We start from the raw sequence: 144,179 nt of genomic DNA, 5'->3' as shown, positions 1-144,179 counted from the left end.
CCAGGCGACCTTTGCTTTACAGGTGTCTAAGGATGTGAAAAAAAACATGGCTGCTTTCTTCAGGAAACAGCGCCACCCTTGTCCACAGGTCGTGTCTGGCATTGCAGTACATTTCCATAGAAGTGAATAGGACTGAGCTGTAGTAGCACATACAATCTGTAGTCAGGGGTGGAGTAAAGGCTGCACCCAGGCCCAGGAGCCTTAGGGGGGCCTATAAGGGGTCTCTTCCCAAGTACTATAGACAGTACATTAGAGTTGGGGGCCCGGTACAGATGTTGTGTTGGGGTCCAAGAGGTTCATGTTACGCCTCAGCCTAGACCCCACCCCACCCATTATATTGTCAGCCATTATTGCCAGATATCGTGCGCCCCCAGCCCAGTATATGTCACCCCATGTACTTGTCTGGATGCTGAGATCAGATTTGCCTTTTAGTTCCTGCGTTTTTGGCGTTTTCCAGGGAGACGCCCCCCCCACCCCCTCCACTTTCCCTTTAAACATCTGCACTTTAAATTGATCAAAGCCCCGAGAGCGCGGTGACTCGGGTGTCACCGGGACCGGCAGAGACGGAGGATTTCAAAGAGAACAAGCTTGTCAGCAGTCTGTATCCCTTCAAAGGACCTGACAACCACAGGCCGGGGGTAGCCTCACAGACTTGTTCTCCGCTCACATCTCCCACAAACGCCCCCACCTCCTCGGCTTTAACCCCTGACTGGCCGGAGCGCTGCCTTTATCTATGGATATAAAATGACGGGCACATTTTTTATAGATGAGATTGCGCAAAACCAGCCGGAGAGGCAAAAGCTGCGGCAAATAAATGGCCACGACACAGGCTATCTGATAAATTCGGCACCTCTTGCTACAGCTACGGCAGACATTTTTCCTACTCCACCGCTTGGCTGCCTTACTTAACATCAGTATTTGTGCCATACCATGGTGCGCGCAGATTTGGCGCATTTTATGACTCTCTTTGCTGCACCCCCTTATCCAGACGCGTTTCGAAACAAAATCTGATGCTCGGCCAATTTATGGTGCAATGCCCTTTGTTTCCTCTCTCCTTCGAGATCTTTGCATGCGGGCAACGTTCTTATTGACATCCCTTGGGTGAGAAATCAATCCCGACCTAACACTTCTCACAGCTGAGGGTTTGTTACAATTGTATCCAGGCTTCTGTGAGCTATACACCTCAGCAGCCATATCTCTGTTCTGCCTGCGTTACAATGTATCAGTGCAGGTAATGTGAGAATAGCTATAGGGAGTGCAGAGGTAGCTGCTGGGCCCTGGAGCCTCAGGGGGGTAACATAAGAAGACACCAGTATTATGTATAGGACCGGATAAGTTGGGGCCCCATTATATATTTTGTATTTAGATTACGCCTGTGTCTAGACTAGATGCAACTGTAACAAACCCTCAGCTGTGATAAGTAGTAGATCAGACTATATTCCCATTCACTGACAATAAGAGGAGATCTTGGAAATGGTGAGGATTTGCACCACAAAGTCTATTATAAAGTTGCAGCGATCCACGCAGGCCCTGCTTCTAGTGATTGATGTCGGCCCTCATCTGCTGTAATCATAGTAAAGCCTCCGACCTTTGGCGAAACCATTAATCTGTCAGATTAAAAATGTAGCGAGAGCGGGAATCCATCAGCGATCACAGACGAGGAGGAGCGGACGGTGGCATCTGTCCATCTGCTGTGCGCCTGGTCGCGCTGTAGTAAGGATTGGCTCAGATTGGGGGGCTGTGTCTGCGTCTTCCCCCTTATACGAGGACTATTCTACAAGGCTCCCTGGTGTGGGGTAAAACAAAAAACCCCTGGTCCTCTGTCTGGCATTGGATCCCCCATTCCATTCTGGAGGTGACTGCTGTGATCTCTGACTTCATCAGTCACATGTTAGATGCCGGTGATGTCACTGCTAATACGTCACCCGTACGCACCATGTGATCACTTCTGGCCCAGGGGTCCCGACACCAGAACAGAGGACCATGGGTAGGTGGATATCAGGCTAAGTTCACGTTGTACTGTATAATCCTCACTGCAAGTCCTAGTGGGAGGAGCATGACTCAGTGACTCCGCCCCTGCAGAGCCTGCACCAGGTATTATACCATATTCTGCAGCTTTCTAATACCTTTCCTGACTGTTGTAAGACCTCTGCTTGCTTTCAGTGACGCCTGCAGGTGATTGTACAATTAACCAAATCTCTATTCCAGTTCTGTCGCTGGCGGCTGTGGGGAAGGTTGGCGCTGTCGGCGCAGTCTCTCGCGGCCTCTACGTCTCGCAGCCTCTGACTAATGACTTATTTTTCCCTTCTAGGTGCAGCGTCGGGTTCCTTGGGCAGTGAGTAGACCCCTCGTATTCCTAGGTTTCACCCCTTCCATCTGCATCCTCCATCTTTCCTCCCTGCATCCTCCTAGTACCTTGTGGTGTGTGTGCGGCCTCCTGTACCGATCTATATCTTACATTGACGTTTACAAGTTATTGTTGGCTATCACTTGTAGCTGCTATTATTCGCTGTTATCAGCCAGTCACGGTAATGCTGTAATGTGGGGTGACGCTGCAGACCGGGGCGCAGCCGCTGTACCTTGCTATATAATGGATGGGATTTTGTGCATTTTCAATGTACTTGAAGCAAAATGTGTAATTTACTAAATCACTGAAATATGATGTGTCAGGAGCGCCACCTTATGGCGGGATATAGTAACTACATGAACCCGCAGCCTGAAGTCCATCTTATCTTTGTATGGCTAGACAGCTGAATGCAAGTTATTGCTCCCTGTTATCAGCCAGTTGGGGTGTTAGGTGATGGGGGCGGTATGTGAATGTGGCTCTACCGCCAAATATTATTGGAGCAAGATGAACAAACCAATGACACAATGTTCAATTACACCCTGTATACTCCATTCACATCCAGAGTTGCATGCATAACCCTGTTGGAGGACGAATGTAGAGCTGTAGCCCTGCTGCATTATGGGAAAGGTTTCACTGAGGTTGTAGTGTAGAGGATAACACAATATCCCCCCAATCTAGCAGGATTCAGTGCAGCTCTGGATGTGATTGGAGTATGAGACCTGATTTGGTGATACCTTGTAGTACAAGCTGCAAACCCCCCAAGGTCAGGATCTGCGCGGCGTCCACCTAACATTGGTAACACGTGGTCATCAGACATATTTTGTCTTTGTGTCTCACTAGTCTCAGACACTGCACGGCCTGAGGTCACCACGGCCAGATACGTCCTCACAACCGACCTAAAAACCTCTCCTACCACCCTTCTTTCCATCACTACCACAGGTTTGTGACTTACAGTAAAGCAATCGCCACCTCTGCATAGCTCCTCTCTACTTTGGCTTAGCAATGGCCCCAACCCCCTTCTACTATCTTCTTGAGGTGACCATGACATGCAATGGGGCAGTGCCCTGGGCCTCGCTCTTGACCCTATGACAGGTGCTGGAGCTCTACGATGGGTCCTCCTGCCTAAATCTTAACGTATGCAACCTATGTGTGCACCTCCTGCCTTCACACAAAAATTGAGACCAATAACATGGAAACCATCAGCAAGTAGGCCAGTGGATAGATCTTCTAACTTCATTTTTTTGTAGGTGAAGCTACAGGAGAGTTTGGCTCTTTAGTACTTAGTAACACCCAAATAGAGAAACTCTAACATTTCTTCTTGTTCTTGCTATCTGGAAACTGTCAACAAGCTGGAGATAGATCTTATTACAAATATGGTGCAAATACCCCTGAGAACTGTGCTCAGCCATATAGAATTATAATATATATATATTATAGGAGCTGATGTTGATCCAAACAATCCGACTCTGAACTCTCCTACCACTGTCTGGAAACTGTCAACAAGCTGCTGCTGACTGATCCTGCAAGTCCTTCTCTTCGGTACCTCATTGAGTATCATCTCCTGCCCTTTGTCACATGGATTAGTCGATGACAATTTGCACTGCCTGCATCGTGACCAATCAAATGTGGTCGCAAAACGACGGCAACGCAACTGAGAATTCCTTAACGTGTTACCAGGCCGTCATTAAAGCCTACTTGCTGACGGTTTCCATCTAATAAGTTACACCAAAACTGGAAGGTGAGACGGGGCTTCAACTTAAATCTAATTGAAGTAACAATCCCCCATTATGTCATCACAATGAGCCCGCCCCTGGCGTAATTGTCTCTTCTAGATTTGCACATAGACCCCCCTCCACTTGGTGTGCCCCCCGTCAGGAGCAGCAGGAGCCATTAATATGCAGGTTGCAGCAATTTCCCACCATAATGGGTTACGTGGCTTCACATTAAGCAGTTATATTAGAGGCTTCTCCGGGTATTACGGCGCTATAAATTTGCAGCCGGTCGCACCGCCGCCGCCGCTCTATTACACGTCCCATCTGTGCACAAGTAAATTATAGAGCAATTCATCAGTGGGTGGCGGGAGCTGGCACCGGGCGAGGCACAAATCCTCCGCTCAGTGTCCATGGCAGGAAACAGTCAATGCTTAAAGACTGCGTAGATCAATGGGATTCGCTTTCTCTGTAGGATACACCAGCAACCAGCACGGGAGTCACAAATTTAAAGGGGAAATCCACCAAACATCCGCATGTCTATACCCAAATAGGGCGTGGCTAGGAAGAGTATCCGCTCATCATCGCCAATACCTGCATGGAAATGTGGAACAAACATTGTGGCTCCTCCCCTTCTCCACTCCCTGCCCAAGCTGCATCGAATCTACAAAGCAATACACAAATACCGTTTTTACCAATGACAAACATTGATACAAGACCCCCAGCCAAATAAATGTGGACTTGTAGTAGCTTTGCTGTCTGTAGTGCCTAGACGCCTCCGTAGATGTTCCCCCTTGAAGTTCTTGGACTGACGTCTGATTTCTTTGATCTATGATGATATCAGAGGATCCAGTGGATCTCACCTTGGATGTCGCCCGCATTGAGGAGGCCGAAGAGAAAGCAGGTACCATCCTGTAGGCGAGATGTCAGAATTAGGGATTTCCTGAAGTTCTGGAACTTTCTAATAATCTTTGTGGTTTCTGGATGTAAGCAGGATTTTCCGTTCAGTTGTAGCAAGCAGAGATCTTCTTTATGTGACGGCTGAAGTTATGTCCTGTCATGGCTCAGACACGACAGCAGGGGGCAGCGACCTTCTGCCCTCCATCTGCTGTAACACTACAACTCCCAGCATGCACCATTCACCTCTATAGGAGATCCAAGAACAGAGCAAAGCAAAGCGCCATGTCAATACAAAAACATGGAGACCCCGAGAGACCCCCATTATAGTCAGCGGGGCCCCCGGGATCCATAGGAGCCCATCATTTCCCGGAGCTGTTCCATTTTTCAGTTCCTGCGCTGGACCAGAAGACCGGACGGCGCAGATGGGAACGTACGGGAGTAAGAATGCTGGGAGTTGTAGTGCCCAAGGTTACAGCCCTGATATAGCGCCCCCTGCCTGAAACAGCCTGCTGAAAGCTGTGCGCCACACTGTATACACAGGCTATAGGTGTCTGCTGGCAGTATATAACCACAATGGATGCCTAGTGCACATTGCTGATGGTTTCCTTCAGTCAGCCTAGCCTTATGCTATGGAGCAGATGCCGGGTATTTTGGGACAGTCTGTTTCTGGTGGGGGGTCTCCTGTCCATCAGTCACTCAGTGGGGACTATTTAGGACCCCCAGTGTTACAGTAGCTCCCCCCTTATTCAGAGAGCGATGCTAAACTACCATTCTCCTGTGACAGCTTTGTCGCCAGTGCTCGCAGGCTCTTCTGTGGCCGCCTCCCTGCAGGGGGCCTCGCCTACCGCAAGGAAGTCTCATCACAGTCATGGCAACCACCATCACAACCACAACAACCACAATAGTCATGACGACCATAGCCGTGACAACCACAACAGCCATGACAACCATATCCATGAAAACCACAATAGTCATGACAACCATAGCCCTAACAACCACAATAGTCATAACAACCATAGCCATGACAACCACAACAGTCATAACAACCATAGCCATGACAACCACAATAGTCATAACAACCATAGCCATGACAACCACAACAGTCATAACAACCATAGCCCTAACAACCACAACAGTCATAACAACCATAGCCATGACAACCACAACAGTCATAACAACCATAGCCATGACAACCACAACAGTCATGACAACCATAGCCCTAACAACCACAATAGTCATAACAACCATAGCCATGACAACCACAACAGTCATAACAACCATAGCCCTAACAACCACAATAGTCATAACAACCATAGCCATGACAACCACAACAGTCATGACAACCATAGCCCTAACAACCACAATAGTCATAACAACCATAGCCATGACAACCACAACAGTCATAACAACCATAGCCCTAACAACCACAATAGTCATAACAACCATAGCCATGACAACCACAACAGTCATAACAACCATAGCCATGACAACCACAACAGCCATGACAACCATAGCCATGACAACCACAACAGCCATGACAACCATAGCCATGACAACCACAACAGCCATGACAACCATAGCCATGACAACCACAACAGCCATGACAACCATAGCCATGACAACCACAACAGCCATGACAACCATAGCCATGACAACCACAACAGTCATAACAACCATAGCCATGACAACCACAACAGCCATGACAACCATAGCCATGACAACCACAACAGTCATAACAACCATAGCCATGACAACCACAACAGTCATAACAACCATAGCCATGACAACCACAACAGTCATAACAACCATAGCCATGACAACCACAACAGTCATAACAACCATAACCATGACAACCACAACAGTCATAACAACCATAGCCATGACAACCACAACAGTCATAACAACCATAACCATGACAACCACAACAGTCATAACAACCATAGCCATGACAACCACAACAGTCATAACAACCATAGCCATGACAACCACAACAGTCATAACAACCATAGCCATGACAACCACAACAGTCATAACAACCATAGCCATGACAACCACAACAGTCATGACAACCATAGCCATGAAAACCACAACAGTCATGACGACCATAGCTCTGACCACTACAACAGTCATGACAACCATAGCCATGACAACCACAATAGTCATGACGACCATATCCATGAAAACCACAACAGTCATGACAACCATAGCTCTGACCACTACAACAGTCATGAGAACCACAACGGCCATGATGACCACAACAGTCATAACAACCATAGCCATGACAACCACAACAGTCATGACCGCCACAACAATCATGATGACCATAACCATGACAATCACAACAGTCATAACAACCATAGCCTTGACCACCACAACCAAAACCACCATAGCACTGATGGCCACAGCAATGACAACCAAAACCACCATAGTCATGACGACCATAACCATCACATCCACCATAGCCATGATGGCCACAACCACCCCAGCGGTGAGCCCCAGCAGCAGACAGAAGGTAGGTCCCCGGCTGACTGTAGTGCTCCACTAGTGGCTCATCTCTCTGCTTCGCTGCCTTAGATAGGACGCAGCTTGTAGAGCTCAGAGACCCCGGGGCAGTGACATCGGAACCAATAGCAATATCCCCAAAATATTAGAATATCACAGAACTATTAGGACTGCAGGGGTTGGTGCAGATCACAGAGCCCCATAGTCAGCCATTTTGGTACTGAGGATTCCAGCTCTGCAGACCATACAACTGCCATAGGACTTCGATCTCCTTCCCATCAAACAGTCAGTATTTGCCTGTCGTCACCACTAGGGGGAGCTCATAGTCATACAGATTTTGACTGCCTGTATTTATTGATCCCTATACAGAGAGCTCCCCCTAGTGGTGACTATCGGTAGACAGAATTATATCCGTTCTCTCTATGGCTGTGTGAAGGAAAGCTGAGGATTCGGAGCTTTGGATTTTTGACCTCTATAAAGAAATATCATGAAATTAATCATTTGTACTATTTGTTATGGGGCTGTTTAATATCTGTCTATGTTCCTGACCCCCCCATAACAGTAGAGGATACACATAAGATATACCGCCCTGTGTAATTCTATCTGCAGCTGCTCTTACGCCATGCTGACGCTCTCCACTAGTTCTAGGAGGCAAAGCCGCTCCCTGTTCTTTTCCAAAACCTACAGATCTCATTCTCTAATCTGTTTGTTTGAAGCGCCCTGGATTTCTCCGACTCCTCCATTGCTGGAACCTAAGCTCCAGCGTCAGGAACATCCAGAAAGAATGCGAGGTACGTCCATGGCTAATATATAACAGTCCCGTATGGTGGTCACAGTCCTAAGTGGTGTGTGATACAATCCTAATGTAAGGAGGGGAGAATCCCTTAGAAGCTAATCTGATCAATTCCTTAAATATACCACTCCCACAATTGACCCCTGTTGTAGAGTCCATACAGACTGACCCCTCTAGATCTGTCCTTACAGACTGACCCCTCTAGATCTGTCTATATAGCCTGACCCTTGTAGACCTGTCCATACAGACTGACCCCTATAGACATGTCCTTACAGACTGACCCCTATAGACCTGTCCGTACAGACTGACCCCTATAGACATGTCCGTACAGACTGACCCCTCTAGACCTGTCCATACAGACTGACCCCTCTAGATCTGTCTATATAGCCTGACCCTTGTAGACCTGTCCATACAGACTGACCCCTATAGACATGTCCTTACAGACTGAACCCTATAGACCTGTCCTTACAGACTGACCCCTATAGACCTGTCCTTACAGACTGACCCCTGTAGACCTGTCCGTACAGACTGACCCCTATAGACCTGTCCGTACAGACTGACCCCTATAGACATGTCCTTACAGACTGACCCCTATAGACCTGTCCATACAGACTGACCCCTATAGACCTGTCCGTACAGACTGACCCCTGTAGACCTGTCCTTACAGACTGACCCCTGTGGATGTGTCCGTACATACTGACCCTTGTAGACCTGTCTGTATAGACTGACCCCTGTAGACCTGTCTATATAGACTGACCCCTGTAGACCTGTCTATATAGACTGACCCCTGTAGACCTGTCTATATAGACTGACCCCTGTAGACCTGTCTATATAGACTGACCCCTGTAGACCTGTCTGTACAGACTGACCCCTGTAGACCTGTCTATATAGACTGACCCCTGTAGACCTGTCTGTACAGACTGACCCCTGTAGACCTGTCTATATAGACTGACCCCTGTAGACCTGTCCGTACAGTCTGACCCCTTGTAGACCTGTCTATATAGCCTGACCCTTGGAGACCTGTCTATACAGTCTGACCCCTTGTAGACCTGTCTATATAGACTGACCCCTGTAGACCTGTCTATATAGACTGACCCCTGTAGACCTGTCCGTACAGTCTGACCCCTGTAGACCTGTCTATATAGACTGACCCCTGTAGACCTGTCCGTACAGTCTGACCCCTGTAGACCTGTCTATATAGACTGACCCCTGTAGACCTGTCTATATACACTGACCCCTGTAGACCTGTCCGTACAGTCTGACCCCTGTAGACCTGTCTATATAGACTGACCCCTGTAGACCTGTCTATATACACTGACCCCTGTAGACCTGTCCGTACAGTCTGACCCCTGTAGACCTGTCTATATAGCCTGACCCCTGTAGACCTGTCCGTACAGACTGACCCCTGTAGACCTGTCTATATAGCCTGACCCCTGTAGACCTGTCTATATAGCCTGACCCCTGTAGACCTGTCTATATAGACTGACCCCTGTAGACCTGTCTATATAGACTGACCCCTGTAGACCTGTCTATATAGACTGACCCCTGTAGACCTGTCTATATAGACTGACCCCTGTAGACCTGTCCGTACAGTCTGACCCCTGTAGACCTGTCTATATAGACTGACCCCTGTAGACCTGTCCGTACAGTCTGACCCCTGTAGACCTGTCTATATACACTGACCCCTGTAGACCTGTCTATATAGCCTGACCCCTGTAGACCTGTCTATATAGCCTGACCCCTGTAGACCTGTCCGTACAGTCTGACCCCTGTAGACGTGTCCGTACAGTCTGACCCCTGTAGACGTGTCCGTACAGACCTGTGCATACATTGCACCTCTTTTCTATACTGTAGCGAATGCCAATTAGATGTTACTAGGGAGACTTGTGCCGCTGAGACATTGCCTGGCAAAGAGGGAGTTAAATAAAGTTCTCAAGCCTTGAAGTTTATATATAGACTTAAGTTTGGAGCAAATCCTCAAGTGAAGTAAAAGACGTAAAGTCACTGCAGATACAAAGCTCTACTAAACCAGCAGCACCTGGAAGATGTGAACTCAGCCTTAATGTTCGTGTATCAGACACCAGCCAGCTTAGCAATTCCCTGCCGCACTGCTGTGAATAGTGCACACCCTGCCGGAGCGAATGCAGCAGGAAAACGTAGCCTGATAGGTAGCAGCAGACCTGGCTCTACACTTACAGGGAATCTCCATTTTTAATACTGTGCTGCACTGATTTGTTCCTTGTAATGTGTTTATACTAGTCATTGCTCTGTTTTTGGTTACAAAGCTCCAAATCCCCTGCATAGACCTAGAATGACTTGATAAAATTGTGTCTTCCTGAAGTCACCACTAGGCGGCGCTCACTGTAAACTGTGTCCATTGTGCCAACAGTATGCAGCTAGCTCCTGAGCTCCCTCTAGTGGCGGCTGCAGACAGAATGTTACCATGCAGCTCTAGCCTTGTGCTGGGGATTTGGAGCTCTGTATCATACAATGAGCTGTTTATTGCTGGACTGAAGCCAAGGGGAGGGGAAACAATAACGTAGGAGTTCCCGCCATCTCCTTCTGTGGATTGTCAGCCGTGTGACATGCTTATGAGACGCTGCCCGTCATGGGAGACCTGGCAACCCCCCCACAGCCCCCAACCAATTATAGAAGATTCTAGGATTTTGCATTTGCTTAGGATATCAGTAAAGTAATGATATGTGGGCGGCCATTGTCACAAAATCCTCCTAATCCTCGCTGCCCATCTCCCATTCTCTCTCATCACGGCTGATCAAACGCTACAACAGACAGTACTAGGGATGGGGGGCTATTACCTTGGTAACACAGTCCTAAAACTATTGCCCCCGAGCTACTGCCACCTGTCCGATGGTATTCAGTAGCCCTAGGTTGTGTGGATGTTCAGAGGACAACACAAAGCCAGGCCGCTGCTGCCATGTTATACAAGCTGTGGACAACTCTCTTAACCCCTCGGCTGTCAGACCAATAGATCACACGTAGCCCGTGGCTAATGCTAATTAATAAGCCCTGCAGCTTGGACGTCCAGTTCATTTGCATACATTGTGAAACTACTACTCCCAGCATGCACAGGGTGTATTACGTAGCATTGGTTAATTTCAGGTTTCCTTAAAGAAGACCTTTCACCACCAGCTCATTTCATCTTTCAATACCTGCCCCTCCACTGAGTCTGGCACAGTTGGAATTTTTTTCTCTAGCCCCCTCCTCCTTCCTGAGCAATCACAGTTGGTTTTGGCCTAGACTCCCTAATGACAAGTGGGTGGTGTCAGACAGGAGCAGGCAAGGGGGCGTGACTCAAAGGTCAATCGTGTCAAGTTTCTGAATCACGCCCCATTACCTCATTCTACCTGACACCACCTACTTGTCATTATTAACCCTTATTTACATAGAACTGCAAACCCTCTATAAATGACCCGCCTTGTTTATATAATTTGCGCCCATGAGGGTCTTCTACCATTTTACTTTGTGTCTCCCGACCTTCACTTGCTGCCTTTATAACACACAGCTAACCCGCCGATCCCCAAGGAGCCGCCAATACCCGCCAAGAAACACCTTAAGACAGGTATTGTGACCCCACTGGGGCCTGATAGACGACTAGAGATGGTGTGTTAGGCGCAAGACCGTAGCGTAGCTGCTTGTGTTGCGTTACGTGGTGTGGACATGCTCGTATTGATGGGTAAAGCTGCAATAATCCTATCTGATTTCTCCAAATTCAAGCGTCTTCCAAGGTTCTTGCTCACCGTGAACCCACTCCGGCCTATGTCACCGATCCCTTCAAGAGTCCAAAAGGTACCGAGTAAATTAGAGGTCTGTCCTCAAGGGACGTGGTATTTATCTGTGCCACACGGAGATCTGGGATAGGTCCCACAGTTGGAACCTCTGGAGGCTCAATTAGTGGCCCCTTCATAGCTAGTTATTGAGGGGTCTCAGCAATGGTTCTTATCATTGGGGGACCTGGATGGACCATCCCTCTACTCCAAGGTGTGGTGAGTTATCTGGGATTGGGGGAACAATAATGCCGCCAATATGTTCCCTCTTGAACTCTGTCACAGAAAGCTAACCTTGAAGGTATGATGGGTCCTGCCACTATCCTTACTGTCCTAAGGGTAGGTATAGCCACCAAAATGTTGGCTATCCATAAGAGTGTGGAGAGAAGACGCAACCATCGCCAAACTGATTTATCTATTGGTGATGTATATTGAAATTGTTTGTAATCCACACCTTATTGGCACTAGTCTTGGGGAAACCATCTGCAGGTTGGAGGGTCTTGTTGGCTGTGGTCACTTACCGCCGTCTGCACCAAGGGGGCCTATTAGTAAATGACGAAGTCTAGCACCTCCGCTGAGAGATTTTTTGGTTCCGACGCTTGCTTACTGTGAGTGTATGTCCGAATGTGATCCCCCTCCCCATACATGTGTCACCTCATCTGACATCTGCATGTCTTCTCATCACCATGCATGGAGATTACGCAGCGTTCCAATATTCGTTCTCGACTCCTCGCGACTATGGGATGTCCCCCCGAGACAGTGATCAGAATTAACCTTGTGAAGTAGTTGCTGCCCTTGGCTCTTGCCCCGAGGCTGAGCTGCAGGGAGATTGACATTACATGTGAGGTTCTTCACCGCCGTTTGATTAAATCTGGTAACAACGTCCGTAGCCCCCAGCAAGGTCATGGATCTGACTCCATCCCCCTCTCCATGAGACCAGGCTTAATTGAAACATCTAGAATCTCAGGGAATTGTGTCTCACGGGGGGGACTGTAATGACTTTAGGTGTCAACGACCTGGTAGAAAGGCCAAGAGTCTGAGGTTACGGTAAATAGAGCAAAACTAAGGGGCAGCCCATAAAGGGGTCCATAGAGGAGCAGGTGCCGGTATTTGGCCAGACTTATATCAATTCCTACACCATAGAATTATTGGTCTTGTGTGGCCAAGAATGAGGTTCATGACCACTGGGGCCCAGGCCATGGCCTAGATAATGGACATCCCTGGTTGCTGAGGAGTTGGGTTCTTCTTCTTCGCTGGTTCTCATGGGGTTTTCTTCTTTTCCAGACTGTGAGTGTTATGGACATTCCAGCCGATGCAGTTTTATCGACTTTCTGAATGTGGTCACTTGTGTCAGCTGCAAGCACAATACTCGGGGACAGCACTGCCAGCATTGCCGCCTCGGCTTCTACCGCAATGTGTCTGCTGAGCTGGAGGATGAGAATGTCTGTATACGTGAGTGTTTCATTTCTCCAAACAATTCTAAACATCCTGGGCATGATGGTGGGCACCGATGGATGGGTCCTGTATGGCCAACACCACCCAACATCTGTGAGGTCAAACATGTCCAGTAAGGGGCAAAAATGGTTTGTAGTGGAGAGGTTCCATAGCAATGGTGTCACTGCAACACTACAAATGGTTTGTAGTGGAGAGGTTCCATAGCAATGGTGTCACTGCAACAGCTTGATTATATAGGTCACACCCACAACCTGCTGCATTTGTATCACCCCCTCCGATACACCCCAAGATGCATAAAGGCCACTTATTAGACCCCCCTACAAAATTGCAGACCAAGATGTGGACGCCAGACCATTTCATCAGCTCCTGGTCAGATGAGCTCTTATTATCAATACCAAATCTGCCCCACCCCATATAAAGACCCCAGACCATCTGCAGCTTTTATAAACACCACAAATCTATACAACCACAAACAGATCTCAAGCCAGACCCCACTTTTGTATACAAATTCTCAACCCAGACTGCAGGTCAAACCCCCTTATTCAGACCCCAGAACCAATGTTCAGATGCTAAACTTCCCTTGCCACACACAATGTCCTGGCACCGGGGCCAACGTTAGGATGCCATAATGACGGCAATGCCAGGAAGAGAACTGAGGCACAGGAATGAGGCGAGAACAATAAAAGTTTACATCTGAGAGATTTCAGGAGTCTTCTGGAGATTCTGGGAGAGCAGGCACATGTGCATATTGGTGAGCCCTAGCAGGGGTCCCAGCATTGAGGCCCCCAGTCAATGCCACCTGCTGACATGTCACCATGACCTTATTCCTGTTGTTTTCCTGCCTCCATATTGAGATGTACTTGAGTGATATCCGCCACGTAATTCGTACAATTCTACTTGTATCGTGGGTCAGCCCTCTCGTCGCACATTATGAACAGCAGTGGGATTGGGGGGGGCTCAGCCTTTCAGTCCCATCTATACAGTAGATAAGTACAGACGATATGAGATGAGATGTCAGACATTCCTTGCCCCCCCCCCCCCGCCCCCTTTCCTGGATCTGTCCCTGTTCTGCGTTCCGTCACTTACAATTAATGTCCCCTCTGCAGCAGGAGAGAATAATTCACTCACATCTGTATAAAGACAAGCCATAAACACATTAGAGTCCTGCACCAAGCTGCTGACTGCAGAGACGCTGCTGAGTAATGGCCTGGGAGGCTCCGATAATATCATTACAATGAACAGTAGAGCGTCTGAGCCGAGGAGAGCACTCGAGTGGATCACAATATTCCCGCTATCTATTATCCAGACTCTTAACAAACTCCTAACAGCAGAAGAGGCCGCACAGCCATCCGAGATTAATACAATTACCTGTAAATAAAGTGCTGCCTCCTACTGTCATCTACTGCACTGCAGTGACTAGTACTTCACCACCAGGTGGCACTCTGCTAATACTCACAACTAAAACTGAAAACTACAAGATTTACATTCTGGGGATATTATCATTCCTAAAGGAAAGATCACCTTCACAGGCGTATAAGTGATAACATCCCCAGAACCTGGTCTAGAAGTCTCTCATTTCTGCCAAGTCAGTTTTCTCTACGCTGTGCTGAGAAGATCCAGCCAGACTGAAACCGTGCTGTCCACCAGCTGGGATACCGACTTGGCTATATCCCGCATCATATCAGTAAAGGCTTGTTACGAAAGTTAGGCATGATGTTCAAGGGAGCTACCCCTAGAGGGCAGCAAACAGAGGCACTGTTTTCCTATTTACATTATTTACAAGATTTACATTATCATTTCGTCTCTTCGAATCCCCAAGAAAACACATTCCAAGAGAATCCAGTAATCTATTTATTTTCTTTATTCTGAGTGTCCTTTCTATCATGTCTCACAATGGAGTACACTGCCATCTATGTACAAGAATATAAGTACTATAATACTACTCCTATGTACAAGAATATAACTACTATAATACTGCTCCTATGTACAAGAATATAACTACTATAATACTACTCCTATGTACAAGAATATAACTACTATAATACTGCTCCTTGTACAAGAATATAACTACTATAATACTACTCCTATGTACAAGAATATAACTACTATAATACTACCTCTATGTACAAGAATATAACTATTATAATACTGCTCCTTGTACAAGAATATAACTACTATAATACTGCTCCTATGTACAAGAATATAACTACTATAATACTACCTCTATGTACAAGAATATAACTATTATAATACTGCTCCTTGTACAAGAATATAACTACTATAATACTGCTCCTATGTACAAGAATATAACTACTATAATACTACCTCCTATGTACAAGAATATAACTACTATAATACTACTCCTATGTACAAGAATATAACTACTATAATACTGCACCTATGTACAAGAATATAACTACTATAATACTGCTCCTATGTACAAGAATATAACTACTATAATACTGCTCCTATGTTCAAGAATATAACTACTATAATACTACCTCCTATGTACAAGAATATAACTACTATAATACTGCTCCTATGTACAAGAATATAACTACTATAATACTGCTCCTATGTACAAGAATATAACTACTATAATACTACCTCCTATGTACAAGAATATAACTACTATAATACTGCTCCTATGTTCAAGAATATAACTACTATAATACTACTCCTATGTACAAGAATATAACTACTATAATACTGGCCCCTATGTACAAGAATATAACTACTATAATACTGCTCCCATGTACAAGAATATATCTACTATACTACTACCTCCTATGTACAAGAATATAACTACTATAATACAGCTCCTATGTACAAGAATATAACTACTATAATACTGCTCCTATGTACAAGAATATAACTACTATAATACTACCTCCTATGTACAAGAATATAACTACTATAATACTACTCCTATGTATAAGAATATAACTACTATAATACTGCTCCTATGTACAAGAATATAACTACTATAATACTACTCCTATGTACAAGAATATAACTACTATAATACTGCTCCTTGTACAAGAATATAACTACTATAATACTGCTCCTATGTACAAGAATATAACTACTATAATACTACCTCTATGTACAAGAATATAACTATTATAATACTGCTCCTTGTACAAGAATATAACTACTATAATACTGCTCCTATGTACAAGAATATAACTACTATAATACTACCTCCTATGTACAAGAATATAACTACTATAATACTACTCCTATGTACAAGAATATAACTACTATAATACTGCACCTATGTACAAGAATATAACTACTATAATACTGCTCCTATGTACAAGAATATAACTACTATAATACTGCTCCTATGTTCAAGAATATAACTACTATAATACTACCTCCTATGTACAAGAATATAACTACTATAATACTGCTCCTATGTACAAGAATATAACTACTATAATACTGCTCCTATGTACAAGAATATAACTACTATAATACTACCTCCTATGTACAAGAATATAACTACTATAATACTGCTCCTATGTTCAAGAATATAACTACTATAATACTACTCCTATGTACAAGAATATAACTACTATAATACTGCTCCCATGTACAAGAATATATCTACTATACTACTACCTCCTATGTACAAGAATATAACTACTATAATACAGCTCCTATGTACAAGAATATAACTACTATAATACTGCTCCTATGTACAAGAATATATCTACTATAATACTACCTCCTATGTACAAGAATATAACTACTATAATACTACTCCTATGTATAAGAATATAACTACTATAATACTGGCCCCTATGTACCAGAATATAACTACTATAATACTGCTCCTATGTACAAGAATATAACTACTATAATACTGCTCCTATGTACAAGAATATAACTACTATAATACTACCTCCTATGTACAAGAATATAACTACTATAATACTGCCCCCTATGTACAAGAATATACCTACTATAATACTACCTCCTATGTACCAGAATATAACTACTATAATACTGCTCCTATGTACAAGAATATAACTACTATAATACTGCTCCTATGTATAAGAATATAACTACTATAATACTGCCCCCTATGTACAAGAATATACCTACTATAATACTACCTCCTATGTACCAGAATATAACTACTATAATACTGCTCCTATGTACAAGAATATAACTACTATAATACTGCTCCTATGTACAAGAATATAACTACTATAATACTGCCCCCTATGTACAAGAATATACCTACTATAATACTACCTCCTATGTACCAGAATATAACTACTATAATACTGCTCCTATGTACAAGAATATAACTACTATAATACTGCTCCTATGTACAAGAATATAACTACTATAATACTGCCCCCTATGTACAAGAATATAACTACTATAATACTGCTCCTATGTACAAGAATATAACTACTATAATACTACTCCTATGTACAAGAATATAACTACTATAATACTGGCCCCTATGTACAAGAATATAACTACTATAATACTGCTCCTATGTACAAGAATATAACTACTATAATACTACTCCTATGTACAAGAATATAACTACTATAATACTGCCTCCTATGTACAAGAATATAACTACTATAATACTGCTCCTATGTACAAGAATATAACTACTATAATACTACTCCTATGTACAAGAATATAACTACTATAATACTGCCTCCTATGTACAAGAATATAACTACTATAATACTGCTCCTATGTACAAGAATATATCTACTATAATACTACCTCCTATGTACAAGAATATAACTACTATAATACTACTCCTATGTACAAGAATATAACTACTATAATACTGGCCCCTATGTACAAGAATATAACTACTATAATACTACTCCTATGTACAAGAATATAACTACTATAATACTACCTCCTATGTACAAGAATATAACTACTATAATACTGGCCCCTATGTACAAGAATATAACTACTATAATACTGCTCCTATGTACAAGAATATAACTACTATAATACTACTCCTATGTACAAGAATATAACTACTATAATACTGCCTCCTATGTACAAGAATATAACTACTATAATACTGCTCCTATGTACAAGAATATATCTACTATAATACTACCTCCTATGTACAAGAATATAACTACTATAATACTACTCCTATGTACAAGAATATAACTACTATAATACTACTCCTATGTACAAGAATATAACTACTATAATACTGGCCCCTATGTACAAGAATATAACTACTATAATACTACTCCTATGTACAAGAATATAACTACTATAATACTACCTCCTATGTACAAGAATATAACTGCTATAATACAGCTCCTATGTACAAGAATATAACTACTATAATACTGCTCCTATGTACAAGAATATATCTACTATAATACTACCTCCTATGTACAAGAATATAACTACTATAATACAGCTCCTATGTACAAGAATATAACTACTATAATACTACCTCCTATGTACAAGAATATAACTACTATAATACAGCTCCTATGTACAAGAATATAACTACTATAATACAGCTCCTATGTACATGTATTTGGTTGGGTTGGGATGTGTCGGCTTCTGTCCTGTGTCCGGACTGTGTTTGATCATGTTCCGTCTCTTCCTGCGGTAGAATGTAATTGTAACCAGCACGGCTCTGAACATGAACGCTGCAATGAAACTGGTGATTGTGTTTGTCGAAAAGGAGCTACTGGAACAAAATGTGACGAGTGCCTACTGGGTTTCCACTGGAGACAGGGTTGCCACCGTAAGTTGCTTTTTTTGGATATATTACCGTCTTGTAGGACTGGAGTTATCTTGGGCTTTATTTACTTCCAGACAAGTCCTTACAGAATAACCTAAATAAATCTTACATCCTGTGTAGTCTGGTCCTGCAGCCACATGTTACGCCATTACCTCTATTGTTTGTAGATGGAAGAAGAGGCGGAGTTACTGGAGTATCACATGATAGCAGGACCTGACTACACAGGGTTTGCTTGTAGTCTTTAACCATGGAGACTCATAGGTTTGCATAGGAGCAGACATGGTAGCGCTCACCTTAAACCGACTACTTGCATTAGTGACTCCAGAGGAAAATCTGATTTTCTATCCCACAAACTGAACCCGGAGAAGGCGCGGCCCGGCCCTGCAGGCACTCGCTCTCTGAAGACTCAGCCCAAGACCTTTACTGGCGAGTGATTAAGTGATGGCGACACATTAAATCTGCCCGGCCCGCACGCTGCCCTTTGTGCTGCCGCATGATAAGATTTGTGTCTCCTCCACCTAAATTAAAAACGCTTAAATTATGTTTATCCCGGCCCCGCAGCTCAATAAATCCCAGAATGCTGCAAAGTAGCACAGCAGTGCAGTAAAGGATACGAGAATCTAGATCATCAGGGGTTTGGGGGCTGTTTTTTTGTGGCGCAGAGCTCTCCATCCCTAAACGCCCCAATACAGGATAAAACTACCTTGAGTTGCCTCTAGAGGGAGCCCTTACATACAGCTGTATCAGTCTGTATATCGTGAGCTCCACCTAGAGGTGGCTGCAGAGAGTGAAAGTCTTATTATGTAACTCCACCCTTGTGTCCCTGATCACCTAGATAAAGGTCATGGGGTGCGATGGAGATATTAAGTTGGTCCATTTTTTAACCCTTGTGCATTTTTATTTTTCCATCCAGCAAATGTGTGCGATGACGAACTGCTGATCTGCCAGAACGGTGGCACGTGTCACCAGGGACAGCGCTGCATCTGCCCCAGTGGCTTTAAAGGAGCCCTTTGCCAAGATGCCAAATGTGACTCCACCCACAGGAACTGTGACTCCGCCTCCAGCAGCCTAATGTTCTCCTCTCTGCTCCTGGTCTGTACAATCCTACTGAGCATGGAAGACATTTAGGTCGCCCCGCCGGCCCACGGTTCTCGATGTCTGAGCACACACTGCAGGAGGTGTCTACAAGTCATTCAATCCCCCTGGGAGGGTCGTACCATCCAACCAACGGGGGAGGATCTGTGATGGTAACTCAACTTCTGCAGTGCCTTATTGTCGCATACCACATGGGACTTGAGGTTGAAGAAGCCCATGTCTAGCATACCGGGTGGAGATAGCGACCACCGCGGCCCTCAGGTGGAAGAATTCATTTCAGTTTAATGGCTTCTATAGACTTGGTGGCAATATCTACCCACACTTTAGATTCTTGGGAGCCGGCGTTTAGACTGGGCACCAACCGAGTCCATGTCCAGACATACAAGATGGACGTCACATTAAGTACCTCCCCCTTTAACGTAAATAATGGGAGGAGACATAGACCAATGATATATAACTCTTATCACTAAGCAGATATGGACCTTGTGCCAAAAACAGGATAGACACAAATCTAGACGGCTGACGCAGGTCACCACCACCAGGGGAATATTTTTTTGGGGAAGGGGAGCATCTCAATCAAACCCATTTGGCTCCGACTGTTTGACGTTTCTTTGTCTGTTGACCATTTGCTGCCTGTGTACACCCCCCTTGGCTTCATTTGGGGAGGGGGCGGGAGCAAATTTTGGATTATTCGGTCAGATGTTTTATTTTTGAAATTCCCTTTTCCTCTTCCGATCCATCATTCTAGTGTATACGAAGCGATCACCTTCACTGTGACACACCGGTATCAGAAATTTTCTAGAGCGTTGCGGGTGGGAGGAGCCTTGGGAGACTCCATAGTCAGGCGGGAGGGGGGGGGAGAGATGGGACTGGTTCTGTTGGGAGCAAATAATATATATAGATATATATATAAAGCTATCACAGGGCAGAGCGACAGATATAAATTCTATTGATATATTGTATATGGATTTTTTTTTGTAGAAAATTATTTTTGTTTCAATTTAAATGTTATATTAAAAAACACTGAGAGACGAGATGAGATGGATTGATCCTGACAACCTGGACGTGGCAATATCCAAAGTAAAGAAATTGTGTATTAACACCGCCCCCGCCTCTCGTCTCTTATATCACATTGCTACAATGTCACAACATTAAAGGGACGGTCCGGACGTAACAGACCCTGTGTTATGTTCAGTGCCGGTCCTCAGGGGCGGAGCTTGACTAATTTCTGTGGTGTTTTTGAGTCCCTGTGTCATGCTCTTCCCCTTTCTGGGCTGTCATAGGCACACACTGTTTCCGTCTTCTGCCCCGCGGAACTGGACAGGGGACGGAAACCCGGCGGTCAGTTTTAAAACCCATTCACTTCAATGGGTTTGCAAAGGTGACCGCCTGTGTGCGTCTTCTGCCTGTCCGCGGGGAAACCGTTTTTTTTTAGCTGGATACAAAGTCGGACATGCAGAAGACGGAAGCCCGGTGGAATACACAAAATGGACAAGTGCAGGTGTGAAAGGGGCATCGTTGTCATGTCAGAACACGCCATTCTGATGTTATAAAGCCACATTGTGATGTCAATGGTCCACTATGAGGTCACAGTGCTCCTTCATGAGGTCATATTGCCCCTCTGTGATGTAACAATCAGATATGGAGCAGAGTCCCCGAGGATCTAGGGACTGCTTCTAATGGGATGACAAATAATAAGAGTTATTACATCTTGTCAATGATGTGTCTTGCATAGACGTGAACATGGGCTGGATAGAGGGTGGGCTGAAAGTACCCCAATGTCTAGACACCCCACAACACAGGCCACTCCTGCTTACACAATTGCATGGATAATTAACCCTCAAAGAGTATTAACTGGGGAAAATGGACCAACACAACCATAAAACATGGAAGACATCATCATGGAATATAGCATGTTACCACAAGGAGTGTCCATGAGATGGACTAGATAGACTAGGCCAACAGAGGGGAGAAGGTCACCTCCGCCTCACACCATGTCATCGGAGAGTCTCACCTATTCCGTGTCATTCATAGAAGAACGGTCTGGAACCTGACATATATGTGAGGTCATGTCATATAGATCACTGTCAGGACCCTCACAGGTCATAGGTCACTAGGACGGGTCATATGTCACTAGGATGGGGCACTCAGTCTATATACAGTACAAACCAAAAGTTTGGACACACCTTCTCATTCAAAGAGTTTTCTGTATTTTCATGACTATGACAATTGTAGATTCACACTGAAGGTATCAAAACTCAGAAGTAACACATGTGGGATTATATACTGAACAAAAAAGTGTGACACAACTGAAAATCTGTCTTATATTCTCTGTTCTTCAAAGTAGCCTCCTTTTGCTTTGATTACTGCTTTGCACACTCTTGGCGAGCTTCAAGAGGTAGTCACCTGAAATGGTCTTCCAACAGTCTTGAAGGAGTTCCCAGAGATGCTTAGTCCCTTTTGCCTTCACTCTGTGGTCCAGCTCACCCCAAACCATCTGGATTGGGTTCAGGTCTGGTGACTGTGGAGGCCAGGTCATCTGCCGTAGCACCCCATCACTCTCCTTCTTGGTCAAATAGCTCTTACACAGCCTGGAGGTGTTTGGAGTAATTGTCCTGTTGAAAACTAAATGATGGTCCAACTAAACGCAACCGGATGGAATAGCATGCCGCTGCAAGATGCTGTGGTAGCCATGCTGGTTCAGTATGCCTTCAATTTTGAATAAATCCCCATCAGTGTCACCAGCTTGGCCCCCCCCACACCATCACACCTCCTCCTCCATGCTTCACGCTGGGAACCAGGCATGTAGAGTCCATCTGGTCACCTTCTCTGCGTCGCACAAAGACACGGTGGTTGGAACCAAAGATCTCAAATTTGGACTCATCAGACCCATGCACAGATTACCACTGGTCTAATGTCCATTCCTTGTGGTCTCTTCTGCTTGTTGCCTGTCCTCAGCAGTGGTTTTCTAGCAGCTATTTTACCATGAAGGCCGGCTGCTGCACAAAGTCTCCTCTTACCAGTTGTTGTAGAGATGTGTCTGCTGCTAGAACTCTGTGTGGCATTGACCTGGTCTCTAATCTGAGCTGCTGTAACCTGCGATTTCTGAGGCTGGTGACGCGGATGAACTTATCCTCCGCAGCAGAGGGGACTCTTGGTCTTCCTTTCCTGGTGCGGTCCTCATGTGAGCCAGTTTCTTTGTAGCACTTGATGGTTTTTGCAGCTGCACTTGGGGACACTTTCAAAGTTTTCCCAATTTTTCGGACTGACTGACCTTCATTTCTTACAGTAATGATGGCCCCTCGTTTTTCTTTACTTAGCTGCTTTTTTCTGGCCATAATACAAATTCTAACAGTCTATTCAGTAGGACTATCAGCTGTGTATCCACCTGACTTCTGCACAACACAACTGATGGTCCCAACCCCATTTATAAGGCAAGAAATCCCACTTATTAACCCTGACAGGGCACACCTGTGAAGTGAAAACCATTCCTGGTGACTACCTTATGAAGCTCATCAAGAGAATGCCAAGAGTGTGCAAAGCAGGAATCAAAGCAAAAGGAACCGAGAATATAAGACAGATTGTCAGTTGTTTCACAACCTTTTTGTTAAGTATATAATTCCACATGTGATTCTTCTGAGTTTTGATGCCTTCAGTGAGAATCTACAATTGTCATAGTCATAAAAATACAGAAAACTCTTTGAATGAGAAGGTGTGTCCAAATTTTTGGTCTGTACTGTAGGTCATTAGGACGGAGCGCTTAGTCTATATAGGTCACTGTCAGGACCCTCACAGGTCATAGGTCACTAGGACGGGTCATATGTCACAAGGATGAAGCGCTCAGTCTATATTGGGGGATCTTCAGCTTTCTGCAGTACAGAGAAGTGGCCAAGATGGCGGCTGCATTCCCATGTACTAATAGTCCAGAAGGTAAGTGCTGTATACAGATAGTTCTTCCTATCACTGACTCCTCGCTGTCAATCATACCCCTATGGACTGATATACATCTAACATGGGCCTTGGTACATCTATAGAACAAGCTCCCTAGTACATACGGCCTTTGTATCTACTATGGGGTCTTGTACCTGCCGTATATACAGGGGTCTATGCCTTTCATGGTTGTATCTTAGGTCTGCAGGTAGCGCCATGTCTCCTTACATCACTTAGCACAGGCAGATGAAGACCTGGGGCCCTAACAAACAACGACCAGGAGCCACATAGTGCCACAGCGGTCTTATCGAGGACTGATAATAAAGACTCCTCACATAGATCTTACACCGCACTATGGACTCTATATGGTTGTCAGGCTGACCGAACACATTATTATGGATTCATATGGTGTCATCAGAGCGCACTGGACTAAAGGGACACCCCATATAAGTAAGTGATTCCAACTCCTCGGCTGTTATATGCTGGGAGTTGTAGTCTTGAAGCAGTTTAAGAGCATTGCCTCATGGGTCTATCTAAGCCCCGGCCATTGCCGGGTGGTCTCCTGGTCACCAAAAGATGTATTACAACTCCCATCATCATCATCTTCGTCCTCATCTCCCTCTTTATGCAGAGCCGCGCCAGGCACCATGATGTCACCGTAATGGTGCAGGGTTCTGGGCTCTGATGATGTCATCAGGGCGGGGTCTGAGTTACCTGCCGTGTATACAGACATCATATCACTATATCTAATCAGCTGTTATTAATAAAGCTTGTCTAATAAATACAAAAAAAAAATTCTGCTGACAACCTGCCGTATCAGACATTACAGACTGTACGATAAGCAGTACTCACAGCAGCACAGAGTATTACAGGAAAGGAATAGGAGAGGAAGCAGCTGATATGATTCTGTTCTTGAGGATAGGGCAGTATTATAGACTTCAGAGCTGAACTCTCCCAGCATTCCCAGCTTGTTCTGTCATCTTTACGATGCCCCTCTGCCATACAGGAGTTTGGCCACTAGGGGGCGTTATTTAATGAACCTGTTAACTGTTTCCCCTGATGTCCAGCAATCGATCACATCTCTACCATCGTCATCCTCGGCTTACTCTAACCAGTGAAGATCATGGTGGTCCGGAGGAGTTGTCAGTTTGCAACAGCCCAGAGGACACCACGACCCCCATTGAGAAGCTGCACAAGTTCAGGGTTACACAGGTCTCAGAGTAACGTTCACCTTGTTTCCCTGCACCGCTGCCTCCTGAGTCCTTCCTGCATTTACCATCAGTGCCCTTCAGAACACCCCGACATGGCTCAGGGTGAGAGAGGGCCCCTCACCCCGGGGGGACAACTACCACCACCATCAGGTACCATACAGGCTCCCCTAGTGGAGGTGGGCTGGAGGAGTTTGGTTGTACTCGGCCTACACTGTCACATCACCACTGTCACTACTACTCCCATCCTCCGGTTCCCTCCATTGGGTTGTGGAAAGTTGTCACCCAAGTCTCATTATATCCAGCCATAGCTTAGTACATTAGTGACTGTGTCTGTGGAGGTGTCTGCTGGGACTTGTGGTGCAGCCGGTCACACGTCATCTTATTCTGTAGAGGCTACTGCCACATCAAAATGAACGCAAGTGAAGCACAAAGAATCTGCAGCGAAATCTAAAAATCCATCCACAGCCAGATGGTGCAATAGTGGGTAGAATGGTGGACAGGATGCAAACCTTCTTATGGTTAGGCATGAGAGTGACTTCATGTCCACCTGCGGCACCTCCATCGTCACCACCTCCACCATCTACAGCACCCTCACCTGCACCACCTCCACCTTTACCATCTACAGCACCCTCACCTGCACCACCTCCACCTTTACCATCTACAGCACCCTCACCTGCACCACCTCCACCATCTACAGCACCCTCACCTGCACCACCTCCACCTTTACCATCTACAGCACCCTCACCTGCACCACCTCCACCTTTACCATCTACAGCACCCTCACCTGCACCACCTCCACCTTTACCATCTACAGCACCCTCACCTGCACCACCTCCACCTTTACCATCTACAGTACCTTCACCTGCACCACCTCCACCTTTACCATCTACAGCACCCTCACCTGCACCACCTCCACCTTTACCATCTACAGCACCCTCACCTGCACCACCTCCACCTTTACCATCTACAGCACCCTCACCTGCACCACCTCCACCTTTACCATCTACAGCACCCTCACCTGCACCACCTCCACCTTTACCATCTACAGCACCCTCACCTGCACCACCTCCACCTTTACCATCTACAGCACCCTCACCTGCACCACCTCCAACACCTGCAGCACCTTCACCATCTCCTCCACCTCAAACATCTACATCCCCCTACCTCCGTTGTGTACAGTCAAATAGATCTGCATATGGTCTAACCCCCCCCCCCCCCCATATATGTGACCCTCCAACAATGAGCTTCTCCTTCGGGCCACCTCTCCCTCTCCTCCCTATGCAGAGAGCAGACTCAGCCCTTACTTAGAGAGCCACCTCCTGTCCTGGGAAGCCAGAACAATGGCCGACGTCACACAGGACCCACCACTCCAGAGCGATACACAAGTTCATGTGATCCTGTTCCAGAAAGTTCTAGAACATTGTCCGAGCGATGACTTGCAGCACTTACAGCAACACGAGCGTGTGATACATCATACAACACAGTGCAAGTACGCGGTAACACAGGATCTAATTCTTCTATGCTGTCTGCGTGTAGTTTGTATGTTCTCTCCGTGTTCCCCAGTTTCCTGTCACACCCCAAAAACATCCTGATAGTGAATGTAGATTGTGCGCCCTGTATGGGAGAGTGACTGACAATGTATACGGTGCTGCGGAGTATGATGGCGCTATGCAAGCAAACAAAATAAATAAGTTGTGACCCGCCATCTTGTCTAACACTGCGCAGCCAGGACAAGAGTTTAACCCTTCCTTGTCTAACATCTCGCAGGGCGACTATCAGGATGTCAGCCATTACCGTACAAAACAGGAAATGAATGGCGGCGTCTGAGGTGCGGAGAGACTGTGGCGGGGCGTCCTGCTTCAGCTGTCCCCATCTTTACAGTATGTTACTATAAGGGTCTCCATATGATAAGACCCCAGTGGTCTGGACCGCGGCGATCTGTCACCATCTTTACAGTACGGTATTATAAGGGTCTCCATATGATAAGACCCCAGTGGTCTGGACCGCGGCGATCTGTCCCCATCTTTACAGTATGTTACTATAAGGGTCTCCATATGATAAGACCCCAGTGGTCTGGACCGCGGCGATCTGTCACCATCTTTACAGTACGGTATTATAAGGGTCTCCATATGATAAGACCCCAGTGGTCAGGACCTCGGTGATCTATCACCATCTTTACAGTACGGTATTATAAGGGTCTCCATATGGTAAGACCCCAGCAGTCTGGACCAGGGCGATCTGTCACCATCTTTACAGTACGGTATTATTAGGTCTCCATATGATAAGACCCCAGTGGTCTGGACCGCGGCGATCTGTCCCCATCTTTACAATATGTTACTATAAGGGTCTCCATATGATTAGACCCCAGTGGTCTGGACCGCGGCGATCTGTCACCATCTTTACAGTACGGTATTATTAGGTCTCCATATGATAAGACCCCAGTAGTCAGGACCTCGGTGATCTGTCACCATCTTTACTGTACGGTATTATTAGGTCTCCATATGATAAGACCCCAACAGTCTGGACCGCGGCGATCTGTCCCCATCTTTACTGTACGGTATTATAAAGTCTCCATATAAGACTTCAGATTTCTATATATTGTAGATGATTCTTTCTTGTTGATATTTTCAGCACACAATTATACGAGACACTTTCCATAGATGAAGCAATGGCGCCCCCCAATGTCAGGACCAAGAATATTACTTTACTGTTATTTATGTAACAGCACCCAGTATAAGCTAACGCCGACAGGAGTGCGCGGGGCGGCTACATGGATTTATATTTAGTGTTTCCTAGAGACAGCAAACCAAACTATACTATATATACCATACTGTACTCTTCTCTACTATACCGTACTGTACTGTACCATGCTGTACTCTACTATAGTATACTATAGCATACCGTACTATACTATATATACCATATTGTACTATATATACCAAAATATACTATATATACCATACTGTACTCTTCTCTACTATACCGTACTGTACCATACTGTACTCTACTATAGTATACTATAGCATACCGTACTATACTATATATACTATACATACTGTACTCCTATTATACTGTACTATATATATATATATATACCAAACTATACTATATATACCATACTGTACTCTTCTCTACTATACCGTACTGCACTCTACTATACTGTAGAATACCGTACAATACTATATATAATATACTAAACCATACTATATATATACCATACTGTACTCTACTATACTGTACTAAACTATAACCATACTGTACTCTATTATATTACACTACAGCATACCGTACTATATATAATATACTAAACTATACTATATATACCATACTGTCCTCTACTATATTATACTATAGTATACCATATACCATACTATACTATATACTATACTAAATTATACAATATATACCATAAGACAAGGAATGTGTGGACTCTCATGGCCTGTTGATATCCACAGTCCGTTGTCCTGCTCCGATGCTCGGATCGCCACGCTTCGCTCAAGGGCAACACACAAGGAGGAAAAAAGCCAAAATAGAAATCCAGCAGTCCAGGAGTGTCCCGATTAACAGATTAAAACATTGTTCCCATACAAAATAAAATATATGCAAGTCGCTACTAATCAGAGGAACTACCGTATACATCTCTAGCTACGAAGATGCACCAAATACCTCGGATTATATTGATCCCTTACATTCTTGTATGGGAACAATAAAAGTTACATTTTAATCATTTAATCGGTTACTCAGGACACTCCTGGATCTTAGCTTTTTTCCTCCTTATATATACCATACTGTACTATACTAGTCTATACTATATACTATACTATACTCATTCATGCTATATATATATATATATATATATATATATATATATATATATATATATATATTACACCGTACTGTACTGTACTACACCACACTGTATTATACTATACTGTATTATACTGTACTGCACTATAATATACTATACCGTATTATGAAATACTATACCATGCTGTACTGTAATATACTATACTGTACTATACCATACTGTATTATACTATACTATACTATACCATACTGTACTACACCATACTGTACTATACCATACTGTACTATACTATTACAGTCCATTATAGTCTATAGGGTTTATTATAGTCTACCAGCCTCTGCCCACGACTTCGTCTGCAGGATGTTGGCGTCGATGATCCACCGATATTCATAAATTGCTGACGTCCATGGTTTGCTTGATCCGGCGTTTCAGCAGCTCTCAAGCTGTTCTGCTGCTGAACTTGTTCCTCGCACCGTGCCTGTGATTGTTCCAGCATCTCAGCAGCCGTATAATGTGGGGGCCACATGAGGGGACACTGTGTTATGTGGGGGCCACATGAGGGGACACTGTATTATGTGGGGGCCACATGAGGGGACACTGTGTTATGTGGGGACCACATGAGGGGCCACTGTGTTATGTGGGGGCCACATGAGGGGACACTGTGTTATGTGGGGACCACATGAGGAGACACTGTGATATGTGGGGGCCACACTAGGTTATGTTAAATTATATGGTGGACAATTGAGATTACGTTAAATTATATTATATTATATGAGGGTGATGTTCTGTAGTAGCTGAGGTGCATGTTATGAGGTTCTGCAGCAGCTGAGGTATTTATGATGTTCTGATGTGTGTACTATGAGGTTCTGCAGTAGCTGAGGTGCATGCTATGAGGTTCTGTAGTAGCTGAGGTGCATGTTATGAGGTTCTGCAGCTGCTGCGGCACCTCTTTGTATACTACAGCTTATATGGAGACCTTACAGTCGGGGTCGCTGCCCTGTAATAACCTTATAATCCTCCCCTCATATTAACCCTATGTCTCCCCTTATCTGCAGCCGCCATGATGTTATTAGTCTGTGGGCGGAGCTGGTTATGTGATGTAACATAAAGAGGCGGAGACCGCATATCCGGGGAGGCGGCAGTTGAAGTTTACATCGCCGGCGGGCCGTGCGTGTTGACGGGAGCAGCTGTAACGTGAGGCCGGGGATTAGGCGAAGGCTTTAGGCCTCTCCGGGGGAGCGCGGGATAGCGTGGCCGGGCTGGAGCCATGGTGGAAGAGGGCTGAGACGGCGGGCACAAGGAAGGTGAGGAGGCGGCGGCGGCTGACAGGAAAGTCATGTGTTATGGAGGAGGCTGCAGGATATTCCCCTCACTGACTGCCCCGGGTCACTTATGGGGTGTAGACAGGATTCTCTACATGATTTGTCACCTCATGTTACTTTAACTTCTTAAGTTTTCAATAAAGTTTTTAAAACTACAAGTTCCAGTTATGGCCGCCATAGTAAACCTCGGAACGGCGACTTCTCTCCTGGACGCCGCCGTAAACGTAGCCTGGACTGCTATTGCCTCATTGTGCGGTGACAAGCACAGGCCCTGGCGTTTTTGGGAATGCTGTGGCGTCATAAACTGGAAAGTTACTTGTCAGTCACCGTAGGAGCAGCTTTATTTACAGTGGCGTTCGTGACGGCCGCCATAATGGATCCGATTGGTGACCAGTGGCCTCTCGACCGCCTACTGTGGTCCATAGTGGAGGTCTTGGGAGAAACCCCCCTCCATAGTGCCATCTATATTCCCCTATAGGGTGTATTGTCTGGGGTTGCCTATATGTGAGCACCCCTTTAAAGCGTACCTCCACTTTGGGTTATCATGGTTATTGTCACACGGCATGCTATGACGTCTCTCCACAGGTACGTGTTCCGTGACAGGGCGTAGATAAAGGCTGCAGGGCGTTGTATACATTCCCAGTGCTTACTGAGTTGGTGTAATGTCCGTGCTGCGCTGTCCTGGCTGCGACACTGCTTACCCATAACAGAAACTGAAAGTGCGCTAGTAATGTCCCTTCTGTTCTGCCATAGTCCCAGTGCAAGAACAGACACTTTATATATCGGTCTGTTTGGGTTATTTTGCCTTTGACATATATTTCGGATTTCCTTCCATTTTGTGTTTGCTTGTAGGATAATGAGCACGTGCCGCTGGTGCACTCCGGGTGGCGCTGTCGCCACAGAACTGCTGAAGAGCTATGCCGCCAAGGAGCTACGAAGCGACGACCTTATCGGAGTCGACGATGACCTCTCCTACTGTATGGAGTGCGTGGTGGAGTACCACAGAGTGCGGGATGAGCTGCCGCAGCTGCACAAGGTTACACAAATCTAAGATTCCTGTCCTGTGTCTTCCTATTTCTTCTATAGATTCACTTATATATTTTTTGCTCTTTTGCAGGGTCTGTGGAAGATGGAAACCTCACGGATCACCGCTCAGCTGGAGAAATGGATGCGAGAGGAGATAAATGAAGACGATGGGCTGTTTTTGGTAGAAGAGGATGGAGAGAAGCAACTTTTGGGGTTTAGCGGCCCCAACTTTGAAAGTAACGTGCGGGTCCCTCTCTTGGAGATTCTCAAGTATCCCTACTTGCTGCTCGACAAGTGTGTCAGTGAGTACACAGCAAGGAAGCGTGAACGTCCCTGACCTAGGCAACATGGTGGCTCAGTGGTTAGCACTGTAGCCTTGCAGCGCTGGAGTCCTTGGTTCGAATCCTGCCAAGAACAACATCTGCAAGGAGTTTGTATGTTCTCCCTGCGTTTTCGTGGATTTCCCATTTCTCCCATTCTACAAAAACATACTTAAATGGGGGGAAAAAAAAACTGGATTTAGGGCTTGTCGTTGGTTGCTGATCTTGGCCATCCTCGGAGTTGGTCTTTGTGATAAGATCTCCTTCCGTTTATCAAGCTTCTTCTAATATGGCCTCTGCCTAAAGAATTTTTACTGTGGACGGGATCTGTCGAGCAGACCCTGGTGTCCAAATTCAAAAATAACTTTTGCATTCAGATGGAATTTGCAACTTTTTGGAGGTATTTAGAAGATATGTGCACCTTCACAAGCTCGATCCGGGGCTGGAATACTTCAGCATGGAGAACCTAAAGCCGACTCATTGCAATCCACAACTTATGGTGGCCCATGGGGCTGTGGCTATACAGTAGTCATGAATTATTCCCAGGCAGGTCTTCAGGAATAATTGAGCGGGTTGAAACTTCTGAATTTCCCAAAAATAGATTTAAAAAAACGAAATTTGGGATCTTTCTGTTGCTTATATTCGCTATCGTGATTTGCAGATCTTGTCGCTGTCCAGTTCCTGCCCCCTCTGGAGTTCACACTCCTAATAGCTGCTCATGATGACACGCAAGGGCAGTTTTGCCTTTTTGGTATGGTTTCGGGTTGTGGTTGGAACACGAGAACTTGAAGGACATACAAACTCCATGCAGAATATTGTCCTTGGATTTGATCTTAGGAGCCAAGGGCTACAGATCAATACTGCTGACCTATAGGATATCTGTCGCCATCGTCAATGGGGAAACGTAACCTCAGAATCGTCCTTCAATCCAAAGACTTCCAAATTATACTGACATGGTGACTTTACCAACGAGCTGACAAGTTCTCTGCATTGATAAGTGAGAGAAGACCTCAACAGACATCATTTACAATGGTTAGAGGCCAGCAGGATCAGTCCTCGCCTCCCCCTGGCTAATGTTTGGCATTATTGGTCAAGGAACATCATTGTCTTATTTTTGGTTGCTTTTTTTTCTGCTGCTTTCTTGGAAGATTGTCAAATCTTTATCTTGGAGCCTTGAGAAAGTTGTGAGGTAGATGCGACCTTGTATACTGTGGGATGTGTCTGTTATGTATCAGGTTTTGCCCGATGTAGGAGTCTGTCAAGCCTGGTGCATCTTGTTTTCGGCCAGTTTCTGAGAATTATGTTCAGTTTTTTTTCATCTTTCCTGTGTCTGCTGCTGATTTAGTTCTTTGTCTCATGTTTCAGAGGACTGCACTTGTAGATGTTATAAAAGACCTGTCTGGTTTTTGTCTTCAAGTTTTGGGATTGCACAATGATGGTGCATACAGGAGTTTGAGCATTGGCCTAAAACAGAGAGATTACATCTTGCAAGGAACCCTAATGGTTTCAGTCCCTATGGAATAGACTTGGCTCGGTGGGGGGTCTGGCTGGCTGCTAATATTTACTCGCTGGTAGCAGGGGGCAATGGCTGAGGCCTGTCTTTCCTTTGTCTACTTTGCAGATCTCCACATCCTCCTGTGCAGGTTGCAAAGAATCAGCCTAAGAGAATGTATAGACTAGAATAGATGTATAAAGGGGTTGTCGCTGGTATGTCTCAAAGGATGGGTGCAAGTAGCTGATTTACTATGGAACAATGTGGCTGGTAACATTCACATGAATGGCTGGTGATGTAACTTATGGATGGCTCGAGTGTATTGGAGAAGGAGCTGATAGCTGTCTGCTGCTCCGGCTCATGGTGGGGGTTTAGGATGGGTGCTCCCCTTTTGAGAGTCTTGTCTAGTATTTACCTAAAGGGGCCCTCTGTATTTAGGGCTCCGGAATGTTTAGAGTTCCAGCTTGCTAAGAGATCAGTTGATGGATCTGAAGCCCAGTGATTAAGGGTGGACAATGTTTATGAAGCTTCTATAAGGAAGTGAACTTATACATGGTTTCCTGACTATAAATGTGTACATGAGCCTACAGTGTTGGCCAAAGGTATTGCCCCCCCCGCAATTCTGTCAGATAATACTCGTGTTCTTCCAGATAATGATTACAAGCACAAACTCTTTGGTAGTATCTTCATTTATTTTGCTTGCAATGAAAAAACACAAAAGAGAATGGAAAAAAAAAGTCACATCATTGATCATTTTACACATAACTCCAAAAATGGTGCGGACAAAAGTATTGGCCCCCTCAGCCTAATACTTGGTAGCACAAGCTTTAGACACAATAACTGCGCACAACCGCTTCCACTAACCAGCAATGAGTTTCTTACAATGTTCTGACTTTTTTTTTCATTCTCTTTTGTGTTTTTTCATCGCAAGCAAAATAAATGAAGATATTAATACCAAAGAGTTTGTGCTTGCAATCATTTTCTGGTGCGATCATTTGGTGTGGAATTCTATCCAATTTGGCTTTTTGACAATTCTCTTTGTGGTTTTCCATTGAAGACAAATTAAATGAAGATGATAATACCAAAGAGTTTGTGCTTGCAATGATTTTTTGGAAGAAAATGAGTATTATCTGACAGAATTTCAGGGGGGGCCAATACTTTTGGCCAACACTGTATAAGTATAGTCTGATGAGATCTATGAAGTGACTGGTGGATTTCGTAGAACCGGTGCGGATGTGTAGGACAGATAAAACAATTGAGCTGTGCTCTGTTCAGTCTTCCATATTGAGTAGAGAAAAGCATACAACGTGGAGGAACTTGTGGAGTGTTTTCTAAGGTGGTCATTAAAGGCCAAAAGAGAATGGACAGGATTTTTATATTGTGGTTTTGGATAGATGACAAGTCTGTGATCGACGGTGCTGGGACTCTACCAATGAGGGGCCTGGGTCCCTATATTTGATTGAAGCATCGGATGTGAATTCTCACGGTCCCACCATTAGTTCTGCAAGCCCTGTGCTTGCCTCGTGTGACTGTCCCATAGTCCTGTATGGAGAAGCAGTTGTGAGCATGTGCAACCTACGCTCCATTCAGATGGACTCGGGAGCCCCGTTCTTGTCATTGATCTGCTCTTGGCATTGATGAGGATCCCAGCCATTAGACCTGCATCGAGCAGATACTAATCTATCCTGTCAATAAAGGATAAGTTCATTTCTTTTTATTGCAACCATGAAATATCTATGGCAATATCAAGTCACACATGGGCCGAGGTCTGAGCTCTTGGTTCTTGTACCAGGGGAAGCTCAGGCATCTCTGGTCAGATGATCTGTCATTGCTATGGTTGGCCAAGAGGCCTTTTGATTTGCTCTGATGTAATATGGAGGCAAAACATGAAATATTAAGGATACAATATTGATGGTGAAAAGATCTGGAGGGACAATGTGACCGAAAAGAAAAGGAGAAACGAGCTGAAATAAGAATAAAGCCAGATAATAAGGCTGAAGCAGTGAGGACTATTGGAAGATGCTTTGGAGTTGTATTTGGGAATATTGTTGACCTTCTGGATGGAATGTGATGTGGCTAAGGATAAAGTAGGGGAGACCTCACCAAACAAGAATTCATGACTCCTGAGACGTGACATTCGTGTGGAATTGTGAATCCCAGATCAATGGTTAACGTCCCATCTGGATAACTCCTTTCCATACGTCCTAGGCTATATGGACGTCTCAGAAGATTGTCCTCGGTTTAGAAGCCCGTTCCATGGGGCGGAGGACTGAGCCATTGCAGAGTGACGCCATGTAGTATCCTGTTTACTCCACATTCCTCGTCCACAGCTGTAAAGATGTCGCTTAAAGTGAAGAGGAAATGAGGCGACCATTGTTCTAAATGCAGCTTTAGTTGTGACTGGAGAGGATATGGTAGAACATCTGATCAGATAAGCCTTGACATTAAGTGGTGTCCAGTGATGGAGTTACTGCAGACTCACAAGCCCATGAGATCTTTCTATGTCTCAATATGGTCTCCGTATCCTAAGAAGCTGGTGGCTGCTGGTATTGTAGGATGTAATGGTGCAATGGCCAATGACCTGACATGCCGCCTTATCTAACATGGCATTCCTCATATTTAGGGTCATGCATGATGATGATTGTTTATATTACACCCATGTTTCTTACATATTCTTGATACTTGTTTTTTGTTACTGATCAGGTGAACTTTGTGTTGAAGCCTTGTGCAAGATGGAGCACGTGAACAACCCCTTCCAGGTGTATGAGAAACTGCCAGGAATCTATCTCCTCCTTGTACACCCCAACGAGAGCGTGAGTGTATCGGCTTCTGCCCTCCTTTCTTTCCTCCTCCTATTTTCTTCTGTGGATCATCTCCTCCTGTCTGTCTACGCTAATTTACTCTTTTATCACCACCTTCTCTATCCTTCTTTTTTTTTTTTTTTTTTTTTTTTTTCGTATGTAGAGTGAGCCCCACATAGAGCTCACAATGTACTTTTTTTTTTTTTTTTTCCCTATCAGTATGTCTTTTTTTGGAATATGGGATGGAAATCCATGCAAACATGGGGAGAACATATAAACTCCTTGCAGATAGTGTTGTTTGCCCTTGGTGGGATTTGAACACCAGGACCCCAGCGCTGCAAGGCTGCAGTGCTAACCACTGAGCCACCGTGTGGCCCCTATCTTCTCTATGCTTCTGTGCAGTCTTATTCCCCAAATCTCTATTCCCTAGCACCTTCTCCTCCTCCACCTCCTCTTTCTCTTCATCTATGTCTATAGCTTTAACTTCTTCAGCCTTCCTGACCTTCTTCTCTATTCCTCTTATTTTTTCTTCTTCTACTTCTCATCTGCCTAAACCACCTGCCTTCTCCGTTTCTGTTGTCCCTACCCTGCTTTCTCCTCTTCTATTGTCCCTCCCCTTCTTTCTCCTCCTACTCTTCTTGTTGTCCCTTTTCTGTTGTCCCTCCCCTGCCTTCTCCTCCTCCTCCTCCTCCTCCTCCTCCTCCTTCTGTTGTCCCTCCCCTGCCTTCTCCTCCTCCTCCTCCTCCTCCTCCTCCTTCTGTTGTCCCTCCCCTGCCTTCTTCTCCTTCTCCACTTCTGTTGTCCTTCCCCTGCTTTCTCCTCTTCTGTTTTCTCTCCCATTATTCCACCTCCTTTCCCGCTGTCCCGCTCCTGGCGCCTTCTCCTCCATCTCTCCTCAGATTGCAATCTAAAGGCAGTTGGATCTATCACAGATCTATGTGCTGCATTAAATACGTCAGCCATGTTCACCTTGTGGTGCCCCAATAGTATGCCATCTAGGTGAGGGGACAAGTCCTGACTCTGCAGATATGAAGCATCGAGTCCTAAAGTTACTCTACATATTCTTGTACCTTCTCCACTCGTGTTCTGAGCTCCTCTTCTAAGGCTCTAAACTGTTGCTTTCCTTGTCTTAAACAGATTCGACGCTGGGCCATTTTGACGGCGCGGGCTCAGGGGAAGGTGGATCGGGATGACTATTACGACCTGCAGGAAGTCTTTACCTGTCTCTTTAAGGTCATTGAACTTGGCCTGTTTGAGAATCCTGACATTTACAGCTCGAATGGACTTGAAGATGGAAAGCTCATCCTCCTGCCTGATCACTTGTATGATACGTCTAATTACAAGAATTACTGGCTAGGTAAGCGCGCTCCTGTGTGTATGCGGCTGTAGCTGACATACTTTCGCTGTTGTATGCCAACGTGTGTCTTTATTGCAGGCGTCTGCATGTTGCTGACTGTACTGGAGGAGCAGGCCATGGACTCCTTGCTGCTAGGATCAGACAAACAGAATGACTTCATGCAGTCCATCCTTTATGTTATGGAGAAGCAGACGGATGGTATGTACATAGCAGGCGTGTGGTCAGGATGGTGAAGGGTTAATATGGCCCTTTTTTTTTTTTTTTTTTTTTTTTTTTTTTTAATACAAACTTTTAATTCCATGTCTTCCTGTCAAGACAAAACGTTACAGGTTTCTTATATGGTGTCATTGGTTGTATTCCAGATGAAAGCACAAATCCCTTTTGGCCTGCCCTCCATTGCTTCATGATAATCCTCGATCGTCTCGGATCCAAAGTTTGGGGACAATTGATCGATCCAATCCAAGCATTCCAGACCATCATTGCAAGCCCAAGCTACAATACCGAGATTGAAAACTTAAGGAAAAGCTGTCGAAGGTTGGGGTCAAGAATTCGTCTTGGATACATAACACAAATACAAGTATACACATATAATATATACGATCTCCTTTTTGTTCCCCCTAAAGGCTGGCCAAATATGAACCCGACCCCGATGATGATGATGACGCCGTCTCTTGTAGTCAGATGGTGTATAATTATAACACTGAAAAACCTAAAAAGGTAAAAAAAGCAACTTTTTTTTTCTTTTGTGCAGTTCTCCAATCACAGCTAGAGCTGTATTGGAGTTTTGGGGGGTTTTTTTTACTGTCCTGACAGTGTGCCCCTCTCTTTGCAGGACGCTGGATGGAAGAGTGCAATATGCCCAGACTATTGTCCCAACATGTATGAAGACATGCAGAGTTTGGCTAATATCCTGCAGTCTGACATTGGCCAAGACATGAGAGTCCACGATAGCACCTTCTTGTGGTTCATACCCTATGTGCAGTCAGTCATGGACCTGAAAGACCTGGGGGTTCCCTACATAATGGAAGTCATTCACCACCTATACTCCGAAATAAAAGATGTCCTGTATCGAAATAGTCCGTGCGACAAAGTCACAGAACTCTTTATCAGGGTCTTGATTTCTATCATTGAACTGCATAGAAGCAAAAAGTGCCTTCATTTCCTCTGGGTGAGCTCTCACAAGTGGGTTGAGGCTCTTGTCAAGGGCTCTATGATTCCAACCAAAGATCTGACAGCTCGGTCCAACTCCAGAATAACCTCCACGTCACCCTTGTCCTCTTCACCAAACTCTCAGGCCCCATCTTCTATACAATCTGCCTGTATCCAGCTTATCAGGAGCCTCTTGCGAGAGGGATACCAACTGGGTCAGAACTCTGTCTGTAAGCAATATCTGGACAAACTCAACCTTGTTATCAGGGGAACCGTTCTGTGGACCCTAGAACCGAGGTCGGAGATTCAAGGTTTACAAAGTTGCCTCACCCAAATTATTAAGAGCATTAAGGACCGAATGTCCACCATGCCGAATTCTGTGACTGAGCAAACCACTGTAAGCAAAACTCAGTCTGTACCTTTCATTAAGACCGAAAGAATCGATGAGGATGATGAATGGTACGGGCGCAGCAGTAGGTCTCCACTCCCATCTCCAGAGGCTCTTCCTGCTGTTACTAGCAGGGCTTCTGACTGTAGAAGGGCTTCTCCATCTCCAGATATCCAGCCTGACGTTCCCTGCAGGCCTTCAGATCGATTGGCAGAATGTTTTCTGTTCCCAGTTAAAAAAGAGCCACCAGATGTCCCAACCAAGGAAACTGAGCTTGGTTCTTCTTCGCTGCGTGGTTCTGCGCTACAGTCTTCCATAAAAAAGGAACCGTTAGATGAAACGGTTCAGGAAACTATGCAATGCAAAAAACAGCCGATGGGATGGAAGTCAAAGCTGGGTGAAGTCATGGCAAAGTCTTCAGCTTCCAAGGATAAAAATGAACCTTCAGTGTCTGAAAGTAACTCGAGTGGCAGCAGGAAGATGGGCATCACGTTAAAACCGTGCTATGTGCATATCAAAAAGGAGCAAGACTTGTGGGATAAAGCAAAAACTTGGAGTAAGGGAAGCGATACCGGGGAAGATAGCGACGATGATATTCCTCTGACACAGGTCAAAAAATCCTTACAAGAAAAAGCTAAATGCCCGGTTTCTGACAATCTTCCAGTTAGTGAACAGCTTCAGAGACTGTCGCTAGAAAACCGTCAGCATATCCTGCAGATTAAGAAGGAGCCCGGAAACATGGAAGACATAGTGATGGACAGTGAGGCAGACGATGATCTGCCATTATCTGAAATCCAAAAAAAGTTGCTAAGAACGGGTAAAAAGTTGGAGACCGCAAGTCCCACAGGTGACCGAGATCTGGATCGTCCGGCTGCCCAAGAAGAGGTGACCTTGTCTCAAGACTTCAGACCCATCAAGAGGAAAGTTAAGGGAAGTAAAAGATCTCTGGTCACTGACGATTCCTCCTCCGATACCGAGTTATCTTCTGATCAAATCATAACCATCTCTGATGACTCTTCGGACGAAGAGCAGAAAGACTTTCTTACGTTTGTTAAAAAGGAGAATCCGGAAACCGGGCAAAACTCAAGTTCTTCGTTGTTGTCTAAGTTTTTGCAAAAGAAAAGTGCACAGATAAAACGGGAACCCGATGCTGAAAATTGTGATGAATACAACTCCCAGTGTTTCGAGTTTGAAACCAAGGATGAAATTTATTCCGCTTGGGGAGATTCTCAATTGGAGGAAGAGGCAGAAAAATCTGTTCTACCAGCTCAATGTGAGAAATCTGAAAGTGAACAAATCCCTGGTCAGGACTCGAGTGTGGCTGATAACTTTGACCAGTGGGGATATGATACGGATTATATTGGCGATGATGTCATTGAAAAGGCGGCAGCAGATGCAGAAAAGCAGTTCCAAGACTCCTTAAAAGCTACAAATGCACAGACAGGAGGTGAATGCAGCAGGGACAGTTCTAAACATGAGAAGATAAGTGCAAATGAGTTTTATGGGAAGACTAAAAATATTAATCTTGAGTCTAAAAAGAAACCACCTAAAGTAGTGAAAGAACCCTCCTCCAACAAGCCGAAGATGAAAGCAGAGTCCTCTATAAAGCAGAATAAAGATCTCCGTTCTAAAGCCCCTAAAACTAAAAGCCCACTGAAGATGCATGGACAGGTTAGGAAGATGGGGAGCCCAGGCAAGGCGTCACTCGCTGTGGTCCCACCAAAGAAAGTACGCAAGTGTCCCGAACCAGCCTCAACAGTAGAAAAACTTGGTCTGAAGAAGGCTCCTCGCAAAGCCTTCGACTTGTCCCAGAGGTCCCTCGATAGCTTAACCGAACTACGAAACTATGGAAAGTCGGCAGGGATTGTGGAACCCAAGAGGCAGAAGACGAAGCTCATCTCTCCACAGGCGATATTGGTGAAGGGGAACAAGAAAATGTTGGCATGTCAAGATCTTCAGTTTTACCGTCAGTCTAGACCGAAGGATGTCGAGAAGAGAAGGCCAAGTAACAACTCTGAGAGCGGTTCCCGAACTTCAGAGACCTTTGTGAAACCAGTAAGAAAGACAGTGGATGGTCGACAATCCTTACCGAGCAGACTTGACAAAAATGAAAGACTAGATGACTCCTCAAGGAGAAAGGAATCCCCTAAGAGGTCTCCACCAAGTTCAACCAGTTCTGTACCAGAAACTAGCAGGAAAGATGATGCCGTTTTGAAGGATAAGTTGGCTCCGCCGCCATCCTCCGAGCCTGTCGATAAGGTTCAGCCCTCGGTAAATGCAAAATTGCAGGATTATGACGAAGAGGAGGAGGATGACCTCTTATTTTTAACCCAAGCTGATCCACTTGATATGGACCTGTGCTCGCAGGTGGAGTCTGAAATCATTCAAGACACCAGGCCACCTAATGTTGGGGAGCGTCCTGCACCTATACAGGAGGAGAAGGAAATTGCAAAGTGCAAATATACAGACTGCTCAGAGCTTGTCCCAGTTCTGGGTCAGTATTGCTCTAAGCACAGTCCATCCGAGAAACCCGATGATCACGTGTTTGTTAGACCTGGCTTACCCCTGTCTCTTCAAAAACCTACCAAACCTGCTACGACCAAGCTTTTCAGTACGGAGACCGCCTATCGAACAGCCAGCCTCACAAAGGACCTGGAAAATATCCCAAAACCTTCAAAACCTAAAGCTCAACTCCAGAAACCCCCTCTGCCCAAAATCATGTTACCGCACAAAAAGCCTCCAATGCCCCTAGCTACAAACAGTGTTTTGCAACCCCTCATCAATCAGAACAACGTGCCCCCTCTGCCGCCCCCCTCTTCCAGTTGTAATCCAGATATTGGGAGGTCATCTGTAGCCGGACACTTACCCCCGCTGGACCAGGCCTGGCTCATGCAGGAGGTTGTACGCTGGAAGTACGACATGTTCGACAACTTCCAGCAGTTCGGGGCCCCCGGTAATCTCTGTCCATTTCCACTGATAAAGGTGCCGCTGAAATTTTCCGGTTACACCGAGTATTTTAAAGTCTTCTTCCCGCTGATGCTGCAGAACGCTTTTGAATCGGTAAGACTTCTCGCATAGAAATTTATAAGAAATGTACAAAACTCTACGTTTGCAGATCTAATGTAGACCTGACTATTGTCACATCTGATTCACGGTTGTCCTCTGTTTACAGCTGGCGCAAGAATGGAGAGAAAGACGAAGGCCTCAAATATATAAACTGCACCTTCAGAACTTCAGCCTTGACAGCAAGGTCAACAGGGGAGAATTTCGAGGTAAGTTTTTACTCTTCCCACAAAAGGGCCTGTTTTCCCAGTAACAGCGCCCCCTTGTCCTTTGTCTGGAATTGCAGTTCATCTCCACGGAAGCAAGCGGGGATGCTGCAGAACACAGCTACAGTCCAAGGACAAGAGTGACTTTTCTAAAAATAGGTCATTACAATGTGACTTGGGGGTCCGATACCCTGGGCCCGCTACTAGTCACCTGGTGGAAGAATGCGCTTCTTTAAATGCCAAGCACAGAACCGCATAGTGACCAAAGAACGTGACGTGATCGGCACAAAGAGGCTGCAGCTCTCTTAAGCACCGCAGACGCTTCCAGCATCTTATCTATGCTGGTCCATGGTGTCAGACCCCTACATATTGATGATCTGTCCTAATCCCGAAAGAACCCCCTTTTAGTTTTAGGACACTTGGGATTAACATGTTGTTTTCTTTGCTTATTTATTAGCCTGGATACGGGATAAAGATTTAGGCTTCCAACATCACCCAAAGGAGGACGATTTGGTGTTTCTGCTCACCCCAGAGTCTCCAGACAGCCATTCTCGAGAGGAAGGAGAGGCTCCGACGTCTCTGGCCCATCATATAGGACATGTCTTCCGATTTACCCGCTCTCAGAACACACAAAACTGTAAGTAGAAACTCTGGAGCCTTGTAGTATATTCAGTACATTAACTGCACATGCTAGGACAAGGCCTCTTACATGTAGTACTGCTGTTATTTGTTATTATGAATAGTCCTTTCCATAGGCCCCAATGGAACAGCGCCCCCAACTTTGGTCTGATGGCTTGGGATAACCCTTGACCATAGAACCAGTTAGTATTTGTGAACATCAAGCATTGGGTTTCCTGGTCGTCCTTGGCAGCACATTATACATGGGATTTATTAAAAAAAAAAAAAAAATCCTACTTCTGCAGTGGGGGCCTGTAAAATGGCATTAGCCTGTGGCCAGGGCTCTCGGAGTAGAAGTAGATTCTCCTAGCAAAGACATATTACATTTTCTCCACTCCCAATCCTGTCCCATTAGTTAGTATTGAGCTGAGGGTCTCTGAATATGGCGGGCTCGGTGGGATGAATCGTCTATGCACTGTAATAATCCACATTAAGCCCTAGAGGTTTGTGGACGTTCACTTTGTGATCTCCCAAGATGGCAGCAAGAAGGAATTTCCAGTAACCTGGTTTGACTGTCTTTGCTCTTTCCTCTATCAGTTGAGAAGGAGCAGTACACCTTCTGTGACTTGTGCATCCACACGCATGGGAATCTGTCGCCGTTCCGCAATCAGCAGGTGCAATGCATCATCGTCGGAAGCTTAATAACAACCCTGCGGCAATTTAAGGCTTTACTGCAGCTACAGAGGAATCCTCTGTTCAGACCCATCATTCATCCCAACCCAGCAGACTTCTTACCAGAAGATAGCCATGAAAATAATCCAACTACCAACGTAAGTGCTTCTCCTGCAATAAGCATGCTCTGTCATGGCAGCCTGGATTCTGCTCATGGGTCTTGCCCAGGCTGCCGGTTCTCAGATTCTGCATTCAGAGGGTATTCCTGCCTTCACAGTTCTCTAATTCTCCCCAGATCCTCAATTTGAAGGAATATAACGGTGACCAGAGATTCGCTATTGAGAAGGCGTACACTATGGTGACGCAACATCCACGACTGCCCAAGATATGTCTGATCCACGGTCCTCCAGGAACGGGCAAATCGAAGACTATTGTTGGCCTGTTGTTCAGAATTCTCATGGAGGTAGGTAGCCATGGGCAGGGTGTCAGCAAGTTCATGTTTCCTTCTTTACTTGAAGAACTCGCCCCAGGCTCGGGGCCACTAAGTCAGCAGCATTTTCCCCTGAAGCTGGAGTTCAAGGCTCCAAACCTGTTGACGAAATGGTGGACAGGACTGTGTCACCAAGTTCCTGGCTCTGAATATCAGGGAAACTTGCTGCTGGTTTAGGAGCCCCAGACCTGGTTGTGATGGGTTCCCTTTGTTCCCTTGTCTTGTGAATGACCCCTTCTGATGGTATTAGCTGATTGGTTAGGGTTAGCAACAATGGGTTATCACCAAGGCTGACTGTACACTTCTGCTGCAGCGGCCACTGCAGGGGAACAGTGGTATTACACGATGGCCTTACAAGTTAATGGGCAACCATGTAATACAGTCCTGCTGAGACCTCCAGAGCGGGTGATGCTCTCTTCTTCTTGCATATAGTTCAGATCAAATCACCCAAGCCACGTCACAGGAACACACAACAAATGAGTTTACAGTGGAAAAAGGGGCTTCGGGGTAGGAGGACCCACTAATATTAACAAATCCATTCTTATTTCTCCACAGAATAGGAACAGAAATATTCCAGATCAGAATTTTAACGCCAAAAATAAACGTAACCGGGTTCTTGTTTGTGCCCCGTCCAACGCAGCACTGGACGACCTGATGAAAAAGATCATATTGGAGTTCAAGGATAAATGTCATGACAAAAAGAATACCCTAGGTAAGGAGAAGAGGAGGGTGAGGGGTTAGAGGGCCTGAGAAATGGGGTCCTGAGTCGCTCTGCTGTAATGTACTAGAAGAGTTGCCGAGACTTTATATTGGTGGTCTGTCCTTGGCATGGGTCATCATTATTAGATTGGCAGAGTCCGACACCCAGCGTTCCCACCAACCAGCTGCTGAATGTGCACCTTGTATAGAGCCAGAAATGGACGGCCCCATCCACCATGTAAAGGCAGGACCCCAGCATGGCCACTATACTGTGTGCAGCTCTCTGGCTCTATACAAGGTGCAGATCCAGTAGTGGATTGGTGGGGACGTTGGGTGTCAAACCCCATCAGTTTGATATTGATGACTTATGCTAAGAACAGACCACCTGTAAGGGAATTGCTAGGACAGCAATTCCCCAGTAACTGTTTAAACCCTGGGACAGACACGAGACAGTGAGCCCTAAGCTGAAGCACTCAACTTTCCCTTCCTATTGCCAGGCCCTATCCTATGTAATAGGCGGCAACCACGAAGGCAGTCCCTTCCTGTATAGGTGAGACACAAAGCACGGACAACAAGAAAGAGAGGTCAGCTAGCCAAGGGTCAGTAACAGTCGAGCGATGCAGTGCCAAAGAATAGTCAGTGAGGAAAGCCAAAGGTCAAGGATAAGAAAGCAAGCAAAAATAGTGACAGTACGGAGCGAGTATGCACAAGGCAATAGCAAGCACTGGTGTGAATGAGAGCGAAGGTTAAATAGGGGAGGAAGAACCCACCCATGGAGTTGACAGGAAGCAGCTGTCAATCACAGGGCAAGGCCAGATTACCCATTAGAGGAGCAGAGACAAACAAGAGCAGAAGACGGGTGTGGTGCAAATACAATCACAGCACTAGAGCCGTGTTCACACAGTGCGACCAAGAACTTTAAGCCATGAACCAAACTGCACACGCCTCGTGCGCCGCAGCACGCGAGCAGAGTGTGGCGCAGAGACCCGAACAGGCAGAGATGTTACACCACCAATATCAAGTCTCACAACTCCTCTAGTACAGCTGCTTGGTTAGGATACCAGGTGTTCGACTTCTCCCTCCCCACTGACCATATTAAGGGGAGGGAGACCTGTTCATGTCCTACATCCTATGAACATACATGTTATATGATCCTTAACTGCAGGAAACTGCGGCGACATAAACCTGGTGCGACTGGGAGCGGAGAAGACCATCGATTCTGAAGTTGTCAAGTTCAGCCTGGATTATCAAGTCAACTACAAAATGAGTGAGTGATCTGCATGCCCTGCCGTCCAGTCTCCATACGTTATACACATGGACTCGTGCTTGGCTGTAGGGTCCTTGCAGCTTGTGGACTACCTGTACGGACACTCTGTGAGGACTTGAGGGCCATGATGATGGATCAGAAGTTTTCCTTGTGTGACTGATGACTTTTCATGCATTTCAGACAAAGCCCACCAGGATCACGACCTTCTACGTCACAAGGAAGCATTAGACAGGCAGCTGGATCTTCTGTCCCGCCAGAGAGCCATGGAGCGCTGCAACAAGCAAACCGTGAGTAAAGCTTTGCCCTTCCTAGCTGACATTAGGCTACAATTATGGCACTAGCTCCAGCAATGACTATACTATGCATCTGAAACTAAAGGCGTTCATTCAGTTGTCCTGGCCCAAATGTGTATTATCGTAATGATGACGCACAATTTGTGATCTGCCAAAGTAACTTCTTAGGACTCCACCAATTCTCAGACTTGCACAGCAACAAATGTGTCTGCACCGACCAGCAGCATGACATCATGGAAATGAATAAGGCTGGCTGCAATATACTGTGCAAAGAAATCTAAGAAGTGGGTCCTGCGGTCTGAGGGTGAAGCACAGCAATAAAACCATTGTAACTTACGGAGGAACACCTTGCACAACTTGCTGCAAAACTTCCTTCCTTGTGTGGTCTGGACCTTAGAGAGACACATGAGGTCTGAGAAAGGTGCTGGAGACTTTTGCACTGTGATTGATTCTCTGAAGATATTACAATTTGCACAATAATATCAGTATGGGGGGGGGGTTTGGGAGATAGATTTTTAAAAAGGAGCTTTCATGCCCTCAGGCTCATGCGGTGTAGTACATCACTAGGACTGTGCCCCCGCTGAAGAGCGATCGGTGCTGTTACCGTAGCTGGAACACCCCCCCCCCCCCCCCCCCAGTACTCGTCTATTTTACTAGAACCCCTGCAGGTACAGAAATACTGTGGGTATTGTTGTGCTGATCCATTATTTTATAGGATTTTTTTTTTCTTTTACATCGATTAGTGTGAAGAACTGGATCAGAAAATTAACAAACTCTCCAAAGAACGACAACTTCTGGCAAATTCCCTGAGAGAGGTGAGACCTAAAAGCTGCAAAATGCGCCTCATCTGCATGGTCCTACCGCTCATCCTATACTTGTGATGTTTTGTATGGCTGATATCCCTTCATTATGTTTTCCTTACTAGATGCGCCGGAGACCACAGGAGGTGCAGCGGAGCATCATCCTAGAAGCCCATGTCATCTGCTGCACGCTGAGCACGAGTGGGGGGCTGCTGCTGGAATCTGCCTTCAGGCAGCTGGGACACGAACCCTTCAGCTGTGTCGTTGTGGATGAGGTCGGTCACCTGCGCATTAGACAATCCTATAAGACCCGTGTGTATGCCTAGACTCATGGGTTCTCCTCCCTCAGGCTGGACAGTCGTGTGAAGTCGAGACCATCATTCCGCTTCTCCATCGATGTACAAAGTTGGTTTTGGTGGGAGACCCCGAGCAGCTGCCGCCCACTGTCATCTCCACAGTAAGAACGGCATTTGCAAAGTTTTGTCTTCCTCTCCTTTTACACCTGGAGCTGCATTCAGCATTCTGATGGTTTCCTTTGGAAACCGACATCAGTTTTAGCTCCACCTATGTTATGTGAGCAGAGACTTGCAGGAATCCTGTGTAGTCCCACAATGCATTGCTCCCTGATAGTGGGGACCGGCATTTGAATGCAGCTTTGGAGGTAAATGGAGAAGAAAAGATTGTGTAACAGCTCAATACAAGATAAAACTGGTTTCGGCTAAAGCCCCATATTGCGGACATACATCTTTTTTTTGTTGTGGATTCTGTTACGTTGCACCACTAAAGCGTTGAGTAGGGGTCCTAATTCCCAAAATACTCCTTTAATTCTATGAAGTCTTAACTGGATTCCTTCAAGAAGCTTATGTCACGTTGATATTTCCTCCTCTTCCTCCAGAAAGCTGAAGATTTGGGCTACGGACAGTCCCTGATGGCACGGCTTTGTCGACAATTGGAGGCCATTGGGCACAGTTCCCCCATTTTGCAGCTGACTATTCAGTACCGCATGCACCCGGACATCTGCCTCTTCCCATCTGGTTACTTCTATAGGGGTGTGCTGAAAACAGACCGGTGAGCGCGTGTAACATTACACACGTGATTGTGTTGCAACAGGTGAGTGAACCTAATGATTGCAACGTCTGATGTTTTTGCAGAGCGACAGAGGAGATGCGGTGTTCTTCATCTTGGCCTTTCCAGCCATACATGGTGTTCGACGTGGCAGACGGCTACGAAACCAAAGAGAAGGAGTGAGTGCACTGTTCTGTGGCAGCCATAGCTCACCTATACCGATACACTATGGCGCTGTAGGATGATGGGGATATTGTGTGGGGTTGGGTAGTGCGTATCAAGTTAACACAGTTTCCTTTCCCATATAGGTCATTTGCCAACCCTCAAGAGATCAAGATGGTGGTGGAATTGGTAAAGCTGATTAGGAACAAGAAAATTTCTTTTCGCAGTATTGGGATCATCACGCCGTACCGGGCCCAAAAGATGCTGATTATTGAAGCGCTCCAGAAAGTATTTGGAAGAGATTCAAAGTGAGAATGGGGAAATGTTCTAACCTACAAAGGGTTAAAGTAAACCCCCTGATCGTCAATGCCGGCAGTGCTTGTGGTGCATATAGATGGGAAGCCGCACTTAGGGCCCCTTCACATGGCGTAAGCGCGCCGCTCATTTAGACACCTATACATGTGTCCGAGCGCTTCAAAACAGAGCCCATTGATTTCAATGGGAAGCGCATGTATATCGGCATATACTCGAGCTTCCCATTGAAATCAATGGGCTCTGTATTGAAGCGCCGCGCTTGGACATGTGTCTAAATGAGTGGCGTGCTTATGCCATGTGAAGGGGCTCTTAGGGCGCAAATGACATCCACGGATCTCCACAACATTGCACATTCTGAGGTGTTATCACCTGGGTGATGCTTAGTCTGACTTCCCTGAGTATAGGGCGGCCATTGATATCTGCAAGGGATCCTGGCCCCAAATTGATGAAATATCTCTTTAAATGCAGATTTGACACTGTTACAGGTTTTACATATTTTATCCTTTTCCGCCCATCGTATATTACAGGCCAAGTGAGGTTGACACCGTTGACGGATTCCAGGGTCGTGAAAAGGACTGTATCATCGTGACGTGTGTTCGTGCCAATTCTAGCCAAGGATCTATTGGGTTAGTGTTCTTAGATCTCATCATTTTGCAGACGCTGCTAGCTTTCCATTGTTAATACCCTTACGCTCTCTGCCTGAAATTTAGGTTCCTGGCCAGTCGGCAGCGTCTGAATGTGACCATCACAAGAGCCAAGTTCAGTCTCTTCATCTTGGGGAGCCTCCGAACCCTAATGGTGAGTGACAACCCGCAGTAACCTGTTCTCAGACAGTAGTTGTCTACGGTCTGGTGTTTGCTTGAGCTGGTTGTTTGTGGGTAGAGAGAGATCTGTTCATCTGGTTGGAGAGCGGGCGCAGATCCTCGCAGCCTCCGCTTTATTGGTCACTACTAATCTAGAGGTTTTTGGTTACAACACGAGGAATCTAAATTCAATGTAACAAACCCCAGGATCAGAATTCTGTAATGCTTATGTAGATTGTTTTCTTGCAGGAGAACAAGGACTGGAACCACTTGATTCAGGATGCCAAGAGGCGAGGGTCTCTCTTCCAGACTAAAGAGGACCGCTACCTAAAAGATGTCAATCGGATCCTGAAAGTTCAAAATGTTACTCCGAGACCTGCTCCAGGGGTGGAGCGACACGGGGCTGGCAGTCCCTCTCCTACCCCTCCTGCAGAGGCACCTTCAAGAGAACAAATACTACCTCCCAAACCGGTGGTGCAGGCACCGAGGAGACTCGTGGCACATCCAGCTGTGGACATTAGACCACTGCAGAACCGTACGCCTGCTCCTGTTGCACCGTCTGTCACAAGGGGGAGGCTTCAAGATCCCAGACTGGCCCGGCGACAAGAAGAAGAATCTAAAACCTCCAATCCCTTAAGATCTGAAGTGCAGAGGCCAAATGTAGGACATCGCCAGAGCCATTCCTCCGCACATTACTCTTCTGCTTCCTCCTCCTCCTCTGCCACAGCTGGAGTCAAGCGACCTTCACATCAGTCTTTTAGAGACCCGTCACCCCATGACGCACAACATGGAGCACCCAGATACTCCAGGGATCGGGACTATCGAGATACTAAAACAAGGTTTGATTATAACCAAGACTCCAAGAAGAGGAAAATCTCCTAGGACTATGCTGAGTCTTACCCAGCGAGGCGGCATCCACAGTCCTGTGGACTGGGCGCCCTTTTAGACATTGTGGGGGCTGTTGGCAAGTATTAGCCATTCAGTGGCACTTTACAGTCTGTAAATAAGGCTCAGTCACTGAACCATCAAAGTATCTGCGGCATCTTTTATTTCACGTCTCATTGCTGTCAGATCTCTGCTTGCTGTCAGTGGATAAGTATTCTTATTTAGGGTGTATTCACATGCAGCAGATTTGTTGAGGATATTATATAAATGCGAGTGGTGTAACACGCATGAATTTCTGCAATGTGTGAATATACCCTTACAACCAAAGATTAGTTGTTTTTCCACAGCTGATGTTTGTTACAACGTTGGAGTGTAAAGAAGAGCCGTCAATGTATTTGGCTCACATTGCCTATAGGTCCATCAGCATTGAGCGCAGGACGTGACCAGGGCAGGTAAGGGCTGCTCTCATGTACTGACTGCAAGCAGAGGTGTTGAAACTGGTGAGAAATGGTCGACGGCTGTGATGATAAATTTGCAGGGTTTTTTTATACAATGATTTTGTTTTAAAGGGGCGGTCCAGGATCACACAGTTCTGGAGGCCCAGAGAGTAAAACGGTACGGACACTTACCTGTATCCACCCCTGTGTTCCTGCGCTGACCGCCCGTCACCTCCACCGCTCTTGCACCAGTCTAGTCAATGTGCCGTTGCCACCAATGGCCTCTATGTGGAGGGAGCATCAGAGGTGACGTCCAGTCCAGTGGTGGATACGGGCAACTAGCCATGCATTGATCTCTTCTAGCTGACCAGAACTGTGTTTAATCCCGACATCCCCTTTAAGACTGAGCCATGAGACTTGTTCAGGTTTTTGTACAGTTCGGGCATGTGCTGGGCTGTTTGTACAATAAATGTGTAAATGTTGGGGTACGCTTATTTTTATAAACAAATGAGTTTGTTTTTTGGTTGATAATTTATCCCCTTCACTTTATACCACGTGACGTCGGATTCAGGTAAAGTCCTAATATTCTAAAACTGTGCTGTGGTCGTATACAGATATCCCGCTAAGCTGTGATTTGTTTCTTATAAGGACGGACGTGAAGGAGACGTCAGGAGGATTTCCAGGGCTGCAGCTCTTAGCGCCAATCCGGCTGTACCAGGTAGAATTTATGCAGGCTCTAATAATAGAGGAAGGTATTTACTGACTATACCCTGTATACTGCTGGGGGTCCCCAGTGATCAGGAGGATGGGGTGTCAGACGTCCCCTCTGCTTCCTTCTTGTGACCAAAGCTCCAGTCACTGGAGAATCCCATAGCAGTGAATAAAGCGCTGGTCACACTGCATTGGTGCTACATTCACTTTTGGTCCTCTTTAGAGATGAGCGAGTACTCTTCGTATCAGCCGATCCGAACAGCACGCTCCATAGAAATGAATGGATGCACCTGGTACTTTCGCTTTGACGGCGGCCGGCCGTTTAACCCTCCCCCCGCGTGCCGGCTACGTCCATTCATTTCTATGCGAGTGTGCTGTTTGGATCGGCTGATCGGAACCGTACTCGCTCATCTTTAGTTCCTGATCGCTGGGGATCTGACTACTGTAAGTAGGAGAGAAGTGCCCTGAATGGGGTGAACAGGACTTAGATAAACCTGGCTATGTTCTGCTAGAAACTGTGCCAAAGATGTATCTTGTTAAGATTGTAAAAGTAAATAAGTAAGCCATCTTATAAATTGTGAAGGGACAATAGGTGCCCTCACGTAACCCACCACCATAATAAAATCAGGAGGGAACATAATGGGGGCTTTGCCTAATGTCTGTACTTTAGCGAGATATGTGATGTGGCGATCACCTGGTCCGGTAATCTCTTGCTACTTGTGGTAAGGTACGGGTACTCGTGACTAGGTAAACATCTTGTGCCTACTCTGCCTCCTCTTTGATGCCATCTTAGCCTGAATCCCCATAAGGTTTCAAGCACATGTCAGAGATCATAGTCTGATGTACTGTTCTGATACGTATAGTGCAGATCCTATAACATGAGTGTGAGAAGTCTAAGACCTTCAGTTATTTCTCAGCTTCATCTTGTAATTTCCTTGGGAGGCTGCTGGTGCGGCCTCAGCCTTCTCCACAGAACTGACAGATGACCTCTCATTACATATGCACATGAACCTCACCGTCCTCTGGCCTCACTGTAGAAGGCTTTGGCCACTTAATATTGTAATATTAGAGAAAAGATTATAACGGCCTGACCGTCTCAGGCCTCGGGATATCCTTTGTACCTGTGAGCTAAGAAGATAAGCAAAGGCCGAAGTTCTCAGCCGAGTACAGCAGCAAGCGGCCATAGCAAATGGTTTCTGTTAACCCTGCCCCGTCCAGACTGCTTGTCCAAATAAACTGGTCAGATCACAGCGTCGTCTTATCTAATTCTATCAGCCCTAATGTATCGCTGGCACATCGCAGACTGGACTACAGCCACTGCTTACCCCAGGACCTACAGTAGGATCAAATAAAGCAAAAAGGAGCAAGATGTCTGACACTAGCAAGTAATCAGGAAGCTAAGGAGCGAGGAGGAAATAGCACAAGAGACCAGGACACCGTGCAGGAACGAAACAAAACTGCACTCGGTCTATAAAACCACAGGACTAAACACACGTAGACATTTCCTTGAAGAAACCTTGATTTCTTGAAGACACCACATCACCTATTCTTAGACCAAATCCAATGCTATAATTTTAAGAGCCGTAGAAAATGACCACCAGAGGCCAAAGGTCAATGTCTCCCAAATCTAGATCTAGGCCTGTCCTCTGCTCCTTCTTCCTCATGGCATTGAATATCAGAAACTGAACTGGTTTTACGGTGTACACGGTAAGAGAAGAACCTGGAACACCATCTTATATCTGCTCCACATACTACATGAAAGACTTCTCACAGGGTTACTGAACCCTTAAGTATCTCTGAGAACTTACCTGGCACATGCTGCATCATTGGGTGGCAAAAGATGGTGAAGGAGCCCACCACCCAAATCGCCGCCAACATAGTGAAGGTCAATAAACGGCACCCCCAATATAACCGCTCCTCTACACAGTCGCCTATCATCCGCAGGCACGTTTGCTATCTGTTCAGCAGCCCAAATCCGTCTCGGCTGTTATTGCCAATTTAAAGATCGACGATGGTTCTGGAGGTCTTAATGCGTTACGTGATTTCTTCTTACACGAAACAATTAGATCTGAAAAAATTCCCCTTCCCCGTAGGAGGGTACCCAAATCCCCTTTAATATTTGGTGCCCCCCCCTTCAGGGTATAGACAGTTTTTCAACGTGGCTGCGAGGTTGTTCCTGCCGCCATCTTGGAGAACTAAGCCCAGATCTTCTGTGGAGGTTGCTTGCTCCAGTCTGTCTGTGTTCACGTCATCCCAGACAGACTGGATGATGCTGAGATCAGACCTATATCTGTGAGCGCCCATATCAGCGCTCCAAAGGGCGCACTGCATGGTGATGAGTTTTAATTTCTATTTCCCTAAAAAAAACAAATGCAAACCTGTCTACACAAACGCTCAATAAAAACATAAAACCCATTTTGTAACGATTTTTTTTTTATAACCTAAAAAACTTGTATCTGTAACAAGATAAAGGGATTTACACAAACCATGTAAAATACTCAACTTTTTGTACAAATAAATTGAAAATCCGGACACGTCAAAGTCAGACAAAAACGTGGAGTCCTCTGAACTCTCAACATGAAGTGTGTGATGTCCTCGGCCACCCCAAGGCCTGACCTGTCCTGTGCGACCATCCGGAAGCTTCTACGATCCGTCGTGCTCGGTATATTCCTGAAACATTTCACTGATCAAGTATTGCTCTTGTCTCTTAGGCTGCGAAAATAAAACCCAGTGTGAGATTTACCAGCAAGGACACAAAGACAGTAGGGGAGAGCGGGCAGGTCTACGCACCTCGACGGGGATCTGCGTGGCTGTGGACAATTCTTCTTCAATCTTCGGCAGATAGTTATCGCACAAGTAATTCACCACTTCTAAACACGGGAGAAACATCGAAGATCAGGTGTGAATAAACTGCTAGCGTTTACGGTATGGGACAAATGTTTGTATATGGCATCGTATACTAGGCGGGGCCTGGGGACCTTGGGATGGCTCCGGGCCACCATGTACGTCCTGGTGTGCTAGAAGAGATTTTGGTTGGATGGTCGTAACCTGCGCTTGCCCAGTCCAGAAGTGACAGCTCAGCTTGACATCCCCACCTACCCCTATTGGGTCTACCGAAGAGACCACAACCATGTTACCCTGCTACAGTTTGACGCGGTTAACCAATATGGCTGCCGGTTAAACTGATTAATAACACAGACCCAACTAAAAAGACTTGTAGCCCATAAATACCCATAGAGGTAAAAGCCGTGCCTATAACCTACCGTATAAACGCAATTTCTTCCAGTCCGGGATGCTGTGTTTCAAGGCGATAAATTTGTTTTGGGTGATGAAGGGTGGAACATTCCTGAAAGATAAGAAGACTCATGAGAAGACCTTACTAACCAGCAAACCCTCTAGAAATATCTGATTAATATTACCCAGACTACACAGAACAGCCATGAGAGGGCCAAGACAATGTCCCCTACTGGCCATCTTGACTCATGTCTCCTAAAGACCAAAGTCTTCTGTCACTGTACACACAACTACCCAGGACAGACACCCAAAGCACAGCAACAGCCCCCGCACTGACCGAATACAGCCCTCTCTGTGGCCAACCACATTATTGCTATAGGATGAGGTATTAGTAACGGGGGGGGGGGGGGGGGGGGGGGGGGGGGGCACAAAATACTGAATGATCTTTACCCAATAACGTTACTCAGCTTGTCCCATTCCACATCACCGTAGTCCCTACATCCGGTGTCACGTAACCTGTGTATAAGAAAATAGTAAGATAAAACATGACAATCTCCACTATTATTGTAGTTATATTCTTGTACATAGGAGGTAGTATTATAGTAGTTATATTCTTGTATATAGGAGCAGTATTATAGTAGTTATATTCTTGTACATAGGAGTAGTATTATAGTAGTTATATTCTTGTACATAGGAGGTAGTATTATAGTAGTTATATTCTTGTACATAGGAGGTAGTATTATAGTAGTTATATTCTTGTACATAGGAGGTAGTATTATAGTAGTTATATTCTTGTACATAGGGGGTAGTATTATAGTAGTTATATTCTTGTACATAGGAGTAGTATTATAGTAGTTATATTCTTGTACATAGGAGGTAGTATTATAGTAGTTATATTCTTGTATATAGGGGCAGTATTATAGTAGTTATATTCTTGTACATAGGAGTAGTATTATAGTAGTTATATTCTTGTACATAGGAGTAGTATTATAGTAGTTATATTCTTGTACATAGGAGCAGTATTATAGTAGTTATATTCTTGTACATAGTAGTAGTATTATAGTAGTTATATTCTTGTACATAGGAGGTAGTATTATAGTAGTTATATTCTTGTATATAGGGGCAGTATTATAGTAGTTATATTCTTGTACATAGGAGTAGTATTATAGTAGTTATATTCTTGTACATAGGAGGTAGTATTATAGTAGTTATATTCTTGTACATAGCAGTAGTATTATAGCAGTTATATTCTTGTACATAGGAGCAGTATTATAGTAGTTATATTCTTGTATATAGGGGCAGTATTATAGTAGTTATATTCTTGTACATAGGAGCAGTATTATAGTAGTTATATTCTTGTACATAGGGGGTAGTATTATAGTAGTTATATTCTTGTACATAGGAGGTAGTATTATAGTAGTTATATTCTTGTACATAGGAGGTAGTATTATAGTAGTTATATTATTGTACATAGGAGTAGTATTATAGTAGTTACAGTCCTATGAAAAAGTTTGGGCACCCCTATTAATCTTAATCATTTTTAGTTCTAAATATTTTGGTATTTGCAGCAGCCATTTCAGTCTGATATATCTAATAACTGATGGACACAGTAATATTTCAGGATTGAAATGAGGTTTATTGTACTAACAGAAAATGTGCAATATGCATTAAACCAAAATTTGACCGGTGCAAAAGTATGGGCACCTCAACAGAAAAGTGACATTAATATTTAGTAGATCCTCCTTTTGCAAAGATAACAGCCTCTAGTCGCTTCCTGTAGCTTTTAATCAGTTCCTGGATCCTGGATAAAGGTATTTTGGACAAACAATTCAAGTTCAGTTAAGTTAGATGGTCGCCGAGCATGGACAGCCCGCTTCAAATCATCCCACAGATGTTCAATGATATTCAGGTCTGGGGACTGGGATGGCCATTCCAGAACATTGTAATTGTTCCTCTGCATGAATGCCTGAGTTGATTTGGAGCGGTGTTTTGGATCATTGTCTTGCTGAAATATCCATCCCCGGCGTAACTTCAACTTCGTCACTGATTCTTGAACATTATTCTCAAGAATCTGCTGATACTGAGTGGAATCCATGCGACTCTCAACTTTAACAAGATTCCCGATGCCGGCATTGGCCACACAGCCCCAAAGCATGATGGAACCTCCACCAAATTTTACAGTGGGTAGCATGTGTTTTTCTTGGAATGCTGTTTCTTTTTGGACGCCATGCATAACGCCTTTTTTCATAACCAAACAACTCAATTTTTGTTTCCAAAATGAAGCTGCCTTGTCCAAATGTGCTTTTGCATACCTCAGGCAACTCTATTTGTGGCGTACGTGCAGAAACGGCTTCTTTCTCATCACTCTCCCATACAGCTTCTATTTGTGCAAAGTGCGCTGTATAGTTGACCGATGCACAGTGACACCATCTGCAGCAAGATGATGCTGCAGCTCTTTGGAGGTGGTCTGTGGATTGTCCTTGACTGTTCTCTCCATTCTTCTTCTCTGCCTTTCTGATATTTTTCTTGGCCTGCCACTTCTGGGCTTAACAAGAACTGTCCCTGTGCTCTTCCATTTCCTTACTATGTTCCTCACAGTGGAAACTGACAGGTTAAATCTCTGAGACAACTTTTTGTATCCTTCCCCTGAACAACTATGTTGGACAATCTTTGTTTTCAGATCATTTGAGAGTTGTTTTGAGTAGCCCATGATGCCACTCTTCAGAGGAGATTCAAATAGGAGAACAACTTGCAATTGGCCACCTTAAATACCTTTTCTTATGATTGGATACATCTGGCTATGAAGTTCAAAGCTCACTGAGGTTACAAAACCAATTTTGTGCTTCAGTAAGTCAGTAAAAAGTAGTTAGGGGAATTCAAATCAATAAAATGATAAGGGTGCCCATACTTTTGCACCGGTCAAATTTTGGTTTAATGCATATTGCACATTTTCTGTTAGTACAATAAACCTCATTTCAATCCTGAAATATTACTGTGTCCATCAGTTATTAGATATATCAAACTGAAATGGCTATTGCAAACACCAAAATATTTAGAACAAAAAATGATTAAGATTAATAGGGGTGCCCAAACTTTTTCATAGGACTGTATATTCTTGTACATAGGAGTAGTATTATAGTAGTTATATTCTTGTACATAGGAGCAGTATTATAGTAGTTATATTCTTGTACATAGGAGCAGTATTATAGTAGTTATATTCTTGTACATAGGAGTAGTATTATAGTAGTTATATTCTTGTACATAGGAGGTAGTATTATAGTAGTTATATTCTTGTACATAGGGGGCAGTACTATCCTATTAATATTATAAATGTGAAAGTTTGTGGGTTTGGATGTTTGCATGTTCGGATGTTTGTTCCTCAATCACGGAAAAGCCGCTCCACCGATTTGGCTGAAAGTTTCCACAAACATAGTCACTACACCCGATTAAACAATAGGCTACTTTTCGTCACAATAGCGCACATACGTTTGTGCCAGGACCCCCACAAAACCCAAACTCACATCACCATCTCTGCAATCTCACACACTTTAGACCATAGCAAGCCACAAAATTCATATTGTCCTCTACAGCCTCGCTCCTAACCCCACACAATCACATATACATATACTTTACCACTTTGCCCCTCACCTTAACGATACTCCAGGAGGCTCTCTTTAACGCTCCGGAGTAGCCATGTTTGCCGAGCCCCACCGCTCTGACAATCCACGACACCGCCCACCCATGTTAATACCCCTAGGGGGTCTAATAAATGCAAAAAAAAAAGTTTAAAAAAAGTAAAAAAAAATATAAAAAATAAAATGGATTAAAAATTCAAATCACCCCCCTTTCCCTAGAACACATATAAAAGTAGTTAAAAACTGTGAAACACATACATGTTAGGTATCCTCGCGTCCGAAATCGCCCGCTCTACAAAGCTATACAAATATTTTTCCTATTCGGTAAACGCCGTAGCGGGAACAATGGTCAAAAGTGCCAAACCGCCATTTTTTCACTGTTTTGATTCTGATAAAAATTTGAATAAAAACTAATCAAAGCAATAACATTTCCCGAAAATGGTAGAACTACACAGTACACCAAGTCCCGCAAAAAAAGACGCCCTATACATCTCCGTACACGCACCTATAAAAAAGTTACGGCTGTCAGAATATGGCAACTTTTAAAAAAAAATTTTTTAACACAGTTTTGGATTTTTTTTAAGGGGTCAAAATGTAAATAAAACCATATAAATTTGGTATCCCCAGCATCGTAACGAAATACAGAATACAGGGGACATGTCATTTTGGTTGCACAGTGAACGCCGTAAAACCAAAGCTCGTAAGAAAGTCGCAGAAATGCATTTTTTCTTCAAATCCACCCCATTCTGAATTTTTTCCCTGCTTCCCAGTACATTATATAGAATAAATAATGGTGGCATCATGAAGAAAAATCTGTCCCGCAAAAATTAAGACCTCATATGGCTCTGGGAGCGGAGAAATAAAAAAGTTATGGGGTTTAGAAGGAGGGGAGTCAAAAACGAAAATCAAAAAATGCCATCGGCGGGAAAGGGTTAATTTCAAATACTTCTGTCCCAAAGTCACTATGTAAAGTTTCTCACAACACCGTATATATAGCAGCTCAAATACAAAGTAACTTCAACACAAAAGTCTCACGTATTCTCTGAATTACAGCAAAAACAAGATACAAACTTACATTTCATATCCCATACCATATACACAGTACGAAAACCTTACCCACACCTGTATATACCCACTGCTACAATCACCGCAGACGAAGTCGCGGGTACCAGCTAGTAGTAGTTATATTCTTGTACATAGGAGTAGTATTATAGTAGTTATATTCTTGTACATAGGAGCAGTATTATAGTAGTTATATTCCTGTACATAGGAGTAGTATTATAGTAGTTATATTCTTGTACATAGGAGTAGTATTATAGTAGTTATATTCTTGTACATAGGAGTAGTATTATAGTAGTTATATTCTTGTACATAGGAGTAGTATTATAGTAGTTATATTCTTGTACATAGGAGCAGTATTATAGTAGTTATATTCTTGTACATAGGAGTAGTATTATAGTAGTTATATTCTTGTACATAGGAGCAGTATTATAGTAGTTATATTCTTGTACATAGGAGTAGTATTATTGTAGTTATATTCTAGTACATAGGAGCAGTATTATAGTAGTTATATTCTTGTACACAGGAGTAGTATTATAGTAGTTATATTCTTGTACATAGGAGGTAGTATTATAGTAGTTATATTCTTGTACACAGGAGCAGTATTATAGTAGTTATATTCTTGTACATAGGAGGTAGTATTATAGTAGTTATATTCTTGTACATAGGAGCAGTATTATAGTAGTTATATTCTTGTACATAGGAGGTAGTATTATAGTAGTTATATTCTTGTACATAGGAGCAGTATTATAGTAGTTATATTCTTGTACATAGGAGCAGTATTATAGTAGTTATATTCTTGTACATAGGAGTAGTATTATAGTAGTTATATTCTTGTACATAGGAGGTAGTATTATAGTAGTTATATTCTTGTACATAGGAGCAGTATTATAGTAGTTATATTCTTGTACATAGGAGTAGTATTATAGTAGTTATATTCTTGTACATAGGAGTAGTATTATAGTAGTTATATTCTTGTACATAGTGGCAGTATTATAGTAGTTATATTCTTGTACACAGAGGGCAGTATTGTATCACTGGGCAATACAACGTACCATCTGATCATTTTTTTGTAGGATTGTTTCGCTAGCAGTCCTTGAAATGGATTGACATAATTGTTCATTCGCAGCAGAATAAGCTCAAACCTAAAAGAGATTAGAAATAGTTTCAAATTAAAAGAATATAAAAAGATCAGACAAGCAAAGATCCGTTTGAAGCAAAGCAGTGGAGGCTCCAAAAAAAAAAAGGGGGGGGGGGAATATATCTGCGCTTTCCAGGTGAAAAAACTTTATTGCAGGCCTTAGCACACTACGCGTTTTGGAGATTTAGAAACTTCTTTTTCAAGTGTAAATGAGACAGATCAGTACGTGCTGTGTAAAGCCTGTATTGGGTTTCGGCCATCCTTGGTGAGAGGGACCATCCAGCTGGCACTAAAACATATTGATCACATTATATTAATAGATACGCCCCTATACAAGGATTGTCGTACAGTTACAGCATCAGAGGATGGAGCCAGGCCCTGTTTTAGGTCATTAGATGGCTGCTGGGCTGAAACGCGTAGTGTGCATTGAGCTCCAATAAAGTCTTTTCACCTGGACGCTGGGCGATCCTGCAGTTTCCATACATTGGATTGATGTGCACGTTCAGTAGTTGTGGCTCATCACAACTAACACGGTAAAACTGCAACATTGGCAATAAAGTGTATATACGTCTGCTCTGTAAACTCTCTACCTGTTTATCCTGGACCCACCCCGATCACGGTATTCCTATAGACACGTGTAGGGTTTACCTAATTTTCTCCACTATACTTTTTATTCTCTGTTGTATATACAAACAATATTACACTATATGCCGCAGCAGTATTACAGTATCCTCATGTACACAGGGGCAGTATTACAGAATCCTCATGTACACAGGGGGCAGTATTACAGTATCCTCATGTACACAGGGGCAGTATTACAGAATCCTCATGTACACAGGGGGCAGTATTACAGTATCCTCATGTACACAGGGGGCAGTATTACAGAATCCTCATGTACACAGGGGGCAGTATTACAGTATCCTCATGTACACAGGGGCAGTATTACAGAATCCTCATGTACACAGGGGGCAGTATTACAGTATCCTCATGTACACAGGGGGCAGTATTACAGTATCCTCATGTACACAGGGGCAGTATTACAGTATCCTCATGTACACAGGGGCAGTATTACAGTATCCTCATGTACACAGGGGCAGTATTACAGTATCCTCATGTACACAGGGGCAGTATTACAGTATCCTCATGTACACAGGGGCAGTATTACAGTATCCTCATGTACACAGGGGCAGTATTACAGTATCCTCATGTACACAGGGGCAGTATTACAGTATCCTCATGTACACAGGGGCAGTATTACAGTATCCTCATGTACACAGGGGCAGTATTACAGTATCCTCATGTACACAGGGGCAGTATTACAGTATCCTCATGTACACAGGGGCAGTATTACAGTATCCTCATGTACACAGGGGGCAGTATTACAGTATCGTCATGTACACAGGGGCAGTATTACAGTATCCTCATGTACACAGGGGGCAGTATTACAGTATCGTCATGTACACAGGGGCAGTATTACAGTATCCTCATGTACACAGGGGCAGTATTACAGTATCCTCATGTACACAGGGGCAGTATTACAGTATCCTCATGTACACAGGGGGCAGTATTACAGTATCCTCATGTACACAGGGGGCAGTATTACAGTATCCTCATGTACACAGGGGGCAGTATTAGGTGAACTACATATAAAATCTGGTCTTCTCCATGATATTAGAATTCTGAACGATACAATGAATATAATGCTACACTGGCTGATAGTTAGTAACCTTCAGACATATAACACATATACTTACCATTTTCGCTTACAATGTGACCAGTTTCTTGTCTGAACCTTTTCCTGTATCCTGACCCATGATATACCCTTGTACAGCCTCTCCTTAGGTATGGTCACCAATGCTTCACCATTACTACTCGTCTTCTGAAGCGATGCCAGGACATATTCCTTCACTGAGCTGATCAGAAGGTTCATTTCGTCCAAGCTCCACTTCCCAGTATTCAATTCTAGACAACGGAATATACAGCAAGACGACTGTGAGGTGAGGAGTGCGAGGTGCCTAGTATATATAGTGAAATCTAGGGAGAGGGGTCTTCTCTATAAAATGGACTTTGGGGGAGGGGTCACTGTATTTCAGAGGTTATTTATACTACACTAACACAACATCACTAACAAGGCAATGCAGCGCCTGAGCTGTCTGGTGAGTTCCTTGGTCTTCATGACGCTGTTTGTTCACTAGTGTTCTCTAACAAACCACTGAGGCCTTCACAGAACACACACATTATATATATATATATATATATATATATATATATATATATATATATATATATTTACACACAGCTGGAATCTATTAACTCATTAAGTGACTTCTGACAATTGTGTGCACTGGATTATATTCAGGGGCATCAGTGTTCAGGGGGGCTGAAGACTTTGTAACGTCACATTTTTATTGGATTAAAATTATGATAACCTTGTATCCTTTTCCTTCCATTTCACAATTATCTGAAACTTTGTGTTATTGTCACTGAAAATCTCAAGAAAATACATTTATGGTTTTGGTTGTGACAAAATGTGAAAAAGTTCAAGGGGTGTGAAGAGTTTTGCAAACCATTGTATATACTGAGCCTGAGACCACTGTATACAGACACTGAGGTAGTAGTGGAGTGAAGCGTAAGAAATAATAGCAATGCAGGACACATATACAGATAGGTCATGTATATAGAGCGTATAGCAAGATATCAAGCCATACTGGAAGTGGAGCCCTGCACGTCTCACCTGATCGCATCTGCGAGGCCTTTAAAGAAGGGGAAAATTTAGTGCGATTCATTAACAACGAAATTTTCAGCCAATTATTCCCATGTAACTCTAGAAGCTTCTTCAGCCTTTCCACCTCCTCCAAGGAATATCTAAAAAAGAGGACGAGCGCGGTCATCAACATGGAGCGAACAGATAGAAGGAGAAGAACGGCACAAACTATGAACAGGAGCTTACCGTCCTCTAACAGTAGCGGGGTCATATAACATCGCAGCTCTGTTATTCACCTCATTGAGGCGGCGGAATAATCCTGCACCTGAGTAACAACCAAAATAAATTATACAGAAGTGTTATAATAGTTATATTCTTGTACATAGGAGCAGTATTATAGTAGTTATATATTTATTTATTTTTTTTAAATGTAGATTGTGAGCCCCACATAGAGCTCACAATGTACAATTTTTCCCTATCAGTATGTCTTTGGAATATGGGATGGAAATCCATGCAAACACGGGAAGAACATACAAACTCCTTGCAGATGTTTTTTTGCCCTTGGCGGGATTTGAACACCAGGACTCCAGCGCTGCAAGGCTGCAGTGCTAACCACTGAGCCACCGTGTGGCCCCATAGTAGTTATATTCTTGTACATAGGAGTAGTATTATAGTAGTTATATTCTTGTACATAGGAGTAGTATTATAGTAGTTATATTCTTGTACATAGGAGCAGTATTATAGTAGTTATATTCTTGTACATAGGAGTAGTATTATAGTGGTTATATTCTTGTACATAGGAGTAGTATTATAGTAGTTATATTCTTGTACATAGGAGCAGTATTATAGTGGTTATATTCTTGTACATAGGAGTAGTATTATAGTGGTTATATTCTTGTACATAGGAGCAGTATTATAGTAGTTATATTCTTGTACATAGGAGTAGTATTATAGTAGTTATATTCTTGTACATAGGAGGTAGTATTATAGTAGTTATATTCTTGTACATAGGAGTAGTATTATAGTAGTTATATTCTTGTACATAGGAGCAGTATTATAGTAGTTATATTCTTGTACATAGGAGCAGTATTATAGTAGTTATATATTTATTTTTTTTAAATGTAGATTGTGAGCCCCACATAGAGCTCACAATGTACAATTTTTCCCTATCAGTATGTCTTTGGAATATGGGATGGAAATCCATGCAAACACGGGAAGAACATACAAACTCCTTGCAGATGTTTTTTTGCCCTTGGCGGGATTTGAACACCAGGACTCCAGCGCTGCAAGGCTGCAGTGCTAACCACTGAGCCACCGTGTGGCCCCATAGTAGTTATATTCTTGTACATAGGAGTAGTATTATAGTAGTTATATTCTTGTACATAGGAGGTAGTATTATAGTAGTTATATTCTTGTACATAGGAGGTAGTATTATAGTAGTTATATTCTTGTACATAGGAGGTAGTATTATAGTAGTTATATTCTTGTACATAGGAGGTAGTATTATAGTAGTTATATTCTTGTACATAGGAGGTAGTATTATAGTAGTTATATTCTTGTACATAGGAGTAGTATTATAGTAGTTATATTCTTGTACATAGGAGTAGTATTATAGTAGCTATATTCTTGTACATAGGAGGTAGTATTATAGTAGTTATATTCTTGTACATAGGAGGTAGTATTATAGTAGTTATATTCTTGTACATAGGAGGTAGTATTATAGTAGTTATATTCTTGTACATAGGAGTAGTATTATAGTAGTTATATTCTTGTACATAGGAGGTAGTATTATAGTAGTTATATTCTTGTACATAGGAGCAGTATTATAGTAGTTATATTCTTGTACATAGGAGGTAGTATTATAGTAGTTATATTCTTGTACATAGGAGGTAGTATTATAGTAGTTATATTCTTGTACATAGGAGGTAGTATTATAGTAGTTATATTCTTGTACATAGGAGCAGTATTATAGTAGTTATATTCTTGTACATAGGAGTAGTATTATAGTAGTTATATTCTTGTACATAGGAGTAGTATTATAGTAGTTATATTCTTGTACATAGGGGCAGTATTATAGTAGTTATATTCTTGTACATAGGAGTAGTATTATAGTAGTTATATTCTTGTACATAGGAGGTAGTATTATAGTAGTTATATTCTTGTACATAGGAGCAGTATTATAGTGGTTATATTCTTGTACATAGGAGCAGTATTATAGTGGTTATATTCTTGTACATAGGAGCAGTATTATAGTAGTTACAGTCCTATGAAAAAGTTTGGGCACCCCTATTAATCTTAATCATTTTTTGTTCTAAATATTTTGGTGTTTGCAGCAGCCATTTCAGTTTGATATATCTAATAACTGATGGACACAGTAATATTTCAGGATTGAAATGAGGTTTATTGTACTAACAGAAAATGTGCAATATGCATTAAACCAAAATTTGACCGGTGCAAAAGTATGGGCACCCTTATCATTTTATTGATTTGAATTCCCCTAACTACTTTTTACTGACTTACTGAAGCACAAAATTGGTTTTGTAACCTCAGTGAGCTTTGAACTTCATAGCCAGATGTATCCAATCATAAGAAAAGGTATTTAAGGTGGCCAATTGCAAGTTGTTCTCCTATTTGAATCTCCTCTGAAGAGTGGCATCATGGGCTACTCAAAACAACTCTCAAATGATCTGAAAACAAAGATTGTTCAACATAGTTGTTCAGGGGAAGGATACAAAAAGTTGTCTCAGAGATTTAACCTGTCAGTTTCCACTGTGAGGAACATAGTAAGGAAATGGAAGACCACAGGGACAGTTCTTGTTAAGCCCAGAAGTGGCAGGCCAAGAAAAATATCAGAAAGGCAGAGAAGAAGAATGGTGAGAACAGTCAAGGACAATCCACAGACCACCTCCAAAGAGCTGCAGCATCATCTTGCTGCAGATGGTGTCACTGTGCATCGGTCAACTATACAGCGCACTTTGCACAAGGAGAAGCTGTATGGGAGAGTGATGAGAAAGAAGCCATTTCTGCACGTACGCCACAAATAGAGTTGCCTGAGGTATGAAAAAGCACATTTGGACAAGGCAGCTTCATTTTGGAAACAAAAATTGAGTTGTTTGGTTATGAAAAAAGGCGTTATGCATGGCGTCCAAAAAGAAACAGCATTCCAAGAAAAACACATGCTACCCAATGTAAAATTTGGTGGAGGTTCCACCATGCTTTGGGGCTGTGTGGCCAATGCCGGCATCGGGAATCTTGTTAAAGTTGAGAGTCGCATGGATTCCACTCAGTATCAGCAGATTCTTGAGAATAATGTTCAAGAATCAGTGACGAAGTTGAAGTTACGCCGGGGATGGATATTTCAGCAAGACAATGATCCAAAACACCGCTCCAAATCCTCAGGCATTCATGCAGAGGAACAATTACAATGTTCTGGAATGGCCATCCCAGTCCCCAGACCTGAATATCATTGAACATCTGTGGGATGATTTGAAGCGGGCTGTCCATGCTCGGCGACCATCTAACTTAACTGAACTTGAATTGTTTGTCCAAAATACCTTTATCCAGGATCCAGGAACTGATTAAAAGCTACAGGAAGCGACTAGAGGCTGTTATCTTTGCAAAAGGAGGATCTACTAAATATTAATGTCACTTTTCTGTTGAGTTGCCCATACTTTTGCACCGGTCAAATTTTGGTTTAATGCATATTGCACATTTTCTGTTAGTACAATAAACCTCATTTCAATCCTGAAATATTACTGTGTCCGTCAGTTATTAGATATATCAAACTGAAATGGCTGTTGCAAATACCAAAATATTTAGAACTAAAAATGATTAAGATTAATAGGGTGCCCAAACTTTTTCATAGGACTGTATATCATTGTACATAGGGGGCAGCATTATAGTCGTTATATTCTTGTACATAGGAGTAGTATTATAGTAGTTATATTCTTGTACATAGGGGGCAGTATTATAGTCGTTATATTCTTGTACATAGGAGTAGTATTATAGTAGTTATATTCTTGTACATAGGAGGTAGTATTATAGTAGTTATATTCTTGTACATAGGGGCAGTATTATAGTAGTTATATTCTTGTACATAGGAGTAGTATTATAGTAGTTATATTCTTGTACATAGGAGTAGTATTATAGTAGTTATATTCTTGTACATAGGAGGTAGTATTATAGTAGTTATATTCTTGTACATAGGGGCAGTATTATAGTAGTTATATTCTTGTACATAGGAGTAGTATTATAGTAGTTATATTCTTGTACATAGTAGGTAGTATTATAGTAGTTATATTCTTGTACATAGGAGCAGTATTATAGCAGTTATATTCTTGTACATAGGAGGTAGTATTATACTAGTTATATTCTTGTACATAGGAGGTAGTATTATAGTAGTTATATTCTTGTACATAGGAGCAGTATTATAGTAGTTATATTCTTGTACATAGGAGCAGTATTATAGTAGTTATATTCTTGTACATAGGAGGTAGTATTATACTTGTTATATTCTTGTACATAGGAGCAGTATTATAGTAGTTATATTTTAAGATCACTTTACCGATCCGTTGTCGAAAATGATATAGTCTTTTCAGTTCTGTGATTGTGCTTTTGTTTTCAGGATACCGATATGGATGGAGAAGCATCAGTGCTGAATCTATTCCCACTTGTAACATAAACTGTTGCACGTTCTTCTTGATCAGTTCATCTTCTTCTATAGTAAATTGGCCGGTTCGGAACTTAATTCCTGAAAATTGCACAAGGCAGCATTTAATGGGATTTTTTTGATATTTACAAAAATGGAGCCAATACAATGGCCGATAACAAGGGGCAATAGCTTGCAGTTTATTGCACAGAACATAGACGTAAGATGTGCATTAGCTCTGAAGCCCCTTTAATGCAATTAAATACTTAGCTCTCATTGGCTGCAGGTGTGCTTGGTTCAATATATGGAGACCCACGTACCTAGTCTATGGGCAGCTCGGATCCTCTCCAGCTCATGGTTGCCTATAAGATTATACATCTGCTTTTCAGTGATCTCTGGAAAATACTCCTTTATCAATGCGAGGTCTTGTTCCCGTATATAACGTCGTCTTCTTCCTTTTACAGTGTTTTCTGTGCCTTTGTCTGCAGCGCTTGGCCTGTTTATAGGTGGAGTTGGAAATAAGAAGGTTGTTTCCAGTAGACATAACAGAAGTAATCGCTGCCATCATCTCCACCTCCCCTATTCTTTACACTGCAGCGCTGCTTGTCAGGATTGGCTGCAATCATTATTATAGGACAGGTGTCTTCTATAATCAACTTACCTGTTGACATCTTCGTTGCGATTTTTGTGGATATTGTCTTGTGTAGCCAAATTCTGGTCAGAGTCTGCAGAAGTCTGGGGTCTGCTCCTTGCCCTGGTTGATGTTTCTTCTGCCTCTTCTTCCACATTCGCATTTCTTTCTACCTCTCGGCCCACCGATGACTGATTCCTCTCTGCAGAATCCATTGAGACATTGCCGTCTTCCAGTTGCACCTCTTCTGTGTGGATTTCAGATGTCTCCACCCTTGTGACCGTGGCTTTACTGTTTTTCACCTTCTTCTTCACATGTATTTGATCCTGGTCTACAACGTTGCTCACTGGTTCTGCGGTCTCTGAACCACCATGACTTGCCTTCTTCTGACTTGCATATTGGACCTTAGAATTCCACAATTCGGCCACTTTTGAAGGACTTGCTCCGTGATCTTTCTTTGGTCTCTTCTTTTTTTTCTGATTCGTTCCATCTTCTACATCAGTAGGTTTTCTATAGGGAGGTCCATGTCCTCCGAGGCCAGCTAAGCCAGCGACTTCATCCACTGTGGCATCATTGGCGTCTTGGTGAAGTTTATCCTTTCTTTTTTTCTTCTTCTTAATAAGTTGTTCTCCCCAATCCGTACATTCCTGCATTTTCGCTGCGGCTGTAGAATCATCTGGGGTCTTTTTTTGGGAGTAAAGTATATGAGAGGAATCGTCTTCCGGGAAACCTCCGTCAGCCTTCTTTTTCTTCTTGCTGTTATGTTGGTTCTCAAACACTTCCTCTACTGACCGATCTTTCTTATGTTTTTTCTTTTTTTTCTGACCTTCTGCATTTGTGTATGAGTCTTCATTGTTATAGAGGTCAGTCAAGGAGGACACATTATCCACCGAAATATCACCGGCCTCCTGCTGAGGTTCATCTGTTCTTTCTTTGTTTTTCTTCTTTTTCTTCTTCCTAACAGGTAATTCTGTCTCAGCCATACTTTCACCCACTTGCTGTAAAGTTTCATCTTCCTGGAGACAGTCATCATTCTTCTGCTTTTTCTTCTTCTTCTTCTTGCTTGTATGGTGGTCCTCAGGAACCAACAATTCCTCCATTGAGTCTCTAGTCTGGTCTGCACGTTCATCTCCTTGTTCTGTGTTCTTATGATGGTTTCTTTTGGTGTCCGGTCCCTCAGTTACACCATGGTGTCTATTGCTTTCTTCTCCACCACTCTTCCGCTTTGCTTTCTTACTTGTATGTTGGGCATCGGACGTCAATGATGCATCTTCTGAATGACTTTCCTGATGATCCTTTTTACCCTTTTTCATCCGTTGCCTACCTTCTATATCAGCAGGTTCTGCGCATATGGTTTTTTCAGGTAAATCTTCATCTCCACAAAGTCTCTTCATGTCTTTGGTTTTATGAGATTTTTTCATCTTTTCATTGCACTCCTGATGAAGGACAACTGAGGATGTGTCCATCTCGCCATCTTCCTTCCTTTTTTTCTTCTTTTTCTTAATATTTTTGCCTACTTGCTCTGGAGTCTCAGAACTAAGTTGCTCAGTGCCACCAAGTTGCCTATGACTTTCGTCATCATCTTCCTGGAGATCTCCACCACCCTTTTTCTTTTTCTTGGATTCAAGTGGAGTCTCAAAAACCAAAGACTCTTCCAGTAAATAGTCCTCGATAACTTGATCCTTCTTTGCTTTTTTCTTTTTCTTCTTTGACATACCTTCTAGATGAGTAAGTTCACTTGGTGGAGCTTCTTCAGTGACATCTTCAACTTTGTGAATTCTATCTGAGTCTTTGACTTTATCAGATTTTTTACATTTTTTTTTGTGCTTCCGATGAACAACAGAGGAATCGTCACCAGCTGTGATGTCATCATCTTCCTGGCCAGATTCTTCCTTTCTTTTTTTCTTCTTCTTCTTTGTGGAAGTTTCTTCATGTTCTTCTCCTTGCTCTTCATTGTAGTTGACAGCTGAAAAGAAGATGAGAAAATTTCCATAAATTCTGGGATAAACAAGAGGAAACTCCCCAATAAATGTTTAAGACTGTGGAAAAGGAAACACTGGTTCTCACCCTGGATTTCCCAAAACGGTTGGGTTCATATGATTGGTTATTGAGTCTACATCATGTGACACTGAGCAGTGCTATCCTATGGGGGTGTCCTACTCACCTGTTGAGGGGGCAGATTCTGGCTTCTGGGTCTTGCTATTTTTCCTCCCCTGTCCATCTTCTGTGTCACTACTGCCCAAGTACATGACATCAAGATTAGTGATTTTTCTTTTCTTCTTTTTTACTTTATCATGATTGGACAAGTGTGTGTCAGAGGTCACGTCCTGGTGTTTACGCTTTTTTCCTTGGCTTATGGCCATTGTATGACGCCCTGAAGAAAAGATAAATACTATGTAGTATACCTATATTAGAGAGCAAGAACAATAGAGCACAGCTTTTAGACTTGGAGTACCAGAGCTCCCGAGTCTAGTGATTCTTTTTATCACCTTTCACTTGACGAACCCAAAATACCCCATTACAGCAGAGAAATTCAGACTTTAACTAAAGCCCCATAGGCTTTGGTGCAAATGCTTAGCTTGGCTCCCATCACTGCCCTGACAACAATGTTTAATGAGAGGAGCAATTAAGGAACTCTCCTGGGCACATCTCCCTCTAAGAAGGGCAAACCAGAACCCTAATACCGTAAAACTACTAGATATAGAGGACCACACAGCATTCAGGTCTAGCATAGTGAAGATTACTGTCTGTATCCATGAAGGAATACAGGCAGTGAGAGGGTTAATAATTACATAGTAGATTAAGTGCAACATATAATCCAACCATGTTGATCCAGAAAACCTGAGGTGGATGTTAAAGGGGGAAGGAGTGAGTGGGCGGTGTAGGGATTCCGTCCTGTCTCCAAATATGCTGAATAAATCCCAATTCATCATCTCAGTGCTAAATGTTAGTAATCATAGCTCAATGTAAGGATCCTGGGAGGTCGTGGCAGTAACTGGGTAAAGATCCTTGGTGATCTAGGGCAGTGAATGGGTTAATTTAAGGATCCTTGGCAGTCTGCATTAGTGAAGGAGTTAAACGGATTCTACCATTAAAAACCTTTTTTTTCTCGTTTACACGACGGAATAGCCTTAAGAAAGTCTCTTCTTCTTCTACTTTTAGATGTCTTCTCCGCCCCACCTTTCGGTTAAAATCTCATTTTTCGCCGGTAGGCAAATGAGTTCTCTCGCAGGACTGGGGGCGTCCCCAATGCTGCGAGAGAACTCTCCAGCGCCGCCTCCATCTTCTTCAGGAATGGGGTATTCACGAGTCTTCTTCCGGGGACTGGCTTCAAACTTCTAGGCCTCGGGCAAAGCTGACTGCGTATACCCACCGGCCACAAGAAAATGGACGCTTACACAGTATTGTAAGCGGCTATTTTCTTGTGGCTGGCGGGCCTGTGCATTCAGCTTTGCCCGAGACCTAGAAGTTTGAAGCCAACCCCTGGAAGAAGACTCGTGAATACCCCGTTCCTGAACAAGATGAAGGCGGCGCTGGAGAGTTCTCTCACAGCATTGGGGATGCCCCCAGTGCTGTTTGAGCGCTGGGGCCTGCCCCCAGTGCTGTGAGATAACTTATTTGCATACCAGCGAAAAACGGGATTTTAACCGAACGGCGGGGTGGAGAAGACATCTAAAGGTAGGAGAAGAAGAGACTTTCTTGAGGCTATTCCGTCATGTCAACGAGAAAATAAGGTTTTTAATGGTAGAATCTAGAGATGAGCAAACACTATTCGAAACAGCCATTTCGAATAGCACGCTCCCTTAGAAATTAATGGATGTAGCCGGCATGCGGGGGGGGGTTAAGCGACCGGCAGCCGGCAAACTCATTCCATTCATTTCTATGGGAGCGTGCTATTCGGAACGGCCGTTTCGAATAGTGTTCGCTCATCTCTAGTAGAATCCCTTTAATGTAAGGATCCTTCGTAGTCTAGAGCAGTGAAGGGGTTAATGTAAGGATCTTTAGAGGTCTGGGTTAGTAAAGGGGTTAATGTAAGGATTAAAGATGAGGGAATATGCTCTATCGAATACCTCGGCTACATTGAGCTCCCGATGCAAAAACACTTCCGGGGCATCAAATTTTTACTGCCCCTCCCACCTTCCCTGGCGCCGGGAGCTATGCGGCCGAGGTAGTCGATCGAGCTCATCGCTCATCTCTAATAAGGATCCTGGGCAATCTGGGTTCGTTTAGGAGCAGTTCACACAGAGTTTTTTTGGTCCGGATTTTGACACGAAATCCGGCTCCAAAAACCGCCTCCTATTGACTTTAATGGGAGCCGTTCACGTGTTTTTTCCACGAGCAGTTTTTTCCGGCTCACAGAAAAACGAAGACCTGATGAGGTGGTTATACCGTCCGCCAAGCTGGGCTGCAGCACCATGAGAATAGGAGAGAACAGGTACTATTCCGTTATCGGGCCAGCAGCAGCGCAGTTCAGCAGCAGCTTTCGGGACAGCAGTTCAGCAGCGGGAATTACAATGACATCCGAGGACTGCTGGCCCGATGCTTGTGCCCAGTAACCAGTACATCGATGACCCCCCTCCCCCATCCTTCTCCTCCTGCCAGTGCTGCCCCCCAGCTCTCCTTACATCTTCCCCGTACCCTCTCCCCGCCACACGACTAGGCCTCACCTCAGCGCTAGTACCGAGACTGAAAGGAAAGACACCGGGGCTCAATCCAGGCCCTGACAAGAAACACGCCGACTATAGGAACGGTGAGCTACAGCGAGCCGGAGGGACAAACTTTCTGCAGCGTCCGGCGGCTATCTAGTAGCATTCATTGCTCAAGATTTACGGTGAGGCCTATTACAGGGAGAGGGTACGGGGCAGATGTAAGAAGAGCTGGGGGGCAGCACTGGAAGGAAGAGGAGGATGAGGGCATCGATCGATGTACTGCCTACTACACACAAGCACGGCCTCTATCATCGGGCCAGCATCGGCTTAGTCATGTGGCGGGGAGAGGGTACGGGGTAGATGTAAGGAGAGCTGGGGGGCAGCACTGGAAGGAGGAGGAGATGGAGGGGGGGTCATTGATGTACTGGCTACTGGGCACAAGCATCGGGCCAGCAGTCCTCGGATGTCATTGTAATTCCCGCTGCTGAACTGAACTGCTGTCCCGAAAGCTGGTGCTGAAATGCGCTGCTGCTGGCCCGATAACGGAATAGTACCAGAGAACATTCCCATCATCACATAGCGCACTTGTCAGCCACTCTTATGAGCTGTGATCCCACCTGCAATCCCTATAGCTACATACAGACCATGATGGCTGCCAGAAGACAACCTTGCATGCGCTCAGGACTGTGCTGCTCATAGAGGATACAACTGTAACAAACCCTCAGCTCTATTACATCAAGAAGCTCCTATCCACTGCCAGCAAGCAGAGCTGAGGCCTCACATACACAGACAGGCCCAAGCGCAGCCCTTGGTAACCAGAATGTATTTACATGGGACTGATGGTGTAATCTGCAGCCCCCCTAATACACGGGGCGCCCCCTGAGCCCCGCCGTCACCTTCTCTCCCCCCCGCAGACACTCACCAGCTTCTTATTCCGGAAAACGTGTTTATTCTGGAAGACGGAAGTGACGTCTCCAGGGCAAAGTTCAGGTGCGTTACCCTGGCGACCGCAGGCTTTTCTCATCGATGAACTTTATTGACACGACATATACGAACAACAGTGTTCAGCTCTATTTTTGTTCATTGTTTTGTGCAGAATGAATAAAGTTTATTTAATGTGGCTTCTAGGGGTGCAGCCATCCCTTGTAGCGGGACTAGTCTGTGTGAGGCACAGCAGGAGGTGCTCTGCTCCGCTGTGTCCACCCAGGGGCGCTATTCACGCGGGATCTGAGGAGACTCGGCTGAGTCCGGGGTTACTAATCCGCACCTGCAGCTTGTTAGCGTCTTGTCGCCATGACAACGGGACAAACCATTCTGGCATAGGGGGAGGACGCGGTTATCTTCCTTGTTATAGAGACTATACACACAGTGCAGTTACTTCTTGACTGTATATGGTGCTGGCAGCCTTAGTGCTGGGCCTAGAATACTGAGATGGGACCGGGCAGAGGCCATGTACCGGTGTGCCCCTCCCCCCGGGCGGTGTAATGGTACGCTCCCGAGAGTCTGAGGAGACCTGTGTGAGGCAGCTGAGGAGCCAGCAGTCAGGGGCCCGGGCTGAGGGGCCACACACCGCCGGCAGCATGGACAACCAGAGGGTCGGGGTCGTCAGAGAGTCCATGAACAACAACCAGCTGCTGCAGAAGGTGAGAGGCGCCATGTCCGCCCATGTCAGTCACCACATATACCCGCCATGGAGGTGACACCAGAGAGAAGGAGCGCGTCCTGTGCGGCCCACACTGTCCTCACACGGGGCTCAGGCAAAATCTCTGCGTCATGTCAGTGAATGGGGATATTCATTGGCTGTACCTGAAAATCCATCTGACCCAGTGCTGGACTCAGCTGAGGGTTTGTCACAGTTGGATCCAGTGCACGAGCTTGAGATGGTTATATACAGTGTGTGTGTATATATATATATATATATATATATATATACATATAAATGCGCCTTATATGAGGCAGAGCTGAGAATATCTCTGTAAAGCGCTGCAGAACATGATAGCGATATACAAGTAATCAAAATAAATTATACTCAGCTGAGGGTTTGTCACAGTAGCGCCCAGTGCAGGAGGAGACACTGACACGAGAAGACAAAATACTGGAACATGAGCAGGGAGGTGAGGGGCGAAGAGACCCCGATACGGGGAGGTGAGGGGCGAAGAGACCCCGATACGGGGAGGTGAGGGGCGAAGAGACCCCAATATAGGGAGGTGAGGGGCGAAGAGACCCCGATACGGGGAGGTGAGGGGCGAAGAGACTCCAATACAAGGAGGTGAGGGGCGAAGAGACCCCGATACGGGGAGGTGAGGGGAAAAGAGACTCCAATACAGGGAGGTGAGGGGCGAAGAGACCCCGATACGGGGAGGTGAGGGGCGAAGAGACTCCAATACAAGGAGGTGAGGGGCGAAGAGACCCCGATACGGGGAGGTGAGGGGCGAAGAGACTCCGATACAAGGAGGTGAGGGGCATAAAGACCCCAATATAGGGAGGTGAGGGGCGAAGAGACCCCGATACAGGGAGGTGAGGGGCGAAGAGACCCCGATACAGGGAGGTGAGGGGCGAAGAGACCCCGATACAGGGAGGTGAGGGGCGAAGAGACCCCGATACAGGGAGGTGAGGGGCGAAGAGACCCCGATACAGGGAGGTGAGGGGCGAAGAGACCCCGATACAGGGAGGTGAGTATATACACTCACCGGCCACTTTATTAGGTACACCTGTCCAACTGCTCGTTAACACTTAATTTCTAATCAGCCAATCACATGGCGGCAACTCAGTGCATTTAGGCATGTAGACATGGTCAAGACAATCTCCTGCAGTTCAAACCGAGCATCAGTATGGGGAAGAAAGGTGATTTGAGTGCCTTTGAACGTGGCATGGTTGTTGGTGCCAGAAGGGCTGGTCTGAGTATTTCAGAAACTGCTGATCTACTGGGATTTTCACGCACAACCATCTCTAGGGTTTACAGAGAATGGTCCGAAAAAGAAAAAACATCCAGTGAGCGGCAGTTCTGTGGGCGGAAATGCGTTGTTGATGCCAGAGGTCAGAGGAGAATGGCCAGACTGGTTCGAGCTGATAGAAAGGCAACAGTGACTCAAATAGCCACCCGTTACAGCCAAGGTAGCCAGAAGAGCATCTCTGAACACCGCACAGTACGTCGAACTTTGAGGCTACAGATGGGCTACAGCAGCAGAAGACCACACCGGGTGCCACTCCTTTCAGCTAAGAACAGGAAACTGAGGCTACAATTTGCACAAGCTCATTGAAATTGGACAATTGAAGATTGGAAAAACGTTGCCTGGTCTGATGAGTCTCGATTTCTGCTGCGACATTCGGATGGTAGGGTCAGAATTTGGCGTCAACAACATGAAAGCATGGATCCATCCTGCCTTGTATCAATGGTTCAGGCTGGTGGTGGTGGTGTCATGGTGTGGGGAATATTTTCTTGGCACTCTTTGGGCCCCTTGGTACCAATTGAGCATCGTTGCAACGCCAAAGCCTACCTGAGTATTGTTGCTGACCATGTCCATCCCTTTATGACCACAATGTACCCAACATCTGATGGCTACTTTCAGCAATAATGCAATGCCATGTCATAAAGCTGGAATCATCTCAGACTGGTTTCTTGAACATGACAATGAGTTCACTGTACTCCAATGGCCTCCACAGTCACCAGATCTCAATCCAATAGAGGAGCATCTTTGGGATGTGGTGGAACGGGAGATTCGCATCATGGATGTGCAGCCGACAAATCTGCGACTGCAACTGTGTGATGCCATCATGTCAATATGGACCAAAATCTCTGAGGAATGCTTCCAGCACCTTGTTGTATCTATGCCACGAAGAATTGAGGCAGTTCTGAAGGCAAAAGGGGGTCCAACCCGTTACTAGCATGGTGTACCTAATAAAGTGGCCGGTGAGTGTATACACTAGCCTCTGCCCACAACTTTGTCTGCGGGTTGTTAGAGTCAATGATCCGCCTATATTCTGCAAATTGCTGCTGTCAATGGTTTGCCTGCTCCAGCGTTTCGGCAGCTCTCAAGCTGGCCTGCAGCTAAATTTGTTCCTCGCACCGTGCCTATGATTGTTCTGGCATCTCAGCGGCTCGCTCGGCCGCCATATAATGAATGTGTTGTTGGAATTCATGATCCGCCTGCTCCGGTGTTTCAGCTGCTCTAAGAGCCGCTTGATGCCTAGCGTGCTCAATCATCCTCCGCTCCACTTGAGGAGAGCTCTGTGACTTCTGGCTCCTTCATAGCTCTCGTGGTTTTAGAATTTTGCAGCAAATTAGATTTTCTTTTTCCCGGCATGTTTAAAATTGGCAAACTGCCAATTTGGATTAAAGGAGTTTTCCCATCTCAGTGTGTTGGCAACTGCTTGGAGCAGATCAGATAATATGCAGATACTTGTACACAATGTACTCAGTGTTATTTGTGTGTTTACATAGAGAGATAAGAAACCTGACTTTATCAGCAAACTCCAATTAGCTGAGAGAGTCCTGCTGGCAAGAGCAGTGTAATATAGTATGTGAACATAAATTCATAGCAGCCGTGAAGCCATGTCATTTACTGGGATAAAAAGGAGCCGATGTGTTAAACAAGGTTACAATCTATCTGTGTGCCAAATTTCATCCAAATCCGTTCGGCCGTTTTTCAGTGATCGAGTAACAAACATCCAAACTATCACATTTTATAATATATATATATATATATATATATATATATATATATATATATATATATATATGTAGGAGGATATATGTATATATTCACACACACAGGCAAATGTACAGCAAACTGGTTTATTTAGAGAAACAAAACAAACAGGAAAATAGATAAACCTTGAATTCAGGCACAAAATGAGTAAAATAAAATCCACCCTTAACTTCAGGCAAAAACAAAATAAAAACCTGCTTGTCCGAGCGACTAAACAGAACAGATAACCTAACTATACGTGTGGCTTACTACCAGCAACACAAACAAAACAAGCACAATATTGTCTCACCAGACTTCGGATTACAGACTCTCACTCTCACTTTTTTTGGATCTGCAGCCAGTAATGAACGAAGGATCTACCCCTGGGCTGAGGCCTATAGCGAGATTCCAGCACCCTGCCTGTCACCTTCTCACAATACACACACATATATAATATACAGTATTTATACACACATGTGTATATATAGTATTATTTTAGGCTCAGGAGACAAATCACAGTTGACCTGAGTGACCTTATCATTGTGTATCCTGAGAATATACAGATATTGTATAGTGTGTTACTGCTTGTATACAATAGGGGGCAGCAGAGTACTGTCTTCTATCCTTCCCCGCCTGCTTATACTGATGGTGGTGCTAGAGCTCTCATATTGACCGCTGTGGCCTCAGGGTGTCTGCAGATCTTTGGCCGCTGTTATAGGGGCAGATGTTACGTCGTGTTTGTTGGAATTTAGAAGAACCCACTTGGCCTCTTCCTTCCCAGCATGCACTGTTCCTTCACCAATAATCTTGTATTTTGTGAGATGTCTTCATTGCCCCTCTTGGTTTTCTGGTGTTGCATTTCTCTACCCCACCAGTCACTGTCTAATTCTGCTTTTTCTGTATTTTCCGTGAGAGCCTTAGTTGGTGCTGCTTTGGGGGATCTGGTGATGTCCCCTGTGGTATTACTAGTGAAGTCAGTGCCGCATTACTAGTCTTACCTGCTCCAGCCACTGGAGGGCAACACTGGTCGATCACTCTGCACTGGATGACATTGGAGATTTCCATGTATCCATGATGACATCAGAAGAGTTATAGCAGTCAGCCAGAACACTTCACTCCTGCCTAATATTGTGTAGCGCCCCCTTTCTGACCCTGAGAGACTTGGATCCCAGTAGATCTCTATTGGATCCTGTGGGATTTTAGATCCTGTCAGTCCTGTGCTTGGTGCGGCCTCCATAGATGAGACTTTTTCTCAAGCTCTGGATTAGAGTCATTGCCAGTCACTGCTATTAGGGGGCGCCACTGCCATGGTGGGGGTACTTGGTATGGGCAATGTTTAGGTAAATGGTATATGTCACATCCACATGATGCTAGGACGTTGTCCAGACCATCACACTGCCAGTGCCTTCTTCCCATAGCGCCCCCTGGTGCCATCTCTTCTCCATGTAAGTGATGCCCAACCACCCGACTGTGATCAACATGGACACTGAACGGTCAGTGACTACTCCATATACACAAGCTGTGATGTCCTGTGTGTACTGACCCTTATATCATAGTCAGCATGGATGCTGTGACCGGTCTGTGACTACTCTGTATACACAAGCTGTGATGTCCTGTGTGTACTGACAGCGTATATCGTGGTCAGGGGTCAGCATGGAGGCTCTGACCGGTCTGTGACTACTCTGTATACACAAGCTGTGATGTCCTGTGTGTACTGACCCTTATATCATAGTCAGGGGTCAGCATGGACGCTCTGACCGGTCTGTGACTACTCCATATACACAAGCTGTGATGTCCTGTGTGTACTGACACCTTCTATTATAATCCACAGTGGACTAGAACTGTGATCTGCCTTCCACTACATAATCTATCTCACCACTTAGAGGCGCTATTGTCGTCAGAGGATGACTTCACTGCTATTAGTGTTATGGTTGCTGGGTGTATAGTGTATATACTGGTCTATGCTGTGTAATTTATGCCCCTGGTCCGCGTCTTGTTGCTCGGCCTCTTGTCTTTGGGTGTGTGGGGGGGGGATTAGTTTTGTGTTGGTGTATTATATGGCAGTGTTGACAAGCCTTGCAGTGCCTGGTAACCTGGACAGATGATAATAGGCCCTGGACTGAGGATCAGGTATTTATTGCCCATTGACAAGTACTGGCAGGCTCTGCAGAAAGTGACAGCAAATAATTAACCTCTTAGTGTTTGCATTGTGATGAGTATTATGGGATAGATATGACATATAGCCGCACTGCAGACAACTCACTAGAAGTATAGTATATAATCTATATCCTATATAACACTGCTCCGGGCTTGTCTATAATCCTATATCCTCCTATAACCTTCCAATATATTTAGTGTTAGATTTTCTCTGGAATTTTCACACTTTTACCAACAATGAATGAAAATGTTCTTTACATCAAACAGTAACAGTGGGCGGCGAGTACATGTCCTGACCACTGGATGGCAGCACCAGACCAGCGTGTGATATATGTGAGGCTGAGACTGAGGTGTCCTGACTACAGCAGTGTATATACTTCCTATATCTCATTGTATGTACTAATATGGACCATGCTGGTATAACCTGGGTATATACTGTATATAATTATATATGAACAGCCGGTATAACCTGGGTATATACTGTATATAATTACCGTATATACTCGAGTATAAGCCAACCCGAATATAAGCCGACCCCCCCCTAATTTTACCACAAAAAACTGGGAAAACTTATTGACTCGAGTATAAGCCTAGGGGGGAAATGCAGCAGCTGCTGGAAAATTTCAAAAATTAAAATGGTCGTAGTTTTTGGGTGCAGTAGATGCTGGGGAAGGGGAGGGGGTGTTTTGGTTGTGTCTGTCCCTTCCCTGAGCCTGAGGACTGTTTTTTTTTTTTCCCCCACTTGGAATTCAGCCTGGCTGAATATAGGGGATCTGCAGTGCTCCTATTAACCCCTTCCTGATGGAACAGGAGCACTGCAGATAACCTATATTCAGTAGACAGAGCACTGTCAGACACAGGATACCTAATGTGTATGTGTTTCACAGTCATTTTCTACTTTTGTATGTATTCTAGGGAAAGGAGGGATTAAGAACGTTTATTTTATTTTTTAAAAAATTTTTGCACTATTTTATGGGAGATTCTATACATTGACATTGTGGCTGGTCATAAACCCCCCTCACCCTCCAAAAAAAAAAAAAAAAAAATTTTTTTTTTTTTTTTTTTTTTTTTGCTGACTCGAATATAAGCCGAGGGGGGCTTTTTCAGCACAAAAACTGGGCTGAAAAATTCGGCTTATACTCGAGTATATACGGTATATATGAACAGCCGGTATAACCTGGGTATATACTGTATATAATTATATATGTACAGCCGGTATAACCTGGGTATATACTGTATATAATTATATATGTACAGCTGGTATAACCTGGGTATATACAGTGTTGGCCAAAAGTATTGGCCCCCCTGCAGTCCTGTCAGATAATCCTCGGTGTCCCCCAGATAATGATTACAAGCACAAACTCTTTGGTAATATCTTCATTTATTTTGTTTGCAATGAAAAAACACAAAAGAGAATGAAATAAAAGTCACATCATTGATCATTTTACACAAAACTCCAGAAATGGTGCGGACAGAAGTATTGGCGCCCTCAGCCTAATACTTGGTAGCACAACCTTTAGACACAATAACTGCGCACAACCGCTTCCGCTAACCAGCAATGAGTTTCTTACAAGGCTCTGCTGGAATCTTAGACCCTTCTTCTTTGGCAAACTGCTCGTGGTCCCCCCTGAGATGTGAAGGGGGCCTTCTCCAAACTGCCACCAAGAGATCTCTCCCCCTCCCCCACAGGTGTTCTATGGGATTCAGGGCTGGACTCATTGCTGCCACTTTACAAGTCTCCAGGGCTTTCTCTCACCACCATTTTCTGACCTGAAGTGTGTTTTGGGTCCTTGTCCTGCTGGAAGAGCCCTGACCTCTGAGGGAGACCCGGCTTTCTCACACTGGGCCCTACATGATGCTGCACAATGTGTTGGTCGTCTTCAGACTTCATAATGCCATGCACGCGGTCAAGCAGTCCATTGCCAGAGGCAGCAAAGCAACCCCAAAACATCAGGGACCCTCCGCCATGTCTGACTGTAGGGGGCGTCTTCTTTTCTTTGAAGGCCTCTTTTTTTTTTTTTTTTCCCCTGTAATCTCTATGTTGAGGCCTTTTCCTACTTTTGTCTCCTCTGACCAGAGAACATTCTTCCAGAACGGTTTTGGCTTTCTCAGGTAAGTTTTGGCAAACTCCAGCCTGGCTTATGTCTCTGGGTAAGAAGTGGGGTCTTCCTGGGTCTCCTACCATACAGTCCCTTCTCATTCAGACGCTGACGCTGGATAGTACGGGGTGACACTGTTGTACCCTCGGACTGCAGGGCAGATGGAACTTGTTTGGATGTTAGTCGAGGTTCTTTATCCGCCATCCGCACAATTTTGCGGTGAAATCTCTTGTCAGTGTTTCTTTTCCGTCCACATCTAGGGAGGTTAGCCACAGTGCCATGGGCTTTACACTTCTTGATGACACTGCGCACGGTAGACACAGGAACATTCAGGTCTTTGGAGATGGACTTGTAGCCTTGAGATTGCTCAGGCTTCCTCACAATTTTGCTTCTCAAGTCCTCAGACAGTTCTTTGGTCTTCCTTCTTTTCTCCATGCTCAATGTGGTACACACAAGGACACAGGACAGAGGTGGAGTCAACTTTAATCCATTTCAACTGGCTGCAAGTGTGATTTAGTTATTGCCACCACCTGTTAGGTGCCTCAGGTAAGTAACAGGTGCTGTTAATTACACAAATTAGAGAAGCATCACATGATTTTTTCAAACAGTGCCAATACTTTTGCCCACCTCCTTTTTTATGTTTGGTGTTGAATTATATCTAATTTAGCTTTTTGACAATTCTTTTTGTGGTTTTCCATTGATGACAAATTAAATGAAGATAATACCAAAGAATTTGTGATTGCAATCATTTTCTGGAAGAAACGGAGTATTATCTGACAGAATTGCAGGGGTGCCAATACTTTTGGCCAACACTGTACTGTATATAATTATATATGTAGATCCGGTATAACCTGGGTATATACTGTATATAATTTATATATGTACACCTGGTATAACCTGGGTATCTCCTGTATATAATTATATATGTACACCTGGTATAACCTGGGTATCTCCTGTATATAATTATATATGTACAGCCGGTATAACCTGGGTATCTCCTGTATATACTATATATGTACAGCCGGTATAACCTGGGTATCTCCTGTATATACTATATATGTACAGCCGGTATAACCTGGGTATCTTCTATAAGCTGCTTCTTTCTCCTCGGTCTTTTGCTTTCTTGTACGTTCTGCTTATTCTACATTTTTCTGATCTGAAGTTGCTCAATAATTGATCTGGTTAATGAACACATTTTTGGTCACTCCATGTGATAATTATGAGAATGGGTTCTCCGCTTTTTGTGCCCTCCCTCTACATTTTCAGGGCTTCTCCTTCTCAGTAGGAAGTAATTTAAGGGTTTTTTTCTATCATAAATAATTTCCCTGCCATCGGATTTGGCTCAGAACAGATTCTGCTGCTACAATGTTACTGTGTTCAGAAGACTCTATGAGCTCCGCCTCTGACTCCCAAAAACTGGGACATGTCAATATTTCCCTGGTCACCTGACAGTCTGTTTCCTGGTCCCTCTTGACACACAGGAAGTGACTGCTCAGGCAGGTGACCCATCTCAGCCAGTGATTGGTCCAGGGGCAAGAGGGGCGGGAAGTAGAGACCAGTCGGGGAACCCGAGATCAGCAGGGGATGGACAAGGTGAGAATTGCCTGTGAGGTTTTTAACAGGAGCCTTTGGTACAAAACGTTATGGACTCAGTAAACACTTCCTTTAAGAAGTCATTGATAACTGGAACTATACGGCCATTTCTTTTGGGGGAAGTGTCTGAATGTCGGATTAAGGGCTTTGTTATTTGTGTTGGCTGTCGTTAACCTGACCGATTAATCTCTATAGTCTGGACCCAATCTGAGCCGTGTGCCAAAATCTTTACTGCATGGACAAAATTCTACCACCCTTTCTCTTGGGTGGACTAACCCCACAAAGTGCCTCCAACCTCACAAGATATGGGCCCAATCTCTACTCCATGGACAATCCCTTTAAGAAGCCAATGATAGTTGCAATTTGTGACACCCCATGACCGTTGCCTATGGGGGAGATATCTGCCTTTAGGTACCTCATTTGGGGTAGGTGTGAGCCACTTCCTAACACTATGCTGTGCCCCTGACCCCTTGAGATATGGCCGCCTCTCCACATCCTGCGATTGCCTCTTCTCCTTCCAATATTCCGCCATTTCTCCCTTTCAGTCCACCGACCCCTCTCTCACTTGGACGTCCATAAAATCGTTGGCCATTCTGAGCAAGACTTGAAAAGCGCAGTCCCCAACCGCACTCACAGTTAGTTAGCATTTAGATAGGTTGGATTGGGAAGGGGGGGGGGGGGGAGTCGTCTCACAGAATCTCACGAAAGCCGATATCACAGAGCAACAAGAGGGATTAATTCCCTTAACCAACACGGATGATCCCGTCTATCTCATTACCTTCCCCTTGTCAGCGCCGATGTGAGATCTGATTGAAGATTACACCATTTAGGCTTTCTCCATTACTTTGTAGAGAAGTCGCCCCCAATCCGCACCCGCGTCCCCCGCAGCCGCCACTCAGCCGCCCCCGCTCACAATTCTGCTTCATTTAAACTTCATCAACTTTTGCAGTGATGTGGAAGGATGTGAGATAGACTCTGGAAGCCGCAGCCCCGCGCTCTTTGTTACTTAATGTATTCGCGCTCTCCCCCTTTATTTCCTGCCCAATTTTTTTTTTTCTTCTTCTTTTTGACGTTCTCGTTCCCCTCATGCTGAAAATGAGATTACAGTATTTAGATATCTATGATAATCCATCAGGGGAGCGGCGGCAGAATCTGAGGTTAATGTGCCCTAGCACAACAAAGGCTCCTGCGGCCTGGCGGGGTTTGGGAGAGCAGTTTGTGTCCCCCCCCACAAACACAAACACACACACTTCTTGTAATTGCTCTTTCTAAGAGTTTTTCCAGCTGCTAATCCAGACTGGGCTTTATTATTATTTATTTTCCTTTTTTTTTTTTTTTTTTTTTTTTTTTTTTTTTTAAATTTCTGCACTTTTTTCACTTTTATTGTGTTTCGTTACATTCTTTCTTTCATTCTGTAACCTCTTTTTATATTTTAGATTTATTTTTATTTAGTTTATTTTTTTTATATTTTTTTTTATATCATTTATGGGGGTGTTTATTAATGCAAGTCATGTAAGTCTTAGTCAATTTTTTGGTCAAACTGGTTGTTTTTGATTATTAAAATTTTTTTTTCTGTTTTTGCTTTTTGAGCTTTTAACTATTTTGCAAGGTTTTTTGGTGTAATTTGTAGTTTGATGCTTTAATGTAGTTAGTGTGTGTGTGTGTGTGTGTGTGTGTGTATATATATATATATATATATATATATATATATATATATATATATATATTTCTGTTACATTTATTGAAACACTTTAAAGGTATGAGGGCTCGTCTTTTCAGTTTTATGTACCCCTAGACTGGCTCTGCTGCCCCAAATACTAAGACAATTGATGAGAGAGAGAATTTTTTTTTTATGTAAAAATATATCGATTGATAATAATTTATTATATATATTTACTACAGTATTATTTTATTTATTGTATTTAATTTATTGTTTTATTTATGAAATTATTTTATTAATTTTATAATATTTTATGTATTATATTTAATTTATTATATTTTTTATTTTATTAATTATATTATGTATTTTATTATATATATTTTATTATTTTAATTTTTTATTATATATTTTTATAATTTTAATCTATTTTATTGTAATTTTTTATTGTTATTATTAATAATCATAAATGATAATAATAGTAATAAAATTATTATAATGGATATAGCTAGATATTTTTTTCCTTGCCTGGTTCCAACCACATTGGTGCTATTATTTCAGGATACTAATAGAGATGTACTGACAAGTGGGTGGTCCTATAGTGCCCAATGATGACACTGAGGAGTGGAGACCATACAGTAATGGCACCAGGCAGTGTAGCTCCGCCTACTTGACAATATACTTTTATCGATGTCTGGAGATACCATCACCCGTCTTTGGATTTGGGCATCCTACACAAGCATGAATAGCCGTGTTGGATTCAGCATTGCAGGGGGTATAAAAACTCCAAGGACCTGATAAGTCCCCTTTACATACCCCATAAGATCTCTGTATTCCTTATATATGGCCGCCCGCTGTAGCGATCTGCAAATGTAATGAAGATTTTTGTCAGCAGACTCGTGTTATTTCTCTGTGATTCTTCCATATTGTCCTCGGCCCGGTCTCGCTTTGCGTCGGTCTCTTTCCTGACAGTGATGATAATTACCGCGGCGGCGTCTTCCTGTTTCTGGCAATTAGTCGGTATTATCTGTCACTAATGACGACCTGTTATTTAGTTATCTAACTGCAAGGAATAAAAAAAAAAGCTGTCTGTGCAAAAAAATTCCAGATGAAGCGCGGCGGACCGATCCGTCTCAGCCATGGAGATGGTTCAGCCATAAATGTCAGGGAGATTTGCTGTAATCTGCGTTTCCTAAGAGAAAAATATACTTAATAATTATGACTAATATTGGTTTTGTACTCCGAGGTGAAGAGCAAAGTGATCTCGCTTTGGTGCAGCAAAACAGTTAAGTGACGGCGCTGTCAGTGCGGATGGAACGTGTCGCGTGTTCTGCATATTTCAAAAATAAGGCCGGAAAGTGGCAAGTGCAGCGCTGGATGCTACATAAGCGGGAGCCGCGGGAACCTGAGCCTGCGGAGCGTCAGACTCCTGTGTACAAGGAGAAACAAGCAGAGACGTGACCTGACATGGCGCCATACAGGATGTATACTGAAAGCTCCACGTGTAGGGCTCACTGACCCTTGTATGCTGCCATATCCCTATGTAGGCTTCCCACGTGGACTATATACTGCCATCTCCTCATGTAGGTATCACTGACCTGTGTATGTATACCGCCATCTCCACTGTAAGCATTACTGACCTGTGTATGTATACCGCCATCTCCACTATAGGCATCACTGACCTGTGTATGTATACCGCCATCTCCACTGTAAGCATTACTGACCTGTGTATATATACCGCAATCTCCACTATAGGCATCACTGACCTGTGTATGTATACCGCCATCTCCACTGTAGGCATCACTGACCTGTGTATGTATACCGCCATCTCCACTGTAAGCATTACTGACCTGTGTATGTATACCGCCATCTCCACTGTAGGCATCACTGACCTGTGTATGTATACCGCCATCTCCACTGTAGGCATCGCTGACCTGTGTATGTATACCGCCATCTCCACTGTAGGCATCGCTGACCTGTGTATGTATACCGCCATCTCCACTGTAGGCATCGCTGACCTGTGTATGTATACCGCCATCTCCACTGTAGGCATCACTGACCTGTGTATGTATACCGCCATCTCCACCTGTAGGACTCACTGACCTGTGTATGTATACCGCCATCTCCACTGTAAGCATCACTGACCTGTGTATGTATACCGCCATCTCCACTGTAGGCATCACTGACCTGTGTATGTATACCGCCATCTCCACCTGTAGGACTCACTGACCTGTGTATGTATACCGCCATCTCCACTGTAGGCATCACTGACCTGTGTATGTATACCGCCATCTCCACTGTAGGCATCACTGACCTGTGTATGTATACCGCCATCTCCACCTGTAGGACTCACTGACCTGTGTATGCTGCCATATCCCTATGTAGGTTTCCAAGAACTCTATATGTTGCCACATAGTCTATATACACTGCGTCTATACAACGGCATCGCCTCATGTAGGCTTCACTGACTTTTGTATGCTGCCAGCACAGTGTAGGCTTCTACATTAGCTATATACCATATACATATACTCTACTGACTTAATATGCTGACACATACGCTAGATACCGCCATATACCAGTTTAGGCTTCCCTGAACATTTGCGTTGCCACATAGTCTGTATACTGCCATATTACTGACCCTTGTATAACACACAGACCATGAACTGCTATAATGTTGTGTAAAGTTTCACACAGATTATATACCGCCATCTCCTCATGTAGACTTCCCGGCATCATACATGGTTATATACCATCAGATATGCCTTATTGCCTCTAGTATACCACCATGCAGGCTGTATACCTCTGTACGCTGCAACATAGTCCTGGTATATATTAGATTGCACTTTACACTTACTGTCCCCTTTTGACTTTTCGATATTGTAGTAAACCCCCTCCCCCACTCTCTCTAATTGCCTATGTAACTGTCAGTCTCTACTGTACCACTGGAATTGTATTCATGCACTGGGAGGAGCAGGATGAACAGCGCCCTAAGTCCTATAAGGTCTGCAGTGCTTGCCATAGTATGGGGGGATGGGGGCGATTCCTCACGTTGCGCAGCGCGCCGTCTGCGGGGCCTCGCTGTCAGTTTACCTTGCATACCTGACTACAAACATCTAAACGTTCACGCAAAACATGACATTAGTCGGAATATCACAGCTTCTATTTTATTCGTCAATTCTCCGTCAACATCAAACGCGGGCGCCGTGCGCTCTGAGATCTGTGTCGCGGCCGCCTTTCTTTGTTGACATTATCGTCTCGCAGACTCCCGGCAAAGCGTTCTTCAAAGCGGCTCTTTAAAGCCCCGAATTTTACATCACACTCCATCGACAAATCTCACTTTATCCTTACAAATGGCGAGGATTAGAAGATTCTCCCGCTAATCGGAGGGGAAATTACCGCAGAACTTCTTGCAGGGAGCGCGCTTATTAACGCTCGCTCCAGCGCCATGAGGCGTCCCTACAGGGGGGGGCGCCGATACCTCTGTGTGCGCTGATCTACATCACCTGGATGAAGCACAGCACAGAGGACCCTAATGGTATGGCCCCTATGTGACTGGTGTAAGGGGCCCCTGAGGGCCAATAGACCCCAGACACAAGTTATCGGGGGCTATTTTAAGTACCCCACTAATCCTACACCTGTAGTCACCAGCTGTGGAGAAACTAAAGTTCCCAGCATGGCAAGGCAGTCATATTGGGCGTTGTAGTCCCACAACAGCTGCAGAGTTCTGGGAGCAATTTCCACCTCTGCACCCCCTATGGCTACACCCCTGCCATCATACCCCCAACTAGGCCAAGGGACTGATGGGGATTTCGCTCCTGGCACCCTCATGAGGGCAGTCCTGGGCCGTTGTATAAATGGGGGGGCAGTTGTGTATTTCCCAATCGCAACTCCATTCATACAGGGGGACACAAGATCCCCGTTCTCATAATTGAGATGGTCCCAGAGGTTGGACAAATATGTAAAGTGTCTGACGGCGAGGACCCCGCCAGTCCCAAAAATGAGGGTCCTTTATTACTCTGTGTAACTGAAGGGGCAGTCGAGCACGTCCCGTTGTCCATTCTTACACTATTTTCATGATTGTGGGGAGGTCTCAAAAGTTTGACTTCCACCAATTAGAGACTTACAAAGGGGTTGCCCAAATCTTTACAGGTTTCACCTACCCACAGGATAGATGTCTGTCCCATAAATTAAGAGTGTGGGCTGCCTGTGTCACCCCTTATACATGGAAGGGCAATCAAGCTTGCCCGATCACTGCTCCATTTATATAGAAGAACAGAGGTTGGTGGGGGTCCCAGCGGTGTCTGGTGGGGTCCCACAATCTTGATAATAGGGCTCTTCCATCTGTATGACTGGAGCGGTGATTGGACATGCTCGAATGCCGCTCCATTTATATAGAGAGAGCTCAGATCCCTGCTCATGTGGGGGGGGGGGGGGGGGTCCCAGCAGTTGAACGTCTCTTTCATTAGCCCCCCACTCCCCAGATGAGGGTTTTTTTTTTTTGCTTCTTGCTCCTGTTACATCTTCAAGCAGGATTTCATAATGAATTCAACTTCAAGCCACAAAATCTTCATTTGGCAGTTCTTCCGGTTTTCAGATTAACGTTTTACGGCGTTTTATGCCGGTTTTAATTTTACATTTTAATGTTATGGATCGTAAATGAATTTTTCCATAAATCCGCCATTGATGGTTATGTGGCGCCGCGTCTAGTGAGGTTCCATACATCAGGACGTGCTGATGATAACCAAATGTAGGGTAATGGGTCAGGTCAAAGGGCAGTCGACTTGGGGTTCAGGAGCAGGACAGGGGCAGGGTGTTCCTTTTTTGTTGCATATGAAAATCCTGTTGTGTTTGCAACATGTTGTAAAGTGCAATGTTTGAGCAGTTTGTTTGGTGGGACATGTATGGCCATCTTGGGTCATCGATGCACCTAATGATGGCTGTCTGGTTGGAGGTGTTGAGTCTAACACACCACACTTGGATTAAACATCCGGGATCTCGTAGGTCACGGCCCTTCCTGGGTAAAGCAGACGTTGATGAGACAACAAAACAAAGGTCCAGTTTACATGCAGATAATGGGGGGGGGGGGGGGCAAAGGACAGGCTGAGGTCAGTATAGCCGTCATGTGACTAGACTGGAGAGACAAGACAAAGGTTAAGATCACAAGGTCAAGGTGAAGAGCCAGTCCGCATTCCCATCTGATGGATTAGTCTCCAGGGAAGAGCCTGAGGTCAAGTCACTGGGTAATAAACAGATCCTTGGGTATCGGCCAAGACAAAGGTGGGACGCAAGGGCATTTAAGAGTGGCCTCTGGCTTAAGTTGGTCATGGTGTTTTCAGTGGGAGCGGCCAACCATGCCATGTGTCTCCTGGTTGTCCCTCGACTGTAGAGTAAAGAAATGGTGGACATGTTGGGTTTGTAAGATACCTTACACCACTCAAGACACCTAGTCATAGACCCTCACACAGCTGGAAGAACAAGGTCCGGAGTGAGAGGCTCCAGCCAAGAGGACTCAGGACTTTCCATGGAAAGGGATGTCTTAACTGAACAACCCCTTTAATTCAATCGCCACATAGACAAAACAAAGGAACAGAGACCAGGATCAAGGTCCGGAGACATGCAAAATCAAAGTCAGACTCTCAAGATAATATTCAAGGCCAGGGACAAGATGGCCCCTACCCTATTGGAGACACAAGCCCGACCACCAGGACCTCGCAGATATGGCTGCCTCCACCACGGTTCCTCTGCCGGCGCTGTCCTCCATGTTGGATTCATTACCCTGGTTTACACAGCAAATTACGAGCGGATATGAAGAACCTGCCGCAGCGACGACGGAGAAGATCTACGACGGCGGCTTCTTTATCACTTCTTGTTGCAGAAGGAACCGCCTGATAGATTTTTCCTGTTTTCTGAAGAAAATGAGTACAAAAACCCCGTACATTTATTACAGGGAATTTTTTTATTTTTTTTATTTTGTCAGTCACGGCGTTCTCATCCGCTCTGTTTAACATGCTAGTCCTGAAAATTATCTCAGGTGTTGTCAGGAGAACGGAGGGAGATGATACGGGGAGGCAGCGCTCATTTGTCGAGGACAATTCCTCATAAAGTATCGGGACGGGAAGATGAAACCATTTATCAGTGCAATGAGCAGCCATCATTTGTTGGGACAGGCTTGTTTGCATCTGTAGACGGGGAAAAATCTATTATTTTCATGTGGGAACCCAAGAAGCGCCTCGACATAATCAAGCCACAAACGCCGCCCGTGATTTGTCACCCAAGTCATTTGCTGCTTTGTTTTTGGGTTGTCAAATTACATCTCAGTGTTGAGGAATGGGCAAAAAAAAGACAATTTTTTTTTTTTTGTGGATTTTTTTTTTTCTAACAAGATGCACAGGAATAATCAGATGACACGATGTCTGAGCTTGGCTTAGATTGAATTGCCCTGCTGCTTCTGCTATTCTTAAGTTGTACCTGTCATCTAGACACAGGAGGCAGCCATTTTGGGAGGTAATCATAAAAATGGAAGATCTGGTTGTTGCGATGGTCCTGGGGGGGGGGGGGGGAGAGCACTGTCATTGCAGCATTCTGGTTCTTGTAAACTACTATGATGGGTGATAGGAGAGCCTTGTCCATCGGGGACGAGGTAGAAAAGGACAGTGCGAGTGTAGCGGTGCTCCAGTAGACTGATGGTCTTGGAATTTTGGTATTTCACTATCTCCCTAGTAAACCATCCACAGCGCTGTTCTCGAGGCTCAGTACAGGAAGCCATGATCATTCCATATGTGTCACATACCTGATACCAACAGCGCCCCCCCGCCCCCAGTGAACCATCCGCCTTCCTTCATAGTGCAAATAGCTCTGCATGCTCCATCATTCCTTCTTTCTCTAGTCGCCACAAGGGGGAGCTCAAGAGTGTTCTAAATACTGATTATACATCGAACTCCACATTGATCCAGTATGCAGTGAGTGTCCCCTTGTGGTGAGTGCAGGAAGTTAGAACTTTATCATGCAGGAGATTTGGAGCTCTGGTCCCCTTTAAATCTATATGGTAAAATAAATCGCAATGTTGAACCTTGGTGTTGAAAGGTGGACATGGTGAGTGCAGCCTTTACTGTTAGATGTGTCCCCAAATATGTTAATAGGGAGTTATCCCAGTACAAAGACCCCTATTGGGGAGCCTTGGCAGGAGAGAAAGCCATGCCCTGTGATGGGGAGGGGGCGCCCTGTATGGGCAGAGCACTATTAGAGTCTTTATGTTGGGTCTAACAGAGCGGGGCGCCCTTTTATTATATCCATTCTACCTGATATGTCCTATAGGCAGTGGTTATTTAGATGGGGATAGGGTTTGTACCTGATCAGTGACACCTCCACCAATCATGAGAACAGGGGTTCCTTGTCACCCTCCATGACTGCCCCTGTGATCTGTCAGGGTGCCCTACTAATCAAACACTTACCCCAATCTTTTGCATAGGTGATAAGCTGTCATTTACAACCCCTTTAAGCTGGAATCCCCCTTTAATAACTTATTTATTGCCTGTCGACCACCGAACCATAAAATGTCTCCATCGCATGTATCCTATGTCAGCGCTCCATCCTGTCGTCCTCCGTAAAATGTGTCTTCCACGCTCGGATTCTCTTGCATCCATAGATTTTCCAGTGCGTTGATTCTCTTCTTCTCAGCCCGATACCGATCACTTTCTCCTTCTCTTGTCTAAAGTAGCACAAATGCAAGTCGAAAACCTAAAGAGGAGTGCTGGCCGCGGCATTGTGTCCCCTACATCCCAATGTTCTGCTTCAATTAGGCCTGAATGGATGAAGACAATGGAAGGGGGGCAGTGGAAACAACAGTCAGCATGGCGGTACATGGACCATTGTGGTGGTAAGCCGGGGCTGTAATCTGGGCAGCAGCAGGAGGGACCATTGTCTGGGATAAAGCCTTACAAGGCCACTAATTAAAGCCAGCCCTCCGCGCCCCGCCGCCGGCTAATGAGGCTCGGGGGTTAATGAAATTGTTGCTCTTGAGTTGATCCTTTTATGTTCTCTCCACTTGTCCTTTTTAAATGTTCTCTTTTCATCCCCCCCTCAGTTATTGCACAGGGAGTACCAGGGGCTCTTAAAGGGATCTCCTCTTTATCGTCCTGATGTGGCGTTAGAGTACGCAGCGACAGAAACGTATCCCAAAAATCTATCAAATCTAAGCGCGGTAATGTCATAATTCTATGGCACCGGACGTTGTATAAATTATCGGCAACAAACCCAGAATCCAATTGATAGTCATTAAAATGTGTTTGGTTCAGTCTGTCTCTTGACAATCCATTTTGTACCATCTTTCTACAGTTGTAAGAAAAAGTAAGTGAACCCTTGGATCATCCTGTACACCTCCCTTTAGCAGCAGCCGCCTCCACCTAGTGTTTCTTGAAGATGCAGATAGGATTTGTACGACAGTTGGGGTGAGGTTTCGGTGTCGGGGTGCAGCTTTCTTTCTGTTTACGTTTCTGGTATAAAGTTCTGCTTTTGCCCCATTTACCCTTAGAAGACAATCCCCGAAGCCTTGAGGAACATCCCAGTGACCCGGGGTAGAGTTGAGCTGGCCTGCCATGTATTTTGCAGCGTTTCCCCTTGTGTTGTTCTTCGATGTCCACCGGCCTTGTTCAGTGTTTTTTCCTATTAGAGTTTTGCACTTTCTCTTTGGGTTCCTTCTCCCCATACTCTTGGAGGGATCTTTATAGGACGTCCCCTCCTAAGGAGAGCAGCCGCTCACTCCCGAATACTCTCCATTTGTGTAGCCGAAGATTGTCTGGCACTCCGGTCTCCATCAGGGCTCAGTCACATGACCTTGTGCATTATCCGCGTATTGCCATGTTTCTCGCTGATTGCGACGCACAGACCTGTTATATTCTATGGCCCCACACACGACCATGTATTATCATGGGGCCATGAGCTTGGGGCAAATCTCAGACCAGGTCCTATACTTGTCAAGTAAATTGATGGGTCCGTGGAGCATGGGCAGTGCACAGTTAGTGGGCATCCTTCAACCACATACCTGGCTCATGCACACAGTCACACAGAGCTTTTTCTGAACTCTTCTGTAAGTTTCTTATATTGAGACCTGGCTCACACTGATCAGTCTTTTTTAAGAAGAACAGATTTGTCAACAACCAGGCTTGGTGTGCCTTTATTCAATGGGTATAGCCTCTGTGATCCATCCATTATTGTACACAAGTGAAGTAAAGTGGCCATCTTGGCCTCTTTGTCTTGATGCCACTGGTCAGATTCTCTGCTAATCCTATAGATTACAAGCGATACGGTTGTTTGAAGGATGTCCAGATGGGCCATGAATGCAAGTTCAGTAAAAATTCCTGGAAAGTCCACTTGGCCCATCGCTTCTCCTGCTTGGCCTTTACATTTATATATATATGGGGGGGGGGGGTCAGACTCCTGCTGAGATCCCAGGCAGGTGCTAGCAGACTGTTATGTCGATATTTACACCGCAACTTGTCACTGCCAAGTCTCAGGATGTCAGAAACGCCATAAATAAGACGTCCCGTCACCATTGCCCTGATCCAGCCGAGTCACATGGTTTAGCTTTTACTCAACAATTGATACCATTGACCCCTGGACGTGAACTGATATATTTTCCCTTTTTATCTGTCGCTCGTGATGTTTCTGCACAACAAGAAGTCTGAATTAATAGAAGAAATGTAATTAGTTTAGAGCGACTGACTGGAGACCGAAATAAACCCGAAATTAGGTCACCTGCATTAATAACTGTAATCACTGTGGACTGACCTTGTTTTTTGCTACTTATTTCCAGCACACGGAGCATCGAATCATTTCTCTTCTGTTCTGTGCTTAGTAAGAGTCTGCCCGCAACCTGTGGCACTACAACTCTCAGCATGTGCTGACATACTGTGACACTGATCTGTGCAAGACAGATTACAGGGCCAGGGAGGAATGGTTAGACCTAGCGAAAGTATTAAAATTATCAGATATATCCAGACAGATAGTCATAGTCTAGTTTAGATCTACCCATTATTCTCCATGTTAATACTACATCTATGTACAAGAATATAACTACTATAATACTGCTCCTATGTACAAGAATATAACTACTATAATACTGCTCCTATGTACAAGAATATAACTACTATAATACTGCTCCTATGTACAAGAATATAACTACTATAATACTGCCCCTATGTACAAGAATATAATTACTATAATACTACCTCCTATGTACAAGACTATAATTACTATAATACTACTCCTATGTACAAGAATATAACTACTATAATACTACTCCTATGTACAAGAATATAACTACTATAATACTTCTCCTATGTACAAGAATATAACTACTATAATACTACCTCCTATGTACAAGAATATAACTACTATAATACTGCTCCTATGTACAAGAATATAACTACTATAATACTACCTCCTATGTACAAGAATATAACTACTATAATACTGCTCATATGTACAAGAATATAACTACAATAATACTACTCCTATGTACAAGAATATAACTACTATAATACTGCTCCTATGTACAAGAATATAACTACTATAATACTACCTCCTATGTACAAGAATATAACTACTATAATACTACCTCCTATGTACAAGAATATAACTACTATAATACTACCTCTTACATACAAGAATATAACTACTATAATACTGCTCCTATGTACAAGAATATAATTACTATAATACTACTCCTATGTACAAGAATATAACTACTATAATACTGCTCCTATGTACAAGAATATAACTACTATAATACTACCTCCTATGTACAAGAATATAACTACTATAATACTACCTCCTATGTACAAGAATATAACTACTATAATACTACCTCTTACATACAAGAATATAACTACTATAATACTGCTCCTATGTACAAGAATATAATTACTATAATACTACTCCTATGTACAAGAATATAACTACTATAATACTGCTCCTATGTACAAGAATATAACTACTATAATACTGCTCCTATGTACAAGAATATAACTACTATAATACTGCTCCTATGTACAAGAATATAACTACTATAATACTACCTCTTACATACAAGAATATAACTACTATAATACTGCTCCTATGTACAAGAATATAACTACTATAATACTACCTCCTATGTACAAGAATATAACTACTATAATACTACCTCCTATGTACAAGAATATAACTACTATAATACCGCCATCTATATACAGGGCTCCATCTTGCAGTAATATCTTCTGGTGATCACTTTCTATATCTTTCCTGTTTTCTAATAATTTTCCTTCCTAGTAATTACGGATGCTTTTGCTCCCGGCTCCTTAGTTCTGGTCTCTGCTGCGGATTAGGCGGATTATTAATAACTCTGGATCAGTTTTTTATTTTTTTTTGAAGAATAATGAAATGATCGTCCTTCTAAATATCACGCCATTAATTACATGTAAATGTGATTTGTCCCTTCAGCAATTCCTTCAAATGAGTCAGACAGTAATATCCAGTGCGTGTCCAGTTACCCCAAAAATAAGTATAAGAAGCCCTGGAGGAGACGTCCTTCGAGACGTATTTCTTGGCTACATCTGTTTCTGGAAAGCTGGGTGACTGTTAGTTTGGCATTGCTGGTTTATTCTGTCCGCCTGTAGTCGGGGTGATGGCTGCCAAACTGACACCCAGAAATTGGTGCGTTATCACTGTCGTTACAGCAGGAGGCAACGCAAGGATTTATTGGTGAAATTTTGTTGTTGTGCAATTTTTTTATTTAATTTTTTTAATATGTTTTCTTAGCGGAAATATTTTTGGAGTTGTTTTTATGGTTGGAATAATTTGGGGGAATTATGGTATGAATATTTGTTTTTTGGGGGAGTTTTTTTTTAAAAAAAAAAAAATATATATATATATATATATATATATATATTGGGTACGGTATTTATTTATTTCTTCTCCTGTTTCTGGGTGCAGCCTCTTTTCCCGATTTTCGTCTGACTCCTTGTATAGGGCACCCTCTTGTTTGTGATGTGGTGTTTACGGCCATAAATCCTTATGCTAATCAGTAGGTTATTGGCCAGGACGGCCTCACCGCGCGGCGTCTCCTCTGCCGTACAGCGAGGCATATAATATAGGTGTAAGTTTATGCGAATTAAGAGGCGTCATAAATTATGGGGGATTATTCCGCAGACCAATTTAGCCGAGTGCAGCTGTTTTATGACTTTGGGTAGGAATAACCCACCATTCCGTGAAGCGAGAGGTGGGGTCTTTTCTCCCCAATTACCCAGGGGAGGGTTAGAATTTTTTCATTTTTATTTTTTTTTTCTTATCCGAGGCGATCCCGCTTGCTCAGCCTAAATGAAGGAGTCGGCCGAACAGTAACCCATGACCAGATGCAAATCACCTGGCTCCGAGGAGCTAACAATAGACTTTGCTTTATTGTTCTGGCATTTAAGAAGCGGCGAGATAACAAATGAGGCCACCTGGGGAATCGGATGTATTTCTGGAACGCTGAGTCCGGGCCCTTCCGAGAGGGAGAAGGAGGGGAAAAAAATTCCTGCTAACAACTCTTGACCTAAAGCATTATAAACGCCGTTAGCGGTCGCCTGTAAATGGACGCTTTCCACTACCTCATTGTTCATATTTTTCGCTTACGCTTTTTGTGTTTAACATCGAGTCCCTCGGAGACGAATGTCTGATGCCGCTTTCACGTCCCACCGCTCGCCTGCTGCATCACCGGTATTTTTTTCTCCCAAAAATTTTAGTGTTTATTTTGAGATCTTGGTTCTTCCCAATCGCTCCATCACGTTCCCCATCCTATGTGTGTAGGATCTCTAGTACACCAGGTTAGTGGCGCCCCCTGGGTGGATGTATACTCCTCATAGGTCCATTAGATGGTCAGCTTCATTGCTGCAGGGTGTTGTGGACTATCGCACCGATCCTAATTTGGGGTTGAGATCCGTAAAGTTTCATTCCTAGCCACCCCCTTTAAATTGACTTGTTCATGGGCCGGGTCTGGCACTGCAGCTTCCTAACAAGTTGGTTATATTTTTGCAAGGGTAGTCCCTTTAAGTAGTCAAGAGGGTAGAGGAGCAGAGACAGGTTTACTCCAAGTATAAGCATGCCAATAAAGGGATAAGCCATAGGCGGTGGCCATGTTGTAGCCTCCATGTTATGGCCACAAGACTAGGACCTCCCATAGCTCAAGTAAGTCAAACTAACAGCTCATAGAACACAATGGCGGTCTCGGCTCTGAGCACCACTGGAGGTCCAGGCCTCAAACCTAAAATCCACAACCTGAGACTGGGCCTGATACAACTGTATGGATGAGTCCTAAGACGTAAAGTGGCCAAAAATCTTAATGTGAGCCAAACCCAACACTTGTGGGAGGATGGACTGAAAATCTAATGTGTATGAGACCAGGGGAGACTGGACGTCAATAGGCCTGATCCTTGTGATCCCAACAGGCAATGACCTGCCACCTGGGGTAATGGAGGGACAGGGGGCTCAGGAGGCGGATTACTGTAACCATTGTGAATACACATGCATACATGGCCGAGCCAGGGATACAAGTGTATACAGGGGTCAGGAGGAATTGTACTCTGACCATTGTGAATACACATGCATACATGGCCGAGCCAGGGATACAAGTGTATACAGGGGTCAGGAGGAATTGTACTCTGACCATTGTGAATACACATGCATACATGGCCGAGCCAGGGATACAAGTGTATACAGGGGTCAGGAGGAATTGTACTCTGACCATTGTGTATACACATGCATACACGGCCGAGCCAGGGATACAAGTCTATAGAGGGGTCAGGAGGAATAGATGTAGGCCAAGTATAGCTATGGCTGTCTTGGATACTTAGGTCATTACTTACAGTACTTTACATTCACCCGTTATGTGTATTTTATCCCTCCAGATATATAACCAAACCTCTATATATTAAATATAAGGCTTATAATAGAAAAATAATAAGAAAAAAATAGTCTATTGGTAATAAATACAACATAGATACAATATAATATAGGATCAATTAGGTAACACAATAAAGTAATGCAATAAAAAATATATAAAAATATTAAATACTAAAATTATTTTTTTAAAAAATAGTCTAAATAAAATTCCATCCAAACCCAGAATAATAATCTGAAAGGTTAAATGTAAACGGCAAATGTGACAGAATAAATAATCTAATGTAGGACTATCATAATATTACCGTAATATCGGGATAAAATAGTGCTAAAAATCTAAATAAAATATAATAGAAGGAATAATCGATAACACATTTATTTGTAGATTTTATTTAGCTTCTCTCCCCCCCCCCCAATATGGCGGTATTTCTGAATTCTTTGGGGTTGCTATGACGCTCTTGCAAAATTAATTTTGTGTTTTTTGTTTTTTTTTCTTCTTCTTCGTATAAAGGGGACGAAGCTCGAAATAAAACCTCGATTTTTCATCGCCTAGTTACGGGCGCGGAGGCAGCGGCGGCCTGTCAGCGACTAGTTTATCATGTGAGGTTTGTGCCGCGGCCTCGGCTATATTGCTGCAGCTGCTTCTCCCTCTGCATTGATGTATGAGATTCTCAGCAGAAATGGGCTTTATAAATCATGATAATGCCGGGCCTGGATCCGCGGTGCTTAGAGCCGGGAGGAATCTATTGTAAGTAACAGTCCCAGCAGAGAGGAGAACTCCGGGCTCATGGCGGCTGCTGCGGCGACAGGTTACGGATAATGTTGTTGGGTTTTTTTTATGTCTCCGCGCACGTGCCACCAAGAGCAGGGCCCCGGAGACTACTTCATAGCCCTTCTCTGTAATATTTCATCACTTCCCCTCTACAAGGCCAAGGCAACGAGAGCGCCTGCCAGGAGGAGAATGCGGCAGGACTACAGATTGTCAGCCATTCTGTGTTATATGGCGCACCTAAATCCGGACAATACCTCGTATTTTATTACAAGCGCTGTAGACGTGATGAATGTCTGCGCCGCCGACCCTCGCCGCTTTTACGGATTAGAAAAAACATGGCTGCTTACTTCCAGAAAGTAACGCCACGCCCGTCTGCTGGTGGGGTGCGGGACTGCAGATTGGTGACTGGAATTAAAGGGACTGTTTAGGATTAGGAAATATTGGCTGTTATCGTAAAAAGAAATAACAGCGCCATCTCTGTCCACTGGTAGTGTGTGGTATTGCAGCTCAGTCCCATTCTCAAGGTACAACCTATGGAGAGGTACGGTGGTATATTTGGAAGGCAGCCATGTTTTCTTCTCCTTTATGATCCCTTTAAGGATAAATGGCTACTAATGATGTCATCGTTTCTACAACAACTATTGATACAAAGTTTGTAACTGGAAGCCATATTAAAAGAAGTCATCCCGTATGTAAACTCTCACTTTTGGTTTCCTTAACTATCAGATACTTTGGTTGTTTGGGGGGGGGGGGGGGAGAGTGTCCTTTTTACCATAGCCCCTCCCCTTATTGGGGGCAGTCACACCCATTTTGTGATCTGGACAGAAACGTTTTCAAGACCTGACCCAATACTCGTCATGTATAATATATATATGTAGGTAGGAGTGTTCGCCAGACCAGGTATGTTCTCCCTCTTCCGGGACCCCCAGAGGTTACCCCTTTTTGGTAGGATCCCCAGATGTCTTAGAAGAGTTGATAAGTTTGAGTTTCCATCCTGTGACCCCTCCGGGCCTGCCCAGCTTATGGCAGAATTCACATAGACCTTACTGTTTTGGTGTAGGGGTCTTCTGTGCTGTGACATTTGGGGCAGTGGGTTTGGCCAGGTTAGTGGGGGCAGGGGCCCATTTTCACCCAGACATTGGAGCTGGGTTGTCAGACTTTTGCTCCGCCTTCTGTCAGTCTCCGGCCGCCCCTGCTTGTCGTGTATGTGGCAGCGTCCTGGACCCGGTCAGGAAACGCCACGTTCTTCTTTAATCCATCCTGTGTCCTGGTCTTTATGGCTTCTGATAGAATCGGGAGGTCCGGGCCCCAATTCCTTTCCACCATATTGATTGGCGTGATGTATGATTAGATTGTCAGCTCTTGTAGCCGTACGCTACTTCTCACTGACCACGTCTTCCCTCCACAATAATCTATTAAGCCTTACGCGCGTGTTTGGGTAGCCGGGGCAGGCGCCATGACAGCTGGCCCACATTAATTCTCATGTACTCTGCACCTTCCCTCCAGTTTTGCCTGCGCGGCCCTGACTTAGTCTGCACAAGCTCTTGAACCGCATTGACCCGCAGACTCCTCTGGAGATTACTCATTGTAGATCTTACACGTCAGCGGCTCGGGGAATCGCACCTAAGGTAAAATGCTGCAGACTTACACCTGCACCTGCAGCAACCGCTCTCATGGAGAAGATGGCGGAGGGCGAGGGGCCTGGCCGGGCGCAGTGCACAAGGGATGCAAAGGGTAGGCCCCAGTGCTACATGCATAGACACCGTATAAATGGCTCATGGGGTGGGGGGCTAGGAAAGATCAGGCCTGCAAAGGCCTCATAGCAGCTCAGTAAATGGAGATCCCTCCTCAGTTACCACTGTAACAAACCCTCAGCTGTGCATAGTATTGCCACCTCTAGATATAAACCAGAATGTTCCCAAGTCCCCCTCGGCCCTATAGGAATCGTCGCCTGTTACAGGACCTGGCGGTGAGCAGTCTGCGCGTGAAAGGATCAGAGCCGAGCGGAGACGACGGAACAAAGGAAATGATAGAGAATATTTATGGGCGTTTATCCGCTGACACGAAGAGACGCAACGACTGAAATTAAACGAGAAATGCAATTACACAGCGAAGTATCAAAGACTAATACGGGGAAGGTCTGCGCCGCGTACTGGGTACACATGTAACCGAAATCTCATTATGTACTGCTTAAAGGGAAACTGTCAGCAGGAAGGGCTCCTGAGAGATGACAGATTCACCCCTCCCACCTGGCGACATAGAAGCGGGATCCTTGTCCAGTTTAGGAGGCAGAACGATGTGACCCCCCCTTGTTGCTATGCTAATAGACTTGTAGAGGCGGGGCTTAAACGGATGGGGGTTTCTGATTCCAACTCTGGGCCTTTATTATGGACATTCCCTCGAATTCCTGCTCAGTCAGCGTATGCATAGGGGCGTATGCAGGGAGGGGGCATATAGTAGGGAGGGGGCATATAGCGTGGTGACCCTACCCCCTCCTCACCCACACTATATGTACTGCAACCCTGCATGTCCCACACACTATAGCGGTAAGATTCTCTGATTTGAGGTGCGGTGTGATGGATTCCTCAGTGCACTGTTCCAAATGTAAGGCCACCCAGCTTTCCTAGGCCCCTGACCTCCCATAGCACCATGAACAATTGCCGCTCAGGAGCCTTGGAAAGCTAGGTGACCCCAAATCTCTCCTCCTCTGTCCCATCTCCAGCCAGCGCGACGTCTGCGTTTCTGTCAGTCGGCAGGGCTACATGCGCTCTTTCCCTGCAGGGGCCACTGGAGACCGGAGCGTCTTAGAATCACAATTTCGAACCCAGTAAAGTTTACAGCTGGAAAAACGGCGCTTGGTAATGTGCGCGGCTCATGGCGGCATCAAAGAGGCCTCCGCTGTCATCGGGATTCATAAACCGTCCTTGTGTGTCACATCATTTTATAAGCACCACGCCGTCGCGATCCGCCTCGTCACTTATTTCTCCAAAATTTTAACATTTTTGTAAATTTCTTCTTCTACTGGAGGATAAACACAAAGCGTGGCTGTGCCCCCCCTGCTGTGGCGTCGGCGGTGGCGCGGCCCCTCATTTGCAGTAGTGTAGCGTCTGCGGGACTTACCCAGACACCGGCACACATGCTCCCAATTAGCTGCGACTCTTAATTTAAATGCCTCATAAATTATCTCCTGTGCACGAGGATTATCGCCTCATAATGCCGCATAGCATCCAATAAATAGCGCCGCACCGGCGGGGGCCGCCGCCACTCACATCGCCATCACACCCCCAAACATCGATCATTTTCAGAAATTTCAAGAACTTTTTTTTCATAAAAGCAAAATTTTTAATTTTTTAAAATTATTTTTGCCACAGCTTCAGGGAAAGCTGGGTGACTGTATTCGGTTCTTTCTTGCCTAAGGTTTTAATGTTACGTTGAAACATGGCGAATTTGTCCTTTTGGGTCACCGTCATGGTGGGCGTTTAATGGCGGCCATATTTGTTGTCACCCAGCTTTCCAAGAGACGATTATGATACTGTAATGGTCCAGGCTGGCCAAAGGGGAAGAAATCCAATAGTGGCCCCTGAGTAAGTGATAGGGGGCCTGTCAGAAAGCTGGCGGGGGCAAACATTGTGACTTCTTTACATAATTAGGAATGGTTGCTCTTCGGTGTCTGGAAAAGCTGGGTCCCATGTGGCCATATTGGTGCTCACCCTGCTTTCCCAGAATTGGATACATTACGCCTTCTACTAGTTATAGCGGTGTATTGGAAAGGGTTAATTTTGCTCCCCTTCACTTCTCGCTTTGTTAGCCGCCGGTGCAGGAGATGCAATATCGACTATATCAGTTGTCACCCAGCTTTCCCAGGAACAGATTTTTTTTCCCCCTTGTTTTTATATTTGAGGATTTTTTTTGTCTTCCATCCGTTCTCAGCGGGTCGTCCATCCCAGGATTCGCCATTACCGTCCCCTGCACTGAGCTAATGATGGCGTCAGATGTCGGTGGGCTCTCCGGGGACGGCGGCGGCGCAGATGTGACAACGTGTAAGTGGCCTAAACATTATGAATTGTTTCCAAACTGCAGGCCCAGCCCAGATAATGTCACCCCTGCCTAGACGTGTCAAAGGGCAGGACCGAACAAGCTTGTAAAACCGCAGGACCCGCCCCGGCAACTGACAGTGACAGAACGGCGGCGGCTGCGCTCGCTCATTAGGAGGCTGAATGGGGGGTGGGCGGAGACGGGGACATAAGGTTAATGACGTGCACGTTATTGTCACCGCTCAGGGCTTATCCTTCTAATACAATTATCCATTGGCAGCCATGATGGCGGACCATCAGATTGACGACCGTCCATGTCCGTAACCCGTGACCAACATGGAAATGAAAATCGCCAAATAGTCGTCGGGATGTAACGTACACACGGTATATAGCAAAGGCAATCCTTCACAAGTTAGTAACCAATATGGCCACCACTTCAGCTTTCCCAAGCTCCTGAAAAGCAAATGTACATGTCTGCAATAGTTGGGCGGTCGCCGCGATGTCAGCCAAGACGTAACTGCTGTATGTGGTATGTGCCGTTTTGTCTTGGCGCCATCTTTCAGCTGACCGCAGTGTGGTACTATAGGGGTCCTGTTGAGAGCGGTATTGTTTGTCGTCTGTTACCTTTTTGGTTGGCGACCTCTCCGGCGCCACGTTATCCGCGCTTGCGTAGTTTTGATACTTTGCAGGCGTCTTCCTTGTAGGGGATCGCTCAGGAGTTCGTCTTAAGCCGCGTTTTAATAAGACAATATGGCAGCTCCAAATTATTTAAAGCTTCTTAGTAAAGGATTAGAGTTGATTTCTTTGGGGACCGGCAGAGGTGCGGCGGCGCTCCCCAGAGCTTCGCGTTTTATCGAATCTGCATCCGTCTCAGTGCAAAGGCAAAACTATAATTGAGAGCAGATTACGAGGATGTGCCGGGCTGGGGATGCGGTTTAGGGCGGCCCGGACAGGTGTCCTACAAAGGACAACAAATGGCACGGATTAATTGTCACCTGTGTGGGCCGGGAGGGGGAGGGGCTGAGCACATTGTACTCTGACAGGGGGCTTCATAGGGAAAGCGTGTGTGATAGGGATCAAGAAATCCCATTATACATCCTAGGAAAGCTGGGTGGCAGCCATGACTTATCCAGTGGGTATATGTGGGTGTCATGGCCTGGCAAGTCGGATATGTAATTAGACTGTAGCAGGGATGTAAGACTAGGACATCTTGCCTTTCCGGGGTCTGGGAAAGCTGGATGACAACCTAGGCTCCACCATAAACTCAGGTCCTTGAGTCATTCTCTTAGAGGGAAAACAATTTGCCTTGTCTTCTGCTGGGTGAAGCACTGAGATGTATAATGGAGCAGAGTTGTCATTCAGGAATCTAGGAAAGCTGGGTGAAGGTATGAATGGTGGTGATATGATGTCGCTGACAACTGTGACCAAAGTTTTAACGGTCACCCAGCTTTCCAAGTTCCTGAATGGCAAAGCTACCTATAGCAATATATTCTCTAGAAGCCTGACTGCTAAGCTGGGAAAGCTGGGTGGTAAGTCCTGTGCCGTCTTATTGCTTCCTGTCCATCCTTCCCTGGAAAGAGAGCAATTCTGTTACTGTGTTTTTGTAAGTAAAGTTAATTGAAGAAGACTCCACCCCTGCTTGCTATTCACAATTCTTATTGGTCCTAATATATAACATTAGTGCAGGAAGAGGCGGGGCATGTAACAATAACCAATCAGAATCCAGCTTCTTGTTTGCAATGTGCAAAAAAAAATGTAAGGCCTCAAAATGAGACTTAAAGGGGAACTCCATCGTTGGATGCCATGGTGTGTGATGGGGAGATAATCGTGTCGGCCTGCTAATTGCCAAAATTAAAATGACCGCGTGACCCCCCTAATGGGCAAGGTAAAGGTGTTACTGGGTGTGGCCACATGGTCCTTTTCAGCCAATCAGAGCCCGGAGTTTGGGGTGATCTATTCAGAGGGTCAGTAGCCCCCACAGTTGATGATTCTGTATACTACGTGTCCCCCCGCCCACCTGTCAGCGCCCTGTGAGTTACGGCCCCTCCTGCGCCTTCCTTGTCGGCTCCTCATTGTTTTCTTGGAGTCATCAAACTTCAGGCTAAGTGGGAAATAAATCTCCTCGTCTCGTACGCCGCAGTCACATCATGTAAATGCAAATGAATTCCAGCTGCTGGGGAGAGGGGGCGCCAAGGAGGCTCAGACCTGCACCTCTCTATGGAAACTGCAGCACCAAACACGGGGGCCATATTGGTCCCCCCAAAAAATTTCTGTTCCCTTTAAGTAGAACCAAATAACTTGTCAACCACTTGCCATAAGAGGGCGACACAGATTCTTATATTGGTCATTTACTTCTTTCTGGAGAGAGTTGGCCCCTTTAAGAAAATTTAAAGGGCACCCCCACTTTTTCTCTTAAATTTTGGATACATTTTCAGTATTTGATATGAATGTTGCGGTTTCCATTTACGTGAGCTCTTTGGAGTCGGATACTTATAATATTTGCCCCCCCCCGCGGTGTGTTTTACAGTCGGAGGCCCCAGCGTACGGAATGAATATGGTGATGATTAAATAAAGCCGCCGTCCGTCCGTCCCAGCCCGATAATAAGAATCCTCCGCATCATTTACATAAAAATGACTCTACGCAATCTCCGCTAGATTCTCCGTCCGGGCGCCATAAACAACAAATCTAAGTAGGCCGCCATTTATTCACATAGTGGGGTCATAAAAAGGAAGGAAATAGGGCCGGGCTGGGAGAGGGAGCGGGGGGCTGCTTGTAATTAGAGCAGAGGGGCCGAGGCGCGAGGTAGGAGGCGCGGGTGACATCGTAACCAGGTTTAATGAAGCCGTAGATGGAGGGAGACAGCTGTCAGCCTGCTCTGTATTCAGGGGATTAACCGTATACCGTACAGCGTAGGGCCAGACCTGTGCGGGACAGGTTTGTTTTTGGTCATACGAGGTTTGCAAATTCTTCGTTGTTTAGTCCAACAAAATATATTATACAGCTTTGTCACTCAGGACCCCTGGAAAACTTTTTGAGAATTTGACAGACAACTCCAGAAATTTTTTTTAATATTTAATTTTTGGCCCTCAGCCCCACTATGAATCTGTATGGGCCACCCTTGGGAGGAAGCCCTCCATATACACCATGTACTGATCTATGGCCGTGGCATCTTCAGATCTGTATTATACAGACTTGGCACATTCTCATTTTTAAGTGGTTTTTGAATTTTTTTTTATTTTTTTTTTTAAATATTTTGTACAATTTTTTATTTTTCCCCCACCAATATCACAGTGACTTGTGCGTCTCCTCTTCTATGGTGTCCGAGGTGGAATTTTGAGGAAAATCTCAATACCCAATATGAATTATAAATGGGGCCAATCCTCAGACCATGAATGGGCCGGAGTCGAGGGACCGCAGGCTGCAGGTTTGTGAAGTCGCACTCGGTGATCAGCCGCCTCCCTCGATGGTGGAGAACATCAAAGGTTGACATGGAAGTCTTCGGAGGTTCGCTCATTAAACTTCCCCAATCCATTATTAATTCCTCCTCGGATCCGCAGCCCCACAAATCTCCAGCAATTTGGCCACTGAACCATCAACATGAAAGAGCGGTGACGTAGACGAGGGGCGCGACTCCATCCATCCCGTATGGTGGGGGGGACAATGCCAATCCCCTGAAGACCTCACCGAGGAGATGATCGGCAAACACAACAACCAACTGATCTGCTGCTAATCCTGCCCAAATCTCCTCCTCACACAAAGACACTTCATCAGGACTAGATAAAGAGCTGAGCCCCATCACTCTCACCCCCCCCCCCTCCCCTCACCCCCTCCACCCCCCAAACCCTCTGCCTTTGTTTAGAGACTTACAAACACCATTTTTTTTTCTCTAAAATTTAGGGTGGTAAATACCGGGACAGGGAACGTTCTCCTTTCCATTACATTGATCAGGGATTCCAAGAGTGTTTTCTGCCCCCCCTCCCCAGATGTGAAGAACACGGCCTAAATCTGCAGGGCCATTGTCCTCATCCTTTCATCTCATTGTGCGGGGTCTTCACAAAAGTCAGCGAGACAGTCAGCGAAATCCAAAAACTGTGAGAACCCCTCACACCCCTGTACCCAGCGCCCGCTCGTCTCCCCTTCTTCTAGTCTTTATATCTGACTTTATTTTTTATTTTGTTTTCAACTTTTTTTATTTATTTTTAAACTTTTGAACAAATTTTTTTTTCACCATTTTCTGGCCTAAGATGAGATTCATTTCCTTTTTTGGGTCACGAGATATTTTTGATTTCATATATTTTGTATTTTTGTCACCAATGTTTCTTTATTACAATATTTGTGGGTCATGTGTCCCCAAATATGGGTGGGGCTCATTCTCACCAATGATAGGGGTTGCAGTATCCCACAGGTGTAGTGTATACAGTATATCACATGGGGGGACACAGATTATCCTGTAACAGATGAAGCCGCCTTATAATATATCCATATAATATGGGAGAGGAAACGTCATCGGAGCCCGCGGGAAATCTATCAGCAAAGGCAAATTTAATTACCGGAATCTCTGAGGAGTCTGGAAAATATCCATTACTGAGCGAAACCTGCGAAACAAACCGCACAGCAAGGAAGACCTGAAGATAAGCCGTATCCACCGGCAACTTATCACCAGAAACAGCGCCGTATAGCACCCCCCGGAGGAACACTAATGCCTAACAAAAATACTTACCACTCATAACTACACTACCCAGAGACAACTACAGGGGGCGCTATTATAGTAGTTATATTCTTGTACATAGGAGGTAGTATTATAGTAGTTATATTCTTGTACATAGGAGCAGTATTATAGTAGTTATATTCTTGTACATAGGACGTAGTATTATAGTAGTTATATTCTTGTACATAGGAGTAGTATTATAGTAGTTATATTCTTGTACATAGGAGTAGTATTATAGTAGTTATATTCTTGTACATAGGAGTAGTATTATAGTAGTTATATTCTTGTACATAGGAGGTAGTATTATAGTAGTTATATTCTTGTACATAGGAGTAGTATTATAGTAGTTATATTCTTGTACATAGGAGTAGTATTATAGTAGTTATATTCGTGTACATAGGAGTAGTATTATAGTAGTTTTATTCTTGTACATGGGGGCAGTATTACTGGATCTTTGATTTGCTCTAGTTTTTCACTTTCCTATTTCTCTCCTTCATTGTTTGTCAGCCAGTAATGGTGTCCTTGTAGTTGTCATTTCCCTTCCCCCGCTCCTCATATATCTGGCTCCATAGATGTGTTTGCGCATTACTATAGCATGGATGTTTTTTTGTTATTTTAATCATTTTTGCTTTCTGTGACATTTCCTGTGATATTTTTTCTCAGTGTGATGTGACTTATAATTTGTATTCTGATTTTCTTTCTTTTAGGCAGAACTTGGACAGACCAGACGTCGGTGTTACTCTCTCCCGGGTCCAGACTTCACATATGGTCAGAGCAGTTTCCTGCGAGAGGGCGGCGTGGCAGAAGGTGAGCGGGCACTGCGGTGATGAGGAGGGTGTCGGTGATCTCAAGGCTTCGCCTTTCTGCAACTTTTACCTAAATAATAATGCAGAACATTGACAGTACGGTGTAACAGTCTGTGATAGTCGGGGAGAAGTGTACAGAGCGATTATCCTGGGTGTCATGGCCAACTATCTCAGTAAGGAGGCCAAAACTGACCCTGATGTTACACATGGATGGATGGATAGATAGACAGACAGATAGACAGATAGACAGACACACACTGCTCTGCTGAGACAAAGCTATAAGGTCTATAGAGGTAGTAGCACCACTCAGCCCTGGCGTCTCAGGGATACAACAGGTTCCCCTTATATAACTCAGCAGTGCTATATATGGTACAGGGTGGGACTGTTCTATAAGCTAGTGCACTATCATGGTGGTAGTGTGGCTGTATATGGCGGTGTGCTACAGTACATCATTTATAACGTGCGCCCCTTATCCTCTCCTCTATGAGCAGCCATCGGTCACTGGCAGTCGGTGGAGGCGCGGGCTCATCAGAGGAAGCTGGAGAGTAATTTTGTAGCCTTAAACCGGGAAGCGGTGAAATCCGGACTGGTCACGGCGGCCGAACATCAAGCCTTCCGCAACACCCACAAGATCTGGCGCCCCGTTAATGAAGGACGGCTCAAACCGCGCAGTCTGCGGCTGCCACAGGACATGACTTACGGTATCAGCACCAGGTGAGAGTAAGAATTTGTGACGTTACATACCGCCATATTGTATCACATCATAGTGCTTATGTCATATTATATAGGGAGTCTTCTTTCTTCTCCCATAGTCCCCTGCAGCACCCTATACGATGGGGGGATATATCGCTCTGTTCATCCAGTTCTCCTGTTTCAGGTTGTGCAGACAGGATGGAAGGAGAGATTTTATGCATCAGATAGACAGACCATTCAGGGTTTATGGAAAGCTGGGTGATAACTCTGGTACTGGCTGCCATTAGTTTTCTGTATAGAAGACATTGCACAGAAGTGACAGACACAAATGTTCAGTGATGGATTTTTGTAATCTTAAAGGGGAAGTTTGTAGAGGCGGCACAAACTGTACAATGAGATTGTGTTTCTTTAAGTGAAAGTTTTATGAAGTTGTTTGTATGAGAGTTTCTGAGTCTGCCGCTCTCGGCAGGGCATCGTGTTCACACTGTCCTTAGTACGCCATTAGGGATAGTAAACGTGCGCCTCTTTATCCCCTGCCGATCCTATCGCGTCTCGTGGGTAGGAGGCCTTTTAAAAGCTTCAGAGCGAAACGGCGGCCCCAGGATCCAACCCAGCAAAGTGCCTCACTCCTGCCGATCCCTGAATCGTCTCCTCACCCCCATAGATACATCTGTAGGATCCGTGGGGTCGCTGCCCCCCGAGCACCTGGCATTAAGACCATTTTGTCTGCACTTTAGATAAGAGCCCATGAAGGTGGCCTGTGATTCCCGTGGGGCGGGGGGGCTGAAGACGTCGCCGAGAATCCTAAGTTCTATTTGTTAACAGTTTATCAGAGTTGGAACAACATTGTGTCCAGGTGTGAGCGGCGAGAGGTCAGGACGGGGCGTCTGCAGGGAAAACCTCAGCAAAGTGCGAGTATAGAGACGGCCAGGCTGCGCCATATATCACCGATAACCTGCCAGATATTTGGGGGGATAACTAGACATATAGGGAAATGTTAGGTAATGGGAAATCCTATTTGGCCCTGTTCATAATAGGGCCGTAACACCTGAACATCCTCCCCGCAGTTCTAATGGTCTGGACCACAACTACTATGTAAGCTTATGGTGATCTGGTTGGGGCCTTATAACTGTATGGTAGGGATGGGGTCTTCATATAGGGTCTATTCACCTTAGTCATATCTGTCAATTTCAGACCAAGCCGTAAACACGTGTTATATGGCCGCGTCTTCAGCCGAAAGAGCTGACTGTGCATGTCCGTCGGCCATTTTCCTGTGGCCGAACGGACGCTTGTGTAAGATGCCGCAGGAATCTGGCCGACAAACATGCGCAGTTGGCTCTTTCAGCTGAAGACATGGCCGATAACAAGGCGAAAAAGCAGTCGGGAGAATATGGAGGCATCACTGGAAAGTCTTTGGACAGCACCGGGGATGACCCCTGAACTTTCTGAAGACTCCTTTGCATACAGCAGACATAATAACACCAGAATGGCGGAATAGCCTTTTAGGATATTCTGACATGGTCTTAATTCGATAAGGGTTTCTAATGATAGAATCCCTTTAAGTCATCACTTTTTAAGCCTGGAAAACCCCTTTAACAACGGGCTTTTCTATGATTAGAAAAACATGGCTTCTTCCTTATAAAACCAGCGCCACACCTCTCCACAGGTTGTACCTGGTATCACAGCTCAGTCCCGTTCAGTTAAGAGAGCTCAGCTGCAATACCAGACTCTACCTGCGGACAGGGGTGGCGCTGTTTCTGGAAGAAGGCTGCCAGTTTTTTCTATAATCTTGTATCTCTAGACTTTTTGTGGCTCTCCAGGTAAGTAGAGGGTTAAGACGCCGGAGGCATCTTGACAAGGGCCGGGCTGTAAGATGAGGAGTGAGGAGGCGGCGGCCACTAAATGGGGCTCTGCACATGCAAATTGAATGGATTTTAAAATGGTATTTAATGACAATTTTCATCGCCGACATTAACATTAATTGCAGCCAAATGAATCTGTTCCATTACTCCGCGGTTAGATGCAAACAGCCCGGCCATAAAGCTTCATCATGATCAGCCCCGAGCCGCTGCCATGTGACAGCACCGCGCCGCAAAGTGCCGGCAAAGAGGCCTTTTATGGATCCAAAGTATCCCCTGAGCCGACCCAAATCAGCATCAATTCTGCTTTATTCCCCCATAAATGGAGGTTAAATCGCTGTAAGAGATGACGGCACGGCCTGGATGAACGGCGCCCAACATGGCGGTCACTCAGTCCCAGAAAAATGACCGTGTCATCCGATATAAGAAGGATGGAGGCCATAAAGGACGGGGGCCATGAAGCAAACCTGTATAAGGCCAGGGCAAAGGAGGGGAGGCCCAGGGCAGAGGGACCCGTCTGCCTCCCCAGTCCATGGAGGAATCCTGCCCAGGAAGGGTTATAAGGGGCCCCACAGCAGAGGTCAGACGGGGCCCGTTGTTCCGTCCTATCTGCACAAGCATAGGTTTCTCATTGGGTTTTCTTGTTGATTGTTGCCACCTAGTGGTAAAGATGATATGAACACCCAGAGCGGGCCCCCTCCCCTAGGACCCGAAGCAGATGGTATAATACAGCAGATATTGGGAAATGACTTTGCACCAGTAGGTGGCGCTGTCTTGCATTACTTGCTGTTCTGGTCCCGCCCATGAGGTTCTGCAGCAGCTCCGGTCTTATACAGACACCTCTGACATTTTTTGCTTCCAAAAAGGTTTTGCAAAATGTTGCTGGGGAGCGGCCATGTTTGTAGAGGCGCAGGTAGGTCACCGGTAGATTGAGTTTCTCTAATGGGATAGTCAGAAGCTTTCACCTGCCATAGGTTGTGAAACTACAACTCCCAGCATGCACTCTCACTCAGAAGGGAATGAAGCATGCTGGGAGTTGTAGTTTCACAACTGCTGGAGGGCCAAAGGTTACCAACCCTGATGTGTCATGTGCAGGGTTAACAGGGTACAGGATACGAAGAAATACTGTTGTGGAGCCCATAGGCCAAACTCCGGGGGACGCACAGTGTGGGGTCCTTCATGAGCATCTAAGGGTCACCCGGTAGTTAACCCTTCATGTACAGCCTGGGTTTTCTTTTAGGTCCATTTCATAAATTACAGATAGGAAGGACACCATTTCTGCAGCCACCACTAGGGGGAGCTCAGTGCGCTCAGACATTAGTGGGGCAGTGTAAATCGGTCTGCAGTGAGCTCCCCCTAGTGGTGGCTGCAGGGAGACCGACATAAGAGAGGCCGCTGATGTATGTAAGATGTGTCGCAGGGGCCCCCCCTTATTGGGACTTGCTGGTGTAACATGTGGCTCTGGGCGCTGTTATGGGGCCCCCGCCTACCTGTACCAATACCACTCCACCTGTGCTAGTCACTGACTGGCTGCATACAGGGCAGGTCTGCTGGGATTTGTAGTTCCTCAGCTGCGTTACCTGCGTGTTACATTCTTGTTAATCTGCTGTCGGTGCGGCGGTAAGCGTTAATGATGTGGCGGCAGCGCGGCTGTCACTCAGGATCCGGCGTCCTCACATGTCACTGATATCTGAAGCTGTCAGTCCCATCCTGTAGACACGACGGGAAAAAGCACAATCCTGAGTGACAGATTTATCCCAGACATTCGGGAGTCTAATCTGCTGCTTCCTGCGCAGCGGGTGACGTCACTGAGGGTACGATCACCCCCATCATCACATTAGCAGTGCGGTATGATAAATGTACCCCATCAATGAGTGTGTCCCCCAATCTGTGTGTACTGACCCTTATATCATAGTCAGGGGTCAGCATGGACACTGTGACCAGTCAGTGACTACCCCATATACACAAGCTGTGCTGTCCTGTGTGTACTGACCCTTATAGCATAGTCCGCAGTTTTTCAGCAGTTTGCTTTACAGCAGCTCTTGTGTAGGACCGGACCGGTCAGGCCAGCCTTCTTCCACATACATCAGTGATCCCTGGCCGCCTGTGGCCACTACCTATGGAGAACCCCCCCATGTGACCGGCTCTGTGATATCGATGCTCTGACCCGGTTGTCACCATCACACTTTGGCACTTGTCACGGTTGTCAGTTCCCGCCACTTGGCCATATATGACATCAGCGTGATGTGCAGACTGCTCTCCTGCTGCCTGTTATATCCCACCTCTGAGAGGCGCCATTGTCACCTGAACATCCATAGCACTGATTTGTCAGTGGTTTTAATGTTCTGGCTGGTCAGTGTGCACACTTACCTGACCGGTAGGTCCGCGGCTCACTGACCATCCTAGGCCATGGAGTAATCTCAGACTATCAGGATTTCTGGACCACCAGCCTTGGGTTGTACCTTTACGATATGAACGGCTAGGCCTCAGCACAGGAGGGGTTAACCCCGGCAGGTTGCTCTAACCTCCTTTTCTCCCGTTGTTCTCCTCCTCCTTCTCCTGCTCAGGACGTCTTGGCTGCGTCTTCCAGGCCGCTTTGTTGTACAGTCATAAAAAGGCCATTTTTCATGTGCGGCGCCCCCTCCCCGCTCCTCTCCATCAGACATAGATTTATTCTCTCCCTGATGCCTGTGGCATCCACAACTGGGGAGGGGTCATGGGAGACGCTGATGGGACAATAATGGATACGTTGCAGGGTTCCCCAGGGCTTTGTCCGGCCGGGTATCCTATCCATCAGCCAACAGAACCCATGCCAAGGTCAGCACTAACGAGGCAGTGCCAGCGTCCCCGGGGCCCCTGGGGAGCGGCCAATCAGCAGCCTGGAATTCTGTCTGTAACGTCTGAGCCGTACAAGGTCTGGCTGCGGCAGGTGGGAGGCGGCACCAGAGAAGCAGCCGCCGCCGCATTCCCTCCATGTACCTGCTAGGCCTTCACCTTGGTATGAAGCGGAGGGTTACACGTGGCGCTCACAAGGGCTGTAGCGTATTCTCCATGCTGGTGATGTCAGATTCATTGGTCACATGGTACAGCAGCAGCTCAGTCCCATTCAAGTGAAAGGGCTGAGCTCCAATGCCAAGCACAACCACTACAATATGTACGGCGCTGTGGGGTCTGCGTACACCACTATAGAGGTAAATGACTGCTATAACCACTAGGGGGAGCTCATACAGGCCTACTGTATAAAGGGAGTGGGGCACATTCATGAGGCCTCGTGTTTTCAGTGCCAGTCTGCGCATCCCCTGCACCGGCCGAGGGTGCACCATGTATAGGAGGGGGCAAATAACACAATGTGCTTAAGACCTGAAACCATATAAAGCTTCCTCAATGATACTGTGCACATTTATATGCAGTGAGCGCCCCCCAGAGGTGACAGCAGGTAACCAGAATATAACTCTATAGCAGTGCTCTCCAGTGAATAAAACCAATATGAGTCCAGTCCTCCTTGCCCAGAAGCAGCAACAATTGTGCCCCCTGTGGGAAAGACCCCGTAACATCTCTCACTAAATACTCTGCAACGTTTCACTGGCTAGGATTTAATAAACGATATCAGAGAAAGACCAGGAGGGGGCAGCACTGTGTATAATACCTGGAGCGGTGTAGAATAAGTAATGTAATGTATGTACACAGTGACTGTACCAGCAGAATAGTGAGCGCAGCTCTGGAGTATAATACAGGATAAGTAATGTAATGTATGTACACAGTGACTGTACCAGCAGAATAGTGAGCGCAGCTCTGGAGTATAATACAGGATAAGTAATGTAATGTATGTACACAGTGACTGTACCAGCAGAATAGTGAGCACAGCTCTGGAGTATAATACAGGATAAGTAATGTAATGTATGTACACAGTGACTGCACCAGCAGAATAGTGAGCACAGCTCTGGAGTATAATACAGGATAAGTAATGTAATGTATGTACACAGTGACTGCACCAGCAGAATAGTGAGCGCAGCTCTGGAGTATAATACAGGATAAGTAATGTAATGTATGTACACAGTGACTGCACCAGCAGAATAGTGAGCGCAGCTCTGGAGTATAATACAGGATATAACTCAGGAACACTAGTACTATGAATGTATATAGTGACTGTACATTGTGTGTATATACATATACACATCTCCCTATGCTGTAGGATGGTTGCTGCTGTCAGTGTTAGCTCTGGAATAACCTGTAGGGGGCACTTGTATATTTATACTTCTAATCTTCCATTACATGGCCATAGACATATAATCCGACCGTTCTTCATCCGCAGCAGCCGTATCAGGGGAACCATCTCCCCTACAGTCCTCCTATATCTATGAGCCGCGTGTCTCCAGCCCCCTCCCCTCCCTTACAGCCGCCATGTCTTGTACTTATTTGGGTAGGACACTAATTGGCGGCAGCGCGGGGGAAATTCTCGGTAAATTGCCGGTGACCTTTCCGCACAGATTTAGCATCAGAACTAAACTCGTCTTCTCCGCCGTCATTAGGCTTCTTTATGCAGGAACAATTAACACAATCCTCCTCAGAGCAGCGCTCGCCCCATGAAAGCCCAGTGGCCTCTTTACTAATTAGCCGCAGCCGCCGCCATGAATACGGATCAGCGCTCCGCTCGCTCTCCTTGGCTCAGTCTGTGTTGCAGCCGACAGATCCTCCGGCCAAGGGGGAACAATTATAGGACGGGCCGGAGCGGCCGGTATCGGGGCTGTCCTGCTATGTGGCAGTATTCCTGCGGGTATTGTGGGGGTGGGACGCTTCTGTAAGGAGACTGGTGGACACGAGGACCGCATCGGGCCACAGAGTCTCCGTCACAGTGAACTTTAAAAATCGATGGAGAAAAAAAGTCCAACTTTTTCGTCTGCTACTTCCGTTAAAGAGAACAGATGTCTGACTGACCCCGTTACAGAGTATTGGGTCTGTCAGGCTCCGTTCATGTTCACTGTTTTAGCAGTCTGTATGTCTGTTGTTCTGATCCTTCAATGGACCAGAACAATAGAAACCCCAATGGCAGTGTGACCTGAGCAAAGCCATAGATATACAATACTGTAGGTCTGTGTACAAAAGTTACCCTGTCAGTACGGACTGTATACAAGGTATGTATGAGGTACGCTGCCCCCTACTGGTCACTCAGCCGAGGCCGTATAATAGACTCCTGGCCGTTGTAGTGCACAAATTGTATATTATGTGTTATGGACAATGATGATGCTGTTGAGAAGGTCTCTAGTGGCTGCTGCTGGTACTATAGAGTCACAAAACCCCTAACTATACATATATTCTTACTTACACACTATACATTACACACCGTACATGCATATATACATAACTACACACTATACATACTTTCATACATACTTACACATTATACATATATACTTACTTACACACTATATACATACATACTTACACACTATACATACATATATACTTACACACTATACATATATACTTACATACACACTATATATACATACATACCTACACACTATACATATATATTTACATACACACTATATATACTTACATGCATACCTATATACATACACACTGTACATTCATATATACATTCATACCTACACACTATACATTCATACCTACACACTATACATACATACTTACACACCATACATGCATATATACTGTACATACTTACATACACACTATATATACATACATACTTACACACGAGTGTTTACACATGTACATATACTCTCACATTATTTGGGTGATATTATCTTCGCACTATATGGCGGTTATATGTGGTCCCTTTATGGAGAATTATATTGGGATACTGTATAGGTGGATGGAACATATTATTTGGCACACTATGGCGGTATTATGTGAGTGGAAACGACTACTACCCATTACAGTGTCAGGTCCTGGCTTGTTGCCTGTGACCTAATTCTCTGTAATCCGCCCCTGGTCAGTCGTCCTACACCTCTTACCCCCCACACAGGCCTGTACTACAGATCATACGAATCCCTGCCGTGGCCCGTCCCGTCACCCGGTATATTGAGGTGTGTGGCGGCTTTTCACAGACGGGGTTAATAAAATCTCAATAAAGAGTCATCGGAGCGGAGTATTAGGTGAGCACAGCGTTGTGTGGCCTGCGGTGTCACATGGACGACTGTAATCAGACTAGAAAGAGGACCGACAGGGAATTTGTACCAAGGAGGAAAAATCCTGACTTGGCCGCGACACGTCAAACTAGACTTTTAATTCTGTCACTTTGTAGGGTCTGGCAGGTGACCCCCTCCCCCATGTCATGAGTGTGCCGCCACCCCCTCCCCCGTATGCATATATAGATATTGTAATGTTACTTTAACAAAACAGCTGTCTGCAGCGCGGGCTTATCAAGAGCTAAATAAGGGCCGCGCCATGAGCCGAATCGCGCTGAAAAGGCCTCAGTGCTGTCATTGATTTCTTCGCAAGAAAAAAATTGCCTCTGGCTACTGAACCGAATTAGTAGTCACTGATGACCAATTATTTTTGCCCACAGTGAACGGAGAGGCATACTAAAAATCCAGTTTGTCAGACCCAAGGCTCGCTTCTCAAACAGCTTTCAAGGCGCGCGCTCTCTCTCCTCCCTCTCCAGCCTCTGATGACTCTTCGCCTCTCCGGAACTTTTTCTGTTATTTTTTTTTAATTTTTTTTTATCTGGAAGTTTTAATGAGCTGGCGGATATGATGATGACCTGCCATAAATGGCGCCCCTTCTATCCTCGGCGGAGCTTTATTTGGCAAGGAAGGCGAGCGAACACACAAATCCGAAGTGTCAGCTTTCATACAGGCGCGCGCACAACCCTCGTAAGGAAGGTGTCAGTTTAATGCTTTCTCAGATTATCATTTTCCCACTTTATGGCGGCCCCTGGTGCCTGATACCCTCCCGCGCGCTCCAGATGGATGGCGTCCGATGATTCGGATTTTATGTGTCTAGTCACGGCCTTAACCGTCTCGCTGCAGTCGGGGGAGCCGTGAGATGGCGGCTGTGCTTATTGGACCGGCAGCTGCGGGGTTAAACCTGCACAAGGACGAAGCACAAGGTCCAGGCGGCCAGTGCGGGGTGTGTGATGTGCGATACTTGGATGTGTTGTGGTCCAGGTTAGCAAATCTGGATTTTGTTCTGTATATACAAGTCATGTAAAACTGCCATCCACCACCCATGTGCCCAATTATTACCACAACACAGTGGCATAGCTATAGGGCTGCAGAGGTAGCAGTCACTACCAGGCCCTGGAGCCTGGGGGGCCCTGTCTACAATATAAGACAACACCAGTATTACCATGGTAAGTGGGGGCTTCAGGTTACTGCGCTGCCCCTTCTCCTGATCGCTGGGGGATCCAGGGCTCTGACACGGAAGTATCTAATGGCACAAGCCCTATAATATAGGCCATCCATATTGGATTGGCAGGGGTCTGTCTGCAAACTGGGTGCTGCAGTCACACGCCATAGTCTATAGGACAGAGCTGCGGGACATATAAACACCCCAAGGAACAGCTGATCTGGGGGGTCTCCGCAGTCAGACAGGGTATTAGTTAGTATAAGGTAGATGAGCCCTTTAATAGCCCTTGTATAAAGATTCAGGCTTTTACTACCCAGCCCACATACCGCCATACAGTGTTCTGTTCCGTACCCCACTATTCGCTCTTTTGTTCACCAATGCTGTGTCCCGTACCCTGCCGAGGACACCAGTGTCTAGTGAACGATTGGGATTTTCTTATCTTGTTCTTTTATTGCCAAGTATTCTGTAAAATCTCTGAGTGGACTTGACTTCTTAAACAACCAGGACCAGTGTGGGGCCCCTGTACAGAACCAGTGTGGGGCCCCTGTACAGAACCAGTGTGGGGCCCCTGTGCTGTGCAGCTTATTACAGAGCACCTCTCCCAGTTTCTTTTCTCTTTCCCCACTGATCCAAGGGGTCTCATATTTAGAGTCCTCATCTCTGGGGGGCAATGTCTCTGCCCTTCAGCCCCTACTATAGGCCGATTACATGACCATATCTGTGACCAGAAGGTGAGGGTACTGCTGTTCCAACCCATGAGAGTAGGTAGCCACCAGGGGGCGATACATGGGAGATAGCTGTTTGAGACTTGTCAAACAAGAAGGTGGTGGGCCCCTGCACCATGGCCGTCACCCTTACAGCACAGGGCCCCAGTACCATGGCCATCACCCTTACAGCACAGGGCCCCTGTACCATGGCCGTCACCCTTACAGCACAGGGCCCCAGCACCATGGCCGTCACCCTTACAGCACAGGACTCCAGTACCATGGCCGTCACCCTTACAGCATAGGGCTCCAGTACCATGGCCGTCACCCTTACAGCACAGGGCCCCAGCACCATGGCCGTCACCCTTACAGCATAGGGCTCCAGCACCATGGCCGTCACCCTTACAGCACAGGACTCCAGTACCATGGCCGTCACCCTTACAGCATAGGGCTCCAGCACCATGGCCGTCACCCTTACAGCATAGGACTCCAGTACCATGGCCGTCACCCTTACAGCACAGGACTCCAGTACCATGGCCGTCACCCTTACAGCACAGGACTCCAGTACCATGGCCGTCACCCTTACAGCACAGGACTCCAGTACCATGGCCGTCACCCTTACAGCACAGGGCCCCTGTACCATGGCCGTCACCCTTACAGCACAGGACTCCAGTACCATGGCCGTCACCCTTACAGCACAGGACTCCAGTACCATGGCCGTCACCCTTACAGCACAGGACTCCAGTACCATGGCCGTCACCCTTACAGCATAGGGCTCCAGCACCATGGCCGTCACCCTTACAGCATAGGACTCCAGTACCATGGCCGTCACCCTTACAGCACAGGACTCCAGTACCATGGCCGTCACCCTTACAGCACAGGACTCCAGTACCATGGCCGTCACCCTTACAGCACAGGACTCCAGTACCATGGCCGTCACCCTTACAGCACAGGACTCCAGTACCATGGCCGTCACCCTTACAGCACAGGACTCCAGTACCATGGCCGTCACCCTTACAGCATAGGACTCCAGTACCATGGCCGTCACCCTTACAGCACAGGACTCCAGTACCATGGCCGTCACCCTTACAGCACAGGACCTCTGTCACATGACCGTCGCCCTTACAGCACAGGGCCCCTGTACCATGGCCGTCACCCTTACAGCACAGGACTCCAGTACCATGGCCGTCACCCTTACAGCACAGGACTCCAGTACCATGGCCGTCACCCTTACAGCACAGGGCCCCTGTACCATGGCCGTCACCCTTACAGCACAGGACTCCAGTACCATGGCCGTCACCCTTACAGCACAGGACTCCAGTACCATGGCCGTCACCCTTACAGCACAGGACTCCAGTACCATGGCCGTCACCCTTACAGCACAGGACTCCAGTACCATGGCCGTCACCCTTACAGCATAGGGCTCCAGCACCATGGCCGTCACCCTTACAGCATAGGACTCCAGTACCATGGCCGTCACCCTTACAGCATAGGACTCCAGTACCATGGCCGTCACCCTTACAGCACAGGACTCCAGTACCATGGCCGTCACCCTTACAGCACAGGACCTCTGTCACATGACCGTCGCCCTTACAGCACAGGACCTCTGTCACATGACCGTCGCCCTTACAGCACAGGGCCCCTGTACCATGACCGTCACCCTTACAGCTCAGGGCAAGCTCATCATCTGCTCCATTATAAGAAGAGCAGCCAATGTAGTTAAACAAGAGCGAGCACAAAGGCGCCAGCTGATCCCGGCTGACAGGCAGCGCAGGCATCGGACATTCACTGACAGAGATGTCTCTTCTGATCTGCAGGCGGTGGGGTCTGGAGTGGCTGTAGGAGCTGGGGCCCCAGTATCGGCATCATTAGAACACACCGCTATAGATTAGCTCGTCTCTGTAGCATGCGGAGCGCAATAATTAAGTAATAACCGTCACGGCGGGGGAGATGAACACTGCTCTGCTATATCTGTGTACAGAAACCACTCCTGTGATAGACAGAACAGGACCAGAGCGATGAAAGATCAATGTGCAGAAAAATTATACGCCCTGAAGTTAGTGACTGATCTAAGAAGAGGCATCCAGTGGGGGCAACTTCACAGCGACAAGTCTCCATCTATTACACCAAAATAACACCGCACCGTAGTATAGAACCATCCGGAATAACCACAGAAACCGAAAGGGCAAGTGACGATGACACTGACCGAGCTGCCGTATGTGTATAATACAGTATACGCAGTAACTCTAAATACACCCACTTATAACAGATAGTAATAGATTGTATTCCCCTGTCCTACAGTCGGCCTCTCCTCTCCTGACATGGCTGATAACAGATAGTAATAGATTGTATTCTCCTGTCCTACAGTCAGCCTCTCCTCTCCTGACATGGCTGATAACAGATAGTAATAGATTGTATTCCCCTGTCCTACAGTCGGCCTCTCCTCTCCTGACATGGCTGATAACAGATAGTAATAGATTGTATTCCTCTGTCCTACAGTCGGCCTCTCCTCTCCTGACATGGCTGATAACAGATAGTAATAGATTGTATTCCTCTGTCCTACAGTCGGCCTCTCCTCTCCTGACATGGCTGATAACAGATAGTAATAGATTGTATTCTCCTGTCCTACAGTCAGCCTCTCCTCTCCTGACATGGCTGATAACAGATAGTAATAGATTGTATTCCCCTGTCCTACAGGCGGCCTCTCCTCTCCTGACATGGCTGATAACAGATAGTAATAGATTGTATTCCCCTGTCCTACAGTCGGCCTCTCCCCTCCTGACATGGCTGATAACAGATAGTAATAGATTAACCCTTTGTGTCCCTCAGGCCGTCCACCCCCATATACGACCTCATTGAGCACAAGTACCAGCGCCTTTGGTTGGAGCAGCAGTTTGCAGCCAGTGAGGCTCTACGTGTCATGTCTAAGGAGAAGGTAAGTGGCCGTATCTGTATCCTCACATCTTACTTCTGTGCTATGATGGTTGGTTTGAAGCTGGCGGCCTAGAGCCTGAGGCTGCACTACTGATGAGGACTTATGGTGTCTGCAGTATGTACAGCCTGCCTGGATTCAGATGTGCGTGTATATGTGGTGACTGGGACAGTAGTGCAGCCTCAGGCCCTAGGCCTGTATAGTCATACACTCACGCCTTGGCCTAGCACATAACATCCATATCCACGTTTTAATTTGCATTTAAAGGGCCATCTTTGTATTTCTTCTCCATTAAAGGGGTGGTCATATCATTGCCACACATGTTCCCTTTAAGAAATAATATCAGTAGATTACCCGGCATCAATAAGTGGCGCCCTCCAGTGCTTGGAACAAGAGTGGCATAAAGTATGTGAACCCCTGCTATCAGCTGAACATCCCCTTCACGCTCCCCTCCCCCACCGTAACCCCTATTACATAATGGCAGCATTTGGGCTATTATTGTTTTTTTAGCTAAAATGGCATAATAAGTGTTAATGGAGATTAGCGGGGGAGCGGTTAGAGGGATAAAGACGTTTTATGCCGGTCCGAGGCGTCTGGTAATATTTAAATAGCCCTTAAGAGCGGCCAATGACTGGTTTATATGGTAATGGCAGGAATAAGAGCCCCATTAATGGGGTAATAAGCGATTTCTGTGCGACTTTACGGCATCTGCATATGATGTTTTATGGTTTAAGTGCACGGAGGCGCGGCGTGTTTAATTATCAGGCGGTTTACTGCCAACATGTCAGGAGATTACTTACAGCCAGAGAGGATGGGGAGCAGCCGTAATATGACAAGTAGCTGGTAGTGTATGTAGCGGGGGGGCAGGGGGCAAATGTAGTGACCCCCCCCCCCCCTCCTGCAAGATGGAAGCAGCGAGATCGCCCGTCACTAAAGAGCTCAACTACTGACATCTCATATACCTGTATTATACTCCAGAGCTGCGCTCACTATTCTGCTGGTACAGTCACTGTGTACATACATTACATTACTTATCCTGTATTATACTCCAGAGCTGTGCTCACTATTCTGCTGGTACAGTCACTGTGTACATACATTACATTACTTATCCTGTATTATACTCCAGAGCTGTGCTCACTATTCTGTATAATACAGGATAAGTAATGTAATGTACACAGTGACTGTACCAGCAGAATAGTGAGCGCAGCTCTGGAGTATAATACAGGATAAGTAATGTAATGTATGTACACAGTGACTGTACCAGCAGAATAGTGAGCGCAGCTCTGGAGTATAATACAGGATAAGTAATGTAATGTATGTACACAGTGACTGTACCAGCAGAATAGTGAGCGCAGCTCTGGGGTATAATACAGGATAAGTAATGTAATGTATGTACACAGTGACTGTACCAGCAGAATAGTGAGCGCAGCTCTGGAGTATAATACAGGATAAGTAATGTAATGTATGTACACAGTGACTGTACCAGCAGAATAGTGAGCGCAGCTCTGGAGTATAATACAGGATAAGTAATGTAATGTATGTACACAGTGACTGTACCAGCAGAATAGTGAGCGCAGCTCTGGAGTATAATACAGGATAAGTAATGTATGTACACAGTGACTGCACCAGCGGAATAGTGAGCGCAGCTCTGGAGTATAATACAGGATAAGTAATGTAATGTACACAGTGACTGCACCAGCAGAATAGTGAGCGCAGCTCTGGAGTATAATGCAGGATAAGTAATGTAATGTATGTACACAGTGACTGTACCAGCAGAATAGTGAGCGCAGCTCTGGAGGATAATACAGGATAAGTAATGTAATGTATGTACACAGTGACTGTACCAGCAGAATAGTGAGCGCAGCTCTGGGGTATAATACAGGATAAGTAATGTAATGTATGTACACAGTGACTGTACCAGCAGAATAGTGAGTGCAGCTCTGGAGTATAATACAGGATAAGTAATGTAATGTATGTACACAGTGACTGCACCAGCAGAATAGTGAGCGCAGCTCTGGAGTATAATACAGGATATGTAATGTAATGTATGTACACAGTGACTGCACCAGCAGAATAGTGAGCGCAGCTCTGGAGTATAATACAGGATAAGTAATGTAATGTATGTACACAGTGACTGCACCTGCAGAATAGTGAGTGCAGCTCTGGAGTATAATACAGGATAAGTAATGTAATGTATGTACACAGTGACTGTACCAGCAGAATAGTGAGCGCAGCTCTGGAGTATAATACAGGATAAGTAATGTAATGTATGTACACAGTGACTGTACCAGCAGAATAGTGAGCGCAGCTCTGGAGTATAATACAGGATAAGTAATGTAATGTATGTACACAGTGACTGCACCAGCAGAATAGTGAGCGCAGCTCTGGAGTATAATACAGGATAAGTAATGTAATGTATGTACACAGTGACTGCACCTGCAGAATAGTGAGTGCAGCTCTGGAGTATAATACAGGATAAGTAATGTAATGTATGTACACAGTGACTGCACCAGCAGAATAGTGAGCGCAGCTCTGGAGTATAATACAGGATAAGTAATGTAATGTATGTACACAGTGACTGTACCAGCAGAATAGTGAGCGCAGCTCTGGAGTATAATACAGGATAAGTAATGTAATGTATGTACACAGTGACTGCACCAGCAGAATAGTGAGCGCAGCTCTGGAGTATAATACAGGATAAGTAATGTAATGTATGTACACAGTGACTGCACCAGCAGAATAGTGAGCGCAGCTCTGGAGTATAATACAGGATAAGTAATGTAATGTATGTACACAGTGACTGCACCAGCAGAATATTGAGTGCAGCTTTGGAGTATAATACAGGATAAGTAATGTAATGTATGTACACAGTACCTGTACCAGCAGAATAGTGAGCGCAGCTCTGGAGTATAATGTATGTACATAGATGGCGCCACCTACTGGTCTACTATCCTATTAATATTATAAATGTGAAAGTTTGTGAGTTTTGGATGTTTGCATGTTCGGATGTTTGTTCCTCAATCACGCAAAACCCGCTCCACCGATTTGGCTGAAATTTTCCACAAACATAGTTAATACACCGGATTGCGCAATAGGCTACTTTTCGTCACAATAGCGCACATACTTTTGTGCCAGGACCCCCACAAAACCCAAACTCACACCACCATCTCTGCAATCTCACACACTTTGGACCATAGCAAGCCACAAAATTCATATTGCCCTCTGCAGCCTCGCCCCTAACCCCACACAATCACATATACATATACTTTACCACTTTGCCCCTCACCTTAACGATACTTCAGGAGGCTCTCTTTAACGCTCCGGAGCAGCCATGTTTGCCGACCCCCACCGCTCTGACAATCCGCGACACCGCCCACCCATGTCAATACCCCTAGGCGGTCTAATAAATGCAAAAAAAAAAAGTTTAAAAAAAATATAAAAAAAAATTAAAAAGGATTAAAAATTCAGATCACCCCCCTTTCCCTAGAACACATATAAAAGTAGTTAAATACCGTGAAACACATACATGTTAGGTATCCCCGTGTCCAAAATCGCCCGCTCTACAAAGCTATACAAATATTTTTCCTGTTCGGTAAACGCCGTAGTGGGAAAAATGGTCAAAAGTGCCAAACCGCCATTTTTTTACTGTTTTGATTCTGATAAAAATTTGATTAAAAAGTGATCAAAGCAATAACATTTCCCGAAAATGGTAGAACTACAAAGTACACCTGGCCCCGCAAAAAAAGACGCCCTATACATCCCCATACATGCACATATAAAAAAGTTATGGCTGTCGGACTATGGCGACTTTTCAAAAAAAAAAATTTTTAACACAGTTTTGGATTTTTTTTAAGGGGTCAAAATGTAAATGAAACCATATAAATTTGGTATCCCCAGCATCGTAACGAAACACAGAATACAGGGGACATGTCATTTTGGTTGCACAGTGAACGCCGTAAAACCAAAGCCCGTAAGAAAATCGTAGAAATGCATTTTTTCTTCAAATCCACCCCATTCTGAATTTTTTCCCTGCTTCCCAGTACATTATATAGAATAAATAATGGTGGCATCATGAAGAAAAATTTGTCCCAGGAAAAATTAAGACCTCATATGGCTCTGGGAGCGGAGAAATAAAAAAGTCAAAGGAAGGAGGGGAGTCAAATCAATAAATGCCAACGGCGGGAAAGGGTTAACTTAAAATACTTCTGTCCCAAAGTCACTATGTAAAGTTTTTCACGACACTGTATATATAGCAGCTCAAATACAAATTAACTTCAACACAAAAGTCTCACGTATTCTCTGAATTACAGAAACAACAAGATACAAAGTTACATTTCATATCCCATACCTTATACACAGTACGAAAACCTTACCCACGCCTGTATATACCCACTGCTACAATCCCCGCAGACAAAGTCGCGGCTACCAGCTAGTATAGATATAATTTTCCTCTCTCTTGTCTTCAGATCCGGCTGCAGAAGGTTCAGGACACTCGCACCTCGGTTCTCCGCAGGTATCAGCCGCCCACAGACCCGGCTCCGCTTTGGAAGTTGCCGCGATTTGAAAAGGTTTGTGAAAATGTATAACGTTGTGACTTCCTCCAATGTTACACACAGAGATTGATATCTGCGCTGACACATTGTAACTGTAATTGCACTGAGCAGCGGTGCGGGCAGGATGGGCCTTGTAGCCTGTGGATATTACTGATATTACAGAATGTATCACAAGCGGCCCCTATAGAATTCATGTTTAGGTCCTGTCCTCCCTGCTCCGGCTTTAACCCCTTGTCTTCCCTGCTCTCTTCACTTTGCCTACGACCTCCCCAGTTGTCAGTCAGAATCGTCCTCTACCAGTGTCGGCCTGGCCGGAGCTGCCAGACATTACAAGCGGCTGCATCATCCATCCCGCCCGCTCGCCCTGCTGCTTCCATCCTGACAGCGCTGACACTGACAGCCGCTCCTGCTGCCGGAACCTTCCTCCACCTTGATCGTCTCCATTAACATATGTCAGTGATCATTTATAAGCCCCTGAGATGTCACCACTGCTGCGACTTCTGCTCCGAACACAGGCCGACAGCACCAAACAGATTGTGGGGGTGGAGGGGGGGCAGATGTCAGCACCTATACATCTATACATCACTGTGAGCGCCTCGTGTGTCTGCCAGGTGGGCATAGACGGCGGCCATGCGCTCTGCCAGAGGAGACATCAGTAACCAGCAGCGGAAGTTCTGGAACTTTCTAATGTACTTTGTATCCCTATTTTATCCTCTGACCAACCCCCCCAAATTCAAGATGAAAACTTCTCACAGGGGAGGTTACGTTACAGTTGTATCCAGTGCTCTGTAAGCCAAATAGACTGGACTGATACATTGTCACAAACCATCAGGATAGTCGGGGGTGGGGGAGGGGGCTAGAATGTCTAGACTGGATACAATTGTAACAAACCCTCAGCTGAATTCTGTCTGGAATCAGCTTCACGTTGTTGTCAGTGGGAGGCGGAGACAACGCAGGACACGGAGAATCTGCTGTGTGAACTTAGCCCTAGGTTTTCTGATATTCGACATGGTGGCGACCAAAACGGACTGATGGAAAAGTCCACAACACTTAAAGGCATTTTCACTGTATGGAAGGGGGACCAATCAGAGGGCTGGGAGGTAGAGCGCCACTTGTGCTAATGACCTATCCCTTTAAGAGGCTGTCAGTCTATCCCTGGCCTGGTCCCTGTTTAGGGGTAGATGAGGGCTGCAGAGCTGTTTGCACCGTTCCGCCCCTGGCACTGCATTGTAGATATAGGTGCACAGGTCACAAGGTCACCTGATCTGTTTTGGGTGGAGTTACCCTTTAATTTCCCCAGGCTGTGCTGGCACTGATGCTGGGTTACTATCACATCAGTGCCGCTCACCTCCTCCAGACATCCTTGGAAGTTTCCGTAACCCATAGAACTATTATATAAGTACTATATATACGGTATATAACTACTACATATATATATATATATATATATATATATATATATATATATATATATACACATACTAGAGAGAAGAGCTGGTGGAATCTGAGCAGCTCCTGTCTATGGACACCATCAGATATTTACTTAAAGGGGTCCCCAGGCTTATTCGTACATGACCCATTACACACAATCCAACACCTACAGCCCCACCCCCAAATAAAGCTGGGAAACCCCTGTAGATGGGGCTAAGTTGCAATACCAGACATGGCCATAGATAGATAAGAGTGGCGCCATTTCTATTACTAATCTCACAACCGTTAACCCTTAGTGGTGTATAATTGGCGCTCTACCTGGTGGTGTTCAGGTAAGTGTCAGTAGTAGTAGGGATTGGGCTTGTGTCAGTCTTCACTGCAGCTCTGGCTTTCTGCTCATGAACCAGGAAGTTCAGACTGAACTGTAGATGATGTGATGTGACTGATGTGAGGTCTACCCTATATGTGGGGGACGATGTAGCCCGGTATAGGCGCCCGCACATGGCAGGCTTGTCACCGCAGCCGTCGCTGACACATTCCTCCCTCTCCCGTCTTTCTCCAGATACTTCTGAACCCATCAAGGCACAAAAAGCAGGAAGCCGAGGAGGATGATGAGACTCCTCACCTGAGCCCCCAGCGCACGCCTCCAATTAAATCAAAATTGTTTGTTTTTAATGGTCCTTTTACACTGACAAGTGGGCGATCATTCCGGCAGCGCGAGCTGTCAGGGAGCCGAGGAAAATCCGCCGCTGATAATGCCCATTGCTTCCAATTAGGAGCAGAAGTGCTCCGAGTGCAGATCCTATTCCCCAGCTCCCCCCAAGGCCCCAGCGTCTCCGCACTTTATTTTTTTTTTTTTCGTTTTTTTTCCCTCCTTCTTCTTTTTCACCGCAAATTACTGACACAAAACGGCCGCGTATTGATGGCGAATGTGCGCGGTCCGAGGCTGTCGGCTTTAATGAGGTGATGGAAGTTTTCCTGCCTTTGCTAAGTTCTTTCTTGTCTGACAGCTGCTGGATGTTGACCTCATAAAACATTTAGGATTTCTCATTACTCGCTGTCAAGCATCACAGTGACGGCTTCACCAAGTCATTTGCATCTAAATGTGCCAGTGTGGTGGGCTAGGGGGCGCCGTGCGGGTCGGGGCGGGGAGCGGAGCCCGGTGCATGGGGATCCTCACTGCTCCGAAACTTCCACATTCTTCTGTGTCCTGTAAGACGCTCCTGTGTACATGGACAGTGCACAGTACTACTTCTCCAGCGTCCTGGGTGTATTATACACAGTACTACTTCTCCAGTGTCCTGGGTGTATTATACACAGTACTACTTCTCCAGTGTCCTGGGTGTATTATACACAGTACTACTTCTCCAGCGTCCTGGGTGTATTATACACAGTACTACTTCTCCAGTGTCCTGGCTGTATTATACACAGTACTACTTCTCCTGCGTCCTGGGTGTATTATACACAGTACTACTTCTCCAGTGTCCTGGGTGTATTATACACAGTACTACTTCTCCAGCGTCCTGGGTGTATTATACACAGTACTACTTCTCCAGTGTCCTGGCTGTATTATACACAGTACTACTTCTCCTGCGTCCTGGGTGTATTATACACAGTACTACTTCTCCAGCGTCCTGGGTGTATTATACACAGTACTACTTCTCCAGTGTCCTGGCTGTATTATACACAGTACTACTTCTCCTGCGTCCTGGGTGTATTATACACAGTACTACTTCTCCAGCGTCCTGGGTGTATTATACACAGTACTACTTCTCCAGTGTCCTGGGTGTATTATACACAGTACTACTTCTCCTGCGTCCTGGGTGTATTATACACAGTACTACTTCTCCTGCGTCCTGGGTGTATTATACACAGTACTACTTCTCCTGCGTCCTGGGTGTATTATACACAGTACTACTTCCCCAGTGTCCTGGGTGTATTATACACAGTACTACTTCTCCAGTGTCCTGGGTGTATTATACACAGTACTACTTCCCCAGTGTCCTGGGTGTATTATACACAGTACTACTTCTCCAGCGTCCTGGGTGTATTATACACAGTACTACTTCTCCAGTGTCCTGGCTGTATTATACACAGTACTACTTCTCCTGCGTCCTGGGTGTATTATACACAGTACTACTTCTCCAGCGTCCTGGGTGTATTATACACAGTACTACTTCTCCAGTGTCCTGGCTGTATTATACACAGTACTACTTCTCCAGTGTCCTGGATGTATTATACACAGTACTACTTCTCCAGTGTCCTGGCTGTATTATACACAGTACTACTTCTCCTGCGTCCTGGCTGTATTATACACAGTACTACTTCTCCTGCGTCCTGGCTGTATTATACACAGTACTACTTCTCCAGTGTCCTGGCTGTATTATACACAGTACTACTTCTCCAGCGTCCTGGGTGTATTATACACAGTACTACTTCTCCAGTGTCCTGGCTGTATTATACACAGTACTACTTCTCCTGCGTCCTGGGTGTATTATACACAGTACTACTTCTCCAGTGTCCTGGGTGTATTATACACAGTACTACTTCTCCAGTGTCCTGGCTGTATTATACACAGTACTACTTCTCCAGAGTCCTGGGTGTATTATACACAGTACTACTTCTCCAGTGTCCTGGCTGTATTATACACAGTACTACTTCTCCAGAGTCCTGGGTGTATTATACACAGTACTACTTCTCCAGTGTCCTGGCTGTATTATACACAGTACTACTTCTCCAGTGTCCTGGATGTATTATACACAGTACTACTTCTCCAGTGTCCTGGGTGTATTATACACAGTACTACTTCTCCAGTGTCCTGGATGTATTATACACAGTACTACTTCTCCAGTGTCCTGGCTGTATTATACACAGTACTACTTCCCCAGTGTCCTGGGTGTATTATACACAGTACTACTTCTCCAGTGTCCTGGGTGTATTATACACAGTACTACTTCCCCAGTGTCCTGGGTGTATTATACACAGTACTACTTCTCCAGTGTCCTGGGTGTATTATACACAGTACTACTTCTCCAGTGTCCTGGCTGTATTATACACAGTACTACTTCCCCAGTGTCCTGGGTGTATTATACACAGTACTACTTCTCCAGTGTCCTGGGTGTATTATACACAGTACTACTTCTCCAGTGTCCTGGCTGTATTATACACAGTACTACTTCTCCAGTGTCCTGGCTGTATTATACACAGTACTACTTCTCCTGCGTCCTGGGTGTATTATACACAGTACTACTTCTCCAGAGTCCTGGGTGTATTATACACAGTACTACTTCTCCAGTGTCCTGGCTGTATTATACACAGTACTACTTCTCCAGTGTCCTGGCTGTATTATACACAGTACTACTTCTCCAGTGTCCTGGATGTATTATACACAGTACTACTTCTCCAGTGTCCTGGCTGTATTATACACAGTACTACTTCTCCAGTGTCCTGGCTGTATTATACACAGTACTACTTCTCTTGTCCTGTTAGTATAGGTTACACAGTACTACTTCTCCTGTCCTGTAGTATAGGTTACACAGTACTACTTCTCTTGTCCCATAGCATATGTTACACAGTACGACTTCTCTTGCCCTGTGAGTATAGGTTACACAGTACTACTTCTCTTGTCCCGTAGTATAGGTTGCACAGTACGACTTCTCTTGTCCCGTAGTACAGGTTACACAGTACGACTTCTCTTGTCCTGTTAGTATAGGTTGCACAGTACTACTTCTCTTGTCCTGTACTATAGGTTACACAGTACTACTTCTCTTGTCCCGTAGTATAGGTTGCACAGTACGACTTCTCTTGTCCCGTAGTATAGGTTGCACAGTACGACTTCTCTTGTCCCGTAGTATAGGTTACACAGTACTACTTCTCTTGTCCCGTAGTATAGGTTGCACAGTACTACTTCTCTTGTCCTGTACTATAGGTTACACAGTACGACTTCTCTTGTCCCGTAGTATAGGTTGCACAGTACGACTTCTCTTGTCCCGTAGTATAGGTTACACAGTACTACTTCTCTTGTCCCGTAGTATAGGTTGCACAGTACTACTTCTCTTGTCCTGTACTATAGGTTACACAGTACGACTTCTCTTGTCCCGTAGTATAGGTTACACAGTACTACTTCTCTTGTCCCGTAGTATAGGTTGCACAGTACTACTTCTCTTGTCCTGTACTATAGGTTACACAGTACTACTTCTCTTGTCCTGTTAGTATAGGTTGCACAGTACGATTTCTCTTGTCCCGTAGTACAGGTTACACAGTACTACTTCTCTTGTCCTGTTAGTATAGGTTGCACAGTATGACTTCTCTTGTCCCGTAGTATAGGTTGCACAGTACGATTTCTCTTGTCCCGTAGTATAGGTTGCACAGTACTACTTCTCTTGTCCCGTAGTATAGGTTGCACAGTACGACTTCTCTTGTCCCATAGTATAGGTTACACAGTACTACTTCTCTTGTCCTGTTAGTATAGGTTGCACAGTACGACTTCTCTTGTCCTGTTAGTATAGGTTGCACAGTACGACTTCTCTTGTCCCGTAGTATAGGTTGCACAGTACGACTTCTCTTGTCCCGTAGTATAGGTTGCTCAGTACGACTTCTCTTGTCCTGTTAGTATAGGTTACACAGTACGACTTCTCTTGTCCCGTAGTATAGGTTGCACAGTACGACTTCTCTTGTCCTGTTAGTATAGGTTGCACAGTACGACTTCTCTTGTCCCGTAGTATAGGTTGCACAGTACGACTTCTCTTGTCCTGTTAGTATAGGTTGCACAGTACGACTTCTCTTGTCCTGTTAGTATAGGTTGCACAGTATGACTTCTCTTGTCCTGTACTATAGGTTACACAGTACTACTTCTCCTGTCCCATAGTATAGGTTGCACAGTACGACTTCTCTTGACCAGTAGTATAGATTACACAGTACGACTTCTCTTGTATGGGGCAGCTCCTCACATGGTCAGTCCTGGTGACCTCTTAAAGGGACGGCTCCTTGGCTCTGGTCCTGATGCTTCTCCCTTTTGCTTCTTCTCACAGGTCCCTCCTCACCTTGACACTTTCCCCAGTGAGAAGGCGCGGCAGAGAGCGATCAGCGCCCACCAGTCGGACGCCATCGCTCGCCAGGGCCTGCACGGACAGGGCATCTATAACATCAGCTGAGACCCCTGACGCCTACAACCCCCATCATCTGTGTGCACTGCAATAAAGCCGCTCATTTTACCCATTGACTTCTTGTGTTTCATTTCAATGCTATGATAAAAAGCTGCGGCAATAACCGTCAGACCTGGGCCGTGTCCTCGCTGTGGGGCCGCACTGACTGTAATAAATCCCCCCCCCCCAGCCTAAATGACTAGGTATTGGTAAGAGATGCCAAAAACTAGGCCTCACCCTGTGGCGGGTACAATGGTGGTGCCATGTCATCCTAGGAGTGATCCCGTATACTGCCTCTAGTGTCCCGGAATAGAACTTCAGATTGATTGAGGTAAAGAAAGGGTTAACTATGAAAGCGATAATCCCAAATATGCCCCTTATGCCTTGACTGGGGTCGGAGTGTCACTACCTGTATAACCAGAACTTACTGGTCCTGACAAACTACAGTGTCTTAAAGGGACTGTCCATGACCTAAAGCCTGTCCGGTTGTGGTGGGCCCCGGGCACAATAAGAGTGGGGGGTCACAAAGTCTTCCCCTTGGTTTAAGCCTGTTTTGATTGGCCAAGACCGCACACCCCACTTTCCTGTGCCCTGCATGAGATCTGTGGACCACAAAGGGTTACACGTATGGCACGTAGACCTGTTCTTAGGGCTCTGACCACACTAGCCAGGCTCACACATGTATTGGAAATCAATGGATCTGTGAAAAAATAAATGTCACACATGGCCAGGAACCTTAAAGGGGTTGTCCAGTGGAAGTGAAACGTGGCCAGAAGCAGCGCCACATCAGTTCACTGGTTGTGTGTGGTATTACAGCTCTGTCTCATTTCAATACAGCTGAACTGCAATACCAGACACAACCTGTGGACAGGGGTGGCGCTGCTTCTGAAATCCTCTTGACCGAGCACTCTCCCCATATAATGGATAGAGGTGGTGATGGAGCCATTGGGCACCCCTTCTTCTAGGGTCCTAGAGAGCCCCTTGCGGTACCTGTGACACTGATGGCCATGAAGCGGTTAATGCTTTGCCGTGTTCACAGGCGACTATCATGGCGGCAGTTTTATACGGTATTATTGGCGCTGCGTCTGCCTGTATAACGTAAAACAAATAAGACGCCGACATCAAAATCCCGACTTATTGTTGCCACGAGCGGAGCAGCGAGGGCGGCAGAATCAGAGGAGCAGCCCCGGCTCAGCCTCCAAAGTTGTGATTTCCTAAAACCTGCTGCATTGTGAAGCTGCTGCCTGAGGGGCCCCGAGAAGCAGCGTCAGGAGGCGCCAAGCAGTCAGTCACAGCGCTTCAGGGACTTCATACTAATCCAAAGACATCTATATAAAGACAGCCGCGCTCACTGCCACAGCCCGTATACATTGTGTACTGCCAGGGCCCTGGGAAAGCTGGGTGACCACCAATATGGCTGCTGTGCAGAGGGATTGGGGGGCTGACTCCATCACTGGACCAATCACATCACACGGCAGAGGGCATGGCCATGCACAGCCCTAGAGCAGCCATATTTGTGACCACCCCCCCCCACCCCCACCCCCCCGTCAGATTAGATACGTCATCATCAAGTAGATACAAACTAGTTATTCATTATGAGAAGTTCTAGAAGAGCCCCAGAAGTTATGGAGGAGCTTTCCTCCCATTCGGGAGAAGTTTCATGTCCCCCAAATGTAAAGCGGAAGAACTGACTGAATGCAGCGCACGAAATATCAGTACTGAAACTGTCAGAAGGGCCTCACAGCTCAGCCCCATCCAAGAGTGGCGAGGAACAGCACCAGGCTATAGAAGAGGGACAGTGCAGTGATATCAGTACCGAAACTAACTGCACCCAAATCTCTTGTACTGGGACAAGCACCTACAACACTGACAGTGCACAACATCAACTTTACTGCAGCATATGACCTGGCACATGACTGATCCTGCACTGATAATATATCCTGTATTATACTCCAGAGCTGCGCTCACTATTCTGCTGGTACAGTCACTGTGTACATACATTACATTACTTATCCTGTATTATACTCCAGAGCTGCGCTCACTATTCTGCTGGTACAGTCACTGTGTACATACATTACATTACTTATCATGTATTATACTCCAGAGCTGTGCTCACTATTCTGCTGGTACAGTCACTGTGTACATACATTACATTACTTATCCTGTATTATACTCCAGAGCTGCGCTCACTATTCTGCTGGTGCAGTCACTGTGTACATACATTACATTACTTATCATGTATTATACTACAGAGCTGCGCTCACTATTCTGCTGGTGCAGTCACTGTGTACATACATTACATTACTTATCCTGTATTATACTCCAGAGCTGTGCTCACTATTCTGCTGGTACAGTCACTGTGTACATACATTACATTACTTATCCTTTATTATACTCCAGAGCTGCGCTCACTATTCTGCTGGTACAGTCACTGTGTACATACATTACATTACTTATCCTGTATTATACTCCAGAGCTGCGCTCACTATTCTGCTGGTGCAGTCACTGTGTACATACATTACATTACTTATCCTGTATTATACTCCAGAGCTGCACTCACTATTCTGCTGGTACAGTCACTGTGTACATACATTACATTACTTATCATGTATTATACTACAGAGCTGCACTCACTATTCTGCTGTAACAGTCACTGTGTACATACATTACATTACTTATCCTGTATTATACTCCAGAGCTGCGCTCGCTATTCTGCTGGTACAGTCACTGTGTACATACATTACATTACTTATCATGTATTATACTACAGAGCTGCACTCACTATTCTGCTGTAACAGTCACTGTGTACATACATTACATTACTTATCCTGTATTATACTCCAGAGCTGCGCTCGCTATTCTGCTGGTACAGTCACTGTGTACATACATTACATTACTTATCCTGTATTATACCCCAGAGCTGCGCTCACTATTCTGCTGGTACAGTCACTGTGTACATACATTCCATTACTTATCCTGTATTATACTCCAGAGCTGCGCTCACTACTCTGCTGGTGCAGTCACTGTGTACATACAGTACATTACTTATCCTGTATTATACTCCAGAGCTGCGCTCACTACTCTGCCGCTGCAGTCACTGTGTACATACATTACTTATCCTGTATCATACTCCAGAGCTGCGCTCACTATTCTGCTGGTACAGTCACTGTGTACATACATTACATTACTTATCCTGTATTATACTCCAGAGCTGCGCTCACTATTCTGCTGGTACAGTCACTGTGTACATACATTACATTACTTATCCTGTATTATACTCCAGAGCTGCGCTCACTACTCTGCTGGTGCAGTCACTGTGTACATACAGTACATTACTTATCCTGTATTATACTCCAGAGCTGCGCTCACTACTCTGCCGGTGCAGTCACTGTGTACATACATTACATTACTTATCCTGTATTATACTCCAGAGCTGCGCTCACTATTCTGCATAGAAGAAGCAGGGAGATTTCATTATTTGTTAACAAATTAACCCTTTGACAATACTATAGTAATCTCTTCACTGCACTTTCTGCCACCTCTGAGCCCTCTCTAGTTGACTGTATCGAATATTTAAAAATCCAGGACTCCGCGGTATCCGGCTACTGAAATTTTCCTGTGCATCTGTGAGGTCTGAGTTGGATGCACAGAGGTGTCCCCCCCCCCCCTTTCCCAGGTAGTTACAGCAATGCCTCCCATATCCCCCCTTTAATCAAAGAAGAGCCCTGTCTCTTTCCCAATACTCACATAATGATCTCTCCACTTCCTAAATTCCATTAGTAGTTACAGCAGTGCCCCCAACATTCCCTAAGTCCTCTCAGCATGACCTCTCCCCTTCCCATATTCTCCCAGTAGTCACAGCAGTGCCCCCAGTCCTCTCTCCTTCCTATATTCTCCCAGTAGTCACAGCAGTGCCCCCCACTATCCCCCCAGTCCTCTCTCCTTCCCATTTTCTCCCAGTAATCACAGCAGTGCCCCCAGTATCCCCCCAGTCCTCTCCCCTTCCCATATTCTCTCAGTAGTCACAGCAGTGCCCCCCACTATCCCCCCAGTCCTCTCCCCTTCCCATATTATCCAAGTAGTCACAGCAGTGCCCCCAGTATCCCCCCAGTCCTCTCTCCTTCCCATATTCTGCCAGTAATCACAGCAGTGCCCCCAGTATCCCCCCAGTCCTCTTCCCTTCCCACATTCTCTCAGTAGTCACATCAGTGCCCACCACTACCTCCCCCAGTCCTCTCTCCTTCCCATATTCTCCCAGTAATCACAGCAGTGCCCCCAGTATCCCCCAGTCCTCTCCCCTTCCCATATTCTCTCCGTAGTCACAGCAGTGCCCACCACTACCCCCCCCCAGTCCTCTCCCCTTCCCATATTATCCCAGTAGTCACAGCAGTGCCCCCCACTATCCCCTCTGTCCTCTCTCCTTCCCATTTTCTCTCAGTAATCACAGCAGTGCCCCCAGTATCCCCCCAATCCTCTCCCCTTCCCATATTCTCTCAGTGGTCAAAGCAGTGCTCCCCACTATCCCCCAAGTCCTCTCTCCTTCCCATATTCTCCCAGTAGTCACAGCAGTGCCCCCCACTATCCCCTCTGTCCTCTCTCCTTCCCATTTTCTCCCAGTAATCACAGCAGTGCCCCCAGTATCCCCCCAGTCCTCTCCCCTTCCCATATTCTCTCAGTAGTCACAGCAGTGCCCCCCACTACCCCCCCAGTCCTCTCCCCTTCCCATATTATCCAAGTAGTCACAGCAGTGCCCCCAGTATCCCCCCAGTCCTCTCTCCTTCCCATATTCTCCCAGTAATCACAGCAGTGCCCCCAGTATCCCCCCAGTCCTCTTCCCTTCCCATACTCTCTCAGTCACAGCAGTGCCCACCACTGCCCCCAGTCCTCTCTCCTTCCCATATTCCCCCAGTAATCACAGCAGTGCCCCCAGTATCCCCCCAGTCCTCTTCCCTTCCCATATTCTCCCAGTAGTCAAAGCAGTGCCCCCCACTATCCCCCCAGTCCTCTCTCCTTCCCATATTCTCCCAGTAATCACAGCAGTGCCCCCAGTATCCCCCAATCCTCTCCCCTTCCCATATTCTCCCAGTAGTCACAGCAGTGCCCCCAGTATCCCCCCAATCCTCTCCCCTTCCCATATTCTCCCAGTAGTCACAGCAGTGCCCCCAGTATCCCCCCAATCCTCTCCCCTTCCCATATTCTCTCAGTGGTCAAAGCAGTGCTCCCCACTATCCCCCAAGTCCTCTCTCCTTCCCATATTCTCCCAGTAGTCACAGCAGTGCCCCCCACTATCCCCTCTGTCCTCTCTCCTTCCCATTTTCTCCCAGTAATCACAGCAGTGCCCCCAGTATCCCCCCAGTCCTCTCCCCTTCCCATATTCTCTCAGTAGTCACAGCAGTGCCCCCCACTACCCCCCCAGTCCTCTCCCCTTCCCATATTATCCAAGTAGTCACAGCAGTGCCCCCAGTATCCCCCCAGTCCTCTCTCCTTCCCATATTCTCCCAGTAATCACAGCAGTGCCCCCAGTATCCCCCCAGTCCTCTTCCCTTCCCATACTCTCTCAGTCACAGCAGTGCCCACCACTACCCCCAGTCCTCTCTCCTTCCCATATTCCCCCAGTAATCACAGCAGTGCCCCCAGTATCCCCCCAGTCCTCTTCCCTTCCCATATTCTCCCAGTAGTCAAAGCAGTGCCCCCCACTATCCCCCCAGTCCTCTCTCCTTCCCATATTCTCCCAGTAATCACAGCAGTGCCCCCAGTATCCCCCAATCCTCTCCCCTTCCCATATTCTCCCAGTAGTCACAGCAGTGCCCCCAGTATCCCCCCAATCCTCTCCCCTTCCCATATTCTCCCAGTAGTCACAGCAGTGCCCCCAGAATCCCCCCAGTCCTCCCACCTTCCCATATTCTCTCAGTAGTCAAAGCAGTGCCCCCCACTATCCCCCCAGTCCTCTCTCCTTCCCATATTATCCAAGTAGTCACAGCAGTGCCCCCAGTATCCCCCCAATCCTCTCTCCTTCCCATATTCTCCCAGTAATCACAGCAGTGCACCCAGTATCCCCCCAGTCCTCTTCCCTTCCCATATTCTCTCAGTCACAGCAGTGCCCACCACTACCCCCCCCCCAGTCCTCTCTCCTTCCCATATTCCCCCAGTAATCACAGCAGTGCCCCCAGTATCCCCCCAGTCCTCTCCCCTTCCCATATTCTCTCCGTAGTTACAGCAGTGCCCACCACTACCCCCCCCCCAGTCCTCTCCCCTTCCCATATTATCCCAGTAGTCACAGCAGTGCCCCCAGTATCCCCCCCAATCCTCTCCCCTTCCCATATTCTCCCAGTAGTCACAGCAGTGCCCCCAGTATCCCCCCCAGTCCTCTCACCTTCCCATATTCTCTCAGTAGTCAAAGCAGTGCCCCCCACTATCCCCCAGTCCTTTCTCCTTCCCATATTCTCCCAGTAATCACAGCACTGCCCCCAGTATCCCCCAGTCCTCTCCCCTTCCCATATTCTCTCAGTAGTCACAGCAGTGCCCCCACTATCCCCCCAGTCCTCTCCCCTTCCCATATTCTCTCAGTAGTCACAGCAGTGTCCCCCACTATCCCCCTAGTCCTCTCCCCTTCCCATATTCTCTCCGTAGTCACAGCAGTGCCCACCACTACCCCCCCCAGTCCTCTCCCCTTCCCATATTATCCCAGTAGTCACAGCAGTGCCCCCAGTATCCCCCCAGTCCTCTCTCCTTCCCATATTCTCCCAGTAATCACAGCAGTGCCCCCAGTATCCCCCCAGTCCTCTCTCCTTCCCATATTCTCCCAGTAATCACAGCAGTGCCCCCAGTATCCCCCCAGTCCTCTCTCCTTCCCATATTCTCCCAGTAATCACAGCAGTGCCCCCAGTATCCCCCCAGTCCTCTCCCCTTCCCATATTCTCTCCGTAGTCACAGCAGTGCCCACCACTACCCCCCCAGTCCTCTCCCCTTCCCATATTATCCCAGTAGTCACAGCAGTGCCCCCAGTATCCCCCCAATCCTCTCCCCTTCCCATATTCTCTCAGTCACAGCAGTGCCCACCACTACCCCCCCCAGTCCTCTCTCCTTCCCATATTCCCCCAGTAATCACAGCAGTGCCCCCAGTATCCCCCCAGTCCTCTCCCCTTCCCATATTCTCTCCGTAGTTACAGCAGTGCCCACCACTACCCCCCCAGTCCTCTCCCCTTCCCATATTATCCCAGTAGTCACAGCAGTGCCCCCAGTATCCCCCCCAATCCTCTCCCCTTCCCATATTCTCCCAGTAGTCACAGCAGTGCCCCCAGTATCCCGCCAGTCCTCTCACCTTCCCATATTCTCTCAGTAGTCAAAGCAGTGCCCCCCACTATCCCCCCAGTCCTCTCTCCTTCCCATATTCTCCCAGTAATCACAGCACTGCCCCCAGTATCTACCCAGTCCTCTCCCCTTCCCATATTCTCTCAGTAGTCACAGCAGTGCCCCCCACTATCCCCCCAGTCCTCTCCCCTTCCCATATTCTCTCAGTAGTCACAGCAGTGTCCCCCACTATCCCCCTAGTCCTCTCCCCTTCCCATATTATCCCATTAATCACAGCAGTGCCCCCAGTATCCCCCCAGTCCTCTTCCCTTCCCACATTCTCTCAGTAGTCACAGCAGTGCCCACCACTACCTCCCCCAGTCCTCTCTCCTTCCCATATTCTCCCAGTAATCACAGCAGTGCCCCCAGTATCCCCCCAGTCCTCTCCCCTTCCCATATTATCCCAGTAGTCACAGCAGTGCCCCCAGTATCCCCCCAATCCTCTCGCCTTCCCATATTCTCTCAGTGATCAAAGCAGTGCCCCCCACTATCCCCCCAGTCCTCTCTCCTTCCCATATTCTCCCAGTAGTCACAGCAGTGCCCCCCGCTATCCCCCCTGTCCTCTCTCCTTCCCATTTTCTCCCAGTAATCACAGCAGTGCCCCCAGTATCCCCCAGTCCTCTCCCCTTCCCATATTCTCTCAGTAGTCACAGCAGTGCCCCCCACTACCCCCCCAGTCCTCTCCCCTTCCCATATTATCCCAGTAGTCACAGCAGTGCCCCCAGTATCCCCCCAGTCCTCTCCCCTTCCCATATTATCCCAGTAATCACAGCAGTGCCCCCAGTATCCCCCCAGTCCTCTTCCCTTCCCACATTCTCTCAGTAGTCACAGCAGTGCCCACCACTACCTCCCCCAGTCCTCTCTCCTTCCCATATTCTCCCAGTAATCACAGCAGTGCCCCCAGTATCCCCCCAGTCCTTTTCCCTTCCCATATTATCCCAGTAGTCACAGCAGTGCCCCCAGTATCCCCCCAATCCTCTCCCCTTCCCATATTCTTTCAGTGGTCAAAGCAGTGCCCCCCACTATCCCCCCAGTCCTCTCTCCTTCCCATATTCTCCCAGTAGTCACAGCAGTGCCCCCCGCTATCCCCCCTGTCCTCTCTCCTTCCCATTTTCTCCCAGTAATCACAGCAGTGCCCCCAGTATCCCCCAGTCCTCTCCCCTTCCCATATTCTCTCAGTAGTCACAGCAGTGCCCCCAGTATCCCCCAGTCCTCTCCCCTTCCCATATTATCCCAGTAGTCACAGCAGTGCCCCCAGTATCCCCCCAGTCCTCTTCCCTTCCCATATTCTCTCAGTCACAGCAGTGCCCACCACTACCCCCCCCCCAGTCCTCTCTCCTTCCCATATTCCCCCAGTAATCACAGCAGTGCCCCCAGTATCCCCCCAGTCCTCTCCCCTTCCCATATTATCCCAGTAGTCACAGCAGTGCCCCCCACTATCCCCCCAGTCCTCTCCCCTTCCCATATTATCCCAGTAGTCACAGCAGTGCCCCCAGTATCCCCCCCAATCCTCTCCCCTTCCCATATTCTCCCAGTAGTCACAGCAGTGCCCCCAGTATCCCCCCAGTCCTCTCTCCTTCCCATATTCTCCCAGTAATCACAGCACTGCCCCCAGTATCCCCCAGTCCTCTCCCCTTCCCATATTCTCTCAGTAGTCACAGCAGTGCCCCCAGTATCCCCCCAGTCCTCTCCCCTTCCCATATTATCCCAGTAGTCACAGCAGTGCCCCCAGTATCCCCCCAGTCCTCTCCCCTTCCCATATTATCTCAGTAGTCACAGCAGTGCCCCCCACTATCCCCCTAGTCCTCTCCCCTTCCCATATTCTCTCAGTAGTCACAGCAGTGCCCCCACTATCCCCCCAGTCCTCTCCCCTTCTCATATTCTCTCAGTAGTCACAGCAGTGCCCCCACTATCCCCCCAGTCCTCTCCCCTTCCCATATTCTCTCCGTAGTTACAGCAGTGCCCACCACTACCCCCCCAGTCCTCTCCCCTTCCCATATTATCCCAGTAGTCACAGCAGTGCCCCCAGTATCCCCCCCAATCCTCTCCCCTTCCCATATTCTCCCAGTAGTCACAGCAGTGCCCCCAGTATCCCCCCAGTCCTCTCTCCTTCCCATATTCTCCCAGTAATCACAGCACTGCCCCCAGTATCCCCCAGTCCTCTCCCCTTCCCATATTCTCTCAGTAGTCACAGCAGTGCCCCCAGTATCCCCCCAGTCCTCTCCCCTTCCCATATTATCCCAGTAGTCACAGCAGTGCCCCCAGTATCCCCCCAGTCCTCTCCCCTTCCCATATTATCTCAGTAGTCACAGCAGTGCCCCCCACTATCCCCCTAGTCCTCTCCCCTTCCCATATTATCCCAGTAGTCACAGCAGTGCCCCCACTATCCCCCCAGTCCTCTCCCCTTCCCATATTCTCTCAGT

General features: G+C 45.6%; 4 protein-coding genes across 6 annotated transcripts in view; 3 read left to right on the top strand and 1 right to left on the bottom strand.

Annotated features, from left to right (window-relative positions):
- Positions 1–21,476, top strand: part of NTNG2 (netrin G2) — a 65,471-nt gene extending 43,995 nt beyond the window's left edge. The window contains exons 5-13 of one of the 3 annotated variants that reach the window (XM_075260278.1): positions 2,312–2,335; positions 3,188–3,286; positions 4,901–4,960; positions 8,175–8,249; positions 11,775–11,831; positions 11,987–12,058; positions 13,321–13,488; positions 19,127–19,261; positions 20,172–21,476. In XM_075260278.1, coding sequence (XP_075116379.1) covers positions 2,312–2,335; positions 3,188–3,286; positions 4,901–4,960; positions 8,175–8,249; positions 11,775–11,831; positions 11,987–12,058; positions 13,321–13,488; positions 19,127–19,261; positions 20,172–20,386 — 905 coding nt within the window. In that variant the 3' untranslated portion in view covers positions 20,387–21,476. The remainder of the gene's footprint in view (positions 1–2,311; positions 2,336–3,187; positions 3,287–4,900; positions 4,961–8,174; positions 8,250–11,774; positions 11,832–11,986; positions 12,059–13,320; positions 13,489–19,126; positions 19,262–20,171) is intronic. The other 2 variants (XM_075260279.1, XM_075260280.1) reach the window with 2 other exon arrangements.
- An 8,960-nt stretch (positions 21,477–30,436) lies between these two features.
- Positions 30,437–51,463, top strand: SETX (senataxin). Its single transcript, XM_075259698.1, has 25 exons — positions 30,437–30,606; positions 31,477–31,660; positions 31,742–31,952; positions 36,166–36,275; positions 37,401–37,620; positions 37,699–37,818; positions 37,983–38,154; positions 38,244–38,337; positions 38,453–42,217; positions 42,330–42,429; positions 42,884–43,063; positions 43,642–43,874; positions 44,012–44,179; positions 44,762–44,918; positions 46,071–46,172; positions 46,353–46,459; positions 47,209–47,280; positions 47,391–47,540; positions 47,615–47,722; positions 48,161–48,333; positions 48,417–48,509; positions 48,639–48,800; positions 49,335–49,433; positions 49,518–49,605; positions 49,860–51,463. The coding sequence occupies exons 2-25, from the start codon at positions 31,481–31,483 to the stop codon at positions 50,490–50,492; spliced, it is 7,497 nt and encodes a 2,498-aa protein (XP_075115799.1). The 5' UTR covers positions 30,437–30,606; positions 31,477–31,480; the 3' UTR covers positions 50,493–51,463.
- A 2,670-nt stretch (positions 51,464–54,133) lies between these two features.
- Positions 54,134–74,315, bottom strand: TTF1 (transcription termination factor 1). Its single transcript, XM_075260269.1, has 13 exons — positions 74,267–74,315; positions 70,860–71,069; positions 68,726–70,661; positions 68,385–68,560; positions 67,981–68,166; positions 63,663–63,741; positions 63,447–63,577; positions 62,467–62,674; positions 60,627–60,716; positions 55,328–55,393; positions 54,907–54,989; positions 54,434–54,513; positions 54,134–54,355 (listed from the first exon to the last, which is right to left on the bottom strand). The coding sequence occupies exons 2-13, from the start codon at positions 71,056–71,058 to the stop codon at positions 54,287–54,289; spliced, it is 3,303 nt and encodes a 1,100-aa protein (XP_075116370.1). The 5' UTR covers positions 71,059–71,069; positions 74,267–74,315; the 3' UTR covers positions 54,134–54,286.
- A 547-nt stretch (positions 74,316–74,862) lies between these two features.
- CFAP77 (cilia and flagella associated protein 77) lies at positions 74,863–134,458 on the top strand. Its single transcript, XM_075260288.1, has 6 exons — positions 74,863–74,987; positions 109,675–109,774; positions 110,265–110,487; positions 123,176–123,281; positions 127,745–127,846; positions 134,293–134,458. Exons 1-6 carry the CDS (start codon positions 74,925–74,927, stop codon positions 134,413–134,415), a joined length of 717 nt encoding a protein of 238 aa, XP_075116389.1. The 5' UTR covers positions 74,863–74,924; the 3' UTR covers positions 134,416–134,458.
- The last annotated feature ends 9,721 nt before the right edge of the window (positions 134,459–144,179 follow it).

The sequence above is a fragment of the Leptodactylus fuscus genome, chromosome 11 (assembly GCF_031893055.1).
Source record: "Leptodactylus fuscus isolate aLepFus1 chromosome 11, aLepFus1.hap2, whole genome shotgun sequence".
Lineage (NCBI taxonomy): Eukaryota > Metazoa > Chordata > Amphibia > Anura > Leptodactylidae > Leptodactylus > Leptodactylus fuscus.
This window is presented reverse-complemented; position numbering and strand designations above follow the sequence as displayed.

What these genes read in the sequence shown, in the direction of transcription:
- SETX (XM_075259698.1), top strand. Translation starts at nt 31,481, where the DNA reads ATGAGCACGTGCCGCTGGTGCACTCCGGGTGGCGCTGTCGCCACAGAA. An exon ending in AGCTGCCGCAGCTGCACAAG is followed by an intron (nt 31,661 to 31,741) that starts GTTACACAAATC and finishes GCTCTTTTGCAG; the next exon opens with GGTCTGTGGAAGATGGAAAC. An exon ending in TTAAGGAAAAGCTGTCGAAG is followed by an intron (nt 38,155 to 38,243) that starts GTTGGGGTCAAG and finishes TTCCCCCTAAAG; the next exon opens with GCTGGCCAAATATGAACCCG.
- TTF1 (XM_075260269.1), bottom strand. Translation starts at nt 71,058, where the DNA reads ATGGCCATAAGCCAAGGAAAAAAGCGTAAACACCAGGACGTGACCTCT. An exon ending in CCCGCTACTGTTAGAGGACG is followed by an intron (nt 63,578 to 63,662) that starts GTAAGCTCCTGT and finishes CCTCTTTTTTAG; the next exon opens with ATATTCCTTGGAGGAGGTGG. An exon ending in GAAGAAATTGCGTTTATACG is followed by an intron (nt 54,514 to 54,906) that starts GTAGGTTATAGG and finishes TCCCGTGTTTAG; the next exon opens with AAGTGGTGAATTACTTGTGC.
- CFAP77 (XM_075260288.1), top strand. Translation starts at nt 74,925, where the DNA reads ATGGACAACCAGAGGGTCGGGGTCGTCAGAGAGTCCATGAACAACAAC. An exon ending in ACTTACGGTATCAGCACCAG is followed by an intron (nt 110,488 to 123,175) that starts GTGAGAGTAAGA and finishes TGTGTCCCTCAG; the next exon opens with GCCGTCCACCCCCATATACG. An exon ending in AGTTGCCGCGATTTGAAAAG is followed by an intron (nt 127,847 to 134,292) that starts GTTTGTGAAAAT and finishes TTCTTCTCACAG; the next exon opens with GTCCCTCCTCACCTTGACAC.